This window comes from Heteronotia binoei, chromosome 21 (assembly GCF_032191835.1).
Source record: "Heteronotia binoei isolate CCM8104 ecotype False Entrance Well chromosome 21, APGP_CSIRO_Hbin_v1, whole genome shotgun sequence".
NCBI lineage: Eukaryota > Metazoa > Chordata > Lepidosauria > Squamata > Gekkonidae > Heteronotia > Heteronotia binoei.
Window position 1 is genome coordinate 172,183,694 of NC_083243.1, and position 144,179 is coordinate 172,327,872.

Genomic DNA, 144,179 nt, shown 5'->3' on the forward strand with positions numbered 1-144,179 from the left:
TATCGGTTACTGACCTGCCGCCTCGCCGACGCGGGGATTCAGGGGTTAGCTTTACAGTGGCTTTCCTCTTTCCTCGAAGGTTGGGGACAAAGGATTGCGATTGGGGGTGAGCTATCCCGGAGGCGCACGCTTGATTGCGGAGTGCCTCAGGGGGCAGTTCTCTCCCCGATGTTATTTAACATCTATATGCGTCCCCTTGCTCAGATTGCCCGAAGGTATTGGCTGGGCTGTCACCAGTATGCTGATGACACCCAGCTCTATCTACTTATGGACGGCTGACCAGTCTCCGCCCCAGAAAATCTAGACCAGGCACTACAGGAAGTGGTTGGGTGGCTCAGACTGAGCGGGCTGAAGCTAAATCTGGTGAAGACAGAGGTCCTTTGCTTGGGTCGTCGGGATCCAGGGAGGGAAATCCCCCTACCAGCTTTTGAAGGTGCACTGCTGGTAGCAGCGGACAGGGTCAAAAGCCAGGGGGTTCTATTGGAGTCCTCCTTAACTATGGAGGCTCAGATAGCAGCCACTGCCAAGTCCGCATTTTTTCATCTTAGGCGGGCAAGGCAGTTGGCCCCCTTCCTGGAGCGCGACGATCTAGCAATAGTGATCCATGCCACGGTCACCTCAAGGTTGGACTATTGCAATGCTCTCTACATGGGGCTGCCTTTGTGCCGAACCCGAAAGCTGCAGCTAGTGCAGAATGCCGCGGCCCGGCTGCTGTTAGGACTCCCAAGAAGGGAGCACATCCGGCCAGGGCTCCGGGATCTGCACTGGCTGCCAATAGCTTACCGAGTCCGGTACAAGGTGCTGGTTATTACCTTTAAAGCCCTATATGGCCTAAGACCTGCCTACCTAAAGGACTGTCTCTCCCCACATGTTCCCCAGAGAGTACTGAGATCAGGAACTCGAAATCTCCTAGTTATCCCCGGGCCAAAAGAAGCCCGCTTAAAATCTACCAGGGACCGGGCCTTTTCTGTTACGGCCCCTTCCTGGTGGAACCAGCTGCCGGAAGAGGTGAGGGCCCTGCGGGACCTTGCCCAGTTCCGCAGGGCCTGTAAGACAACCCTCTTCCGGCTGGCCTATGACTAGCTGGTACAAGAAACCAAGTGTAGTTATACTAGATGTCTGCTGTCCCTAATGTTTTAGATGGTTTAAATGTCTTAAAATTTTAAATGTATTAATTATTTTAACTGTTTTTATGCTTAAATTCTATTTATGTGAAATTTTGTGTTGTGAGCCGCCCTGAGCCACTTGTTGGGAAGGGCGGGATATAAATCATAAAATAAAATAAATTTCTCTGGGTCCCTGATGGATTAATGTTGATGAGAAATCTCACTTGGCAGTGTGTATCATAGCCAGGAGATCCAGCAATCCCCACTCCCAGCCCACAGCAGCACAGTTCCATGAATGCAGGGACACCCAGAACTCCCAAAGATCTGGCGCGAACTAAGACAACGTGTGCAGCTCCATCACTTATATACATCCCACCAAGTGAAGACGGACATCTCTGATTGGCAAGCAGCATTTCCTGTCAAACTTGGGAAGGCCTGTACTGGCATATCCAGGGCTGCAGAAGAACACTCTCGCAAGCTTTTTCACGCAAAAGTTTCTGCGTGAGTTTTCTTCTCCGAGCACTTCCGAGGCTCGGCGAGAAGCTCAGATAGTTCCATACCGAGCACATGATTCCAGATTCATGGCTTGCGAACCTCAAACCAGTCAAAGTTTGGCTTGGACTTCTGAGTCTGAACCAGTTTGTGCCCATCCCTACTTATCTGATGTATTTGTGACTACTAGGCATTATTTTTGGAGAGTTATTAGCAGGGCTCTTTTTCTAGCAGGAGCTCCTCTGCATATTAGGCCATGCCACCCTGATGTAGCCAATCCTCCTGGAGCTTACAGTAGGCCCTGTATTAAGAGCCCTCTAAGCTCTTGGAGGATTGGCTATATCAGGAGGCGTGGCCTAATATGCAGATGAGCTCCTGCTAGAAAAAGAGCCCAGGTTGTTAGATTTTACAAAGAACAAACTGGCTCAGTGATATAGTATCTGCTGGATATGCAGAAGCTCTCAGGCTCAATATGCATGTGTTTCATAGATGCCTTGTATATGAATGCTGGCAATGAACAAAAGAGATGAGACATATGCCCACATGTGCATTCTCATCAATACAGACCATTCGATACCATACTAATTTCAAATGCAAAGCTGTTAGCCTCACTTGCAAAAGGAAGAACATTCTAGGGTTGCATCCACATGCACACCTACCTGGAAATAAGTTTCATTTAATTCAAAGGGTTTGTTTCTGAGTTAAGTCCACTTTGGATCAGGTTACAACAAGCTTTCCCCTGAAGGCAGAAAACACATCTCCAAAGTCCATTTTGGGCACGCCCAAGAGCTTGCACATACCCAAAGGACTTCTGACATCTTTCTAGGAACAATTAAATTCTCATGCTGTCCCACAAGTATATTTTAAAAGTTCTCTGACTTTCAAAAGCCATTTGCTACGCAGCATCAGGGGCTGTTGTCTGAGAAACAGCCAAATCCTCACTGACAGCACCATAGCCAGGAATTTTTTGGGTGGGGGGGGGCTGACAGGGGACAGTTTAGCACAGTGGGGTTTACTTCTGAGGAAACCTGCTAAGCTTTGTGCAATGGAATGGAGAAGCTGCTCTTGTTTTGTTTTGACTGAGCAAAAGACTGAGCTGACTAACCCTTTCGAAATGCTAATGACCTTCCTGGCTAGACACAATGACATGGTCAGTTCCCACCTTCAGCTAGTCTATTACTACCCGGCCCAACAAGACTTAAATAATGACCTCCCTGACACTTGTCAGTTTTCACACCTCCAGCTATAAGCAATGAAAATAGCTTTTACCTACAAAAGGGCTGTAGGCAAAAGCTGTTTTATCTACAACCCTCTCATTCTCTCTCTCCTACCATAGTAGACATAGGGCTTTTTCACACAGTCTATGTATTCCGGTATGGAAGCTGGTCAGTTACTGAACAGTAACGGGTTTCTGCTGGCATTTCAGACAGACCCGATTCAGTAACTGGCTGCTACCGGAATACTCTCACCTTTTCACACACTCCCGCGGCTGTCCCGGTAGTGAGGTGTGCCTGAGTCGTTACAAACAAAGAGCAGGTTCTTCCACTTTTCAACCCCTCCTTCCGGGTTGAAATCGCTATGGGGTGCTGTGTGAAATGTCCAGTATCTAACCCGGGAGCAGTTTTCGCGCCCTTTTTCGCCTGCCGGCGCGCGCGATCTCCGGCTTTTTTTTTTTTTTTGGAACGTCGGGCTAAGATTGCTATAGCGCTATAGCGATGTATCACAATAGCATCACCATAGGGATGCCTGGGCTCCATTAAGATGCCAGATATCGCCACCGCTGAAACCTGGTAACTTATGTCAATAGAGCCTAGCCATCTCTATGGTGTTGCTGTTGTGATATGTCGCTATAGCGCTATAGCGATCTTAGCCCGACGTTCCAAAAAAAAAAAAAAAGCTGGAGATCGCGAGCCGGCAGGCAAAAACGGCTGGCGCTGGTGGAAGCGAGATAAGAGCGGAACAGTATGAAATGGCTCGCTTCAATCACGGAACCCTACCGGAAAAAAAACCATGTGTCTGAAAACTCCCATCCCTGTCTCGGATTACTGCAAGCGGCACAATACCGACTCCCTTCCGGTTTCCACTGGTAAGTGTGAAAAGGGCCATCATCAGTGTTCTGGCTGGGCTGGTCAAACTGGGGAGGGGCGTTCCCTGGGGAGAGCCCTCTCGTAGCTACAGGCCTGCTCACTAAGTAAATGGAGCTATTCACATGGTCCTTTGGACTTTGGCCAACCAGATTAGCAAACTGATCCATAATACATTTAAGAAAAAACACTTGAATTTCTTAAACCAGTTTAATCCCATTTTGTAACTGGGACTCACTCGAGTTACTTTCAAGTAATTTGATTTGCCTGGGCTGGGGAGAACACTACCTACTATTAGCAGTAGATGAAAATTAAGTTCCAAGTGACTGAGAGTGAGCCCTGGCTTCCATGACTGCTTTGGAGACGTTCCTGCATAGGTGGAACTGAGTTGAGGATATAGCAACAAGTTTTATTTGAAGACTTTTTGTGCTAATGTATATCCTTCAGTTGATTAGATTGTGCATGGATACAATGAGATCATACATTTACCTTTCAGTGCTGTTTTGAAGCAATCCAAGCACCAAGTTTAACCCCAGGTGCTCTCTTAAAGCAGGCAAATATTATTACCCTCTTATACTAGTTTTTTTTTTTTAAAGGTCAGTTTGTACTGGCAAGAGGTTTCCTTTCCAGTGGGGAAACTTATTTGATTTTCATGGATTGTTACATACTGGTCCCAGGGGAGCCATTTTATATGTGGGGGTGGGCTGAGGAAACAGAGAAAAGGTGCCATTTTCTGCAGTGGCCTAAGGTCCTGTTCTTGAATTTGTTTAAAGTTAATACCTCAAATATGTCTGTTTTGCAACATATTATTGTCCCCCACTCCTGTTGCATAGCTCATGTTAATTATAGCAAAGCTAACAAAGAACAGGCAACCTCTGAAGCAAATCAAATTTACATCTTTAGCATGTAGGCTCAGCACCAGATGCATTCAAACCTGCAAAGCAATTCAAAACACAGGGAAGTCAAATTACAGCATTCTGCAACAACTGTGTCATGTAAACAGCAAAACCATGTTAAATGATGCTGTTAATGCTAATTCTTTGAGCTGAGGAAAATGACTTCCCCACCCCATTCACAGGGTCAACATGAGTCAGAAGCTACTTGATGGTACTTAACACACCCACCCACCATTGCTCACACCTCACCATCAGTCCACCTAAGCAACAATCTCAATTCTCTATTATTGCAAGTGAATATGGATTTCAGGTACTCACATGGCTTTCCATTTTCAATGGTCTCAGAAGTGTTAATCTTATTACACCTTAGCAGTCATGTCAACTTAAAAAAAAACAAACAGAAAATGTATGCTTTATACATGAATAGACATGATGCAAGTTACAAAATCCTACAGTGGGCAATAGTGACTTGTGCAAATGGAACTAGTAGATCTCTTAACTGGCCCGGAATTTTTCATCAGTGATATGATATGATTCACCTATCTGCAAATATCACAGAAATCCCTGATGTCAATTCCAAAGCACATTCTGCAGTTGCAAAACAGTGCAGTGATATTTTTTTTGCAACCTTGCACAACTTTTTCCTAAATTCATCTTTCCCAATGATATTTCTTGTTACTAACAAGTTGTTAGAGTGGCTCTATGCATTTAGCTGAGGGCAGCCGAGGGTCATTACTATACTCAAAGCTCTTGAATGATAAGTTCCTTGTAATTCATGTATATCTACAGGACCTTCTCTCCCTGATCCTCTGAGCTGCACTGCCTTGTAGTCCCCAGACTGAAGAATGTCCTTCTCACCTTGACCAGGGCCAGTGCTGTTTCAGCCCTGGCATCTGCCTGGTAGATCATGCTCCCAGTTGAGATCAGGGCCCTGTAGAATTTATTACAATTCTGCGGGGCCTGCAAAACGGAGCTGCTCTACAGGGCTTTTGGCTGAGGCAAACGATGTCCAAATAACACTGGCCTTCCCTGCTCAATCTGTTTAGTCTATTAATTTGCCTCAGCTGCCTTAGGGCACTGCATATACCAACTGGGTGCCAGTATCAGTTGATCCTGATTACTCTGAGAGAAATGTGGGCGCCTCACTTGACACTGTTGCAGCATTTCACTGTAGTTAGGGAGTGACAAATTGGGCCCTTCCCCCTCCCGGCACCATAGGCAAATAACTGCACCGCCTTCCTCTGTGGCGCCTGCACCACACTGCCACCTTCACCTTTCCACTCCCCCCCCCCGCCAGAACCCGGAAGAGGAGCGATGCTGGGTGTGCATGCGACCTCTCTGCAGCAGAGTGCCACAGAGGCTTGACACCACCTGGGTGCCCTCCCTCAGCTTTGCCCGTGGCCTGCAGAGGGCAAAAGGGTGCAAGCAGTGGGAGGGCACTGTGGAGGAGGGCAGCAGGGCAGAGCTTTGCCTAGGGCACCATGCACCCTAAGGCCACCTCTGCAGACTGGATGCAAATAGAACAAATAATGGAAGGGACCTTTTCCACGCCCCTTAAAGAGGCAGTGGTTCGTCCTCTCCTTAAAAAAAAAAAACGGCTTTCGACCTGGCTGAATTGGCCAACTATCGGCCGGTGTCAAACTTGCCCTTCTTGGGCAAAGTTATCAAGAGAGCAGTGGCAGCACAATTACAGGGGTTCTTGGATGACGCTTCCGTGTTAGACCCATTTCAATCTGGCTTCTGTCCGGGTCACGGGATGGAGACAGTGTTGGTCGCCATCATGGATGATCTCTTGAGCAGGGCCACCTCGCCCACTAGGCGAACTAGGTGGTTGCCTAGGGCACCAGGAGGAGGGGGTGCCAAATTGGGCTCCCCCCGGTGCCCACGACAACTGCTAAGTTTGCCTGCCTGCCTTCCCCCTGCCACTGCTGCCCTCCTGCCACCACCCGCCTTCCCTCCCTCCCTGGCACTGCAATGCAGTGCCACACTCTGTCGCCCCCCCCCAATCAGAGTGTGTGGATTCACGCCAAAGTTGGGCCTTACTGGCTTTGATGTGGCCGGCGTGCCATCTAATGCTTTGAAGCTCGCATGAGAGAAGGCTTCACTCCCCCTCACTCCCAGTTCCAGGAAGGAGAGGGAGCGAAGCCTTCTCCCAAGCAGGCTTCAAAGCATTAGATGGCACACCAACTGCATCAAAGCTGCTAGGGCCCAGCCTTGGTGCAGCGCGCTGTGATGCGGGGGTGGGGGATGGAGCGCGGCTGCATTGCAGCACTGGGGAGGGACGGAAGGCGGGTGGTGGCGGGGGGAGCCAAGCCTCGTTCCGCGAGGGGGGCAGTGGAGCAGCAATGGAGTGGCGCTGTGAGGGCTGGTGGGGGGGCGACAGCGGGGGGGGGCAGAAGCCTACTAGGGCGCTATACGCCCTCAGGCCGGCACTGCTCTTGAGACATCTGGATCGGGGCAGTTCAGCAGTGCTGTTGCTATTAGATCTGTCGGCTGCATTTGATACAGTTGACCACCAGCTACTTTCTCACCGCCTCGCCAACACAGGGATTCAGGGGCCTGCCCTCCAATGATTTACCTCTTTTCTCCAAGGCCAGGGACAAAGGGTGGCCATAGGAGAGCAGTCGTCTCAGAGGCATCCACTTATATGCGGTGTGCCTCAGGGGCCGGTTCTTCCCTTATGTTATTTAACATCTATATGCACCCCCTTGCCCAGATTTTCCGGAGATACAGGCTGCAGTGTCATCAATCTGCAGATCACCCAGCTCTATCTATTGATGGGAGGCCAGTCCAGCTGCACCCCAGAAAATCTGGACCTGGCACTGCAAGCTGTGATGAAATGGCTCAGGCAGAGTCGACTGAAACTGAATCCATCAAAGATGGAGGTCCTGTGCCTAGGTCACGGTGGTTTGGGAAGAGAGATTTCTTCGTTGACCTTTGATGGGGTGCCTTTACCACCAGCTTCTAGGGTTAAGAGCTTAGGGGTGCTCCTGGAGCCTCAACTGATAATGGAGGCCCAGGTAGCAGCCACTGCCAAATCTGCATTTTTATCATCTTAGGTGGATAAGGCAGTTGGTTCCATACCTGGAGCACAGCGACTTGGCAACAGTGATCCATGCGACGGTCACCACAAGATTAGACTACTGTAACATCCTCTACATAGGGCTGTCCTTGACGTAAACTCGGAAGCTGCAACTGGTGCAAATTGCAGCAGCCAGGTTTATTATATACACAACAAGGTTGTTATTGGAACTACCTCTACGGGAGCACATTCAACCTGAGCTGGTGACTCTACACTGGTTGCCTGTAGCATTCCGGGTTCACTTCAAGGTGCTGGTTGTGACCTTTAAAGCCCTATATGCCCAGGGACTTGCTTACCTCCGAGACCACCTTTCCCCACATGAGCCCCAGAGAGCACTAAGATCAAGCTCCCAAAATCCTCTTGTGATCCCCGGGCCAAAAGATACTCAGCTGGTTACCACCAGAAGAAGAAGATATTGGATTTATATCCTGGCCTCCACTCTGAATCTCAGAGCAGCTCACAATCTCCTTTACCTTCCTCCCCCACAACAGACACCCTATGAAGTGGGTGGGGCTGAGAGGGCTCTCCCAGAAGCCGCCCTTTCAAGGGCAACTCTGTGAGAGCTATGACTGACCCAAGGCCATTCCAGCAGGTACAAGTGGAGGAGTGGGGAATCAAACCTGGTTCTCTCAAATAAGAGTCCGCACACTTAACCACTACACCAAACCAGAACAAGAGCTTTTTCGGAAGCAGCTCCTGCCCTCTGAAACGCTCTCCCTGAAAATATCAGGGCCCTGTGGGACTTGTCACAATTCCATGGGGCCTGCAAAACTGTTTAAATTAGCTTTTAACAGCTAACGGGGAATACAACCACTATACCACAGCATTGAATAGCATTATCATATGCAGCGTCAAATATGAATTAATAATACTGATGCCATCTTGGATTTCAGGACTGAAACTGCAAATGGATTGTATATATACAATGAATTTTAACATTTTTACTGCAATTTATTGTAACATTATGTATTTTAACTGTTGTGAGCCGCCCTGAGCACGATAGGGGAGGGTGGGATATAAATATAATAGAATAAATAAATAATACAAAAGAAATATGTTGAATGCTGAAAAGACCAAACAGTCAGATTCACAAAAGAAGTTAGGCATTTCTGACAGCTCACATGCTAAGTGTACTTATCTACCGTGTGAGTGTCTTGATGACATTTCTTCCTGGATATATCCAGAGTAATATGAAAAGGTATGTTAAAAGTAATGCATAGCATAAAGGTTAAAGTGTTAGGCCTGAGAGACCTAGGTTCAAATTGCCACTATAATCTGGAAGGTCATTGGGTGACCTTGAGCCAGTCACACACTCTTAGCCTAATCTACCACACAGGGGTGCTGTTGCGAAGATCAAATAGAGGAGGGGAGAATGATGTTATAAACCACTTTTGGCCCCCAATATGTGTGTGTGTGTTTTTGTGTGCTGCATGCAGTCAAGTCACCCAATGAATGAATTACCTCCAAAACATCTTATCATTAAGAGCCTTGCTCAGGTCTTGCAAAATGAAATGCCATGGCTTTCTTTATTGAATCATATAAACTGGGTATAAAATACCTAAATAAATAAATCAGATGGAACAATGAGATCCAATTGAATAATCTCACTTCATATTTCTGGACTTTTCTATGGGAACTGGTACCTGAAACATACCAAAAACACAGAGCAACTGCAGAAAGAAATATGATTCAAGATCACCAAGAGCATATTAAGAAAGATCCAGATATTCAAAAATATTTAATACAACTGTCAGCAATTTGAGCCTTGCCACTTGAATGCTGTCCATGCTCGTGTCCTCTTTGTGGGCCTCCAGAGGCAGCTGACTGACCACATTTGGACATAAAGTGCTGGGCCAGATATATTATCTGATCTAGGGCAGTGATTCTCATGGTAATTTTGCCTGCATTGTGTGACTACCCTGTTATGTTAGCTGTGTACTGAACAGTTCAGATATTCTTGGAAAACCTTTGTATTCCAGAGACTGTAGTAACTTGTTAAAGCTCATGTGTAATAAATCATATTCACCACATGATACTAAATAAATGTACTGATTGCTGATCTAAATAGTAAGGCTATTTGAGTCTGCTTGATTTGTCCTATTAATAGGGTCACAAAGAGGGCACCACCATAAATACAAACAAAGCAGGAAAAGTATTTTACAGCTGGGGGTTGGGGAGAAACAAACAAAATCTTCCCTAAGACATTCACATTCTGAGAATTCCCTCGCATTTAGCAGTAAGCGGTCCTCTTAATAAAGAGTAATGGTGGCTCAAACACATTGAGGTTTCTTGCAACTTTTCAATGACCATGATCCAGAATATGTCAGCTTTAGAACCAGCAATTGTCTCTATAATTAGAGTTGGCATCTTCAACTTGGGAAATTGTTGGAGATTTGGGGGTAGTAGTGTCTTGGAGAGGGCAGAGTTTGGGCATTTAAAAAGGTGTGCTGTCCCTTTAACTGTGATGGCCAGAACTCCCTTGGAGTTCAATAATGCTTGTCACACCCTTGCTCCTGGCTCTGCCCCCAATGTCTCCTGGCTCCACCCCCAAAGTCCCCAGATATTTCTTGAATTGGACTTGGCAACCCTCTTTAGAATTAGACTTACTTTCTCCATTTTGAAACATTTCCACAATACCTTTTACAAGATCTTTTCTTCAAACTTTAAAAAAAAAATTATTTGTACTGGCTGGACCATCCCTCCCCATATGAAGCCATGCTCCAGTTATAGTCCTTCACCTAAGGTTGAATGCTGTTCCTCCTCCTCAGACCATACTTTCTGTTGTCACATCGACCTTATGGAATGAGCTACTGAAGACTTTTTTTGCAGATGTTTCCGGGGGGTGGGGAGAGATATCAGGCTGTTTCATGACTGAAATTACCAGATGGGTGGGGGTTACATTTAAAAAAAAAATGATGTTGCTAAGTAAATTATTCCGGGGGTGGGGAGGGTAGTGTTTTGTGATTTTATCACTGTATTTATGACTGCAAGCTCTCCATTTTGGGGGGCGGGGAGAAATATATAAACATGGAACCATGGAAAACAGATCCAAGGATTATTGGAGAAGGCTAAGCGGACTTAAATGGATTCCTTTTTCTTGGCTTATAAACTGTAAAAAGGCTAAGGAAACCTTGCCTTAAATAAATGAAAATCACAACCAATTAAAAGCACTGTCAGTGGAATATTCACCAGTAATAAATGCCTACTCAGTAGATGTAAAATTTATCACAACTAGCTCCTACATATTTGGAAGAAGGGGAAAAGGTTTCCTTACTCTTCCCGTCTCTCTTTATGTTAAAACTTTTACACTGCATGTTACAAAAGTATGTCATCTGTATCCTGTGCAATCAAACAGTAATAAGGGCATATTTGGAAAATTATAAAAGTAGGACCTTTCTTTGACCAGTCTCCTCACACCAAGCCAAGTGCTGGAGGGAGTTAAGAGCGTAGATCCTGGATTTGGTCGGTCCAGATTCGAATGCCCGTTCTTTCATGGAATGACCCTGGACCAGTCACATACATTTCGCCTAACCTGCCTCACAGAGTTGGGAGGATGTAATTGCTGAGAGAAGAATGAAATAATCCGCATTAGCCCCCGCTCACTTATCGATCATTCTATGATCAGCTTTTCGTTGGCTGACATCACACATACTAAATAATGCACTTTAGTGCACAGCCTCCCTGGATTTTGCCAGTTCACAGTCAAATACAGCTGGGAAGTGTACTGAAAATGGACTGAAACGGCATTATTTAGTGCGTGTGATCGCAGCCTCTCGCTTTTAGAAGATAGAAGAAGAAGAAGATATTGGATTTATATCCCGCCCTCCACTCTGAAGAGTCTCAGAGCGGCTCACAATCTCCTTTACCTTCCTCCCCCACAACAGACACCCTGTGAGGTGGGTGGGGCTGGAGAGGGCTCTCACAGCAGCTGCCCTTTCAAGGACAACCTCTGCCAGAGCTATGGCTGACCCAAGGCCGTGCTAGCAGGTGCAAGTGGAGGAGTGGGGAATCAAACCCGGTTCTCCCACATAAGAGTCCGCACACTTAACCACTAGACCAAACTGGCTCTCCAGTTTGGCTCGCACTAGAGCTTTAATCCTGGTTTAACTCTATCCCCAAACTGACTTTCTACACTAGAATCAGAGAAACCAACTTTATGACTCTATGGTTTTAGTGTAGAAAGTCAGTTTGGGGACAGCGTTAAACCAGGATTAAAGCTCTAGTGCGAGCGGCCAAGGATGCTGCCAGTAGGGGGAAAAATCTGCACATTTTGTACTCTGCTTCAATGAGGAGGAGACTTAGACGCGAGCAAGGAACCACCCTTGTACGATCACATGAACGGAAGTCCTCAGTGAGCGCGTATTAACTCATTCTTCGCCGCCCTACTCCTGCAGCGTTGCAAGAGCATGATTAGCGCGTTGTCCAATACGAACGCCGCTTGAAAAGAACAAGGCGGGCCGTCAAAGGCTTGATGTACCTGTTTGACTTGGAGGGAGGTAGGATGGCAAAGCACCCCGTAAAAAAGTCTGCCGCGAAAACGTTGTGAAAGCAACGTCGCCCCAGAGTCGGAAGCGACTGGTGCTTGCACCTTTACCTTTACTTTTTTGGGTGGGGGGAGTTCGAGCTTGGGGCGCGGCAAAACTGAAAGTCATCAGCAGGCAGGGTCTGATTCCTAGAGCGGGCTGCAATGGATGAATCGCTTGTGTAAAGACTGGTGGGCATGGGCACACAAAAAAACCCGGGGAGGGGGGACTTTCCCTCTGAGTGACATCAGCCTTGAGCGGCGTCTGGGAGTACTTGAATGGCGTCCCAAAAGCTCCTCTTCGAAGAGCTTAAGGCTGCTTAAAAAGCACAAGAGCATTTCAAGGTGTTTTTGTCCCTTTTAAGGGCTTGCTTCCTCCCCCATCTCATGCCCATCACATTCATAAAGGATCGACAATTCCCCTCCCCCCGAGCCGGTCCTGGCACCGAAAGCGTGCTAGCTGGATGCGTCCTCCAGTTGCCAACCAAAAAGCAAAAGCAGTTGAAACAACGTTAAACTGATTGTTGATTCGGGAAACGTGGGATCGGGAGGTGGGGTGTGATATACGGTAGTGGATCTTTGGCCTTCTAGGAGTGGCCCTTTGTGTTATTAATATGTGCTTTATTAATATGTTGGTAAAGAAAGAAAATGTTATAAAAATGCCTTAAGTCTACGTGGTGTTCTTCTCTAAAGTGCACCAACCCAAAGAAACTGGTACTTTGCCACTGAAGAAAGAGTGAAGCATGTACTGATATTAACCAAGCAGTCAGCTTCACTAGGGCATATCAGCCCCATCTTGTACATATTTGCTAAGCAAGTCAGTCTCACTGATTATAATGGGGCTTACTCCTTACCTTGTTTATGGCATGTTTATACACTGTTTATTTCTTTATTCTATTAAGGAAATTGTAGGTTTGGGGCAGTGATCAATAGTACAAAGAAGAACATGCTGTGGTGTTGGAACCGATTCACAGTGACCCCATCAATGAGATGTTCCAGGCAAGAGACATGTGGAGGTGGCTGGCATTGTCTCCCATCCAAATACTAACCAATACAAATACTAACCTGACAAACTGGGCTAAGCTGAGCTATTTGGGTGCTCAGCAGTACAAATGCCATTACTAAAATATAAAGTTACATAGTGCAGCAGCAAGCTCTCTTTAGCAAACTGCTTAAGGGACAAAGCATTCATAAAATGCTAAAAATGAGCTACTGACTTCTGTTAGTAGTTCTAATATCTTTTAAAAGGTGTTCACTTTCCTAACTCTAAATGCCCTGAAGAGTAAAAAGGTCTTTCCTTGCCTTTTAAAGTCAAGACCAGATGTAGCTAGGTTGGCCTTCTACAGTAACTGTGTAAGCAGGGTTATAGCCTGTGGGAAGTACAGCAAATTCCCACAAAATGCAGAATTAATGGACACATAATTAGCAGTAAAGCTGGAGGTGCTTGAGGCTAAATGTATCTTTAGTCTAAATAAATACTCCAAGATGTGTTAGTTGGAATAATGATGAATTTATTCTTATTTTTGTAACCTGAAGGAGAGCTGACAGTAGGAAACAAAAGTGAAGAATAATTTCACAGGCATTTCGTTCCACGTGACAAGTCCGCCCCCCCCCCCCCATGTGGATGACTGGTGGCTTCTCTCCGTGAGCATGAAGTGCATAATTACTGGTGGTAATGTGAAAGGTGAGGCAGGAGTACGTTTGGATATGGGACATTCATTGCTGGGCAGAGCTAACAATGGGGTGGTCTTCCTCGAGGAGGGAGGCCATTTGCTTCAAGCAAGCAAAAGAATGGGAGGCTTCCCTTTCTAGAGGTTCTCAGTATTTTGGGCATTGCAAAATAGCTTTTTGTTTATTATCTAAAGCCTCAATTTAAGTGGCAGATGCAGAGCTAGAAGCTTGGTTATCATGGTGCTTCTAAACACTCTTGCATCAGATGGTACCAGGTGGCTTGCACTGTTTTACATATGTTTCAGAAATAGCTACTTTGGTTAGAGGGGTTGTGAGCTCAGTATGGGAACGTATGGATAGTGCAGGGAAACAATTAAATCCATAGGAGCCTGTATCTAGTTTTCAGCATAAAGGTTGACCAGCTGCTTGGGATTTTTACAAGTCTGTATGTTAGCATAGTACAAGGAAAGCATCCGGACAGGAGCTTTGTACCCTAAAAAGGGAATTTCCCATCAGGCAGGGAGAAAGAAAGGAAATTGTGGTGGTGGGAATCTTTGTTTTACTGTATTGGAGCAATGCAGGAAAATAATGTTTTGACCTGTGTAGGCAGGGACTTCTGTAGAAAAAAAGGGGGCTCCCTGAATTTAAGCAAAACTATAAAAGAAGAAACATCAGGGTGGAACTATACTATCAAAACATTTATTACAGTAAAAATATGTGAGATAGGAAAAACCTTGTGGCCTCTACTTCTGAGTAGACTCTACTTCTAAATAATCTAAGATGAAAAATATAAATGTGCACAGAGGCACTTCAATATTCCAAAGCTTCTACCTTTAAACAGACTGCAATATGAAACACAAGATTGCACTCAGGCACTTTGACATAACCTCTTTTCCCAAACAGTCTGCACTAAAATGAATTAAAACACTTTGCAGAAAAATAAATCAGAGTGCACACAGGCACTTTTTAAAGGTTTAAGAGTCTGCTTTTGACTCATAATCCAAAATTATGAGAAAACAGTCTGTACTGAATTCTTTCATCCAGATTGCAGACAGGCACTTAAACAAATTATCCCACTTCAGTCCTGCACGTTCAGTCCACTATTGTTTCAGTGAGGTGTTAGGATAAAGAATAAGTTCATCCACATAAAGCTATTCCACATTAGCCGGTATCAAACATTTCGCTGCCTTTTTCAAGACTGAACCCCAAAATCCTGTCTTTTCCTCACGAGGCTCTAGCTCATTTTGTGTAAAGACAGAGTGGGTTCTCAAAGGATCATTGTATCACTCTCTCTCTATGAAGGTTGCCTTCCTTCATAGGCAGGGACTTCAGCGGTGCTTGTCTTCACTGCAGGATAACAATAAAATAAAAGCAATGGTCCAAGATGATTGTTTAATAGAAGTGTGAGGCTGTAGGAGATGATCTCAGTCTGTACAAAAAGGGGCTAGGATGGAATGTATTGAAAGTCACTTAGGCTTATTCGTAATGATTTCAATGCTCATTTGTCCCTTGTGCAGCTCTCGGGAAAGCAGTGCACTCTCTCTCTCGCATTGGAGATGAAGTCTATATTGAGCCGCTAAAGGAAGGGGTAAGCAAGAGACTGGGAGAGGACGGGGAGCTGTTTTGAAAGAGGAATGTAACAAGCGTCCACGGGAACAATTTGCAGCAAAATGAACACACAGGGTTTTATTTTAGAGTAAGTTCAAAGGGTTGCAAGCAGGTATGAATCAAGGTGGTCTGTTCACTTGGAAATTGGGGGTGGGGCTTTGAGTAAAGCATTCTGTCCATACGTTATAAGAAGGCATAGTATTAATGTACTGAAGCTGAGAGTCTATATTTATTGGGTATAACTCTCTGAAGTTTTGTAACAAACAAATGTTTTAAAAGGGGAGGATGATTGTTCTTGAGTGACACGTGACCTGTGTGACAAAATTAGTATTGTCCAGCAGTGCAGTGCAGATATATTTTTTCTGAATATATTTGTATGCAATATAAAGTCTCCTATGCCACTGCTTCTCTCTTCGTTGTCAACATGCAATCAGAAGTGGTCTGGTGATGTGCATGTCTGCAGGCCAGTGATGCTGTGTCTGTGCAGGGCAACCTTAAGCTACTAGGAGGATAAAAGGAAGCTGGGAGTCTTCTGATCTGCTATAAAGATGACATTCCTGATGCTTTCATTCTCTCTTTTCAGCTCTCTTTACGTGCAGTAAGTGCATCTCGTTCGGCATATGCCTGTTTCCTGTTTGCCCCACTCTTCTTTCAGCACTATGCACCTGGAGAATCAGGCCCTGTCAGATGCAAAGTGTTCATGAAGGTTAGTTATATGTAGGTTGCAAAGGGGGACAATTGCAGGCTCTTCCTAGAAGACTCCAGCGTAGCACCTCTCAGTTGTGACAATAGACTGGCTTATAGAAACATGTGGTGATAGAATCCTGAATTTTGTTCTCATGTGTGAAGGGAGAGTTGGTGTATCTTTGTGTTTTGCTTTTTTTTTTTTTTTTGCCTCTTCCCAGACTTGGGACCTGGCTGCATGCTTTTTATGCATAAATAGGAGTAAACTCCATTCAATTCAGCAGGATTTCTTGTTCATGCATACATGAGAGGATCAAGCTGCAAAGCCACTTCAACATGGGGTTTTTTGTCTTGTGTGACCAGTTGGATGGGGCAGAAATTCCATGTGACCCTTGGTGGTGCTGTATTTCCCCCCTTTTCAACCTTAAAGACTTTGACCGATTTCACACTAGGCTTGTTTCTGGTGGAGAGCCCTTTTGTTCCCGGTGCTTCTCTCAGTTTTTGCACAAGCTGCCCCAGAGCTGCAAGTTGGCATGCTGTTTTTCCTCAGCAAGCGAGATCCTCTTACAAGGGGTTTCTGCTTGCTGCAGAAAAGTGGCGGGCCAACTCGCAGCTCCGGGGCAGTTTCTGTGAAAACCAAGAGAAGCGCCGGGGGCAAAAGGGCTCTCCACTCAGAACAAGCCCTAGTGTGAAATCGGTCTTTATTTCTGTTCACAGCTAAGTGGCAGCATCTCTTTAGCCACAGCTCAGCAGTGCAGGGAGGGGGAGCCTTGCCTGAGTGGGGTTTGTGATTAGCCTTGCCTTGGTTAGCACAAGGGAGGGGAATGCAGCAAGGAGTGCAGGAACACCCTATTGCATCCACTGTGCCTTTTTCTGCCCCTACGTAGAAGTGGCCTGAGTGGGGTAAATTATTCCCTGTTCTGCCACTTTAGTAATTCTGTATTTTAAAAAAATAATGTGTGGGCTTAAAGGTAACTATATTCTTTTCTACAGAACTGAAGAGGGCAGGAAAAGAAAGCTGAGATCCCATGTGTTGTAATGACTAATGTATCAGACATTGACTGGGGAGACCTGAGTTCAAATTCTGTTCTGCCAGGGTCTTACAAGGTGACTTTGGTCAGTCACACACTCACAACCTAACCTGTTTGTTGTGAAGAAAAAGAGGGGCATGTACACTGCCCCGAGCTCCAGTGTGATAAAAACGTAATAGGCAAAATTTATGTGAGATGTCCATTGATGGTTGTGAGCCATGATAGTTAAATGAAACAGTTCCAAGGCAACATCTTGAAGCATCAGACACTGATTAAAAATTGAGAGAAGGTCTGTGCTATATAGTTTGAGTGCCGTAGTATACAGATGTTTAGCCTGATCAAGCAAGGCTACTATTACGAACAAGAGAAGCTGCAGTTGGATGCAGGGGTATTGAGCTGTCAAAATTGTCAGTTCTTTTTTTTTTTAAGTTATTGTGATTCTCATGGTCTGTGTTGATTACCAAATATTTTCAAGGCACCAGGAAGCAAGCACACACCAAGTTCCACAATAAGATCATTCCATTCACCATTATTACTCAATCAAACTACCAAAAATAGCCTTTATTAAGACTTTCAAAACTGAACTGTTTTGACTGCAAGTGGAAATAAGTCTGCTAGCAAAAAACTAAAGCTGTCTGAAATGAAATCGGGGCACTCCTTCTTGGTCTTCTGAGAGGGAAGTAAGTTCTAATGGGCACAGTGTTGTACATGGTAGCTGTTTCTTGTTTTGGGGAAGAGTGTTAGGGAGAAAATGTGCATATCATTGTTGGTTTCTCTTTTGCCTTCTAGTCTTTCCTGGCTGTGTTTCGCTCGCTCTCTTTGCTGGAGAAGACTGTGGAGAAATGTATCATCTTGCTGCGTTTCTGTGACAGCAGGCTCTGTGTGCAACTGCACTGCAAGTATGGTGAGCACGGGCAGGAGGAACCTGCCTAAACATAAAGTGTTATACACTGGGACATGAAGAGGGATGCATGGCTGAAAGCACAATTTTGATGGAGAAATAATCAGCAGAAGTTCTGCAACTGGTGCTGAACTAGAAGAATGGGGCCCATGTGGTTCAAGGTGTGTTTGGAGAAAACAGTGTCATTAACAAGAATCCATGGAAAGTCACTTGCAGGAATTGAGAGTTCCAGGGGTCATTTTGTAGAAAAATAGGTGGTGGAGCACATTAGTGCAACTCATTAGCATATGCCACCACCCCCACCTGCCAAAAGCAACCAGACACAAGAAAGGAGAGCCCCAAGTGAGTGAGGCCTGCTTGGGCTGGCTAGAGATCCAGCCAGCCCAAGCAGGCCTCGCTCACCTGGGGCTCTCCTTGGCCGCCCCCCTCCATATTTAAAAGGCCAGCAAGCCACTTGCTGTCCAGAATCACATAAAAAGTGGAGAAAGAGTGGTGCGGGCTTCTCCAGGGGTTAATGAGGGCTGTTGGGAGTGTGGAAAAGCTCCTGGTGGCTGGCTGGCTGCCTGCTCTCCTAATCCAGAGATTGTAATGTAGCTGCATCTACTACTCAATGGACAAGGTAGGTGAGGAGGAGGGGGAACCCTCAGAAAAGTCCAGGTTGGAGCTGCGCTCCTGTGAGCTCCTGCTGAATTCAAGGCCTGGAGAGTTCTATTCCTTATTTATCTCTTGAGGAGAAAAGAACAGCAGGAAACCTGTGGCACTTCTGAGGCAAAGTGCTGGTGGGAGTCACAGTCTTGCCTATTCACTAAAGACTGGTATCTCCAAAACAGGAGTGATACACGTCTGCCCATCTTGCCAGGCTACTTCTACCAGCAGGGCCTAGTTGGGTCATCAAGTAGAGCTTATGGGTAAAGGGGCACAGCCCACAGAAAACATTAACCTGTTCTCTCTCTCACTGCAGAAGATGCAGTCTCTTGTTCTGCAAAGGCCTTGATGCCAAGTTGCAGAAGCAGCATGCTCTGCAGACTCCTGGATAGGATGAAATCCTGAAGAGCTTCCTGTATTGGGAAGATTTGAAAGTGCTAAATTCTGAAAGGCGGCACTTTACTAAAAAAGCAACAGCTAGTGCTATCATGCTAGTATTCCTACATTTGAATATGGGAGCTAAGATTTACAGCAGCATGAATTGGCTGTAACGATATTATCAAAGATTTCAGGTTTTCACGGCTGGTAACGTCATTAGGGTTTGTAGAATCTTTCGGGCTCAAGTGCCGTGTTCTACTGGAGAAAGTTTTCCTTCCAGACGTTTCATTCTCAGCTGCGGAGAACATCCTCAGTGGCGTTGCAGCCGGAGCAGGCGCTCAGATCTTCTTGGCTGCTCAATGCACAGCAGCCAAGAAGGTCAGAGCACCTGCTCTGGCTGCAACGCCACTGAGGATGTTCTCCGCAGCTGAGAACAAAATGTCTGGAAGGAAAACTTTCTCCAGTAGAACACGGCACTTGAGCCCGAAAGATTCTACAAACCCTAATGTAACGATATTGTTTTAAAATCCTTCTTTTTAAAGTATTTTGATTGTAATTTGGAGCGGGGGAGGATGTATTTCAGAAGAATTTTCCCCCCAGTTTCCCCAAACATTTTCAATTTTTCAGACCGGGGGACTAAGAAAGAAATAGCTTGTGTATGTTGTGGTGGGAAGATCTTCATATGTAAGAAAAATCCTTAATGGCGATGGGGTCCTCTGGAAGACAAGGTCCTCACGGCCACTTTCAACTAAGGCTTTCTCCACAGGTGTTGTCAAGACCCATGACTTATCATTCCAGGAGTGTGAATCACTGCAGGCAGTTTTTGAGACAGAACAGTGCACCCATACTCTGCGTGCTCCTTCCAGGTTGGCGCCATTATGTTTGCAATAAGGGTGAAAGGGATTGGGGGTATACAAAGGATTTTATGGTTAAAGTGTAGAGATTTGTCCAGTAATCCTTAACAGCTTGGAAAGGGCGGGAGAAGGGGGAAATATCCATCTGCTTATGTTCAGCCCCCACAATCCTGCTGCCCAGAGGCTTCCTTGCATAGTAGGCGATGCCGTTGTGCAGTTGGCAAGTTTTAACTTACGGGCTTTGTATGGCTGAATGAGGTGTCCTGGGAAAATATATCTCTTCTTTTCGGGAACTACTAGTTTAGCTTTAAAACACTGGGCCAAAAGAGGGTGGTGCATGGATGCACATGAAGTTGTAATAGGGAGAAAATGATCGGTGCTTCATGGCCACTCCTGCTATGTGCACGGCCTGTTCCTTAATAGCTTAATTGGAACAATCTGTTGGACTCAGGAGGCCAGAGAGTTGGGCATGTTCAGCCAAGGAGTCTGCTCGCTGCCTCCATTTTTACCCGGTTCTGTTCCCCTCCTGTCCAATTCAGATTATTAGTGGATGCTGCGGTACACTTCCCATTGACTCTGGCTGAGGTGACAATGGGTGCCAGCCCTGGTGGAAAAGTGACCTTCCGCAATTACCTGGAAGAAGAGACAGGTGAGCTTCCTGCCCTGACCCTGTTTCCACCTTGTCCTCAGAACCATCAAGGAAGGTGAAGCTTCCTTGTCGCTCCTTAACAGTCCAAAGCCTCTCTGTTCAGGCTTTGTGTATGTGTGTGTGTGTGTGAATGCCTTAGCATCCCTGTTTAATTGTGGTGGTCTGTGTTCTCAACCACTCATTGACTGTATGTGAGAAGTTTCTGCTTGGCGGGACACAGTCTATCTGATACGAATTGTCGTTGCCATCCCTGTCAGTGCCTCCTATTGTGCATCTGTGCTTGGAGTGGGGCAATAGTTTGGCATGTGACCAGGATGGCTCTATGAGGAAACGGGTTCTTCTGGCCCTTGTCACTGTTTTAGAGGCTGGCCAGACAATGGTGACAGAGCTGTGTTTGAGTGAGGATGAGTTCCAGGTCTTCCGTGTCAAGCAGGAGACACAAATTACTTTCTGCCTTAAGGAATTTCGGGTGAGTGAATTTCTTGTTCCTTACCTTAATTTGGTGGTGTTATCTTTGCCTTTCCTACCCGATTTCATCTCTCTCTTTTAGGGTCTTCTAAGTTTTGCAGAGTCTTCAAATCTTCCCATTAATATCTACTTTGACATCCCTGGCAGGTAGGTCTTCTCTGGGGGAATATCCTGAGGGCAAGAGCAGTCTTTGTTTCTGTCCTGTAAACAAGCCAGTGCCCTGAGCACCAATAATGCTTCACTGCAAGGGGAAGGGGTGTTTGTGCTTTGGCTAGATTAACTGATGGTCTCTCGTGCCTCACTTGATCATCTTCAGTTCCCTCTGGTAGAAAAAACCCCCCAGTCTCTGAGAGCTGGGTCCTCATCAGTTTTTTTCCTCACAGGCCAGCTATCTTTGTTTTAGAGGACCCCCTGCTAGAAGTGCACCTGGTCCTGGCAACATTATCAGAGCCAGATTGTCACAGTTCCCAGATGACCAACTGGTAAGCAAGGTTCTGCCCCACAAATTGTAGCACAGTGAGGTAACCCAAATAGAGGAGGAGAATCTAGAGGTAAATAACATTGAAGTAAGGGTTGCTTCTTGGTCTCTGCTTAGCAGAGAAGGGCTTAACTTGGGGCTGCTGAATGACTTGTCATTTTTTAATAAACATTTTAATGCATGTTGAGCAGATCTTACCTATCAGCTACCATTCCTAATCAGGGCTACCATTTAATCAGCAATCATGCACTGCTGCCTTGGTTACTGTGGGAACTGCTCACCTTAGCTTTATGCTAAGCATTTAAGCCATAGTAGGGTTTTCTGCTAAAAAGATAAAGATAATCCACTGTGCAAGCACCAGTTGTTTCCGACTCTGGGGTGACGTTGCTTTCACAACGTTTTCATGGCAGACTTTTTACAAAGTGGTTTGCGCCATTGCCTTCCCCAGTCATTTACACTTTACCCTCAGCAAACTGAATACTAATTTTACCAACCTCGAAAGGGTGGAAGGCTGAGTTAACCATGAGCCAGCTACTTGAACCCAGCTTCCGCTGGGATCAAACTCAGGTTGTGAGCAGAGCTTGGACTGCAATACAGCCTCTTACCACTCTGCGCCACAGGGCTCCTATACATTTTGCTAACTGAGCTTAAACGATGGGAGTATGAATCAAGACTTGATGGGATCACAACTTGTTTGTCTCCCTCCTAGCCAAGGCAAATCTCTGAACTTAACAAGCCACCTCTTCCTCGGAAGTGGAGCCTTTGACTTTCTGACTGTGCACTACCATTTCTTTCACTTCAGTACACCCAAGGCTGTTACTCCTGCTTACGACTTCACCAATGATGACATTGATGCCTACATGATTGCCATGGAAACCACGTGTGCTGGTGTGGATGGGGTGCGTCCATCTCCCAGCTCTATCTTGCCTATACAACATACCAATTCTGACACAAGGGACTTGGAAAGTGATGAGGGGACTGTACCAGGCACACCACCACCACAGAAAAAGGTATGCCTGTGCGATGAAGGACTTGCTGCAGTAAGATTCTGTTTCTAGTGCACAAATGCACAATGGATACTGTGAGATGTGATTTTGGTGAGAATCTCCAGGCTGCATCAGTGTTTTTGTGGGGAGCTTACATAATTTTAGCGTGTACCTCTAGTACCCCATGATGTAAGAAAAGGATTTAAAAAAAAAAAAAAAGGTGTTCTGCAGAAACTTAGTTGTAGGGGTGTGTGATCATGAGACCATTTTTGTTTGATGAAATTAATGTGTATATTGCTTCACACATAACTCTCAAGGGAGTGTACACTGAACTTTTACGTGTACTTTCTAGCACTGCAGTGTACCAAGTCGCTCTCATTTGGATGTTCGCTAATTAAAATATGAACAAAGATGCCCTGTTAATATACTTTAGTTAATTCAGTTAATTTAGTCCTCTAAAGCAGACTTCCATTTCTACTGTTTCTTATCACACTGGTGGGTAAGCGACTGTCAATACACATACATTTGGAAACTGAAAAATAGTAGTATTTAGAAATCTTGGGTTGTGGTTTAGGTTCTGGCACCTGGCTGTCCAGCTTAAGGATCAGAGGAAGGAGTAGAAGGACTAACATGTTTACCAGTCAATAAAGGTACACACAGACCTCGCTATCAGAAAAGACTGCTCTGATCCTTCTGCCTTTCCAAAGTAGCATCTACACCAGCTGCTCTGGTGGAGTGAGGTGGGATTCGATTATCAGCACAGTGGCTCTTCTGTTCTCTGATGCTGCACCTGCTAAGCACTTATTTTGCTTGCACACATTAGTGTATAGGCAAGCAGCACTGCTGATGAGGTGGGGAAGGAAAGAATGGAGGCGATTACAATGAATGCCTGGCAAAATCAGCTTGATTGCACACACTACAATTGGACAGCAACACAAGAAAGGCAAACTGACCTAATGCCGAATCAGAAAAGATGCAAGTGATCAGTAATAACATTCTGATATCTGTTGAGGTTTTTTGTTGTTGTTGTTCAGTCGCACAGTCGAGTCCGACTCTTTGTGACCCCATGGACAAAGTCACACCAGGCCCTCCTGTCTTCCACCATCCTCCGGTCTGCTAAAATTCGTGTTTGTTACATCAGTAATACTGTCCAGCCATCTCATCTTTTGCTGTCCCCTTCTTCTTTTGCCTTCTGTCTTTCCTAGCATTCTCCAGTGAGTGCTCCCTTCTCATTTGGTGGCCAAAGTATTTCAGCTTCAGCTTCAGCATCTGACCTTCCAGGGAACAGTCTGGGTTGATTTCCCTTAGGACTTACTGATTTGATCTTCTTGCAGTCCAAGGGACTCTCAAGATTCTTCTCCAGCACCACATCTCAAAAGCATCTATTCTTCTGCGCTCCGCCTTCCTTATGGTCCAGCTCTCACAGCCATGCATTACTACTGGGAATACCATCACTTTAACTATACGGACTTTTGTTTGCAGGGTGATGTCTCTACTTTTTATTATACTGCCCAGGTTTGCCATAGCTGTCCTCCCAAGGAGCAAATGTCTTTTAATTTCATGGCTACAGTCACCATCTGCAGTGATCTTGGATCCCAGAAATGTGAAGTCTGTCACTACTTCCATGTCTTCCCCTTCTATTTGCCAAGGTGTGATGGGGCTGGATGCCATGATCTTAGTTTTTTTTATGTTGAGTTTCAAGCCTACTTTTGTGCTCTCCTTTTTCACCCTCAACAAGAGGTTCTTTAGGTCCTCCTCACTTCCTGCCCTTAGAGTGGTGTCATCTGCATATCTGAGGTTGTTGATGTTTTTCCCGGCAATCTTAATTCCGATTTGTGCTTCATCTAGGCCAGCATTCCGCATGATGTACTCTGCATATAAATTAAATAAGCAGGGTGACAATATACATCCTTGTCAAACTCCTTTTCCTATTCTAAACCAATCAGTTGTTCCATATCCCGTTCTGACAGTTGCTTCTTGACCCTTGTACAGGTTTCTCAGGAGACTTGTGAGGTGGTCTGGTACTCCCATCTCTTTAAGGCCTTGCCACAGTTTGTTGTGATCCACACAATCAAAGGCTTTAGCATAGTCAATGAAGCAGAAATAGACATTTTTCTGATACTCCCGTGCTTTCGCCATAATCCATCGAATGTTGGCAATTTGATCTCTAGTTCCTCTACCTCTCCAGAACCCAGCTTGAAGTTCTGGTAGTTCCTGATCTACATGCTGCTGAAGCCTAGCTTGTAGGATCTTTAACATGACCTTGCTGGCATGTGAAATGAGTGCAATGGTGCGATAGTTTGAACATTCCTTGGCATTACCCTTCTTTGGGATTGGAATATAAACTGATCTTTTCCAATCGTGTGGCCGCTGTTGTGTTTTCCAAATTTGTTGACATAATGTGCGCATCACTTTAACAGCATCATCTTTTAGGACTTTGAATAGCTCAACTGGGATACCATCATCTCCGCTCGCTTTGTTGTTAGTAATGCTTTCTAAAGCCCATTTGACTTCACACTCCAGGATGTCTGGCTCAAGGTCATCGATTTCACTGTCATGGTTGTCATGTTGAGGTTTTTAATTGTCCTTAAAAACAATAGTGGATGTAAGCACACCAGGAAACACTTATTTTCCTTTTTTTCAGTTAAACTAAGAACCAAGTCCGATAGGGAGTGAGAGTTTTTCCTCAGATTTGCCTTGCCATACTCAATACTTCAAGCAGTTTTCCTCCCAACACAGCTTTAATGTCCCTGGAGGAGCTCCCTTTTCAAATTCAGTTTTTATTTAATAGACTCACCATACACCACACACACATTTTTTTTAAACATGTAAACGGATAGAAACGTGGAAATAACAGAGGATCCCCTTATTTTGTGCCCAACTGTCTCCTTTCGTGAATTGCCAAACATCTCCCTGGCTCTGCTCTGCAACTGAAAACTTAATTGCCCATGAAACTGGGATGCTGTTGCCCATGTGACTTTTTTTTTGGCAGATAAAAACTCCCTTGGGAGACTATTATAGTCCCTGAGAATTCCATCTCAATTGTATGGAGAGTGTGTGTGTGTGTGGGGGGGCCTGCTGGAAAGGTTTCGTAATAAAGCAAAGACAAAATATAATAAAAATGTATGTAATAAGAAAAAAAATTGAAAACCAGCTTACAAATGGGGGGAAATTAGCAGTTTCTTAATTGAAAATAACATAATGTCAGTCAGCTTGTTGATTTGGTCTTAATTATGACTAACTTTAACTGGAACCAAACCATAAATCTGCACTCTAAAATTCCAATGACAATCAGATTTTGCACCATTTACCCATTTGTTTTTCCTATGGGTGTGGCAGAAACTATGCATTTGCGATGCTGCTATAGTTTTGAGTAGTTGGGAAGAACAGGGAGACTTGCAGAGTCCTCCACTTTCCCCCCTTTTCTTTGCTGAATAAACCAAACATTTCTGTACAAAACCTTTCTGCTGCCTTAACACAAAGCTGAGTTTCATTGCTCTCTGTTCTGGCATAGAAATTGCTATTTGTATGGCAATTGTGACCCTACAGTTTTTTATATCTTCTGTTCCAAACCTTTTCTTCCTTTGGCTTTTACAGTTCCGTTCCTTGTTCTTTGGCTCAGTCCTAAACCAGTCGCAGACTCTACTTTACGCAGGCTCTGGCCAAGAGGTGCTAGCAGAAGACAGCGAGGGAGAATCTTGAGAAGACTCCTGCCTATTGAGACGTAACAGATGCTTAAACATCTGGTGAGCTAGGAAACCCAGTCCTCTCCAGATAAGGACCAGGAGGAGCCCTGGGCATCTGAACCAGAAAGACCTTTTCCATATCATGAGCACACCTTTTTTAATTATTATTATTATTTTACATGACAGTGTTTCTGTGGGGGAAGAAGCCTTTTGCCTGCTGCAGGCCTAACACATCCAGTGAGCATCTCAATTTTTTTTTTTGCAATGCTGTTCAAAAATGGGAGTGTACAAATCAAGACGCCATCTTGCAATGAGTATTTGACTAATACAGAGAGGCATGGTAGGTCTGTTTCCCAATAAATATGTTTCTAGATGTTTTGACTACTGTGAACTGTTGACAGGGGGGGTAAAGGACTAGTTACACTCTTACTCTGATGCCTTCTACAACTTACAGCCAGTTTGGTGTAGTGGTTAAGTGTGCAGACTCTTATCTGGGAGAACCGGGTTTGATTCCCCACTCCTCCATTTGCACCTGCTAGCATGGCCTTGGGTCAGCCATAGCTCTGGCAGAGGTTGTCCTTGAAAGGGCAGCTGCTGTGAGAGCCCTCTCCAGTCCCGCCCACCTCACAGGGTGTCTGTTGTGGGGGAGGAAGGGAAAGGAGATTGTGAGCCGCTCTGAGACTCTTCGGAGTAGAGGGCGGGATATAAATCCAATATCATCTTCTTCTTCTAAAAAAGCAGGTCTTTTCTCCTCTCCAATTAATCCTTGGAGTAGCTGAACCTATCATTAGTCATAAAGCATGTGGAAGTTGAAAGAGGATTGCTTCAAGAAGAAAAATACTAAAGGGGGTTTACAGCCACAATATTTGCTCTAAAAGTTACTGCGGGAGGTGGTAAAGGACTGAACTAGAACACAGCCAGGACTTTTTAGTATGCTGGTCTGTCCCCCCGAGCTATTTATCTTTATTTGATGTAGGTCCTGCACTAGGTTAAGGAATTATGAAAACGTTCTTTTGCAGTCTTACTTTTACAATATAAAGCCCCTTGAACATATCCACAACTGCAACAAACAATTTGATGAGCAAGAAGTACAGACTACTCATCTTGTAGGTGAAATCTCAATATACAAGCAGTTGTTTACAAAAAATACACTGCATTTCTACCCTACAGTGCCACCGACTTTCACACACACAGTGCCACCCTCTGTCCTCAAACAACCTCGATCTCCTTGCATCGGTTCTAGATGCCGCTGCCAGCACTTTGCCCCTTTTTCTGATTAAGCCTGCCAGGACTGACTGTGTCCAACAGGAGAGCTCACAATACAGTGTTGTGGATTGGGCTTTAAAGAGCCTAAGCAAGCAACAAAAGACTGATTCATATTTAGAAAGCAAGAGCAAGGCCCCCTTAAAGAGCTTACAAGAGAGTTCTGCCAGGACTTTAAAAATGTAGTTTTTACCTCAGCTGCCCCCCCCCAAAAGGTAAAGGTAGTCCCCTTTTGAAAGCCAGTTTGGTGTAGTGGTTAAGTACGTGGACTCTTATCTGGGAGAACCGGGTTTGATTCCCCACTCCTCCACCTGCACCTGCTGGAATGGCCTTGGGTCTGCCATAGCTCTGGCAGAGGTTGTCCCTGAAAGGGCAGCTGCTGTGAGAGCCCTCTTAGCTCCACCCACCTCACAGGGTGTCTGTTGTGGGGGGAGAAGATATAGGAGATTGTAAGCCGCTCTGAGTCTCTGATTCAGAGAGAAGGGCGGGGTATAAGTCTGCAGTCTTCTTCTTCTTCCCCTGTGCAAGCACCAGTCGTTTCTGATTCAGGTGACGTCACATCATGACGTTTTCATGGCAGACTTTTTTTTAACGGGGTGGTTTGCCATTGCCTTCCAGAGTCATCTACACTTTCCCCCCAGCAAGCTGGGTACTCATTTTACCGACCTCGGAAGGATGGAAGGCTGAGTCAACCTTGAGCCAGCTTCTGCCAGGATTGAACTCAGGTTGTGAGCAGAGAGCTTGGACTGCAGTACTGCAGCTTTACCACTGCCCTAGGAAGCCCCTGATGGGAAGAAGACTGTATGCAAAAAATGGGTTCAGAGTTGGACTCGCTAGACTTTTGCTCTGTCCATGAGTTACAGTAGACTAATGAAAACCATTTTTAGGGGGCACACTTTTTAGAAGGTCCTTTAGCTAAGTCTAGGGAGTCTGCACTGTTGTTTGACCTCAGACCAGATCACAGTATAAGGGTTTTAACTGGCAAGATTGAAATTAGCTAGGCCATGACCCTGCTATATGCATCTAGTATTGTGGGGAGAGGCAGAGGTGGTCCAAAACTATGTATTAGTGTCCCTCCCCTTCTGAGAGCCAGATATCTTAACAGCAAACAAATTCAGTCTTGGTGACTATCAAGGATGACTTTCAAGTCCAAACTACCAACTTTACTTCTAATTCTTTCTTAAGACATATACTTCTAATTCTTTCTTAAGACATATATCACATATCCATGAATGGTTGATTGGATACTGTAACTGTTCACCTACAACAGTTTTCTTTCTGCACAGGAAAATCCAGATGATGAATTACAAAAGCATTCTGTTGTTTCCTCTATCTTCTGAAACACAGCAATTTCTATTTAATTTTAAAAAAAAAAAAAAAAAAAAACCCAATCTTCCTCCCAGATTGATTCTGTACCACCCTGAACTTAAAAAGTAAAATTTTCCATATCAAGGTGAAAAGCATTCTTCCATCTCCCCACCTGAATCTCTCTCATTTTATTTCCCTAAACAGTAAACACAGAAGCAGCCATATAAGAATCTTACATGTTTATTCAAAAAAGATGTAGTACCCTCATGGGGGAAGGGAGGGTACACCTCAGGACAAAGTTGGCAAAAAAGGTCAATCAAAAATACCCCCAAAAATAAAGACATCCCCGTCCTAGGGGAGCAGAATTTTTGGTATTGAATTCTTATTCAGAAGTTTTTTAAAAATTACATGGCTGGGCCCTGGGGAGGTAGGCAGCCGCTGTACAGTGTAAGCGCTACGCAAGACAGCCTGGGCCCCACACCTACAGCTGAGGGGAGGGGACAGGCAGGACTAGTTACTTCTTGGCTTTGGCCGAGTTGCGTGGCGGAGTGACTGGGCGCCCACCAGGGTTCAGACCACTGAACTGGCCGTATTTACCCTTGTTCTTATCAGCTGGTTTCAAGATCTGCAGGGCAGAGAAGAGGAAAAAGAATTAGATGCTAGAAACCAGATGAAAAAGTGCCGCTCCCAACCCTGGCAGATTTACTGTAAAGAAAGGCAGACAGGAATTTTGTGTTATTAGTGTTTTTTATAATGCAATTCCATTCCAGTATCACACACTAAGGCTTATGATTTCCGCAATGTCTTTACCTTAACTCCTGAATTTCATTACCAGTTGTAACCACAAGTAAATGTCTCTCCTTCCCTCTATATTACAGGTGATCCAACTGCAGCTTGGGAGCCACATTTGGCTCTTCCACACATACTGTGTGGCTCTTGAAGTCCCCACTGTCCCGTCAGCCAGCTTGGAGGATGCATTTAAAGTTGCTTTCTTTCCATCTCTACCTCCCCTCTATTTGCCTGCCTGTCTTCCTTCTTGTCTTGCAGCTCTCAAACATGTGACATTCATGACTTACAGCTCTCAAACACCTGATGTTTATTCTATGTGGCTCTTACAGTAAGAAAGTTTGGCCACCCCTGTTCTATATCCCTTCTCAGTTTTTTAGATTATCAACTCCTTAGGGGAAAGGATCTGTCTACATTTTGTTTTACTTTCTTCAGTTTAGTTTTACTTTCTGCTGGCAGGAAATAAAGATGATAACTTAAGTACGCTGGAAAAATTATACTAAACTTGAGATCTGATCCCCCTCCTCCTGCCAAATATGCTTTGTGTAGATTTAAGTTACAAATCACTTTTATTCCTGGGTTTTGTCCAAGCTTTTGTTTGGATAGAAAACAGCTCAAACTGGACACGCATAGCTTTTTTTCCACAGCAAATCAGTTTCATGATCAAGAGTAGTTACACAGAACCTCAAAAGCCTAGTTACTCAGGTCTCCAAGTCTGATACTGTTACCAATATCAGAGCTGTTTTAATATACATAGTTACAGTGATTCAGCATATCTAATATTGTAATCTGCAGCAGAATTACACTGTCCTAAATACATCAAAGCCAGTGGGCTCAAAAGAATGTCTTGCTCCTTAGGTTTGCACCATAAAGTATTTGAATAGCTGATTTTAAAAAAAACCTGTCAAGTTTTAATTCTTAACATTTCAAGGAGACAGTTAAAAAACCAATAAGCATTTCTAAAAAGGTGTGATCATATTCTAGGATTCCACATATATAATACAGTTTATTGGATCAGAGATTTCAACTTCCACTTGGAACAAAAAGCAGCCCTGGCTTCTATTTTTACTACTATACAACCTCCCACACAAGATGCTGTAACCCTAACTGAGAAGAAAGGGCAATGAACACAGTTCTTACCTGGAAGGAGCACATTAGAGTCTCGTCAACACTCATCATTGCGCCTGCATTATCAAACTCACCACAGTAGTTTGGAGCGGAAAAGAGTGTCACCAACTGCCGTTTGGCAAAAAACTCATAGCCATCTTCTACCACCTGGGGCAGGAGGGGATTTAGAAAGCAATTAACCTACCAGCACCCATGTGTTCCCAAACCAGACAGATATACCACACGCTGTTTAGGCCCCTTACCATCTCTGCCAGAAGTTCTAATTACTCCTCCACCTTAAATTGCCCCCATTTCCATAGAAAGAAGTGGATAACAAGATATTTTTTTAATAAAAGGAACAGCCACTTAAGTCTGTCCCCAAACACTCGGATTTTGGGACTCCCCAGCTGGAAATGCCCCCTGCCCCCAACAAGAGCTGCAGCCTATGCCTCCCAACCCACAGTGCTCCAACCTGGTGCGCTCGACAGATCAAATCCAAATCATGTTTGTGCAGGAATTTGGCGACAACTTCTGAACCAAAGGTGAATGAGACTCCACGGTCATTCTCGCCCCAGCCTTGCACATCTTTGTCAGGATCAGACCACAGCAAGTCGCACAACAGACCCTGGTCTGGGACATCTGTAGGCCTCATGATTCGCCGAATCTGCTCCATGGACTGGAGGTCAGGAGAGAGTCCTAGAATAATAATAATAATAAATTTTTATTTATACCCCGCCATCCCTGCCAAGCCAGGCTCAGGGCGGCTTACAAGGCATGGTATAAACAATGTTATAACAGTAAAACAAACACAATTGATAAAACAGGATAATACAATTGGATACAATACATAAACAATCTAAAAACAGTATAGCTTAATAGTGCTACAGTCTGTTTATACAAGATGGCTTGATGTCACCACTAGGTTTCATCTTAAAAGGCTAGTTGGAAGAGGGCGGTTTTACAAGCCCTACGGAACTGATTGAGATCCCGTAGGGCCCGCACCTCCTCGGTGGCACCCCAATGGTGGAATCAGATGGCGGCGGCAAGGTAGAGCTCAGGTGCTAGAGCTCCCTGAACAACCTGGAAAACTGGTTTTTCGTCTCCCCTGCTAGCCTCTAAAAACACCAAGTACAACTGACAAGGTAACCCCTCACCTTGGAGGAGGGGTGTGTAGTGTCGGGGGGGTCCCACGGAGCCCGGCGGAGTCGCTGCCGACCCACAAAGCGAGGCGGGGCCTGCCGGTGGACGTGGAGGTAGCTAGTGCTGTTAGACTGCCATGGGGGCGCACAAATGTAGCTGCTTCCAAATTAACTCAATGAACACACCTGTCCCAAGTGGCCAATCCATACACACTGTCCTTTATGCTGCAAGTTTTCCAGCGACTCCCTTAGTTTACACTGTAGTTTTGCTCCCCTAACCCCTGAACCCTACCCCCACACAACCCCTCCTCCAGAATTCCCAACTTCTTGCATTCACCTGCCTCTTCTGTCAAAACTGAAAAGAAGCAAGGGACTTCTCTGCAGCAGAAAGTCACACAAGGCAAAACTACAGGCACCTCTTGCATGCTTCAAGCTGGTGTTCTTAAGAAAACAACAGCTGGAGAAAGCTTTTGTCTAAAGTTCTGTACAACTTTGTTACAGAACTTCAGACCCAAACTTTCTCCAGATGTGCCACCCACTGAGGAAGAGCACCAGCCTGAGAGCGCTCAGCTGTTGTACAAACACTGGACAGCTCCTGCGTTTTATTCCTGTACCACCTCTACATTCTGTACTGTGCCTAGCGGCACATCAGCTGGAGCAGCTCTGCAAATCTTTCTTCTGATTCAGCCCTTGTCTGTCGTAGGCTAGCTCACCTCCATGGCAGCAGAAAATCTTCTCATCAACGATGGCAGCGATGGGAAGGCAATTGAAGCAGTCGGTGAAAGTTTTCCACAACTTGATGTTATAGCGCCGCTTACCTGTAAACGGCAAAACCAGAGAGAATCAGGAAGGAAGGAAATGCATTGAATAGCCAACGAATTCCTGAAAGTGGTAAGGGCAGAAGACAGAAGCGTAAACAGAAAATACGGATACAGTGAATTACAAGGCCTTTCCCACCCCAATGCTGCCATATTTCCTTAGAGAAAAGCTGTGTGCCTCATGCCCACCCCATGCATACTTGCGTGCCCCTCAGACTAGGAGTATTGTGCTCACACTCATCATAAAAGCCATAGATGCGATTGATGCTTGCACACTCGTGGTTCCCACGTAACAAGAAAAAGTTCTCAGGATATTTAATCTTGTAGGCCAACAAGAGGCAGATTGTCTCCAGCGACTGCTTCCCCCGATCCACATAGTCACCCAAGAAGAGGTAGTTGCTTTCTGGGGGGAAGCCCCCGTATTCAAAGAGTCGTAGCAGGTCATAGTATTGTCCATGTATGTCACCTAATAAAGAGAAACACAGCTGACATTATCAAGACCTCATAGCGTACCCCTCCCTCTTTTCTTAAATACGGGGACTGATTGGAACCCTCTTTCATCATGGAGGAAGAACCAGCTTACCACATATCTTGAGTGGAGCTTCCAGCTCTAATAATATGGGCTGGCTCAGGAAGATCTCCCGGGACTTCAGGCACAAGCCCCTGATCTCATTTTCTGTCAGCTGCACATTTTTGCCGGGGCGTGAGCCTTGCACTGTAAAACAAACACAACCGAAAAACAAGACTGTCTCAAATCCACAACTCCACAGTCCCAAATGCTAGCATCCATTTTCCCAAGCCACATTCCTCCATCTCAGTAGCAGGACCCCACACTGTCCACGTACGTCTTCCTTCTCTCCAGCCAGCAACTAGGTCACACCCTCAGGCACAGCTGCATTCTTGACTTGGGAAGGGCAACAGCAGTTGGTCAGGACTCCTCTGCCTCAGGAGCACACAAATGCAGCTCCTTAGGGAGTCACATTGCAACAACTCAAGAGGCCCACACTGGGCCGACTCATACAGGTAGCAGAACCACACCTGAGAGTCACTCACTGCAGTGCAATGTTTACTCCAGTATCTGCTGCCAGATGTGAGGCTACTGATATCCCTGCTCTCCCCTAAGAGTTTGTTCCTGGTTGCGTCCTTCTATGCCTGGACATCTGTGTGGTGTCTGCAAGCCAAGAAAAGCCTAGCCCACACTCTGACACACACACACACCCCACAGGCTACTTATAAAACCTCAACTAGCTCCAGTACAGCAGGATTAAGAGACATCAGAACAGACAGATGACCAAGAAGTCCAAAATCAGATTACCTTAGTCACACTACCTTTAGCCATACTTCCAGGAACAAAAGTGAAAAGTGCAATGCCAGAGCAAACACTGTAAGAGATGGCACATTGAGGTGGAAAGCTTTGGAACCACAATGCCACCTGCAAGTCTCCCTCCACCAACTTGAATGTCAGCAGAGATGTCTTAACTACATAACTGTTTCAAACAGCCAGCATTCCTCTAATCCTGAAGAAGGAAGTCCATCAGTGATCTTCTTAGAATAACCAGTTCTGAACCATACCAATACCCCCGGCAGAAGCCTTGGGCAATATACAGGCATACACAGAGCTGATATTAATAGATGCAGCTTCCTTCAACTTTCCATAGACTCAGGCTGTTAATTTCTTTCAGCCTCAGTTTCTCATCTGTGCAATGGGAATAAAAAAGACCTACTTCAGAAGCCAGCGTTCAGAACAAACAGCTACAACCCTCAACTACTGTGGTGGGAACGGCGATCAACTGCTCTCCAGTAAGACATCTATGCCTGGCTGATCGACCAGGAACAGTGTAGTTCCCACTGGATCCAGCACACTACATAGACTGGTCTCTTTAGTGCCCAGTCTCACAGAAACCTGCTTCTGAGTACACATGCTTAGGCTTGTGCTGCACAGATTGCAAAGAACATTTTGCAAATGGGGGGGTGGGGTGTCATTAGCAAATGGTAACATTTGTTCCCTGCCTGCGTGTGGATGTCAAGAAGGAGAAAAGCCACCGCTACACATGAGAATAAAACAAGATGTATATGTGAAGCTGAAATATCAAACCTAGTACTAGGCTGAAGTGTAAAAATGCAGAATTTGTGATAACTGACAATACTCAGTGGAAAGATGGTAAAGAAAGGAAAAAATATTTTTGCACTTTTGAACCCATTTAAATACGGCTAATTGTACTATTATTATTAATCTCTGCCTTGAACATAACTTGCAACTGTAAAATAAGGACAACAATTTGCCAATCCAGCTGTGAAGAAGCAAAAGAGGCAGGGCAAGCTTCAGACGGTGGACTCGGATACTTTAAGCCAAGCTTATGCCCTCTGCAGAAACCATGGACCCAGAGAGTTTTAGAAGGCCACTTCGGGAGTCACCCGCCCTCTCCGGCTGCTCCTTCTAGTAGTCTATCCTGACCCCAACTCTACCCCGTGGGATTTACCCCAGCACCGCAATAGGCTTTCCCGGTCGGGGGGGGGGGGCGGGGAGGAGGACACCCACAAGGGTTCACTTGGTCCCGAAATGCCATTAGAACAGCTGCCCCAAAGGGAAAGGAGAAACAGGGTCTAGCCGGTTGCCGGCGCCTTCAGTGAGCCCTCAGTCCCTCCGCGTGGGAAAGTGCTCGAAGCAGATTACGGAGGGAGTGCCTCTCCCCAGACATTTGTCACGATCTGTCGTCACAGCCCCAGAATGAGTGACGTCGAAAGGAATCTGCCCCTGAGCCAGCGCAGCCAAGGGGTTGGGAGGGGGGGAAATCCCAGCGACGCCCCCTCCCCACTTCCTGCCCCGCTCTCCCCTGGGCGCACAGCCTACCCCTCTCGACCCAGCTCGCTCTGCCTCCTAGCAAGCCACTGCTTCGGAGCCCCCGGGAAGCCATCAGGTTGGAACGGCGTCAGGCCCGTTAACAAAAAGCAGATTTTTCCGGAAGAGAGAAAGCCAAGAGCGCGCTGCTAGCTTCAGTCGCAATTGCTGGAGCGGACCCATCGGACCGCATTTCCCCACCACCGGCTTCGAGCTGCCCCTCTGCCCGCATGAAACAACCGCCCTTGTTCACCTCTTGCAGTTTTGGGTGCCGGCGATCGAAAAGGCGCGCTTCGGCGACCCCCGGGAACGCGCCCGAAAGCAAACAAAAGGCGCCCCCAAGCGAGGCGCGGCTCAGCCCTGCGCGCAAAACTGCGGCCGGGGGCTCCGTGAGAACTCCTAACACGCCCTGGGAATTTGGCTCTTCTGTCCGCGCGGACAGCGAGAGTTGGCAGAGGCGCCGCGGCGGATTCCAGCGCCGGAGGCAGAGCGGGCGGGAAGCAGCCAGCCAGCCCCCTTCTCCCCCCCGCTCCGGCACGCTCTTGCCTTTGGGGCAGCCAAAGGAGTCCCCGGCGCCCAGCTTGCCGCCGCCCAAATCGCGGCCGGCAACGGGAAGGGGCTTTGCAGGCTCCGCGGCTCTCACCTTCTAGGAGGCGCCCGATGATGGAATCCAAATTGAGTTTCTCGCCGTCCGACATGGCGGCAGTGGTGGAGAGAGGAAGCTTCGGCCGCCCCGAGTTCCTCCTGCTTGGCGCGCCCCCTCCCGCCCTCTTCGGAGGCACCAGCGAGCAAGCCGCGGGGTTCGGGCCGCTTCTCTTCTCCCCCTTCTCGCCGAGCTCGGCCGAAGCGAGGAAGCAGGAAGCCAAGCCGTGCGCCACAGGCCCCGTCGCCGCCGCTGCTGCCGCCACCACCACCTACAGGCTGGAGGGATCAACACGGCCCCAGGAGCGAGAAGCTGCTTTGCGATTGCGCCATTCTTGGCCTCTCCCAAAGGAAAGACGCCTGCTAGGTTCTCTCCACCAGCAGGTTCCCCCGGGGGCGTTTCCCGCTGCTAGTCTGGAGATATGACAGACAAACAAACCAGAAGCGATTACAACTTATTTATTTAAATAGGTGTATGTCGGACAGCGATTGCCCATAGACTATACTCAGGGGTGTCAAACATCGGCAGGGAGCCGAATTAGGCCCTGAGCAACTGGCTGTCATCTGCTTCCTTCTCCCTCTTTCTTGCTTCCTTCTCCATCACAACTTGCTTTGGAAGGCTTGCTCTATTGCACAGGAACTACAGAGCAAAACCTCTATTTTCTCCATTGGCTGAGGCTCCTCCCACGGCGAGGCACATCTTCCTTTGCCAGGCTCTCTCAATTGCACAGCAGAGCTACTGAGTCAAGCCTCTCTTCCTTCAATTGGCTGTGGCTCCTCCCCCCTCCTGGTACCTTGGGAAAGGAAGGAAAGAGCCAGAGCTTCCTTTGCCCAGTTCCCTAGATCCCATGGGAGAAATAAAAGAAAGCACCTTTAAGACCAATAGGTGCTAGTGTTTTAAGCATGTTTTAAGTTTTTTTTAAAAAAAAAATATTTAACTGTGTTTATGTCCTTTATAGCATTTATATCTCTGCTACCTAATCTTAAATAGGTACACACGTGGCCCGGCCTGACATGGCCTGTCCCAACAATGTCTCATTTATGTCAGATCCGGCCCGCATAACAAATGAGTTTGACACCCCTGTCATAGACTATACACATGATTGCCAATAGAGAATCAACACATGCCCATGTGGTATACTGGATATCGCACTTGCACATAGGGAATAATTGAAATTAGGCTTTACCTAAAGATCTTTACCGAAAGATCGCTCCCTCCCCCCTCCGATCCCAGCGCTTGCTTTAAACATCACAGCTGAAGGCAGGCACACAGGCAAGTAGGAAGCACCCGCCCCCTCCGCAAACCCAGCGCTTTGCGAGTGCCGGCTGTGGAGAGGGCAGCGTGCTTTCTCCTTGCCTGTGTGCCTGCCCTCAGCTGTGATGTTTAAAGCAAGCGCTGAGATCATTCCCTCCCCCCTCCGATCCCAGCGCTTGCTTTAAACATCACAGCTGAAGGCAGGAACACAGGGAAGTAGGAAGCACGCTGCCCCCTCCACAGCAGGCGCTTGCGAAGCGCTGGGGCCACGTGGAGCGATCCCAGCGCTTGCCTGAAGAAGATGGAGCCAGGCAGGCAGGCGCGGGGGAAGCGCTGGATCGGAGGAAGAGGCAGCGGATCGCCCCCCAGGAGGAAGGTGCTTCCTATCCTCCGGAACGCCTTATGGTGCGAAAAATACAGTAATTAATACCCCTATGATAATGAATGAAAGCATGCTTCTGCCTTCAGAACTAGGATGTCTGATGCAATGTTCGTTAGAAGCACAGACAGCCTTCAGTGGGTGTGTGAAACACAGATGTGTATTAGGATAACACAAAGGGGCCTCCTTGAGAAGCTACTTGCTGGAGCTGATAAAGCATGGAGACAGGAGGAATGGAAAAGTACTAGAAAGAGTTACAAGGGGATGGGGAATATTGAATCAGATAAGCCTGGGGCCTGCCTGCTTGTTTTGGGTGTGAATAACACTGACTATATGTAGAATGATTTTAACTCAGTCATTTCGGGGGCCCATGCCCGATTGCGTTTTGCTTATGGTACCATAAAGTAAAAACCTCGCTTCAACCCAGTAAGTCTGCGTGGACCTCGTTATTTCTCTGCTTCATTTTGGTGCATTGACCAATGGGAAACGAATGGCGTTAGGATATTTCCTTTCCTTTGGCTGGTTGTATAGCTGTCCGCCTTCCACCCTCATGGCGGGAAGACAGGACTAGGTGCCACGGTCACATTTTTGATTGAGTCCGGCTCTCTCTGCCCCGGTGGGAGAAGGTGTCCGGTCTGCCAACCAAGATCCCGTGCCTGGTTGAACTGACGTGTTCAGGGAATTGAAAGATCTTCAGGATTGTGAGTATGAACTGTCTGGGAATTCTGATTACCTCTCCTTTGGAGAGAAGAAGGGGCTGATCATCCCTTAAGCTCTGTCTATTAGGCTGTGCTTTGGAGCTGAAGCACAGAAGCTAGGATCTGGGAGGATTTTTGTGGTATGTGTGAATGAGAGGAGACGAAGCCTCTAAGTGAGAGGGATTTTCTCTTGTGCAGTTCCCGGTAGGGTGACCTCATTGGGTCACGAGAGAGAGGGAGTTAAAATCCCCAGGGCTCCCTGGCTGCCAGACCCCCTTACTGGCAGCTCCTGTTTTCTGTTTTCCCTAGATGTGTCTTGTCTAAACGTCTGGTGCCATGGGGATCTTAAAAGCTAGAATTCTGGGGAATGTCAGAGAATGGTAGTTCCACATGGGCAGGCAAGGCTTCTTTGTCCCTAAACCTCCTCCCCAAGAAAAATCTAACTTTTAAATTTGAATGTCTCTTAGAACAGAGAAACCTGGCTTTGTGAGGTAACAAACAAAAACAAGAAAAATCTAACTTTTAAATTTGAATGTCTCTTAGAATAGAGAAACCTGGATTTGTAAGGTAACAAAGACCTCTCTCCCCTTAACAAAATAAAGAAACAGAAAAGCAATGATTTGGACTAAAATTAAACGAGGCCAGTTCTCAAGGATGAGGCCTGGTGATCTCCTGGAATCACAGCGCAAAGTTCCAAATTGCAGACTCAGTTTTCTCTGCAGGGTAATGGAAGTTTGGTGTGAGTGAGAGTTCAGAGCCTGGTTCCCTTGGGATCTCATCTTTCTCTAGACTCCCATTCTAGATCTCTAGCAATCTGTCCTGTCTGGATGTGGCAACCCCATTCAGGAAATAAAACTAACTGCAGAGAATGTGGCCTCGCCCAAAAGATCAGGTCTCTGTTAGTGTGATGAAGTCAGCCACCTGTCTGGCCAAGGTGGGTCAGCAGACTTGCCAACTGATAGTCCAACACAGGTCCAGAGTCTGGTATTTTCCCCAGAAACACCAGGAAGGTAAGTTGCCACCAGACTGGATAAATCCTTTAGCACAGAGGCCCCAGTCAAGCCTCTGCCTATTAGGAATACTCCAGAGAAAACCAAGCTACACCACTGCAGCAAGGGGTTCCCCAAATCAGTTTTCACAAATTAGTAGTAGGCACCGCCAAAGGCTAGTGGGTAAGTTTGGCTTGGATTGTGGTGGCCCTGAAAGCAAATAACCACAAAAAATAAACTTAAAGTTTATTTTGCAAAACAGTATTGGTTTTAGTGAGCCATACAAAATAACATTGTTCAATATAACTAACTAACTTGGTATAAATTCAGAGAGCTAGATATTATCATACAGAGTCCAAATGTCCAGATGGAATCCAAGGGTTTCCCCGAATGGAATCACGTCAGGAGGCTGTTCAGCATAATAGGCTCTAGTCTCGGTTAGGCTAGGCAAAGAAATGTACTCATTATGTTATTTTTATGCCTCCCAGACTCTCGTGGTGTAGCCAATTAAGGCTATTCAGTTATCTCAGCACTAAAATTCAGTTGGTGCATGGCTACTGTACTACAATTCTGCAAGAATGTCTCCAGAAACAAAATGAGTAGTTCTAGAAGACCACTCCCAGCCAGGAAGATGCCTGGAAGGAAAGATGTGCATATGTTGAAAGAAGCAAGCCAGATTGAAAGCTCCTTGGCTTGCTCAAAACACTACTGTGTTTTGCAAGGGTGCCAGTCTCCAGGTGAAACCTGCAGATCACTCCCAAAAATATAATGTAATGCCCAGAACATTAAGGTCAATGCCTCTGGGAGAGAAAGTGTCCTTGTAATCTTCAAATTTAATTCAAATATTCAGAAATCTCCAGCCTGGAGCTGGCATCCCAAAGTTCCACTTACAGCTAATTTTTCTCTGCTAGAGAAAAGACCCTGCCTGTAAACTGCCCTGAGGCTAAGAGTTCTCCTAGATTAGAAGCTTTTCCTCTGATAATTTTTTTTTTTTTGCTTTACCTTTTGAGTCTGAAAATATTTTTCTAGTGGCCGTTATCAGTTTCCCTTGTACTTAGATTTTGTAGCTTTAATTTTAAGGGGAACACTTTTAAGATATTCAGCTTGTGATCTCCTTTGTTTTAAAGAAATGGTGCACCTAACAGATCTTTTGTTAAGTTTTTTTTTAATCTGAGACAATGGGTTAAAAATTTATATTTGCAATTTTGGGTTTATATGGGACATCTTTTTCTGCTAAAGCAATACAGTATCAAACCTTTTGGAAATTTTATTTCTCTTGTGATTTTTGTTAAGTACATCTCATACCAGAAGCATATGGTCTTCAAGTATTACATCTAACACAGTTTTCTATCTTACTTTGAACTTCTTCCCAATTTTTAATTCAGTTAAATCTGCAGATTCCTTTTATTGTTGGTACGGAATTTTTATTTTCTGAAAAGAACAGTGTTTTAAAATTCTACCTCACAAAATTCTACCAGCCAGTTTGGTGTAGTGGTTAAGTGTGCGGACTCTTATCTGGGAGAACCGGGTTTGATTCCCCACTCCTCCACTTGCACCTGCTGAGATGGCCTTGGGTCAGCCATAGCTCTGGCAGAGGTTGTCCTTGAAAGGGCAGCTGCTGTGAGAGCCCTCTCCAGCCCCACCCACCTCACAGGGTGTCTGTTGTGGGGGAGGAAGGTAAAGGAGATTGTGAGCCGCTCTGAGACTCTTCGGAGTGGAGGGCGGGATAGAAATCCAATATCTTCTTCTTCTTCTACCTCACAGACTTTCAGCCTAACCTACCTTACACTGTTGTTGTGCAGATTAAAATGGAATAGGGAACAATGCTCTCCATTATTCCTTATGGGCAACTGTGGTCTCCATTATTCCCTATGGGCAATCATTGATTCTCTATTGGCAATCATACATCGTTTGTGGACAATCGCTGTCCTTAGTTTTAGTATGTCCTAAATGAAACTCAAAGCTGTGGATGAAAATTCCGTAAAATACTGTATTTACTCAGATGCAAGTCTAGAGATTTTTAGGTATGCCAAAGAGAGAGCTGCCTTAACAACTTACAGTTATGTTAAATAATAAAAAAACCTTTTTGGGATATAACATGGGGGTGTCAGCTTACATTCAGGGTCATCTTCTGAGTAAATGTGAGTACAAAGCAAAATAATTGACAATAACAGATACAACAAATCAATAATTTTCAAAATACAAGGCTGTCGGTTTGGTGTAGTGGTTAAGTACGTGGACTCTTACCTGGGAGAACCGGGTTTGATTTCCCACTCCTCCACTTGCACCTGCTGGAATGGCATTGGGTCAGCCATAGCTCTGGCACAGGTTGTCCTTGAAAGGGCAGCTGCTGTGAGGGCCCTTTCAGCCCCACCCGCCTCACAGGGTGTCTGTTGTGGGGGAAGAAGATAAAGGAGATTGTGAGCTGCTCTGAGACTCTGAAATTTGGAGTGAGGGTGGGATATAAATCCAATACCATAATAATCATCAAATTAATAGAATTCCAACTGAAATAAGTATTTTATCTCCCTTACAAAAAATCAAGAATGATATAGATTTCCACACCTTTTACAGGAAGATAATGCCAGCTGGGGAAGGGAGAGCTGCTGCCTGGAAAACATTGGATCTAAATTCCACTGTTCCACATATCAAAGCAATTACACCACTACCAAAGATTGTTAGCCTGATTTTAATTGGCATAAGAATGTGTCGAACAGGCTGTATAGAAGCACCAGCTGAAGTTTCTGAAAGCTCTTCAAGGGCAGTACCAAGTGCAGTGTAACAAGGACAGTATTGTTGCACATACTATCAGTGCCAAGAGTTGAGTCCCCAGCCCAGTTTAAGAGACTCAACAGCCGGAGGTCCAAGTGAGTTGATCCAGAGATTCTTTTATTGCCACCAGTAGCAGGAGGAAAAGCAACTCTCTCTCTCTCTGTACCAACATCCTTCCTGTGTTTTCCCTCAGAGCCATTTTCACAAAGCCATAACATTTATACATTTCTGATAACAAAGCAGGTCTAGTTGCTCGGTCACAAAGTTCTTGCTTCTGGCCCTTTGTGGTATCTCATTGGTCAAATGAATCCCATCTCCCATTTTAGATGGGAGTGATACCTCATGGGGTCTTTTAATCAGGACCCCCTCCCCCAAATCCTTTACTTCCTGGTATCTTGCATTTGTGGTTTTCTGGGAATGCGCAGATGGCCAAGGGGGTGTTTGTTCAGGTCCTTTGTCTTCTTTGTGTGGGCACTTGGCCTAATTCCGGAAAATGTGTAAGAGGCAAAACTTCTACCTTTGTTATATGTCTCCAGAGATAGGAAGAATGTTTACTTTCTCCTAGAAGATGTCTACAGAACATGATGATAATATATTCTTGCTAAAGAAAAGGGCCTTGTGATATGCAATGTGCTTTCTTTCTTTGTTCTCAAAGACCACTATGGGCCTGTGTCCCATAGGGAAGTGCAACTTCATGTATATTAAGGCCGGTTCTATGACTAGGGGAAGTGTATCTATCTGGCACTCTGTGCATGTTCTAGTGCAAATCTTAATCTACATTCTACAGTATCACAGGCTAATCAGTCCCTCCCAGAACATCAGCATTCTCCCCCAGCATCATCTCTGCCTTGCCTTTATGCCATTCCAGGTTGCTTAGTAGTAGTATAGTAGTATAATGATAGGGCTTTTTCAAGTGCATAATCCATAAATAAGGACACAGTTCATGTAATTCCATTTCTGACCAACCAAAATGACACAAAACAATTCCTTAGATCTCTTCAGGCCGAAGGTTACTTTTGTAGCAGGCAGCCTGATGAAGAGTTCTGGAGAACCCCAACACTTGCGTAGTGCAGCAAGAGATTTCAGTGTAATTTTTATGTTCATATTAGTTTCATATTCAGTCTTCAAGCCAACACTGTTGATTTTCCTAATGAGACTCTGACACAGGTGAAAATAACACCCTTTGACTCCAGCGTGTGGAAAGGCAATCTCACTGCATTCATACAACCTTTCTCAAAATCCACTAAAATCTTTTGAGGTGACAGATCTGGAATCAATAGCTTCATTATATCAAACATTCTATTATGGTATCCATGTTCTTTTTGAAGTAAAATGTAAATATATGGTGGATATGAATTCCCCAGTTGGTAAAACGTATTTGGCACTTTATCAAAGGTACCATCTCCATAGATGGTATCTTTGTTTAATTCAAGCATAAGATCTCTATCACCTAAAACCAGAATTCTGTCTGGATTTTTCCACACCAGAATCATGAAGTATCAGTTGCCTATATTTTTCAGGAATGTCAAAATGTATGGGTTTTTTGGGTTACGCAAATTACTGCCTGTTCTGTGATAGCTTCTCTTTCTTAAATAGCAGAAGTAGTTAAGGCCTCATAGATCTAAGAAGCTGAGCAGGGCTGACACTGGCAAGTATCTGGAAGGAAGAAATCAATAAACATAGTTGGAGTTAATTAAAAAAAAAATGGCATAATGGAGAATTGATCCACAGGTATCTGGGGGGCTGTTTTTGAGGTAGCTGCACCAAATCTGCAGCATAGCATCCAGTGCCTTTCCCCAAAATACCCTCCAAGTTTCAAAAGGATCAGTCTAGGAGGTCCAATTCTATGAGCCCCAAAAGAAGGTGCCCCTATCCTTCATTATTTCCTATGGAGGGAAGACATTTAAAAGGAGCATGGTCGCTTTAGATGTGATGGCCAGAACTCCCTTTGGAGTTCAATTGTGCTTGTCACAACCTTGCTTCTGGCTCCACCCCCAAAGTCTCCTGGCTCCACCCCCAAAGTTCCCAGATATTTCTTGAACTGGGCTTGGTAACCCTATTTAATGTGGGCTTCTTTCTGTGTGGGCTTTTTTCTGTGTTTTAGTATGCGCTTTTTCCTGTGTGGGCTTCTTTCCATGTTGGTTTATTTCCATGTGGGCATGTTTCCATGTGAGCTTTTTTCCTGTGAGCATTTATGTTTGTGGGGTTTTTTCTTTGGGGTTTTTTTTCCTAGAACCCTCACAGCTGGAGTAGGATATAAGCCCACCAAAGTACAAACAGGCCTTTTTTTTTTTGGCCTCTCCCAGCTGTCTGTTCACTGGGTCATATTAGTTATCACTGCAGCTAACATTTCCATTCCACTTCCATGTTCATTTCCCCTGTTCTAGGGAACAGCAAGTAACATAAACCATATGGCACCATGCCTGGGGGAAGGAGTGAGAACTGAGTCAATTATAGCTGCTCCCAGATTGGCTTGAGTGCAGTCAGGGTTGCTTCACATGTACTAAAATTTCTGTATGGAAGCAATTTTCTTGCAACCTATGTGTAGATCATCACATATCAAAATCACTTGTGCAGGGTTTTTTCCCCATTCTTTGTACATACAATGCCACATAATTCAGATGCCTCGAGGTATATGGAATGAAAAACTCCTCTCTGTGATCATTGCACACGATCATCTGCGTGTGGGTGCATAGAAATGCCTTTTTCTAAATGTGCACACCAGGCCTGACTTATCCATTAGGGATAGGCACAGTATCTAGGGCCCACGGAAATGTTTTGATTTCTTTTAGAAGCAGAAGGGGAGAAAATAAACTTTTGGGGTTGAAGAAAATGTTTTATTTTTTTTTTCTCACATCAGAAAAAAATGAAATTTTAGGACCCATGAAAATCTATTAAATTTTGCCTAAAATGAAAGAAAATGTTGAAGTATTTAAAAATTCAATATTGGTATTATTATGGTGGTAGAGGCCCACAATAGCAAAAGTGCCTAGGGCGTATGAAAGGCATAATGTGACCCTGGTGCGTGCACAGAATTGTGTGAAGCTTTCCAAGTTTGATTAAGACAGTTTGGGACTCCTTTTTCTAGCCCAATTGGAATATTCAGATAACTCCTCCCCCTTCCAACCGCTGATCCTGAAAGCACCTAAGAATCACAGCTCTCTTAACAGTTGCCTGCATCTTCTCTGGGAGAGGCAAACAAAACAAAAATGTATAAAGTCTTGTATAATAAACCTAAATATTCAACTCAACTTTTTGGGTATTAGTTATTTATGAATCATATATTGTTAGAAAAGTCACAAACATTGCAAGAAAACAATGCTATAAACAAAGGGAAACCTTTAAATCACACAGAAATTAATCAAGAAGCATTGCAAATACAATCAACGTTAGTCCATATATCCAATCAGAATAATGAAGAAGTGGAGCAGTCCAAAAGAGGGATGGGCATGGAATGTGAAAATGGTGATTTGTCTCATTTCATAGTTCATTGGGTTGCCCAAATCAGTGGTTTGGTTCATTTTGTGTGTTTTTTACAATTTCCTGAACATTTCATGGTTTATTGGTTTGTTCAGTTTGGGAAGGCATAGAATGCCCCCTGAGTGGGTTAGAGATGCCAAACCTGCAGCAAACTCTTCAACAGACTCTCCTCACCTCCTCTCCAAGTTTGGTACAAATTGGATTGGGGGGGGCCAAGCTACAGCCCCCCAAAGCAGATGCCCCCAGTAAACTGCTCTCCTAGGAGTATGTCAAGCTGGGGAAAGAAAGGGAAGCCACCCTGATGCTTCTGGTTGGTTTCACCCCCAGGAAGCTTGGGAACTGACTAGAAGTGGCAGCTGTGCTCTCTCTAGCCCCCTATGCTTCTGTTCAGTTTCCAGTGAACCTGACTAGAAGCTGCAGAGAGCCTGGGGATAGCAAAGCTGCCATTTCTAGTCAGCTCCACTTTCCCCAGAAAAAAGAAAAAAGGCCAGTTCGAGTTCAAGTTCAACGGGATCAGATGAACCAGTTCAGAACGAACCATAAGTTGGCCATTTTTAGCATGAATTACAATTCGTGGTTTGGCTCCTGCCCATCCTTAGTCCAAAACTCTAATTTCATGCGGAATGTGATTGGAAAGGTGATCTGGTGGTATAAGTGATATTGGTCCCAGCTTCTTATGGGTGAACTAGCTAATGATGGCTGCATTTTGCAGAAGCTTTATCAAAGTATGGGCCAATTTTCCAACAACTATCAAATCATTCTGTGTAACAGATGAGGCAATATTTCAAGGTGTTGTTGCTGTAAACAATAAATGTCACATCCAGCAAATAGTCAATGCTATCCATGCAGAATGGTTTGGTGGAAAATTGGTTCCGGCTTTAATAAAGCTTCTGCAAAACACAGCAATCATTAGCTAGCTCGCCCATAAAAGCTGGGATAGCACTGGATCACCTTTCCAATTAGTTTTTGACTGCTCTTCTTCATGATTCCAACTGGATAGATGGACTAACATTCTGATGTTGATTGTGTTTGTAATGCTTCTGGATTAATTTCTGTGTGATTGAGTTACGATTTGCAAAAATGGTTTCCCTTTGGTTGCAATATTGTTTTCTTGTAATGTTTGTGACTTTTCTAACCGTATATATGCAGGGCTTTTTGTAGAAAAAGACCAGCAGGAACTCATTTGCATATTAGGCCACACCCTTGATGCCAAGCCAGCTGGACCTGCGTCCCTGTGCATCCCTGCTAAAAAAAAGCCCCGAGTATACGATTCATAAATAACTATTTAATACACAAAAAAAGCTAAGTTGAATATTTAGCTTTATTATTATAAGACTTTACACAGTTTTTGTTTTGTTTGCTTCTACCACTGTGTATCCCACTATTTGTTGCTCATATCTTTTCAGGGAGATACAGCTCACAATTATGAGAACTATGTGGCGTTGGATGTGAGGAAGAACTGCTCAGCTACGCAATGTTCCTCTTTTCTTAATGTGCCATGGAGAAACAGGCTTGGGTAGGGAGATCACAGCTATTTCGTTTTGAGCATCTCCAGCCAGGGTGCTTTAAGAGTCCTTATGTATGCAGTGACCCAGGTTTTCCAAATCATGAACCTATGCAGACCCAGGGCTTTTTTTTTGAGCAGGAACGCAGTTCTGGCTTGCTTGGCATCAGAGGGCGTGGTCTAATATGCAAATGAGTTTTGCTGGGGGTTTTCTGCAAAAAAAAGCCATGTGTGAAACAATGGTGACATCAGGGGTGTGTGGCCTAATATGCAAATGAGTTCCTGCTGGGCTTTCTCTACAAAAAAAAGGCCCAGATTATAGCCCTCCCCCAAAGGAATTGCACTTAGTCCTTAAAAGAGACTTTGAATGACCTGAGTCGTTTCCACTTCAGTCCGGAGCAACACAAACTATATCTGAGTCACCTGTAAACAATGCAGGGCATTGAACTCCTTCAAGGCCTCCCACCAAGGATTTATAGAACCAGGCTGTGATACATGCTCTCCAGCAGGGGGCATCGCTGGATGCAAGGAAGACAGGGTAACAGGCTCCTGCATTCCTAATGAAAGGGAGAATAGTAGAGAATAAGGCAGGAACATAAAGTTTAGATTCAATGGCATGTTTAAGACCAACAAAGTTTTAATTCTGGGTATAAGCTTTTGTGTGCAAGCACACTTCATATACAGTGAAACAGAATTTCCTCAACCAATACTCATAGGAAGAGAGAGCTGCATTGCAGTTCTCTGTATGAAGCATCATGGGGATGTGTCCTTCATTTTTCTTCCCATACATTTTTGTTCTCTTCCACTTGTTCTTGCCCACTGTTCCCCCTCCCACCGCAACACCTTTAGCTGTGTTCACTTCTCAGGGTGCTGGCACTGTCAGCTGTATCAGGAAATGATTGTGGCAGGAAACAGTTTGCAGAGCCTGAGGAGAACTTGAGTCAGAGCAGTACCATCAAGGACCTTGCATGTGTAGTCTGGAAACCAGCCTGAGATAAGTAAGAGTACTCTGGCCCTGGGCTACATGTGGGGCTGACCCCCAGTGTCTTGTGGGGAGAAATGTCAGGCCTTTCCCTTTCAGCTGAGCTCCCCAGTGTAAGCCAAGACCTGACCGAGCTACCAGATGTCTCTGATTTCTCCCTGGGTGGGGATGGTGATGCCAGCTCCTTGGGCTCAGACTCTGAGTTAAATGGGATGGCTCCATATCGCCGGATTGATCGCTACGGTTTTATTGGAGGCAGTGACCTTAACAACAGGTAAGAGGGGGTTGTATTCAAGAACCACTGGAAGGGTGAAGAGGCTTTTGGAGGTAGAAATACCATGAGATGAAGCGAGCAGCCTTGGTTTGTTTTTGTGCTGCGCTTGTCTTCTTAATGATAGAGAACATTCCTTTCTGAGATATTCTTGCCCAGATATCATTATACCTACTTCTTGCCAGTCCAGTTTTCAGAAGTAGACAATTTCATGAGCTTCTGGAATGCGATTCTTTGAATGGTATCTTTGTTGTTATCTGACTTGTTACATTCATAGATTCCCTACAATATCTTTAATGTGATTTCACTTTGCAACAGAGATAGGACACTTCACAGATGTAGATGTGGGATTGAGGAACAGTGATTTCCTCAGTCAGTCCATGGCTGTCATGACTGGAATCCTGGACTGACATTATCTCACCTAGATCATGCTGGGTGGCTTCCACATGGAGATTATTCTCTGTGTAGCGCTTGTTGCTACTGTGAAGAAAGAGGCATTAGCAGCGGTAATAGAGCATCCATACAGCCTTTTAACCCACACTTTCCTTGCCTCAACCCCTCCCCCCCCCCACAGCCACCATCTCCTGATCCCTCTTTCCTTTAATTAGGAATGCAAGAACCTTGGAAAGAGGGATCAAGGGGGCAAGATCTCTGTGCTGAGTTCAAAACCTTCCCAATCTTTCTCCCTATCAGTATTTCTCTCTCTTTTCAACCTGTTTTAGAGCATACAATAGCAAATGTAAATTAGTTCCAGTTTTATCATGTAGGAAGATAAAGATCATGGTTTATTGCTTGGGGCCTAGCAGCAGCTGTGGATGGAGATGAGCAAAAGATGCATGAAGAGCAGCATTGTGGTGCGGACAGGCATTATCCAATGCTTATCCACATCGTCCGTAGGCATGAAAGCCTTTTTCCACATGGCTAGAAATGATGGTGGATAACTTACCTTCCTTAGTAACTCCCTCTAAGCTGTGAAGTCTTGTGAGCAAAAATTCTACTTAATTAACTAATGGCATTAAAGTTGTGAGCTACTGCATAAATTAGTTTGTTCTGGGGCCATTTTTTCCTGAGCTGAGACAAAAATGTGTGAGCTGAAGGCTAAAAAACCGTGAGCTAGCTCACACTAACTCAGCTTAGAGGGAACACTAGAGACCTCAGATGCAAAGTCTGATGTCCTTGACTTGCTTTTCTAAAGTGCAATATAGATAGATGAGCCATTGTACAATCATGCCTGTTTACCTTATTACGCATAATTTATTTGATAACTTCTTTTAATATAATCCAGTGCCTAATAACAGCTATATCTGATACAAATGCTGGTAATAAAGGTAAAGGTATAGCCTTATTTAATTATGACTCAATCCTGCATCACTCCAAACCATTTGTTTTCAGGGGACTGGACAAGTAGTGTATTTATCTCTCAGTGAAACTAACAAGCTGTAACGGGCTAGAGATCTATCACTTTCAGATGTACTTGCATTACAGTTAAGAATCTGGTTATTTGTATAAATGTCCTTCTTGTCTTTATACTAATGTGGCTTTCTTGAATGGCTGGCTCTTCAGTCCGAATCCTTGATAGGCCCTGAGAACCCTCGATGTGGAGCAAAATCCCATCATTCCTGGATCACAGCTTTTCCACAATGAGAAAATGGCTTTAAATAGTTGGACTGGATTACAAAGTACAGCCTTTTGTGAAATGGTAACATTTGAGAAAGGAATTGTTAAAGAGAATGAGGATTCGTTTGTCAAGCTTAGGTACTCCAGAAATAGTTTAAAGAGAGTGTTTCTTTTCAATGCAACATTAAAACTGCTAAGGGGTGTGTTTGTGTATATAGGATAAGGAAGAGGAAAGGAATATTCAGATAGTTCAGACTGGTTTCTTGCATAATGGAACTCAGAACATTTTACTCAACCATTGCTTCATGCAGGCTAGACTGAGTCTCAGTGAAAAGACTGCACAGCTTCTTCACTTCTCCACAGTTCTTGTTTTTGTATATTTTACATAATGCAATCTCAGAGCTCTACATATTACTTATACTCTTTATACAATGTTGCTTCCACAGTTGGCTTGTAATCCAATTCTTAACAAAAGTATAAAAGTTCAAAGCTGGCCTGTGAGCACTGATCTAAGATTTCCTGCAAGGTAAAAGAAGAAAAAGAGCTGAAGTATCTTTCTCTACCTATTAACTTGCATTTCCTGTTTTAGTAATCTTACTCACCACATCCTCTCCCCATCTCCATAGCAACTTGGGCACCATAGCAACAAGGGTGGTTACAGCAGTTAGTGACAGGGTTTCTGACTTTTCTGCCTCCAAGGCATCATACTCAGCCCAACTATACAGCAAACTACATAAGTGTTTACACCATTTTCATTGCCATGCTTCCCCCAGAGCATTCTGGAAATTATAGCTTGGTGAGATATTGAGAATTCTTGGTTAGAGTGAGATCCCTAGTGAGACCCCTTCCCAGAAATATGAGCCCCCAGGAAGCAGAAATACCGTAAATGTTGAATTGAAGAAGAAGAAGATTTAGATCTCGCCCTATACATTGAATCTCGGGCTGTGATCACACACAAAAAATAATGCACTTTCAATCCACTTTCCAACTGAATTTTGCCAGTTCACACAGGAAAATCTAGTTGGAAAGTGTACTGGAAGTGGATTGAAAGTGCATTATTTAATGTGTCTGATTGCAGTCTCAGAGCAGTCACAATCTCCTTTATCTCCCCCCCCCCTCCACAACAGACACCCTGTGAGGTAGGTGGGGCTGAAAGAGCTTTCACAGCAGCTGCCCTTTCAAGGACAACTCCTGTGAGAGCTATGACTGACCCAAGGCCATTCCAGCAGGTGCAAGTGGAGGAGTAGGGAATCAAACCCGGTTCTCCCAGATAAGAGTCCCCGCACTTAACCATTACACCAAACTGGCTCTCTACAAAACTGGCTCTCCACTGTCTGTGGTGTGAGTATGCTCTAGGCTAGAGTGAAAAGGCCCATCACAACCGACTATGGAGATTGAAGCCCATCACAACCGACTATGCTGCAGGGCTGTAGCCAGGATTTCAAGTTTGATGTGGCCCATGGCAGGATTTTTTTGGTTTTGGGGGGGACCAAACACATGGGGAGGGATACAGACCGGATGCTGGGGGTTCTGCGGCCCCAGGCAGAGTCCTGCTCCCCGCCCCCAGCCTGGGTAAGGTTGGAGTGGAGCCAGGCTCTGAGCATGCTCACTGCCACACACCCCCACGACCTTGCCGAGACTTCCTTAGTCTTGGGAAGCCTTGGCGAGATAGGGATGGCAGCAGGCATGTTCAGAGCTGAGTGCACTTGCTGCCACACACCCCCATGACCTCACCCAGGCTTCCCGAGTCTCAGAAAGACTGAGCGGCGGGCAGCACCTGCATAGTGCAGTCCGAGGAACTAGGCTCCGAGAAGCGCACTGCACAGGCACCGCCAGCTTTCGTGTTCCCCAGGTCCATAACAGACCTGGGGAATGCAAAAGCCGCCGGACAGTGGGAAGGGAGGGTGCCTAGGCCAGGTGGCACCCTAAGCAGTCGCATACTTGGCCGACTCCCACACGCCGGCCCTGGGGGAACGCTCAGCAGGGACAGCTCCTGGGCATGCTGAAAGATCAAAAGTGGAAGTGGCTGGCATTTTTCTCCTCCCTTACTTACATAACGCTCAGGCAGCTTTAAATTTGAGAATCTCCCCACCCCCACCCCCCGCTCTGAATGCCCAACACAGGTAGAAGGTGACCCCGGGTCCTTCCCAACTAGGGGTGCTTTCACAACCCACTCTTACTGGCTTCTAGACCCAAGGGGGGGCCCGGGCCAAAGAGTGCCTGGCCTGACCCTCCCTCTGACAGCCCCCCACCCATCCGTTGCCTGGCAACAGCTGGTGGGGATTGAAGTGATTGACTGAGGCTGCTGCGGCCAGCTGGGCTTTGCCTCTGGATCCCCGGCTGTGGCACTGCTAGCCCAATGCAGGGGGAGGTTTTGGGGGTGCTGTAGTGGGCACCCCAATGCCTGGTCTGGGAGCACAGCGGGTCTTTCTTTGCCAGCGTGGTTGGGGCTGGGGAGGGAGGCACAAGACACCTGCAGGAGACCCCAGAGCCCCTCCCTTTTGACAGAGATGCTGGCTATGGCCAGGTAGCCACGAGCGAGCGGAGCAGCTCCTCAGCCATGATGACCAGTGCCAGCTGCTGAGCAAGCCTTCTGAGGACCGTGGGAGACTGGTTGGTGGGGCCAGACTACTTAAACAGTGGGTTGATTGGTGGGGCCTGGACCCCCCAGTAGTTATGGGCCTGCTATTCTCTCCTGCCAAGGCCAGCAAGTGTGAACTCATCTGTGAAGTGCTTAGTCCATTTCCGAGGGTACTCTTCATATTAAAGTCAGTGAAGCTAATAAAGTTCGCCACCAATGCAAACTTTGAGAACACTGTCAAGAGTAATGCCAGCCTGGGATATGCGACCCATGGTGAGGGTCATGGTTTGCTAGACTTTGTCTGGGCCAAAGCAAAACCACTGTGTACACAAAAACAAACAAACGATAACTAAGTACAGTGTCCAAATTATTTATAAAGATACCACAAATATACAGGAAGTTTCTATGAGGGGATGGATCCCACAATGAATTTCAAGAGAGGCTCCAAGGAGAATGCTAAGAGTCCATTCAAAAAATCTTCTCCTGGAAATTCAAACAGAGTCAATTTCAAAAGCTGTGGTTGAGCCAATCTCCCAAAACAAAGGCTCCAGAGGTTCTGTGTTCCCTTTACGTGTTCGTCGACTTCGTATCCCACGTTTCGCAAATGAGCTTCATCCAAGAGCCATCCTGTAACCAAACATCAGTGACATTAAACTAAGACTATTCCATTTCCAAAAGGCACAAGCCTGGCAGGAACTGCCTCAAACATGAAGTCCACATGCTAGATATAGAGCCCACATACACAACACTGGTGAAGGATAATACACTGGCATCTTCGGGGAAGAGCTGGTGGTGCAGGGGGTGCATAAGCCTTCTGTTCTCCAACCCAACCAAGAATGTTGCCAACAGGCCTGAAGAACTATATCCTATCCCTTCAATAGAGGCTTAATGTGTCGAAAGGGACAGTGGAAGATTTTTATAGCATGAGGGTAAATAATATCACCTGATAAATAGCATCCAAGTAAGCCTGTATTAAAAAGGCAGGGTCCCCCCCCCCCCCCCCTCTGGGGCCAGTACTCCTTTTCAGAATTTCAGTGCCTCCCTTCTGGCTCTGCCCAGCTGGACTCTAGTTTCAGAGTAGGGAGATGGGAGCGGGGGACAGCTGAGTGAGGGCTATGCAAAAGAATTCATAGGATGGGGCAGAATTACGCATCCATCCCAAGCAGCTGATTCGCAGTTTTGCACTCCTACATTTCAATTAGGATCAAGGAATTAGGAAACTAGTTTTTTTTTGGTGGAGGGCGGAGTTGTATAGTGTAGCTCCACATTCATACAAGGAACAGATCCCAAAATCAATCTGTTGAAGGGTTTCAAACATTGTTGGGTACTGTGATGGTCTCGTGGATACCAGCTAGGGTTGCCAGCCTCCAGGTGGGGACTGGAGATCTGTTTTTACAACTGATTTCCAGCAGGCAGAGATCAGCTCCCCTGGAGAAAATGGCTGCTTTGAAGGGTGGACTCATGGCATTGTGCCATGCTGGGGCCCCTCCCCTCCCCTCCCCTCCCCTCCCCAAACCCTGCCCTCTTCTGGGTCCATCCCAAAAGACTCCAGGTATTTTCCAACACAGACCTGGCAACCCTAATACAGGCATATGAACATGGACACATATGCAGAGTGCAGAAATACACCTTACCTTGGCAAACACTCTCAAATCCACATTTGTCAAGGTAATGCACACAAAAGAGAAATATTCCCACTGATTCTCCTGTGCAAATATCCCCAAACCTTCTTTTCTTACAGCTGAATTTACTTTCAGTTCCAGAGTCCAACTGGAAGGGGAACTAAAAACACCTGTAGGAGAGGATTGGCAGATGAAGGAAGAGTTGAGTGCTTTCCTCTTGCCAACTGAGACAAACATGGGGTTGCATTCAGGGGTGTAGACTTTTCAATTTTCTGGAGGGGTGTGGGGCCCAGCCAGAGGCATTTGATCCAGTGACATCAAAGGGAGGAGCCACTGACATCACAGGGAGGGGCCTCCATGAGCCTGCCTAGGCGGGGAGGGCGGGATATAAATAAAATTAATAATAATAATAATTATTATTATTATCACTACCATTGAATTTATGGAGAAGCTCCCTCCCCATAAATGTAGGGTGCACCCCCCCCCCAACAATGCCCATGGACCAGGCCAAACCCAGGAAAAGGTGGGAGTTGGCCAGTGGTAATAGTGGTATCTCAGAGGACTCTTGCTGTGTCCTGTTTTTGAAATTCAGTTTTACAATAGTCACTTTAAGATCTGCAAATATACATATCATGTGCATAGGACAAACTAATGGTCACAAATCTGACAGTAAAAGGCAATACAGAAAAGCTTTAGGGGAACATTTTATAAGTTTCCCTGGATGTTCACTTACAGGTTTCTTGTTTCTGCCTCACTAATAAAGTACTGAAATTGACAAAACTATGGCATCACAGATACCTTTGTTTGATAAATGCATGGGTCTCTGACCCAGGGCAGAATACAAAAGTTTCTGGGCACTCAATTTCTGAGCAATGTACAAAGTCCAGAGTTAGCGGCAATGTCTTCCTTCCCGCCATCCTCCCCTTCTCTGATTTCACCTCAGAGGCGGAGCAGAGCGGGCGACCATAAGTACTCCCATTATTCCATCTGTATTTCTTTATTTATATTTATTGCCCATTTTATCATTTGAGATTTAACTACTTCATCTTCTGTAGACCATTTCAACAGTAATTTATAAATTCTTGAAATCAATTTTTCACTATCTCCAAACAGCATTCTTTCCAGTTCTGTTTGTTCTTGTCTTACACCATCATTTTTAATATCCTATTCAAGCAAACTCTTGATTTGTTGCAATTGAAACCAATTATATTTATATTCCAATTCTTCCACCGATTTTAATTCCACCTTACTGCCATGTATTTTTAACAATTGTTTATACGATAACCATTTCTCCTCTTTAATGTCTGAATATAACTTTATTACTTCTGTTGGCACAATCCAAAGCAGTTTCCTCTCATCCCCGAATCTTTTATATTTCAACCAAGTTTTTAACAAATTACTTCTTATATAATGATGTAAGAAGAAGTTATCCATCTTGCTTTTCCCATAACACAGATATGCATGCCAACCAAAAACGTTTCCATGGCCTTCTAATGTCAATAATTTTCTATTTAGTAACGTCATCCATTCCCTAATCCATACCAAACAACTGCATCATGGTATAACTTTACATCTGGTAGTTGGAAGCCTCCCCTCTCTTTTGCGTCAGTCAAAATTTTCATTTTAATCCTTGGCTTCTTACCAGCCCATACAAATTCTGAGTTTCCTTTGCCATTTATTAAATTGTTTATTGTCCTTCACTATTGGAATAGTTTGAAACAAGAACATAATTCTTGGTAACACATTCATTTTGATTGCCGAGATTCTGCCCAGCATAGACAAATTCAACTTATTCCATTTTAATAAATCTTCATCAATTTTCCGCCAGAGCTTCTCATAATTATTTTTATACAAATCAATGTTTTTGTTGTTATTTCTATACCTAAATACTTTACTTTAGAGGTCACTTCACACTTTGTTAGACTTTATAGTTCTTCCTGTTTAATCTTTGACATATTTTTACACAAAATTTTTTACTTCTCTTTATTTATATGGAAGCCTGCCAGCTCTCCAAATTCTTGTATCTTTTGAAGCAGTAACAGTGTAACTTGAGTTGGATTTTCATTTATAAACATTACATCATCTGCAAACAATCTGTATTTATAAGAAAAACCTTTCCATTTCAGTCCCTCTATCTCTTTATCTTCTTGGATTCGCATAAGCAATATCTCTAGAGTCATTATAAATATCAATGGAGATAGAGGATAACCTTGTCTTGTTCCTTTACTGATTATCATTTTCTCTGTCAAATCTGCATTTATACAGAGTCTTGCTTGCTGTTCAGTATATATCGCCTTCACCATTCTTACAAAATCTTTTCCCAATCTCAGTTTCTCCATCACTGCAAACATAAAGGCCCAATGCACATTATCAAATGCTTTCTCTGCATCTGCAAAGAATAATGCTACTTCTTTTTTTCTTCCTAGTCAAGAATTTCTTTGTCACCCAAAATAATTTTATTAATAATTTTATTTTCCCTTTTTCTTTTCATTTGCCAGGCCAGGTATTTTCCAGGTTTATTCGCACCTTCAAAGGATTTTTGTTGAAGCCTTTTTAGATTCCATTCTACTTCTTTGTTTAACAAATGTCTCATTTGACTTTGTAATATTGTAATCTCCCTTATAATTTTCTTTTTCCCAGGTCTCTTTTTAAGCTCCTTCTCCTTCTTTCCGATCTCTTTTTGCAAGTCTAACATTTTATCTTTGGCTTTTTTATCTTTATTATTAAATGTAATTAGGATGCCTCATTTTCATTTATTTGAAAGAAAGATTTAGTTTCCTTTTCCAGAGACTCTACTACCACCTTTTCCTGCAGCAAATCTTCATTTATTCGCCATCTTAAAGTCTTTTTTATGGGTTTTGCAGACCACATTAATGGATTTAGATAAAAATATGGAGCACAGGTCCATCATTGGCTATTAGCCACAGTGTATGTGTGTATATAACATTTTTTGCCACTGTGTGACACAGAGGGTTGGACTTGATGGGCCGTTGGCCTGATCCAACATGGCTTCTCTTATGTTCTTATGATTGTGGTCTGCCCCTATTTTAGGAAGAATCTCTATTTTTTTTTTGTTGTAAATCCCAGATTTTTGTAATCCATAACATATTGATCCTTGAGAAAGAATTATGTCTTGATGAAAAGAAAGTATAGTCCCGTACTTTAGGGTTAAATTCCCTCCATATATCAACCAGACTTTCTTGTTTTACTAGTTCAAAAAATGACTTTGATAATTTTCCTTCATTATTTTTTTTCCCCAGATCTGTCCAAAATATTTTTAACCATTCCATTAAAGTCTCCCATTAGCATAATTTGCTCATATGTCACTTGATTTAGTTGTTCCTTAAAGAAAGAGTCTTTTGCTCCATTTGGGGCATACAATCCCAATAACAAAGTTCTTTTTATGGTTCAACATCACTTCCACCGCAATAAATCTACCATCATCATCTTTAAAAATCAACTTTGGGTCTAATTCTTGCTTCACATAAAAAACCACACCTCTTTTTTTCTCCTTAGCCTTGAACAAAATTGCACACCTAGTTGCTTATTCCATAAAAAATTGTAATCCAGTTGTTTGATATGTACTTCTTGTAGACAAATTATGTTACATTTTTGCTTTCCAATCCAATGAAAAGTTGCCCTTCTTTTTTGTGGTGAATTAAGTCCATTTACATTCCAAGATATTAATTTGCAATCCATCATGATTCTATTTTTAATCTGTACCCCCAAATTCTTTATACTCCTGCAGAAACTTCGCCATGTCTTGAGTGGTTGTGATGGTAAGTCTCTTCCCCTTGTATTCAAAACCCAAACCCTCTGGAAGTATCCATCTGTATCTTATTTCACTTTCCCTCAGCTTGCCAGTCAGTTTTTTATACAATCTTCTATCATTTATAACTTTCCTTGGCAATACTTTCATAATTCTTACACTACTGCTACCCACCTCCAATTTGTTGTCAAATTGTTTACTTACAATCTTACCCACCAAGTCTCTTGTCACAAATTTCACTACCACATCCCTTGGTAGTTTATTTCTCCTTGCATAGTCTGAGTTGACCCTGAAAATATAGTCATGAAAGTAACTGGTTTCATCAGGGTCATCTCCCAAAAATTTAGCGATGATTTTTATTATATATGTCCTTAAATCAGTCTCATCAGTTTCAGGCACTCCTCTCAGACGTATCTGGTTTTCCATTAACTTGCAATCTTGTAGTACTGCTTTCTCCTGCATTTTTTAAATTGTGGAATCCACTGTATTTATTTTTATATCATGGTCTTTCACTTTCTCTTCAACCTCCTGTATTTTTTTTACACTGCTTGAAAGTCTTTACTGATAACTTCTATATCTTTTTTAAATTCCTTCTTACATTCAGTTATAGAGTCTTTTATCACTTTAATCAATCTTGCCTCCATGACATCCATTTGATCTTGCGTTTTGGACCTTTTCACTTCTTCCAATTCTTAGCTCTCGTCTGGATCTGCTTTGCTCCTGGTTTTTGGACTGACATCACTGCCTTCCCATTGTAAATATAGGCTTTAAAATTGACCTCACCAAATCACTTTTTAACAGTACAATCTTATAGAATGGAGCATGCCCTTTCAGATGAGCCCAAAATCACCGTTCCCCGAAGCTCCAAAGCCGAGATATTAATTTTAATTTTTTTCCCGTGGCTTTTCTGCCCCATTTTTAAAAAAAATTTCTTTTTCCTCTAGAGTGCTCCAAAATTAGTTCCAATCACATAGTTCAATAAATCTAATCTTCTAATGATGATATTTGCCAGCTCTGCTAATTTTTAAAGTCCCGTTGTCTTTTAAAATTTTTTTAAACTTTTGACCTTCTTTCAATGGCCGCCGATGTTTCTCTACGATTATAGTCCTAGAGAAGGCTAGGGGGCTTACAGTTTTCCCTTCTCTTAATGGCCGCTTCCTTCCTTTCTTGCCACAAAGTCTCGTATTCTATGGTTGAGAAGTCTCGCGGTACTCCTATGACGCCACCTCCTGTGATGTCCTGTTGATCTGCAGTTCTGTTCTGTTTCGGAGGGGGTTGCCCGACCACAGGTATGCCGAACAATTTTTTGTTTTCCCTTTTTTAACCTTATTCTCTAGTTCTCTTAGTCCCAAATTTACCCCCTCCTCCTTCTTCTTTACTTTAATATACTAAAAATGTATCCAGATCTTTGTTTTTTCTCCAAATAAGTCTTATTTTAGTCTCGGAGTGATAGATAAAGATCTTCACCTTTAAAGATCACGATCCTTTCAAGCACCGTCCTCTTCCAAAGTAGATATTAATTAGTCCCAAAGAAGCTTTGGCTCATGATGCATTTAAGTCAATTTAACGACTCCAGATGTCCTCTGTAGACGTTGTAATGCAATTCTTCCCCAGGGACTCTTCAAAGCCAAAAAGGAACCCCACTGGGATACCTTGTCAGCCAAAGTAAATCCCCTCAGAATTTTATGAGGATGTCTTAGCCATCTCCTTGCCTAGAAGATGTAGGCAGCAGGCGTTGAAATCACCTTCTCTGGCCAGAACAGAGCTTCTGGTTTGCTCCTCTATGGAGAAGCACGTCAATCCTCCATGACACCAAGCCGGAAGTCCTCAAAGTTCTTCCCCACCCCCCACCCCTTGATGCAGGTCTGCTCAGGTCAAAACAGCTTTTCCTGTCTCCAGAGATAGTCCTCCTGTTCACATATATGTTTCCTGGGAGGGGAGAGAAGAGGGATTTTTATTTATCTATCCATTGTCTGCTCTGTAGCTCAATTAGCATTTGTAAGAAGGTGAAAAAGATAATTACACCTCTGACTTCCTTCTTCGCAGTCCAGAGGAAAAAACACACAGAGGGGGGGGGGGAGCTTTACTGCTTCACATGCCTTTGAAGATCATTATCTCTCCTTCTTGAAAATCTAAACTCAAAGGAGTTTGTCACTATGCCTAGCATTGGTTGCTGAGCTCACAAGTTCTGTACTGGTTGCCTGGGGCGGGGGCGGGGCTCAGCTTGCACTGAAAAAATTCGGAGGGGGATGAAGCCTCGAAGCCCCCCCACATAGTTTACACCTATGGTTGCATTGACTAGAAGCTAGCACAAAAGAAAGGGTTAATGGGAGTCCTCATAATCTCGAAAGAGAGTTCAATGAAGAGCTCAAGGGTTGCAAGGTCCTACTCAGGAAATATCTGGGGACTTTGGGGGTGGAGCCTGGAGCAAGGTTGTGACAAGCATGATTGAGCTCCAAAAGGAATTCAGGCCATCACATTTAGAGGGACCAAGCTCCTTTTAAATGCCTTCCCTTCATTGGAAATAACAGAAGATGGGGGCACCTTCTTTTGGGGCTTGTAAAATTGGAACTCCTTGTTCAATCTTTTTGAAACTTGAGGGTGTTTTGGGAAGAGGGACCAGATGCTATGCTGAAAATTTGGTGCTTCTGTCTTGTAAAAGCAGCTTCCTCAGAGCTCCAGATAACCATAGATCAATTCTCCATTATGCCCTAGGGAGGCCAGTTCCCATAAGGTATAATGGAGTGCCCAGCAGACATTCAACACCCCTCCATACCCGCTTTCTGCTAAGTGGTGGGAAGGTATCCCAACCAGTGAATCTCCTGCCCAAATTTGGGATTGACAACCCTAATTAGAGCACCTAAAGAAAAAAAAAGTTAAAAACAGAAGCCAAGAAGTGAGGAAAGGGATGATGTAAAGATTCATAGCTCTCCAATGCAGTCCAAGAAGATGACCTTGGTTTTGCTCGTGTCTGGTCCACATCCAGTTTAGGTCAACTTCCAGTTGAGATCATCCGGCACCGGGAGACCAAGTGGCTGGAAATGATGGCTCATTGGGAGAAAACTATGGCCCGACGCTACAGAAAGGTGAGAAGGAATGGGAAATCATTTGTTGAATTAGGTATAATACTGTACCCTCTAATCCCAAATAGCTTTCACAAGGAACCTCAGGCACACACACACCACTGGGCCCAACGGGTCACGTAACATTGATCAGGATCAGCTCCTCACAGTTTTTCTAGGCCTCTGTCTGGCCCACAAATCTACCTCATCCATACCAAGAGTTCAGTGCTCGCCCACTTCTAAAATTCCTAATCTGCACTCCCTACTATTTCCAAAATGCCAGGAGCACTCTGAAGACAGTGAATTAGGGATATTGGTAGGATTGTGGTTAGCTCAGTAAACTCTTCAAACATCTATGAGCTCCATCCAGTTGCCCAGCCTTGACAGGTGCTATTGAGAGACATCACATTCATTAAAAGAGAACAATCATTTGCAGAGAGCTCTCTCCATCATAGGAAGCTGCTTGTCTACAATTTTGTGATTAGAATGAGCACCTCCCCCAGGCAGCCATTTTGGTTCCCACTATCTCTTCTCAGAATTCCAAAAATGCCCATAGATTTAAAAAGGTTTGGAACCTTGATTAGGACTGAGAAGGGGACCATTGTATAATAAGGCTGTGTAGAAGATCACAGTTTTGCTAATGAGTTTTCTTGTCTCAGGTAAAACTGCTTTGTCGGAAGGGGATCCCTTCATCTGTGCGTGCCTGCTGTTGGCCGCTGCTATGTGGAGGGCAGGCAAAAGCAAAGAAAAACCCCCAAAAGTATCAGGTGAGGTCTCATCTCCTGTGGCTTCACACTCACATACTCCTACTCTTGCTTGCCACAGCCTGTCATTGCTTTTCTCCTTGCCTTTCGTGCTCCCTTTCCTACAAACTCTTATTTCCTTCTATGGTTTATTTTGCAAGCTAAATATCCACTATCCACCCTGGCTGAGAAGAGCCCTGTAGGCTCAAACCAATGGTCCATATAGTTCTACACCCTGCTTCCCACAGTGGCTAACCAAATGCCCTGAAATGTCCACATCAGGAGATCAGAGGCCAAAATCTCCCCTAGTCATTGGTCCCTCAGCACCTAGCATTTAGAGATATATTGCCTTTTATTGTTGTTGTTTTGCATATTTTACACTATTATCTGATGACTTCTCCTTACAGAGAGGAATGGCCAGAGGTCTAGGCTGACAAAAGTGGTTCTTTTAAGAGAAGTATTTAAATACTTGTTGCTGTTGTTCTAGTCAGCCAAAAAACAAACACTGTATTTGCTTATTCCTTTGTGCTTCTGTTGAGCATCTAGTAGCCCTCTCAGCCAGGCCTCCTGAATATATTTTATTATTGTTGCAGGAATTGGAGGAAGCACCTGGGGATCCTCAATGGATAGAGACCATTTCTAAAGACATTCATCGCCAATTCCCTTTCCACGTGATGTTCTTGTCACCTGAAGGGCCTGGGTGAGTGAAGGGCCTGGGAGTGTGAAGGGCCTGGAAGTGTCCAAGTAGATACCCATTAGACATAGGAGGCATTGGGTTGAATAGGTTTTTCAACAGATAACAATTCTGGAGAGGGGGTGCAAGTGAAAGGAGAAAGGTTCAGATGACAAACCATGCACCACAGTTTATTCTATTGCATGATATTGATGGGATTCTCCTACTTTATTCCACCTGAAGAATTAGAATGTGCAGACTCCAAAGAAAGGAGCTCTTAAAATGGCAAGAAGTGGTTAAACTTGTTATTTTTAAAATGTTAAACTGACTCTCCAACATGTGACTGGTACAAATGGCACATGTTTGGGGGCAAGGAGTTGTGAGTGAGAGACCCCTAATTTCAGTTGTATACGGACATCGTAATCACCCATTTGGTTGCCAGTGCCTGGAGATTCAACTTACACACATCTTGCCGTGAAACGTGGGTTTTATCTACCAGTTTATAAGAGACTTATGTGAGTACTAACAGCCTCAGCATTACAACAGCACTCTATATCTCCAGAAGAGTGCTAGCCAGAAGTACAGATGGGTTTCCAGCCGCTATGGGTTTCAAGCTTATCTTAAGCGTGGATCCTGCCAGACTGCCTAAGTTTTTGTCCAACGGAACCAAAGACAAAAGATGGTGCCAGTATAGAAGTAAAGAAGAGGAAGAACATCTTCACCTAGAGCCAGAGTTCTTTGTATAGATCGGGTGTCGCCTTAGGTAACAATTTGGCCCTCTATTGTCACCTTTAGATAAGTTTGGATAGCTTGTTAATCACTTCCACCCCAATATCCTCACCCATGCCTTGCCCTAATTGTCACCCTGGAGCTCCCCCTTTGCCCATTGTTACCTGGAAACCCATTCAGGTAACCAGGGCCAGGACCGCTCATTGGCCAGATATGGGCGTCCAATCAGGTGCCCCAAATAGATTGGCCACTGCCCACCACACAAGTCAAGCCCCTATGGTCACTTCGTAGCCTCCCCTTTTTCTGAGGTCATGTACCATCTGACCACTTGTCATCCGCCCCTGCACCTCCTACCCCCTAAGGGTTCAAGGTAGTCCTTATAACCTCTGACCCAACTCCCCACACGTGTGCATCTGACAGTACTACATACCCCATGGTTAGATACACCCTCGATACCTGATCAGTTGAGGGCCCATCCCCCAATTCCTTTTTCGTCGCCATTGGAGCCTTCCTTGAAGACTACGATAGGTAATTATTACCCTGTTTGTTAATCCTTGTGTTTACCCCTGTCTATTTCTATCTTATCTTATTTTTATTAGGACTGTATGTGCGTTGTGTGACTTTATATTCTTGTATGTTTGTCTTTATTTCATAATAAACCTTTTTAAGAACATAAGAGAAGCCATGTTGGATCAGGTCAACGGCCCATCAAGTCCAACACTCTGTGTCACACAGTGGCAAAAAATTTTATATACACACATACACTGTGGCTAATAGCCACTGATGGACCTGTGCTCCATATTTTTATCTAAACCCTTTTTATATTATATTATGTTGTCTCATTGGGTAACTTCCAAAGCAGACACCTTCGGTATACATAGGTTTTTGATTTCACTAAAAGGCAGATTGCCCTCCACTCTAAATCCCCCAAAATCCTATTTTTAGGGCAATTTGCTTAACAGAGTCAAATTGCATATATCCCTTCATGTTAGAGGTGATACCCAATATGCACCCATGAACCTCATAAAACACCATTTCATGAGGCAAAAAAACTTTAGAAATGGATGTCCTATTAACTATCTGGAAAAAGAATGGCACAATGTTGTGACTGGAGTGCTCAGAAAACACGATATCCCATCAGTAGGAGGACTACATTGAAATTTGGCATCTGCATCTAGTTCTATTGCATTTGACGCTATCAGAAGAAAGTATCCTGCTTGGAACATCAAGCTAGACAACTTTGTAAAGGACTTCTAGCATATGTTTGGTGTTGTGTTTCCAAATCCCATTTAATATGCAGCCTGAACAATGTGATTTTCTGTATTTGTGCTTTGGAAAGGGTTTTCCTAATTTTCTCATTGTTGAATTGTCCAGGGATTTTGACAGATTTGATTTTCAAATATGGATGCTTTCCTACTAATGTTTTACTTTCCAGGCAAATTTCCAGAATTGATACTTAAGTTATACATGAATAATACCCTATCCACATTTTTCCCATTTTGCATATCTGGAGTTTATCTTCTGTCCTTACACAAAGATACTATATTGACTGTGATCCAAAATTGCTCTCATATGAAAAAGGATGCATCCATCCCCCCTCTGTCTCCTCTGAACAGTGAGTGGTATATCAGAGCTGACAACATCAATGTGTCCAGTGAACACACATTCATTTTAGGCATACTCGGTGTGGACTTCGTAGACAGATAGAGGGGATTTTCAAATCTGCCTGTTCTAACCTTTAAAGTGCGGTGAATATACTTATTCGGTTTGAGTTGCAACCTTTGTTATACCCTTCCAATGTCCATTGAAGTTAGTGGCTTGGAGACGCGAGGGGGTAACTCTAGGAAACAAAATTTGTGTCCAGCAAACTTTTCTTTGTTGGTCTTAAAGGTGCCACTGGATTCAAACTTTGTTCTGCTGCTTTGGACCAACATGGCTACCCACCTGAATCTATTTAGGAATGCACTATAAATGTACAGTTATTTCCCATCTCCTTTTTTTTTTAAGGGAAAGAAGCAAACACAGATTTTTCTTTAATGATGAAAAATTGCTTCAGGGAAGTGAAGTTTGCTAATGCCCTCCAGTTCCCAGTGTCACAGCACTAGGGTTGCCAGCCTCTGGGAAGGTGGGGGACCTGATGATCTCCTGGAATGACAACTAGTCTCCAGACTACAGCCATCAATTCCACTGGAGGAAATGGCTGCTCTGGAGGGTGCCTTCTATGGCATTACACCATGCTGAGACGCCTCCCCTCCCTAGACCTCAAGCACCACCCCAAAATCAGGTATTTTCCAACCAGAAGTTAGCAACCTTCTGGGCACAGCTGCTTCTACTACAGTCATGGTTTCCCCCTGAGTTTGATCTGGCCAAAAAGCCGTGAGTGCGGTACCACAGCAAACTCACCACTCATAAACATTAGGGATGTACTACCTATTTTCCGTGCAGGGCTGAATACAGAAGTAATCGGATCTCCTAATTCTCAGCAGAAGCTAACTATGAACAGTGGATTGGGACAGACTTTGTGACATCCCAAAGCACCTTTTGTAACAGTGTTTCATTTTTTTTAAATCCTGATTTAAAAAAAAATGCTGCTGCTGCTGCTACTACTATTATTGACGTTGATTAATGTGTAATTGGATAAATTTGCATGGAAAATATGTGCAGCCATTACTTATTTGTTTTTAAGGAATCAAGGAATCCTCCAGGTACCTCTCCATTTGTTACACAAAATGCTGGTGTCTTTCATTTAAAGTTATTATTGTTTGAGGGGAAATTGTATTTTCTAGCCACAATCCATTGCTGCTAAGAAAATGCAGTCTCCCCCCCCTGCAATGTTTTTGTATATAGGGTGGTTGCCCACCTATCACAGGCATCCACAGTAGCACAAACATCATTTAGGGTTGCCAGCTCCGGGGTGGGGAAAACACCTCGAGATTTTGGGGGTGCAGCCTGAGGAGGGTGGGGTTTAGGAATGGGAGGGGCTTTAATGGGGTACAAAGCCATAGATTCCACCTCCTAAAGTGGCCATTTTCACCAGGTGAACTTATCTCTGTCACCTGAAGATCAATTCTAATTCTAATACCAGGAAATTTCCAACCACCTTTAGGAAGTGAGCAACCCTAACCTCACTCATAAAAAGTGACGCAACGCAAGTCATTTTGTTCTGAAATGTTATTTTACTTTCTACTGTTGGAAATATTTTCCTGTTCCTTAGATGCTGAGTGAATCCTGCTATGTGACTCAGTCATCTGGCCCTTTGAATAAGGATTTCCACCCTAACCTGTGCAAAAAAATATCCCTGTTGTTTCTTTGGCTTTTGTTGTTCAAAAATTATTTTATAGCTTGTGTGCTCCTAGTCTCCAGCTGTGCAGATCACATCTTTTCTGAACACAGCTATAAATATAATCCCAATGTAAACATTTTCAGTTTTCTAATCCTAATAGCAGATAAAATTGACAAATCCCTAAGAGTGAGTGACATTCCACTGGTCTCATATTGGGAAAGAGTCACCAGAGGATGGCAGAAACAAAATGGTTGTACACTTTATGTTGAGACTGCTGATTACTATATCAGTGCAAGCCTTGCATGCAGGATTCAAAATAATATTCTGAAAATTATATGCTATATAACCACAAAAAGATGCTTTCCATTAGCGACTGCCATCACTTTCTTGCCTTGCTGGTGAGCTTCCAGAGGAATTTGGCTGACCATTGTTGGAGACAGAAAGCTGGACTAGAGAAACCCAGTGCAGCAGTTATCTTTCCATTATGTTCTAAGGGAACATTTTACCAGATGGGGCGTGTGGATTGCATGTGAAGAACACTGTGACTGCACACACATGTAGCATAATATGTGTCTTCTCTCCCAGGGCCCTTGGAAAACTGAAATAGGATTTTAAAAATCTCATAGTTATTAGCTTTGAGAAGCTGAATAAATGGTGTTGTAAACTTTGTTAAGGACCCTAAAACAAACAAGAGCAGATTAAATTGTTCTTTAAAATCTCCTTTCCTTTCCTTTCCTTTCCTTTCCTTTCCTTTCCTTTCCTTTCCTTTCCTTTCCTTTCCTTTCCTTTCCTTTCCTTTCCTTTCCTTTCCTTTCCTTCTCACCTGGTTCTGTGTTTCCCAGTTAAATCTTGCACACAGCATCTGTAGCTAATACTTGTCAGATTCAGAGTAACTGTGATAGCATAGGTCATCACTTCAGAGGAGCTACAACCTTGCCTCTTGTTGGATGGCTATACTGCCATTTGGGGAAAGAGAGAGGTACACACAGGGCTTTTTTTGTAGCAGGAACTCCTTTGCATATGAGGCCACACACCCCTGATATAGCCTATGGAGTAGGCTTCCCAACCCTCCCGCCCTGGCGGGGGACCCCAGGATTTCCAGCCTCTTCCCCCGCTCCCCAAAAAAATGGAAGCGGGGGGAAGGGGGGAAACGGCACCAAGGAGCATGGCGAGCCGCCCCATCTTGGAGCGGGTGACGCCGCTGCGCGGCTGCCGCCTCTTCTCCGCTTCACTGTAGCTGCTCTTCCACCGTAGCCCATCTCGGAGGAGCAACTACAGTGAAGTGGAGAAGAGGCGGCAGCCGCGTAGCGGCGTCGCCTGCTCCGCTCCGCCTCTGAGGTGAAATCAGAGAAGGGGAGGGTGGAGGGAAGGAAGGCATTTAAAAAGTTGTGAGGTCCCTTTAATTGTGATGGACAGAACTCCCTTTGGAGTTCAATTGTGCTTGTCACAGCCTTGCTCCTAGCTCCACCCCCAAAGTCTCCTGGCTCCACCCCCAAAGTCCCCAGATATTTCTGGAATTGGACTTGGCAACCCTACTGTAGAGAAACACCATTTTGGCTGGTGTTTGTCTGGGAGTTGGCTAGAAGGAGGTTGTCAAACTGAAGACAGGCTTTGGGCCTAGTCTCTTCCTCCTCCCCCCCTCCCCTCCTGTCTGGAAGCAGCACTTCTGAGGAGGCCTCCTAGAGAGACAGGAAGTCTGTCAGGCTGGTCTCCCAGAATGCTGCAAGCAGGAAAGCCAGTTCCTGGGCAGGAACTGGGTTTTATATAATAGATTTTGGGAGGGAAAAGCAGTTTTGATTTGAATCTTGGTGACTGGTGAGTGGGTTCTGGATGGTACGGTCAGGGCCAGTTGTATAGTAGGGAAAGAAGGAGCATTTTTCCCTAGTTTGATTTGGGACAGGGTAAAAGCCGGAACGGAACGGAACAGGCATAAAACAACATAGACTGTCACAAAAAACACTGGGATGCATCACAGACACTCCAGAACTATATTCTAGAACAGAAAAAGCGGAACTCACACATCCTTATTACCCTGTTCCAGGCCAGAATGCCTCCAGAACACCCCAGAACGGGCATCAAACAACCTGGGCTGCCACAAAAAACACTGGCATGCAGCACAGACACTCGAGAACTATATTCTTGAACAGAAAAAGCGGAACTCACATGTTCTTATGATCCCGTTCTGGGCCAAAATGCCTCTAGAACACCCCAGAACAGCCCAGAACGGGCATCAAGCAACCTGGGCTGCTACAAAAAATAACTGGATGCATCACAGACACTTGAGAACAATATTCTAGAACAGAAAAAGCGGAACTCACGTGTCCTTATTACCCTGTTCCGTGCCAAAATGCCTCCGGAACACCTAGGAACAGGCCAGAACGGGCATCAAACAATCTAGGTTGCTACAAAAAACACTTGGATGCATCACATACACTTGAGAACTATATTCTAGAACAGAAAAAGCGAAACTCACATGTCCTTATGACCCTGTTCCAGGCCAAAATCCCTCCAGAACACCTCGGAACAGGCTGGAACGGGCATCAAACAACCTGGACTGCTACAAAAAACACTGGCATGCATTACAGACACTCGAGAACTATATTTTAGAATGGAAAAAGCGGAATTCACGCGTCCTTATTACCCTGTCCCAGGCCAAATGGCCTCCGGAATACCCCAGAATGGGCCGGAACAGGCATCAAGCAAACTGCACTGCCACAAAAAACACTGGCATTCATCACAGACACTGGAGAACAATATTCTAGAACAAAAAAAGCGGAATTCACATGTCCTTATTACCCCATTCCAGGCCAAAATGCCTCCAGAACACCCCAGAACTGGCCGGTATGGGCATCAAAGAACCTGGGCTGACACAAAGAACACTGGCATGCATCACAGACACTCGAGAGCTATATTCTAGAAAGGAAAATGTGGAACTCACACATCCTTATTACCCCGTTCCGGGCCAAAATGCCTCTGGAATACTCCGGAACAGGCCAGAACAGGCATCAAACAACCTGGGCTGCCACAAAAAGCATTGGCATGCATCACAGACACTCGAGAACTATATTCTAGAATGGAAAAAGTGGAACTCACGCATCCTTATGACCCCATTCCAGACCAGAATGCTTCCGGAACACCTCAGAACAGGCCGGAACGGGCATAAAACAACCTGGGCTGCCACAAAAAACACTGGCATGCATCACAGACACTCGAGAACTACATTCTAGAATGGAAAAGCAGAACTCACATGTCCTTATTACCCTGTTGCAGGTCAAAAGGCCTCCGGAATACTCCAGAACAGGTCGGAACGGGCATCGAGCAACTTCGGCTGCCACAAAAAATACTGGCATACATCACGGACAAGAACAATATTCTAGAACACAAAAAGTGGAACTCACATGTCCTTATCACCCCGTTCCGGACCAAAATGCCTCCAGAACACCCCAAAACTGGTCGGAACGGGCATCAAACAACCTGGGCTGCCACAAAAAATACACTACCAAAATAAACACAAATTCTACCATCATAAATTACAAAATAACCATAACTTTTAGTCCTTAATAGAAAAGGAAGCGTCAAGAGTCTTTCTTTTCATCCTATGGTAAAACTTTCCATCTCATTCCATGAAATCCTGGTGTAGTACTCCAGATGTTTAATGTCTGCCAAAGATGCAGCCAATAATCCAAGGACAAGCCTGGTCACACCTGCCAAGCTTGAATCCTCCTCCTTTGAGCAGATCATCAAGGTGCTGATCGGCCATTTTGCTCCACAGCCAACCCGCCTGACCCAACAGTTCCAGTTCCTCAGTAGGCATCAGCAGTCAAATAAGTCCACTGCCAGCTACCTTGCCTTCTTGCGCGAAATGGGGGTGAGAGCAGGATACGCTGCCTGTCTGGAAGACACCCTACTGGAGAAGGTCACACACGGCCTCTGTGTTGGAAAAATCCACCGAAAAAACCCAGCTGAGGACAACCCGACACTGGAAAAGGCCCTCAAGTTAGCCACAGCAGCCGAAGAGGCAGGTAAGGACAAGGGCCGCCCCCCCAAAGCCAGCACACACCAGCTTCCTCCCACTGCAGTGTCAGACAACTCAGATGGCGATGAAGCTCTCAAGCTGCACAGAACGGCCCCGCAACACCAGCCCCCCACTAGCATCAGAGCCATCAACATCTACCTTTACAGTCATTTCGGCCAAGACTCTTAAGCAGCTATGCCCTAAGGATGGACCCCAGTTGCAACCCTCACTGATAGTTGTTCAGGACTTTCAAAAACAGGAGGTGGCTGTACACAGGGTCACATTTGTCTAGGTCAAATATGGGTTTTACAAGGGAACCCTGCCTTTGCTAGTCATCGCAGGAAACCTTGCAAGCTTGCTTGGCCAGTCATGGTTCGATCCTCTGGGGATCCGCATAATGCAGCCATCAGGCCCTAGCGGGCATGAATTTCCAACGGGTCTGTGCAGAGTTCCCGTCTGTTTTCAATGGGTCTCTAGGAACCTACATCAGAGCCCCTGTATCCCTCCAGCTCAATCCAGCAGTGCAGCCTGAAGGACTCAAGACCAGACGCGTCCCCTTCGTCTTAAAACCAAAAATCGAGGAGGAGCTAGACTGCCTCATGGTGAAAGGGGTTCTAGAGCCGGTAGCCAACACATGATGGGAGACCCCCCTCCCATCATGACCCCCATGAAGCCCAATGGCAGACTGTAAATGCACCATCAATAAGGTGCTCCAGGACCTATCCAGTTCCAGTAGTCAGCCATGTCTTGGCCTCCCTGGCGGGGGCCAAAAATTTCAGAAACTGGACTTAGCCCAGGCCTACCAACAGCTTCCTGTGGATGATGCCACAGTGGAAGCACAGACTATTCTCACGCACAGGGGCTGGCCCTTCACCATCCTAACAGACCATAAGCCTTTGCTTGTCCTATTTTCCCCCGACTATCAAATGCCCCAGATGCTATCTCCACGGGTCTTGCAGTGGTCCATCTTCCTTGCGGGGTACCAATGCAGCCTCCGGTACCACCTGGGGAAGGTGATGGGCCACGTGGACACCCTGAGCCACCTGTTGCTGCCATTGGGGGACTCAGATCCTGCTCCAGGGCACCAGATTCTGTTTATTGAGTCCCTCCCATACTGCCCGGTGCATGCGAAGGACATTGCCTGTTTATCTGCCAAGGACAAGATCCTCTCCCGAGTTTTGGACTGGGTATGGAGGGGATTGCCAACTAGTTGAGTGGGCCCGGATTTTACAGCATACGTGTCCCGCCAGGACAAACTTTCTTTACACAAGGGATGCCTTCTGTGAGGGAGTAGGGTGGTGATGCCCCCAGCCCTGCGCAAGTGAGTCCTAACTGCACTGCATGAGACCCATCCGGGGATAGTGCGGATGAAGGCACTTGACCGCAGCTACGTATGGTGGCCTGGAATTGATGATGCAATGGGTCACCATTGCAAACCCTGCCAGGAGACCCGGCCAGCACCACCTTGCGCTCCCACACAACAATGGGAGTCTACCCGCAACCCCTGGTCCCATCTGCATCTGGATTTTGTGGGGTCCTTCCAGGGGCAGACCTTCCTAATCATGGACTCGCTCTCCAAGTGGCTGGAAGTGGCCTCTGTGTCGTCAACGTCCTCCCGAGCTGCCATTGAAGCCCTCCACTGGGTTTTTGCCACTCATGGCCTGCCAGACACCCTCATTTTGGACAATGGAACGGATTTCACGTCGGGTGAGTTCCAAGACCTTTGTGACTGGAACCTGATAAGACACATCAGGTCAGCCTCTTTCCACCCGGCCATGAATGGCCAAGCAGAAAGGATGGTGTGGACAACGAAGGAATCGCTCCGCCGCATCATCCATGGGGACTGAGAGGCCCGCCTTACCGAGTTCCTCTTGTCCCAGTATGCTATTCCCTGTACCGCCACTGGCCATAGCCCAGTGGAACTCTTAATGAGCCGGTGGTTATCCACCCTTTTGGGGCAGTTGCATCCAGACTGGGCCCTGGATTTACAGGAGAGGTCGGAGGCACTCTGGGTGCCCCACAGGTTTGATACAGGGGACTTGGTTTTTGCTAAGAACTTTGGGGGTGGCTCAACCTGGATCCCAGCCAGGGTCACCAGGGTCTTAGGGTCGGTCATGTATGAGGTGACCACGAAAGGCGGGTCTGCCCTTAGGCGGCACATTGACCAGCTACAGTCCTGACGACCAGCTAGCCATTCCAACTCCTCCACCGACCAAGCCGGCCGAATCAGATGCCCCAGCTCCCGCCCTCTGGGCTGAGTTGGGGGCTGCCAAGGACTCTGAACCACCAGCCGAAGCTCCAGCATCGCCGGCCCCTCCGCTTGCCACACCGGAAGCAGCGACCGCTCCTCCGCCCACCCTGGTGCTCAGGCAGTCTATGCGGGAGCACCACAAGCCTGCCTACCTAACGGACTACGTCTGCTGAGGCTTGTGAACTAGGTGGGGAGGGATGTTATGTATGCAGACCAATGTGAAGACTATTATGTGTGTTTCTGCCTGGCTCATTGGAGCCATAAAGACTGAGCTTGGGGACTCAGGAACAATGGGCAGCAGGATACGTGTTGCCCTGCTCCAATCATGGAGCCCTTGCTGGTTTGAATGATCCAATGGTGTGCTAGTGCAGGAACCTTGAAGGGTATATAAGTTGGCCCGTTGACCCAGTTCTCCAGTCTTGGCGTTCAGCACTTACCATGCTGTACTTAATAAAAGAGTTATGATCACTACCACCTTGCTTCTTCCTTGAATTGAACCCATATATTATAGGGCTCTTAGAACAGGGCCTACTGTAAGCTCCAGAAGGATTGGCTACATCAGGGGTGTGCGGCCTATTATGCAAAGAAGTTCCTGCTACAAAAAAAGCACTGGGCACACGTGGAAAGACTCAGCATTTCAGCCTATTCTAAGGCCACCGAACTACACGAAAAGTAATATTTCTGGTAATATGCAAATTCTGAGAAATCCTGATCAGCCAGAGATCATGTGACACAAGAAACTAACCAAACAAAGGCACCTTTGCTTCTCATTTTTTGTTTCCTTTCCTCTAGAGGGAGCCAAGAGCCTTTATTCTTAACACCTAAATTAAAATACATTTTAAAAGAAATCTTACTGAGTATGGCACATACAATTAAACTAGTTCACCTAGACAGTAGAACAGGTAGTGCTGGGGAGCTGCTTTCTTGTCCTTAAACTTTCTATTAGCTGCCCAGTAGATTAAAATGGGGGCTCTGAGGTTACCTTCGTCTTGTCTGCTGCCTCTCTTGCTTCCTTTTGCATCTCAGTGTGCTTTGCAAGGCTTGCTCAATCGCACAGGAGATGCAGAGTAAAACCTCGATTTTCTCTATTAGTTGAGACTCCTCCCCCTCCTGGTCCCCTGGGGAGGAAGGGAAAGAGCCAGAGCTTCCTTTGCCCAGTTCCCTAGATCCCATGGAAGAAAACAAAGAAAGCACCTTTAAGACCAACAAGTGCTAATGTTTTAAGCATGTTTTATTTTAAGTTTTTTTTTAAAAAAATCTTTAATAGTGTTTGCCTGTGTTCTTTAAAAACTATATCTCTGGTACCTAATCTGAACTAGGTACACACATGACCTGGCCTGACACGGCCCAGCCCAACAAGGTCTCATTTATGTCAGATCCGGCCCTCGTAAGAAATGAGTTTGACACCCCTGCTCTAACCTGAACTGCGCCTCATGTTAGGGAGACAGACGGCACCAAGGGAGGTTGAGTGCTCAGGCCCAACAGTGAGGCAAACCTACATGCACAAAGGCGTTCTGGTACAAAAAGGTTACCATTATATATCTGATATTACTAGTTATATCTTATATTATTGCATGGGTGCATTTGGTGGACTGGTGCAGAGGGCGTGTCATAGTCATGCAGCTCTTTTGGTTGATGGTTAATTGGGAATGTGGCTCTCCACGACAGCCATGGAGTGAGTAGCACTGTTGTATGGTTTATTCTGCTCCCATGCACTACCTTGGCAATGAAACTGGACTGGCCTAGCAAAGATTGGGTTTGGGGAGGGGGGAAGGGAAGGGAAGGGAACCATGTTTAATGATGTAGGGCTGGAGGAACAGAGAACAGCAACTGTGGCAGTAAACTCAGGCCAGACTACAGGGCATTCGTGCCCTATTCCCAGACTATTTGAATAGCTGCTGACAGCTCTGTTTAGTTTCAGTTCTCTCCCCCCCTCCCCCAAACTACAACCATGAGAACTAGTGACTTTGGGTTGTAATTTTTTAAGTGAAGTTTTCAGGATTTTATGTTTGCATGGTGAGCCCACAAATATGTGGAACACATACATTCCAAGTAGACTTTCTGGTTGAAAGGTCAAGAGGTAGAGCCACAAAGGACTCTGGGTCTGAATGAAGATCATCATGAGTTCCACTGCTGCAGCAGTCTTTGGGGCTAGGATAGTATAAGAGCCAAAGGTGGAGTAGAGGTGTCCTCACTGGCTGGCTCTAGTGCGATGGACCTGAGTTAGGGGTGTATAAGATAGACTTGCCTGACTCCCTCTGTTTCTATATAGGCAGCAGGGGCTACTGCAGTTGCTGAAGGCCTACACTGTGTATCGTCCCCAGGAGGGCTACTGTCAGGCCCAGGGACCACTGGGTGCCCTGCTTCTCATGCACATGCCTCCAGAGGTGAGTCTTGTGAAACTCTATCCCCCCCTAGGCTTCCCAACCCCCCCGCCCTGCCGGGGGACCCCTGAATTAGCAGCCTAATCCCCCGCTCCCTAAAAATCTGATAGCGGGGGTGGAACGGTGTCGTGTCTCTTTCCCTGCCTGGCTTCAGGCTTCTCCCTTCATCCGAGTCACAAAGACCCGCCCACCGCCGGCCTGCTATTCGCTCCAGTCCGGCCTCCCTTCACGAGGTGCATGCTGGGACTTGTAGTCCTTGCATCCTCTCACGTCTGCTGAGCATTATTCTCTATGTGGAGATTGATTCTCATAGGGTATAATGGAGAATTGATCTGGAGGTTTCGGGGGCTCTGGGGGAGCTGTTTTTTGAGACAGAGGCACCAAATTTTCAGTATAGTATCTAGTGACTCTCCCCAAAGTATCTCCCAAGTTTCAAAACGATTGGACCAGGGGGTCCCATTCTATGAGCCCCAAAAGAAGGTGCCCCTATCCTTCATTATTTCCTATGGAAGGAAGACATTTAAAAAGGTGTGCGGTTCCTTTAAATGTGATGGCCAGAACTCCCTTGGAGTTCAATTATGCTTATCACACCCTTGTTCCTGGCTCCGCCCCGATGTCTCCTGGCTCCACCCCCAAAGTCTCCTGGCTCCACCCCCAAAGTCCCCAGATATTTCTTGAATTGGACTTGGCAACCCTAGTCCCCCCAGGTATCCCTATTCTTTCTGTTCACATAACAACATCTCTTCCTTCCTTACTTCTTTTGCTCCATCTGTCCCCTAACATCAGGAGTAGGGATGCCAGCCTCCAGACGGGGCCTGGTGATCTCCTGGAATTACAGCTCATTTCCAGACTACAGAGGATCAGTTCCCCTGGAGCAAATGGATACTTTGGGGGTGGAATCTACAACATTGTACACCCCTGAAGTCCCTGCCCTCCCCAGATTCCATTCCCAAATCTTCAGGAGTTTCCCAACCTGGATTTGGCAACCAGTGGCTAGGGGGGACCTGGCAATCCTAACATGAAGCTTCCCTTTCTTCTTTACTGTCCCCCACTGACCGCCAAGTTTCAGTAATGTTTATCTGTCCTTTCCAGCCAGCTTTCTGGTGCCTGGTACAGATCTGTGAGCACTACCTTCCTGGTTACTACAGTCCCAAGATGGTGAGAAATCTGGGGATCAGGGGATAACTGAGGGGGAATCTTTCCACAGGAACAGGAACTGAGCGTCTGCGAGGGGACACCATTCACTGGCGCTTAAGGACAGGATTCAGAATCATGAATCGGGGACTTTTGGCATCCCAGGCCAAATAGTGCATTAGACTTTGAGTAAAATAAAGGAAGGAACCTGGGAAATTGGAGGAATAGTATGTGGAGCATAAGACTCAAATATTAGTAGGGCTGCCAATTTTTTTTTCTGTTTGAAATTTAACAAGCATAGCTTCCCCCAGAATGGATAATGGGCAAGAGTGTCACTATTATATTTCATCTTGTCATACAGCTGCACAAAGAATGGAAGCTCTGCTAGGGGAAAAAAAGCAATTGTAGAAACTGGACATGGATTTTTTTTGTGCTAAATTATAAGTTGTCCATCCTTCACGATATAGGAGGTGATTTCTGTGGTTCATGGGAGTAGGAAGGTTGCCTAAGGACATGCGATAAACATTTGTCCAAAGAGTTTGGATTTCTTGCTCATTATTATCTTAGTAAAACCTGGGATTCCTCACTCATGATAGGCTTTAACTCATCTAGTATAACTAGTGATTTTTTTTTTGGGGGGGGGGTGCTTTATTAGGTTTGATTTTTATATAACTACATTTCATTCCCCCTTGGCCCTACTGGGTTTTTTTTAATACATCTACATAAAATGACTGCATAGTGAGGCATCTAAAAAAGTGGGCTCTCATACATGAAAACTTATGCTGGGGGTGGGTGGGGGAATTCCATAAGTCTTCATATGGTGCCACAAGCCTTCTGTTTGTGGTGCTGTGTGACATCTTCTGTCCTTGTTTTGCAGGAAGCACTGCTGCTAGATGGTGAAGTGTTTGTTGCCCTCCTGCGCCGTGTGTGCCCTAGAGCACTTAAGCACTTGCAAAAGCATGGTGTGGGGCCTTTGCTCTACCTGCCTGAGTGGTTTTTATGCCTCTTCACTCGCACTCTTCCCTTCCCCACGGTATTGAGGGTCTGGGATGCTTTTCTGAGCGAAGGTGAGTGACAGATGTGAACCTGAGTGAATTCTTGGCAAAGAGACTGTGATGACAAAACATTCTGAAGCAGCAACCCCAGGCTAGTAGAATGAAATTGTTATCTTTGGTGTGCAGATAGATAAGAAATACATGGCATGGGTAGGTGGTGTGAATTGAATAAGGATGTCTTCTGTTAAGAGGGGTCTTCCTTGGATGAATTAGTCGGAATCTTGTGATCTTTAAGTCAGAAAGGAAGAAATGGACTGAGGAATGGAGGTGGGATTGGTGTGGAAGGGGGATTTCCATGGAGTAGGAAATTCTTCTAGAACATAGTCCACTCAGAACCTATGCGGCTGGTGTATAAAGTGAAATGTGTACATCACCCCTATAAGCTCTTTATATAGAAGCAATTTATATACAATATAGTGTCAAATCATTGCTTGTCAGTTAGTAAAAATTAAATATTCTCAGATGTACGAAAAATTTAGGGGGCTTCCTTCTAAAATCTAATCCTTCACAAACTGTTACCTCCCCCTCTCACACACATGCAAGCTAGGCACAATGTAAGAAAATAGTAACTTGGCTTCCCCAGGGCTTTCCTGTTTCTGGGAAGCCATGGGACGTTTGCCTTCTGTCATCTCTGCCCCCTGACGTTCAATCTACTTCTGCAGGAGTCAAGGTACTCTTCCGTGTAGGGCTGTTGCTGGTCCGCTTGGCCCTGGGAACCTCTGAAAAACGACGTGGTTGTTCTGGACTAGTAGAGACCCTGGAGAAGCTGCGCAGTATCCCACCTCATCTCCTGCAAGAAGACACATTCATGGCAGAGGTAGAAACTCCTGGGGTTTTCCACTCTGGGACTTGTCCCCACCACATCCTTTTGGGCTGCCAACAGGAGCCTATGTTGAAAGCAGAAGCAGCCCAGTTTGCTGGGGGGGGGCGGGGGGGGGGTCCCTCTGCTGCTTCTGCTTTTCTGTAACTCAGAGGGAAGTCTTTCTGGTAGGTTTAGTGGGGGTGCTAGGGTTGCCAGCTGACCATACAAAGCTTCGTATGGCTTCCTCCTATGCCTTTAAAGAGCATCTTGATGCATAAACACAAACTGGTGAAAATACCTAGAGGTAAGAATTTCCATGAACTAATGTTCACAAATGCAGCTACTATGAAAAACCTGGGAATAAGAGTTGGTTAAAAGTGGGCCACCTTTGTGATAGTGGCAGATGATTTCCAAGGTCCAGGCTATGCTTTGGATAGGGCACGCCCAGCTAAAGCATAGCTGATTTATCTGTAGCTCACGTGTTCAGTGTATATTTGCTTCCCCCCCAGTGTTTTGAGTGATGTGGCATAGGATGGCTTCTTCCTCTGTGCTGCCATAGAGAGGAAGAATACAGCCTACAGCTTCCTGTATTGTCAGTTTCATGGTTTAGCAGGGAGCATTCATTTATTTAGATGTTACTTATACCCCACTTTTCTCCAAATGGAGACTCAAGTAGGCTTACCAGCCACCTACCCATGACAGTCAGCCTCTTGTCCCCATGCTCGTTCTGCCCACTCACCTGATGGAGCAATGGAGAAATAAATGGAAGGGTATTAGAATGTCATGGCACTTGTGATGCTCTAGGAACTTCTCCAAATCTCTATAGTCTTAATAATAAGAGATTACAGGAATTCCTACAGTTTCACTGCTATAGTGACATCACCTCTGGTTGCTCATCTGGAAGAGATGCCGCAGTGTCAATGATGCTCTCCCTTCCCAGGCTCAGGCTCAAATGCTCCTGTAAAGAGATCTATGGAAAGAAGACAATAGCAACAAAGCAAAACCGTGAAAGTAAATTACTAACAAATGTTTTAAACTGTATTTCCAATAAATGTTTGTGAATGATTCCTTATGCGTATTCAGTGTCCTTTAACATGAAAGTCCACAAAAATTATTTCCAACGCCTTGAAAATAGATACAGTTCCAAATCTTAGTTCCAATCTCAAAATCTCAAATCCATACAAATTATTTCACAATGGGGACAGTTTAAAGTGCCAGATATATTCCTCAATGAGTTGAAGTGCAGCCTCTAAATGGAAAAAAAAATGCTTGTGCAGATGTAGGTTGGATTTCTTCGTACCACCTCTGACGGAGTCCTGCCAGTTTGGAAAGTGTCAGTTTCCATGCCGGTTTACAAAAACGAGTCTGGGTAGTCCTAGTCCTCTAGCTTCATCATACCTTCATTAAAATACACCCAAAGCATTTCTATACATAGATGGAAACTCACATTACAATCTAGAATAACTAAGTGCCAAATTAGATAGATCCCAGTAGGCAGCCGTGTTGGTCTGAAGCAATAGAACAAAGCAGCAGACAAGTGCACCTTTAAGACCCACTAAGTTTTATTTAGAATGTAAGCTTTCGTATGCTCTTAAGCAGACTTCATCGGACAAAATGGGAATGGCAAGCAGCAATACTTAATATAAGTGGGCAGAGTGGAATCATGGGAATGTATTTAGCAGATTAAAAGAATCACCAATAGGGATCTGTGTTTGTGGACAAAACAGGGTTAAAAAAACATTGGAGTGATAAAAAGCAGACTGCTGGTGCCATAAATCTAGGTAACATTCTGGCTTTGTTAGTTTAAATAGAGGTCATGGTTTCTCAAGAGATTATAACATCCATATAGTTTGCCATAAGATGGGTTGGTATATGCAATAAGACATACAGCCAATATCCCCCATTTGAGTATGTCAATGCAAAAAGTCAAAAAACAAAAAAACCCAAATATTCTGATACACTGTTCTAAAAGAGAAATAATATAGCCCCTAGAAAAAGTCTGCTTTTTATCACTCCAATGTTTTTTAACCCTGTTTTGTCCTACATTAACAAACACAGATCCCTATTGGTGATTCTTTTACTCTGCTAAATACATTCCCATGATTCCACACTGCCCACTTATATTAAGTATTGCTGCTTGCCATTCCCATTTTGTCTGATGAAGTCTGCTTAAGAGCATATGAAAGCTTACATTCTAAATAAAACTTAGTTGGTCTTAAAGGCGCACTTGTCTACTGCTTTGTTCTAAGTGCCAAATTACTCATCAACATTTGTTACATGGCTGACATTACAAGCACAATTCTTGGAGCATATCATCTCATTCAAGCAGAACAAAATGTTACAATTTGAACCATTGTAAACAAAGCCCAATTAGTTACACCTGAGTGAAAATTTAAAGTAGTATACAAAAGACTAGGATAACATAGGAAAGCCACATATGAGTCAATGAGAAGAAATCAGGAGTAATCAATACAGTTATTCAGTCCCAATGGTGCTAAAGATTTTAAATGAAAAATCCAATATGTTTCCTCCCTTAGCAAGATCTTAACAAGATCTCTGTTGTCCTATGTATTTGTGAATGACTACAAAGTTCATGTCTATAGAATGATTCAACTCAATATGATAAGAAGCAAGAGGCATGTCCAGAATGTAGTTCTTCCTACATATATTTGTTGTGGCAATGCTATGTACCTGCAAGTGACAGCATGGTGTTGCAGTGACACTCTAAGAATTTTCCAAATCTGGAAAAGCCCTACTGTGTTGCAGTGATGTCACTTTCAGGTACATCCCCATCCCCCATCCCAATAAGCTCCCAGAGGTTGCCGGCAGACTGCTGGCAACCCTATCTTTAACCTGTAATTGTAGTTTCTACTCTGTTTACCCATCAGATACCACTCCCTCCCAGCAACCTAACCAATGAGTTCAGACTGCACAACCCCTGTAACACAAGCTCTCACCCTCCTGGTCAGTATCCTTTGATCCTCATGGTCCTTCCCACCTGCTACTGATAAATATACTGCTCTTACCCCATGGCCCACACTCCTAACTGTCTAAAGCCTTAGGCTTCAAATTCTAAAAGTGATCCTGCTTTTCTCCTCCTTCTGGCAGGTCCATGATGTGCCCGTTTCAGACCGTGACCTGGAGCGTGAATGTCAAGTCCAGCTGGTTAAGCTTCGTACCACTAGGCCTGAATTCCAGTTCAAGCCAGAAAATCGGCTAGCTGGTGCAAAGGCCATCTTTGATGCTCAGCAGTTGGAGGATGCAAAGTCAGGCAAGGAGGCTCGTGGAAGCCACACTCACACCTTCCTCATCCCCCAGATCCAGGTAGAGCCACCCCCTTCACCTCTGAGGGAGCAGAGGGAGCCAGAAAAGGTGTCTGAGGTGCAAGGGCAGAAGAAACTGCAGGTCAGAAAGAAACCAGACACTCGGGGAAAGACCTTCCATTTTACACAGAAGCCTACTGGCCAAACAAGAGAGGAAAGGCCAGAGGCAGGCACTGGGAAGAGAAAGTCTTCCTCCTACTTGGAGACGTGGTTCTGAAAAGAAGTGCCCTGCCTGGGGTCCATAAGAGACATTCCAAAGACTCTGCTGCTGCCTTGCCAAGTGGAGCTGATTGAGTCCAGCACTGCCTTGCAGTCAGTACTTAAGTTCTAGGAAAAAAATGTGTTGGGGCTCAGCTCTGACATTCCACTCACCTTAGCCATATGGGACATGGTGTCACTGTAGTCTATTGGGATTCTATTCCCTTGGCACAGTGCCTGCCAGGACTCTGTTGGATTTGACAGCGCATATCTTCTTTTGGGAGCAGAAGACAGGATTGGGACTCTGCTAGTGTAACGCCCATCCTGCTCCTCAATTTTCTTCCTGACTGAGCTTGTACAGGTGTAGTGCCAAGGAATCTTCAACTGATGTTTGGGGGACATCAACATCCATGCCAAGGCTGCCTTCTCAGGAGAGGCTCAGGATTTAATGATGTCCATGACAGCCATGGGCCTGTCTCAGGTAATACCAAGGACACCATGAAGGTCCCACTTTTGATCTGAACTTTTCCTCTGGGCAGGAAGAAGGTGACCTGAAGGTGGGAGGAATTGGAGATTGCTACTTGGTGTGGTTCAGACTTACAGGGATGCCAAGACTCCACAGGGGTGGAGGGCTAAGATGAACCACCCCTACAGCCTGAAGGATCCAACAGATCTTCAGATGTCATTAGGGGATTTTCCTGTTGATATGGTAGGTGTTCCTGTCAATGCCCTGGTTGAACTCTGGAATGGGAAAATGACCCAGGCAATTGACACAACCTCACCTAGGTACTCTCTCTCAAGTCTAAGAGCCTGGGCAGACTCTTGGTTACTGAGGGACTATGGATGATGAAAAGACAGAGAAGATGGCTAGAACAACAGTGGAGAAAGACTCAGGACAAATCCAACAAGGCATGGGCTAGAGCTCATTTTAAAGCATCTTCTGTGGCAATGATAGTGGCAAAGAAACAATATTTCTTCACCTCCATTGCATCTGGCCACTGTGGACCTGCAGAACTTTTCCGGGTAGTCAACGGCATGTTGGGTTCCGGCTGGTAGGAGGAGATGGGCTGCTCTGCAGACTGCTGTGATCATTTTGCTAAGAACTTTGTGGATAAAATCTCTCACATCCATTCTGACTTGGACTCTACCTTAGCGGCAACATGATCTGATAGTCCCAAGCTACCAATTTGTTCAATTGCGTGGGATACCTTTCAGCTTGTGCAGTCTGAGAATGTGAACAGAATTCTTGGAAGCTGGAAGCCAGCCACCTGCTTGTATGACCCTTGTATCTCCTGGCAGTTTGAATCTGACTGGGGGAGGGCTGGTGGACTAGGTCCAAGAGACAGGAAATACCTCCCAGAGAGAGGGTTTGGTAACTCTTACCTTGAAGGGGGCAGTGGTGCATTCACTCCTAAAGAAACCCGGGCTGGACCCAGGAGAACTGAATAATCACCGTCCAGTCTCAAATATACCATTCTTGAGTGAGGTGATTGAACAAGTGGTGGCTAGCCGATTTCAGAGATTCCTGAATGAAGCAGATTGTTTGGATCCATTCTGTCCTGGTTATGGGACTGAAACAGCCTAAGTCGTCCTAGTGGATAACATGCACCAGGAGACTGACAGGGGGAGTTAATTCTCTTGGACCTCTCAGCAGCTTTCAGTACCATCGATCATGGAACCCTTCTGGATTGCCTTTCAGGACTGGGAGGCATTTTTCTGTGGTGGTTCTGGTCCTATTTCAAGGGTAGGTTTCAAAGTGTGATGCTGGGGTACTGCTGTTCTGTCCCTTGGGTTCTGGTCTATGGGGTTCATCAAAGTTCCATCGTCCCCCATGCTTTTTATCATCTCCGTAAAGCTGCTGAGAGAGTTCGTCCAGACTGAGATCTGGTCTGAGTTGTCACCAATATGCTGATGACAGTTCTGTCTTGTGCTACCAGAAGATCCCTGGGAGGCTGTGGAAACTGTGAACAGGCACTTTTGAATTGGATGCGGATTAACAAACTGAAACTTAATCCTAATAAAACAAAGTTGCTACTGGTGGGGGGAAGGTCTGACCCAGGAAATGGGTTATCCCCTGTTCTGAATGGGGCTGCACTCCCCCAAAGGAGCAGGTTCACAGCTTGGGGTGTTGCTGAACACAGGCCTCCTGTTGAATAAATTGGTGCCAGCAATGGCCAGGATCCCATTCACTACTTTCACCCGGTGAGCCAGCTGCAGCCTTTCCTGGGTAGAGAAGATCTTGCCAGTGTGGTGCATGGCCTGGTAACATCTAGAGCAGAGGTGGCCAAACTGCGGCTCAGGAGCCACATGTGGATCTTTCACACATGTTGTGTGGCTCTTGAAGCCCCCACCATCTCATCAGCTGGCTTGGAAAAGGCATTTCTCTCTTTAAATAAATTCTCCAAGCCAAGTCAGCTGGCAGCTTGGAGAATTGATTTAAAGTTGAAGTTGCTTTCTTTCCACCTCTCCCTCCCATCTTCCTTCCTTCCTTCCTTCCTTCCTTCCTTCCTTCCTTCCTTCCTTCCTTCCTTCCTTCCTTCCTTCCTTCCTTCCTTCCTTCCTTCCTTCCTTCCTTGTGGCTCTCAAACATCTGATGTTTATTCTATGTGGCTCTTACGTTAAGCAAGTTTGGCCACCCCTGATCTAGAGTACGTTACTGCAATGCACTGTATGTGGGGCTGTCCTTGAAGACAGTCCAGAAGCTGCAGTTGGTATAGAATGCTGTGTCCTGGGTGTTGCCTGGAGTCAGTCATAGGGACCATGTTACTCCAGTCTGAGTAGACAATACTGACTTTGATGGACCAAGAGTCTGATTCAGTATAAGGCAGCTTCATATGTTCATATGCTCAGTCATGTTCCATCTACAATGGCTACCAATCTGCTTCTGGGCTCAATTTGAGGTGCTGGTATTGACCTTTAAAGCTCTGTACAGAGTGGGAGCAACCTGTTTTAAGGACTGCTTTCTGTTATATGAACCCACCCATTCCATTCTGATCATCTTTGGAAGCCCTGCTTCAGTTGCCCCTGCCATCTGAGGTTAGATGAGTGGAGACCCGACAAAGGGCTTTCTCGCTTGTGGCAGAAAAACTTTGGAGCGTCCTCCCCATGGAGATTTGTCTGTCTCCCTCTACTGGTGTAATCTGCCAGAGGATAAAGACTTTTTTGTTTCATTTGGCATACTTTCAATAACAGTTATTGGCTCTCCTCCCTGATTCTGGTGTTGTTTGTGTGGTTTAACTGAATTATTTTGTAATATTAAGTGTTGCTTTTAATTTTCCAGTGTGTTAATGTTTTATGTGTGCTGCCCTGGAGACCCCCATTAGGTGGAAAGGCAGCACAAATATGTTTTATATAGATAAAATAGATAAATAAACTGTCTGTAGTAACTTGGTGTGAGGGAAATGTACTCTGTATCTACACAGGGGCACGTTCACCTATTTGTATGTTGCAGGATTCAGTCCTGACACTGCAAAAAAGAAGTCAGGGCTGAATTCTGACTAGCTCCAATGGCTGAATGACAGGGCCACCAGTTGATGTTCCCCCACTCCCTTTCAGCTACTGGCTTAGAAGGTGAGTCGTCATGATTTTCCCCCTACCTGCCTTTAAGCCGCCATCTTTGGAACCTGTACCTTGATCTCACAGCTCTGTGGCTATGTGATTGGCTGAGGAAGGCAATCTGATCTCCACCTCCACACTGCTCTGTTCACTCTCTTCTGATCTTCCTATTCTATGACCACAGGCTGGATCTCTCCTTAGCTTGCTGTTTGCCAGCTCCTCTCCCTTCACATACTTGGTTTAGTTAGATACTTCCTCCCTCCATCAGTTTCTCTAACATACCCTGGTTGAGAAAGTTTTTCAATTCACTGGAAGGGTCATCACCAACTGCTTTAAAACTCCCTTTCTCTCTGAGGCAATGCCAGGGTCCAAAAGAACCCTAGCTCCAGTGGCAGCAGTGCACATTCTTTAAGTCTGGCAAGGGCCATGGGCAGGAGAGGTTTGTAGGCAACCAGGAGCCATGCAGAGTCGTGACTAGTTGAGCTGGAGGCTCTTCTGGAGGAGAGGGAGTAAGAACTGTCTGCCATAGAAGAAATGCTTAAGCCTAGCTGGCCGCGTGCTTCACTAACATCTACATTTGGGAATGCTTCATCATGGTCTAGAATAGAATAGTGAACAAATTCTGAAAATTCCCTTTTGGAATGAAGGGGATGGCTAAAAGGCTGGTTTGAACTCAGAGCAAATAAGGTTTTTTTTGTGAATGTTGTAGACAGAGATGGACTGGGAAAGAGATTTCAGTGGCCGAGGCTGAATTTGATTAGTGAATGTATGATATCCACCCTGTATTTCAGTTAATACCATTTACCTGGCAGAGTGTGATGGGAGAGCCCAGCATTGCGTGTAAGTATTGAGGGCAGGTATTTTCTCTTTTTGAATGCCACCTCTCATATACATAATGAGAACAAAGGGATCCTCCCTATTTTTTCGTAATAGAATGGATTCTATACAAATTAATTGCTGTGTCTGGTAGAAATGGAGTGTAGCTTATGAGGACCAGTAGGGGGGGCTAAAATTGGGATGAGGCTATTGAATTTCTGTTATGTATTGAACATAAGTGGTCAGGCTGCAAGGCGACCGCTACTGAAGGGGACCCCTGGGTCCCTGGATGAAGCTCGCCAGACGCCCCGCCCACCAAGATCTGTGGCGGGAAGTTTGACCGACCAGGATTGGCCTGGTCGGATGAGGGGGCTGTTCCGGGTAGTGTATATAAGCGGGGCCCGGCCCGCGTGTTCTCCCTCTTGTAATGTGGTACTGAATAAACTATGTTGCCTTCAAACCGTCTCGGTTCTCAGTACATTACAATTTCATTAAGGGCCACCCCTGTCTTTCCCACCATAATATGAATATTGCCTGGCACAAGGTGAGCCTTGTGTGAAATGCATGAGAGCTCTAGTTCAGAGCTGCAATGGAAATGACAACCTGATTCCAAGGGTGTGAATTAGATGGCTTAAATCTAATTCCCTTTTACACACTGAAAGTGCAAATAGATGTTAAGATCTTTATGAGGAGCATCAGACAGATCTCACCATGCCTGTGGTGGCCCCTCGGACTCTCCTATCCAAGCCCCCCTTCAGCCTTTCTTCAAGGGCCAAAATGTCTGAACTCATCTATGAAGTTCTTAGTCTGTTTCCCAGGAAAGTCTCCATACTGAAGTGCACGGAGCTAACATGTTCTTCTTTGTCACCAATGTAAACTTTTACAACAGGTGCTCTACTGTCATGAATACTTGGATATGATGTCATTATTTTATCTTCAAATGAACACTGCTATATAGATTAGACTGGGAGAGAGTGACTGGTCCAAAGTCACCCTATAAATTTCACAGCTTGAGTAGCGATTTAAACCTTCATCTTCCAGATTAAAGTTGCACTTTCCCCACAAGGAACAGTCCAGGGGTCCCCAAACTTTTGTGTGCCTGTCGGCACATTTGGAAATCTGACACAGAATAGTGGGCACAGGAACAAAATGGCTGCCACAGGAGACAGAGCCGGCCACAAAATGATTGCCACAGCTTAACTTCAGTAGCCCAGTGCAGAACCTGGCACTTCCCACTTCCTGAAAGCACTTGGTGGGCACAGAAAAGGTGTTGGCAGGCACCCAGTCACCCGTAGTATTGGGGACCCCTGCCACTTGCAAAATCAAATGTGGTAATTAACAATTGCTGTCAGCTGGCCAGAGAGCAAAGCATCTCCAAAATGGTTGTCTTCTCCCTAAGACTGTCAGTGTACTGCTGATGACCTGGGGCCAAATCAGACAAGATGGTGGGCAGTCCCATGATGATCAGATTACTAGGGTGTTTTTCTTTTTTTAAATAGCTGCCTGAGGAGAATTTAATTTATACTGGTGAAACTACAGCATCCCCCTAATTCCATTTTCATGACCTCAGATGCCTCCCACATTTGATATTTGCCCTGTTGTGGAAACACAGGACAAATATCAGCTTGGGGGGGGCGGGCAGAAGGGGAATTTGAGGTTGGAAAAATGGTATGGAGGGAAAGAGTTTATTCGTCTCCCTGATCCACACTGAGGCCTCCTGGGGCTGCTATTTAATAAGGAAAAATACACTGAAGACACACAATCAAAGCTTTCCCATCCTCTCACCAGAGCAAACATGTTCTGGTAATATCCATGGATTTATTTGGAAGTTGCACTGCACCCCATTAGTTTTCTTCATAAAGTGTCTTTGATTTGCATTACCAGAATTTTTTCCCCTGACCAACAAGACACATAAACTGAAAATGGATTGCAAGGGGAAATTAAACTGCCCGAAGCATAAATGCTTTCTGTAAATGCAAAGAACACAAAGATCTTGCAGAAAGATGCAGAAACAAACCCCCTAAATTAACTATTCTAACTTCATCATGCTTTGGTAATTTCCTTTTTGCTAGAGGACAATTTCCCTTCCTTAGATCAGCTAAGACAAGCCATCATGTACTCAGACCAAACATTAACTTCCCTCATAACTTTAGGGTATGTTTTTTTTTAGAAGAGAAGGGGAAATAGCTGAACCCTTAGTATATGTAAGAGCTGATTGGCTTAGATGGGATTGTGACACAAGTGACTGGCAGATCAGCCTCAAGAAGCTTTGCCAGTTGCGTGCATAGGCCATCCCAGTCTTGCCAAGACTCACATCTTTGAGCATTTCCCCCCAGCTTTCCTACATGAAAGAAAAGGAAAAATTAACATCAGAACTGGCCCTCTGCCTGAGTGACAAGAATCCAGAGTGGATGAGTCCATCTTCCCTTAGAAATCCCCAAACTGGGATTATTTAATTTGTTTTCAAGTAATTTAAACATTTCTTTTTGAGGCTCTCTTTTAAGGCTCTCAGGGCAGTTCCATGGTCCAGTTCATATGGCTACTCTTACACTAGAGTTCACGTCAGCAGGACGAGTTTGGATCCTATGCAGCTCCAAGCAACAACATCAAAAGTGCACTAAAAGCAGGAAGGGAAAAAAAGAGGCAATGTAGCCACAGTGCCTCCTTCAGCTTGTTATTTCCCATGCTCACATGATCCTTGTGAGTTCCCCACTGGGAACTCCATTCCCAGATGCACAATCTGTATCAGGACCATAGTGTGTGTGGGGGTGGGGGGGAGTTCATTTCTCTGCTACCATAGTGTCTGCACAAAGTTGTCCAATAGAGCTTTTCTGGGTCATGAAGGGGCTTTTATCCTAGGCACCTGAAAATGTAGACCTGGGAAACATACTGGCCTGCTATGAGGCTTTTGTGATGCATTTTGAGAGGGAAATCACTTGTATTTGCCATGACTTCAGATCCCCCATTTAGTGCAGTTCAGTCTCTAGACTTGTCTCTTGCCCTTTGTGGCTGTGGGTATCAAGCCAGGCTGCGATGGTTGGATTGGTCCAGGAGGCACTAAAAGCCTCTCTGTGGGAGGGTGTGGTTCCAACTGCCTTGTAAAAGGCAGCTGTGTGAACCATCCTGAAAAAATTCCTGGATCCCTACACTCTCTATTTCTGAGCAAGGTGTTTGAGCAGGTGGTTGCTGTGCAGTTTCAGGCAGTCTTGGAGGAAACCGATTAACTAGATCCATTTTAATCCAGATTCAGGCCTGGGTTTGTAGTGGAAATGGCCCTGGTCACCCTGATGGATGGTCTTCTCTGAGAGACTGACGGCGGAGTGTGTCCCTGTTGCTTTTCCTGGACCTTCTTGTGGTGTTCCATAACGTTGACCATGATATCCTTCTATAGATGCTGGTTGAGTTGGGAGGGGGAGGTACTATGCTTTGGTGGTTCTGTTCTTTGACTACTAGATGCCAGATGGTGGTGCCAGGGGACTGCTGCTTGGCCCCACGGCATTTATGCTATGGGGCCTGCAGGGTTCTCTCTTGTCCCAAATGCTGCTTAACATCTACATGCAAATGCTGGGAGAGATCAGCAGAGGATCTGGAGTAAGGTTCCACCAATAGACAATTGACACCCATAGCAGTTGAGTCAGGTGGACCTGTGGAAGTCCTGAACAGGTGCTTGGAGATAGTAATAGGGTGGATGAGGGTCAATAAACTGAATTGCAATCCAGACAGTACAAACTTTCAGGCACCAGGACAAAACATTTTTGTTCATTCAGGTTTTAGAAGGGTTTTTTTTAAAAAAATCACTATTTTAGCTTGGAAATAGTTATTTTAAGTTCTCAGTGGTCTGTTGTTGTTTTTTTAAAAAATACTGAGTTGGATTTTTAATGCCTGATTTCAATTAATATATGTTTATTATTTTAATTTGGAAGCCATTTGGGACAGGTTCCTGAAGAGATGGCATAACAGTATGGGAAAAAAATCGCTAAAACCAAGTAATTGAAAAAGTGGGAGGGTGGCTGGAAGTAAATCACACAACAAGGTCAGCCATGGAAACAGTTTGGAAGAAACAGCCTTTGGCTTTCAGGAAGAACTTAACAAGTGGTGTCATCACCAGAAAAAAAGAGCTAGTATAAAAGCATACATTCCTGTCTTTCAAGGGCTTCCCAATTCAGTCAGGTGGACCAGGGGGTCCAATTCTATGAGCCCCAAAAGAAGGTGCCCCTATCCTTCATTATTTCCTATTGAAAGACATGTTAAAAGGTGTGCTGTCCCTTTAACTGTGATGGCCAGAACTCCCTTGGAGTTCAATTATGCTTGTCACACCCTTGTTCCTGGCTCCGCCCCCAGGGTCTCCTGGCTCCACCCCTAAAGTCTCCTGACTCCATCCCCAAAGTCCCCAGATATTTCTTGAATTGGACTTGGCAACCTAACCCTTAAGCAGCAGGTGCCTGCTGCCATCTGGCTCCACCCTCCATCTCTTCATGGGCTGTCTGGGTAGGCCAACCCTCCCACCGTGCCTGGGGCCCAGGAACCACCCACACAGTTGCTAGTGGCTGTGTCTCCCCAGGCTCACCCTCCACCTCTGAGGAACACGATTGCCAGGCAGGGCTGACCCTCCTGCCCTGCTTGGACCTTGGAGCCACTTGCACAGTTGCAGAGGGCTTTGTCTCCTCAAGACCATCCGCCACCTGATAACTGAGAAGGCCCACCCTTCCGCCCTGCCTGGGGACCAGGAGCCACTCCTATAGTTGCAGAAGTCTTTGTCTCCCCAGGACACTGGGCAGGGCCAACCCTCCCACCCTACTCAGGGCCTTGGAGCCACCCGCACAGTTGCAGGTGACTGTGTCTCCCTCCATCTCTGGGCAGTGTGATTGTTGGGCACGGCCCCTCTGTTCCCCCCTAGTACTTCCATGCAGCGAAGTGGAGCCATGTCCCCACAGTCATTATCTGCACACCTTGCGAGCGGAACTGCCTGCCAGAGTCTGGTCTTGGAGTGATTGAGGGGTGTGTGTCAATGGAAGAGGAATCGGTAGGGAATTGTAAGTGGGAATCTTTGAGTGTGGAGCAGGGTGGATGCATCCTAGCTGGCACCACCACCCTCAGAATCTCTGGCATCAGTGTCTTTCTCCCCCTGTGGGCTTTGGTACCGCAACTTGGATGGTCACTGGAGAGATCTCTTGAGTGGCAGTCGAGACCAGCCTCATGGATGATGACAGCGCAGGGGAAGTGGATGCAGAGACCGTTATGTGTTTGGGAAAGAGGCCGCCAATATGGGAGACTGTGATCATGGCCTGCTATTAGCATTCATGCTAAGAACCATTGTGATACATCCATGGCCATGAGCGTGACCCCTTCCACCTTTTGTCATGCCTCCTCACAGAAAAACCCCAGTTAGTAATAACAGAACAGTGAGTGTTAGAGATGAAAAGGTAGGAGGCAACCCCAATGCAATGACAGTGGAAGTATTCAGGAGAAAGTGGGATGTATAGGAGCAGAGCAGAAAGGAAAACCCAGGCAGCAGAACCCCCAAAAATGGTAGGCTGGGTGTGAGAGATTCACAGGAAGAGGGGAACCAACAACTGCGGAATAACACAGGCAGCAACCCTTGGAGAAAGAGGGGTGGGTTTGAGAACAGTAGCAAGGAAGTCCCAGGCAGTGGGACTCCAGAATGTGGTTGGGTGGATGTTAGAGATTCACAGGAAGAGGGAACCCCCACAAAGCCAATAACTGTGCAATAGCTCAGACAGCAACCCCAGGAAAAAGAGGGTTGTATTGGAGGAGGGCAGAAGGGGATCCCAAAGGCAGTGACTTTGGAAGAGTGCAGGCAAGGCAGAAGGAGCCAAAAAATGGTGGGGTGGTTATTGGAAACGAAGGAAGCAAAGCCAAGGCAGTGACTGTGCAACTATTTTGGCAGAAAACCCAGGAAAACAGAGGCGGGGGGAATGGAGGGGGGGTGGATTGGAGATGCAGAAGAGTGAGGGAACCCAAAGCAGTCATTCTGAAGTGATCCAGGCGCAGACAATTGAAGGAGAAGTGGGGCGTGCAACACAGAAACTCAGGGGAGGCAATTTCCCCAGGCCCTGCCCTGACAGGCTAATGTCGATGAAAAATCTCACTTGGCAGTGTGTATCATAGCTAGGAGATCCAGCAATCTTCTCCCTGGCCTACTACCAATGCTGTTTTGCAAATGCAAGGACACGCAGAACTCACAAAGACCCAACGCAAACAAAGAGAACATAACACAACTCCATCACCGTTGAGAAGAGTGGAAACGGACATCTCTGATAGGCGAGCAGCACTGTCTGTCAAGCATTTCCAGGGCTGCAGAAGAGCCCCCAAGAGCTTTTTCATGCAAAACTTTCTGGACGGGTTTTCTTCTCTGATGGCTTCAGGTCCGTCTGGAGCATGTCATTCCTGATCCGCAGCTCATGAACCTCGAACCAGGCTAAATTCAGCTCGGACTTCTGAGTCTGAACTGGTTTGTGCCCATCCCTAATAACTGGTTTAACCCCTTGTCAGATTATGCATAATAACGCAACAGGAGGCCTGCGGGGGTGTCTCTCTGCTAATCCTGTGCTCTTCCATCTGGCCTGACACCCACACCTGCTCAGTTCTCACACGGCATTAGCGCTCAAACTGGGTGCCTGCAAATGACATGGGGCCTATGGTAAGGCAGGCTGAACTGAACTACTGCAGGGTGAAATACAGGTGTGGTCCAATCCCACGCCACACTAATCTGTGTGTAAACAAGAGTCACATGGCAGACTGGAGCCAAATGGTTTCAGTGAACAGAGACCGCTCCCAGTAGTGCACTATGACTGTTTCCACATGGAGACAAGAAACAGCACGCGGACGCCCTCAGCAGCAGAGAGTAGGGTGGAGGTGGACAGGGGGATTATGTTGTCTGCTTTCCCCATTCCCATCCTGGTCTCTGTTTCCCCTGTGTGTTAGCACTGACAGTCATGCCTGGCTCCCTCTTTCTTTCCTAACAGACCCTCTTTCTTCCTTCACTACATACCAGGGGCTGCAGCTCAACTCTGAATGGGGTGGGGTGGGGTAGCCCTGGAGAGGGAGATTTGGAGCTGAGGGAAGAGTTCAGCTCCTCCATCCTTCCCAGACTAGCTGCGGGGCAGAAGACCTGTTCCCAAGTTACAGTGAATGCACCTACAAGCCCCATATACTGTACATTTGCTTTTTTTTCTTTATAAGTGCATTGATTAACTCTCATGTGATATTCGACATATGTACAACTGAACATGTGATATAACCTAAATGGGTACTGGTCCCATTTTCTTTGTAAAGTGAACATATGTTGACTCCTTACAAACAAATGTACACATGTATATACAGGATGTATATGCATTCACAGTAACATGTGAACAGGGCTATTGTCCACTAAAAGGGAAATGTCCAGGGACCCCCACCAGGGTGAAATACAGGTGTGCAGTCGAGACCAGAAACAAGAAACAGTGTCAGGGGATGGGGGGGTATATCCAGGCTGGGAAACTCCTGGGGATTTGGGGATGGAGCCTGGGGAGGACCTCAGTAGGGTACAATGCCTACTCTTCAAAGCATCCATTTTCTCTGGGTGAGCTGATCTTTGTCATCTGGGGATCTCTCCGGGGGCCATCTGAAGGCTGGCAATCCAACCCCAGTTCTACATTAGATCCCACATCCATGGGTCTCCAGGATTCTGCCCTGAGCTCTCTGAATGCAAGCGATCTCCTTTCATCTTTGCCTCTGCTCTCTAGGAAACCACGACAGCGCTTGCACCAGACTCAGGAATTGGGGCCTTTTGCATTACAAAGAACAAGCAAAAGTGTCACGGCCTCTATGGAGGCGAACTGGTGAGAGATGAGGTTTTTTTGACACTGCAATCCAGTCTGAAAAAGATGTCGCCACTCCTACTGTCTGCGCTCATCTCTCTGTTGCCTCGGGTAAACCTACTTCACAGGGGTGTTGCAGTGTTTTGAAAACCCTGTTTGTCTGGAGCTGGCAAACAAAAGAAATGTGTGTACACAGTGTGAAACCTCTCTTTAGAGTTACTTTCAGCTCTTAAAAATCGATTGGCTTAGACTTCCACAGCTGGCAAGCATGCCTTAGAAGCCAGTAGGGTTGCCAAAACTGGGTTGGGAAATGTCTGGAGATTTGGGGCGGAGTCTGGGGAGGGTGAAGTTTGGAGAGGGGAGGAGCTCGGTATGGATGTAATCAGTGGCGTCACTGGGGTGGGTTGCACCCTGGGGCCAAGTGCGTGGGTTGCACCCTGGGGCCAAGTCGGTTGCACCCTGGGGCCAAGTGTGCCGGACTCGGAGGGAAGAGCAGCAGTCCTCGTGCGCTGCCCAGAGGTGCTAAATCCCTCGCGTTCGAACAAAGGAAGCCTCCGCCTGGAGAAGCCGAAAGATTTGGGGACGGTAACCGTCCCGAAACTTGAGGAGAGGCGCTGCTCGTCCTGCAAAGTGCAAACTACTTCTTCCATCAGTCCGTCCCTCCCAAGGCGCTGGCGGCGGCGCGGGCTTGTGCAAGACCAGTTGCTAGCCGAGAGCGGCGGCTGGGGGAGCTCAGCGCACCTGGCGAGAACCAGCGAGAAAGAAGCCCGCTTCGGGTCCTCGTCGCCTGCCCCCTCCTCCCCCGCCGCCAGCGGAGTCTTCAGCACTGGCGCTCATGCGCACTGCCGGCAATGCTCCTGCGCTACCCCTCACCCGCTCCTCCTCTTGCTGCTGCGAGCGCGGCCGATGCCGCCTGTTTTCCTCCTGCGTGAGGGACTCCCTCGCTCTCTGCCTGCCTGCCCCCTTCCCTTCCCTCCTGCGCCCCGCGCGTCTAAAGCCTCCTTTCCCTCGCTGGTTGGCTCGCAACGTCCTCCCTTCCCTGGTTTGCCTGCTCGCCCTCTGATGCCTGCCTGCGGAGAGCTGCGCTTTCCTCTTCCCTCCCGGCCTTCTCTCGCTTCGCCACTGCCTTGAAAGAGCCTCCCCGCGTCTCCCGCCAATAAAGACTGTGATTGCTTGCCGCCTGCTGCCTTCAAAGAGCCCTAGGGGGCCAATGAGAATGCTCTAGGGGGGGGCCAATGGCCCCCTTGGCCCTGCCCTAGTGACGCCTCTGGATGTAATGCCATAAAGTTCACTCTCTGAAAGCTGCTGTTTCCTCCAGTGGAACTGATCTCCATAGTCTGTGTTACATAGTGAGTTCAGAAGTTCTCATTCAACGCAACTCTTTTACTAGCAAGAACAGTCATGAAGAAATACAAGCAATATGGTTTAACCACACCCCTCTGTCGGGCACCAGCCAGTCCCATTCTACTCTCCAAGATCTTTCATTTGCATTTCCTGGAGAAATGCCTCACGTCCCGATTGGCCAGTTCCGAGAGAACATCCAACTGGAATGCAGGCATCGGGATCCTGGAGAGTAATGGGCGCCTGCCTCAAACTCAGACATAACATTCAATACAGAACTCAATACACAATAGTCTGAATATCTGATGTAATTCCAGGAGAACTCTGGGCTCCACTTGGAAGCTGACAACTGTAGTAGTAGTAGAAGAAGAAGAAGCTGGATTTATACCCCACCCTTCACTCGGATTCTCCGAGCAGCTTACAATCTCCTTTCCGCTGCCTTTCTACCTTGCATCAGGATCCAAGGTGGCTTCCAGTAAAACACAGCCTATCAGCAACACAGTATAATCAAAACCCATGAGCAAGTAACAGAACCAAACTGGAGCTGATTTCTTTGCTACACATAGAGAAAGAAGTGGCAAGATGTACCACAGCAAGGGGAAATGAAAGTGGGATTTACAACCTGCCATCCCTCCCAACAAAGAGGAGATTCTTCAAAGCTGTAAGGAAAGTCATGCCTTCAGCTTGGTGGGCTGTTATATAAATTCTGAGGCTTTCCACACTATCAGTTTTGTTGTGTCTGGCGTTCATCCCGGAAAGTACAGCACCGCGGGCCTGTGGGCGGTGCCTGGAAGGGCCGAACACAGCCCGCCTATGACGATCAGCGGCGGGAAGTTTAACTGGCCAGGATTGGACCTGACCAGGAAGAAGGTTGTTCCGGGAAATGTATATAACAGGGGACCCGGACCCGCCATGTTGTCTTTGTGATGTACTCGCTAATGAAGCATGTTGCCATCTGAACATCTCCAACCTCAGTACATTACACTGGCGACAAAGGTGGGATACCGGTGAGCAGAGAGCAGCCTCCAGCCGCCCGCAAGCCCTGCACTCCGAGCCATAGTGCTTCCGTGGCCAAAGTCATGGCTACTGCTCCCGGACAAATCCTACCGGCATTCGACATCACCCGGACCAACTTATGGGAATCATGGGTGGACCAGATCAACTACTACATAGAGCTGCACAAAATGGAGGCAGCGGCAAAGAAGAAGGCGCTTCTCCTGAGTTCGTGCGAGGTGGAGACCATCCAGCTGATGAAGCGACTCATCACGCCGACCACCCTTGCAAGGGCCACCTACGACCAGCTGGTCAAGGCGATGACGAACCATATGGCGCCCCAGCCATCCCACCTCACACGCAGGCATGTGTTCTACATGAGATAGCAGAGACAAGCTGAGTCCGCTGCTGAGTATCTTGCGGAGCTCCGTGGGTTAGCCCTGAGATGCAATTTCACGGGGGACCTGGAAGAGATCCTGCTGGACCGTTTCGCAGTTGGCATCTGGGAGGAGAAAAGAACTCAGTGCATATCATGGGGTGGACCAGAGTCAGGGTGGAGTTCAAAAATTTTAAAGGGGCCCTGGACATACTTATGGTGAAGCGCCGGCTCACCACTCTATTGGGATTGGCTTGGTTTAAGCCCCTGGGCATCAAAATTGTAGGGGCAGACCACATGCAGGCCCACAATTTCGACCAAGTGTGCCAAGAGTTCCCAGAAGTATTTGATGGGGCTCTGGGAACCTACAAGGGACCACCTATTGCGCTACAGCTGGACCCCACGGTTAGGCCCTTAAGGCTGAAGGCTTGGCGGGTTCCGTTTGCACTTAAGCCAAAAATTGAAGCCGAACTGGACCGCCTTGTGGTGAGGGGGTGCTAGAGCCCATCTCTCACGCCACTTGGGAAACCCCCATAGTCACCCCAGTCAAGCCAAACGGGGACGTGTGCATCTGTGCAGACTACAAATGCACAATTAATAAAGCACTACAGGACCACCCATACCGCGTCCTTGTGGTCAGCCATGTCCTCATCTTCCAGGCCAGCTCTAAGATTTTCAGGAAGTTGGATTTGGCCCAAGCATACCAAAAACTTCCGGTGGATGAGCAAACAGCTGAGGCTCAGACCATCGTTACACACCGGGGTGCTTTCAAGGTGCGGAGGCTACAATTTGGGGTCAGCGTGGCTCTGGGAATTTTCCAAAGCTTGATGGACTCTCTCCTTAAAGGGATTCCTGCAGTACAACCCTTTTTCGATGACGTTTTGATAGCGGGACCCGATGCCGACGAGTTCTGCCGCCACCTTCGAGAGGTGCTCCACCGTTTCCAGAATACGGGTCTCAAGGTGAAATGGGAGAAGTGCTCGCTTGGGGTGCCAAGGGTGGAGTTCCTGGGGTTTGCGGTGGATGCCGCGGGAATTCACCCAACGGCCGACAAGACCAGGGTGATAGTCCAGGCCCTGCTCCCCACTTGCAAGGCAGAGCTTCAAAGTATTTGGGGACTCCTGAACTTTTACCACTCATTCTTGCCCCACAAAGCAGCCCTGGCCGAATCCCTACACAGATTCCTAGATAAGGGCGCCCAATGGGTCTGCGGGGAAAAGCAGGCTGTGGCTTTCCAGGCGGTCAAGGACATCTTGGTTTCAAATGAGGTACTCCACAGGGGAGCTGCGGAGGAGCTACACCCCAACCAGGCCCTGGACCTCTGCAGCTCCCCCGAGACCAGGGAGGCCACTAGGGGGCTCTTTCCGGGGGATCCGGTCTATGCCAAGAACTTTGCAAGCGGGCCGGAGTGGATATCCGCTCGGGTGCTGCGGCTTACCGGGTCCCGCTCATATGAGGTCTCGTTGGAAGGGGGGCAGCTCCTCCGCAGACACATAAACCAACTTCACCACCACACCCTGCTGAAGGAACTGGCAGGGCCAGGGGGAGTGGGGAACAGGGAGAGCATGGGACTGCAGCCCTGCCAGGTTCACTGGCGGAGGAGCCTTACAGGGACAGGGCACGGGAGGTACCTCCGCAGGCTCAAGACAGTGCTCTGCCGACCATGCCCCAAAGCAAGGAACCAGAGGTTACAGAACCCCAGGCAGCAGCCCCAGCTCCCCAGATCGAACCTCGGCGGTCGCATAGAGAGCAGCAGCCGCCCGCTCATTTGAAAGACTATGTATCTTGAACTACGGGGGGAGGAGTGTTGTGTCTGGTGTTGGTCCCAGAAAGTACAGCACAGTGCACCTGTGGGCAGTGCCTGGAAGGGACGAACACAGCCCGCCTATGACGATCAGTGGCGGGAAGTTTAATTGGCCAGGATTGGACCTGACCAGGAAGAAGGTTGTTCCGGGAAATGTATATAACGGGGACCCAGCCCTGCCATGTTGTCTTTGTGATGTACTCGCTAATAAAGCATGTTGTCATCTGAACGTCTCCGACCTCAGTACATTACAAGTTTATTGCACAATAAATGTGTGTTTGTTTTTCATGTGCTGCACATCACCCTCACACTTTTCCCATGTGTTCAAATCACAATGTTTTCTGCTCACTCAGGTGTGTCTGGGAATGTGCAGGTTTTCCCTCCACGAGTAACATTAGTTTCTATTGCATTCGTTGTATGGAATGTGTTTGTGCCAGAAGGCATGTTCAGCTCTCTTAGCAGTGGGCATCCAGGGTAGCTGTCCCCTGGGAGCTCCCACCATCCTGTGGCCAGCTACCCCAGCCACTGCCCTGAAGCCCCTGCCTCCACAGAGTTGCAGTTGATCCCCTGCACTGCCTTGGACAGTGAGAGGGGAGGGCAATGACCAGGTGGGCCCCCACTGTCCTATAGCGGATCTGTCAAGGTCAATGTTGTTTACTCTGACTGGCAGTAGCTTTCTAAGCTCCCCTGCTACTTGCTCCTTTTAACTAGATTGAACCTGGCACCTTTTACATGCAAATCAGGTACTTTACCACTGAGCCCCAGTCCCTCCCCCAGCTACTCGGAGTGCCTACACGGCTCTCCAGAGTCTCAGGGAAGGGTCTTTCACATCTTTTACTTTCTGGACCTTTTTCAGCCGGAGAGGCTGCAAATCGAACCCAGGAACTTCTGTGTGCAAAGCAGATGCTCTGCCACAGAACCCCTCCCATTTGAGGCTCAAGCTACACATGGGCCCAAGTCTGCCATCAGTATCCATTAAGAGGGAAAGGGGTTCTGTGCCAGTGTTGGGGTGAATATACATATGTGTGAGGGGTCTAGAACAGTGTACTCACATGAAAATGGAGCCAGTACACTACACCAAACTGGAGAGCCAGTTTGGTGTAGTGGTTAAGTGTGCGGACTCTTATCTGGGAGAACCAGGTTTGATTCCCCACTCCTCCACTTGCACCTGCTAAAATGGCCTTGGGTCAGCCATAGCTCTGGCAGAGGTTGTCCTTGAAAGGGCAGCTGCTGTGAGAGCCCTCTCAGCCCCACTCACCTCACAGGGTGTCTGTTGTGGGGGAGGAAGGTAAAGGAGATTGTAGGCCACTCTGAGCCTCTGTCCTTGAAAGAGCAACTGCTGTGAGAGCCCTCTCCAGCCCCACCCACCTCAAAGGGTGTCTGTTGTGGGGGAGGGAGATAAAGGAGATTGTAGGCCGCTCTGAGCCCTCTCCAGCCCCACCCATCTCACAGGGTGTCTGTTGTGGGGGAGGAAAGGAAAGGAGATTGTAGGCCACTCTGAGCCTCTGTCCTTGAAAGAGCAGCTGCTGTGAGAGGCCTCTCCAGCCCTACCCACTTCACAGGGTGTCTGTTGTGGGGGAGGAAGGGAAAGGAGATTGTGAGCCGCTCTGAGACTCTTCGGAGTGGAGGGCGGGATATAAATCCAATATCTTCTTCTTCATCTTCTTCATTCCCATTTCCCTTCCGTGTGCTGCCCCATACCCGGCACCAATGTTATGTGTACCGGGCTAAAGTATAGAGCCTACGCTCATATGTATGTACAGTTCTCCCCGTGTGCTTGGAAACCTGGTTCTCAGAAATTAGTATGGACTTGGCTATGTATGTAGGCCATACACATTCATCCCAAATACATGTTTGTTTATACCTGGGGTTGCTAATCTCCAGGTTTGGGCTGGAGAGCTCCTAAAACTATAACTGTAAACTACGAAGAGCAGTTCCCCCTTGAGAAAAAGGCTGCTTTGGAGGGCGGGCACTGTGGAATTAGACTCCGCTGAGGTCCCTGCCCTCCTCAATCCTCGCCCTCTCTAGGATCCACACCCAAATCTCCAGGAATTTCCTAACCCAGTGATGGCAGCCCTACACTTGACTCCTCAATGAGGACTTGGAGTGGATGACGGCATAATTCTTCTCTCCTCCAATATACCCTCACAACAATAATTCTGTGAAGTAGGTTAGATTGAGAGCCAGTGAGTGGCTGGGCTAAGGTCACCCAGGAAGCTTCCGTGACTGAGTAGAGATATACATCTGGGTCTTCCTCCCAAATCCTACTCCTGCACTCTAACCACTACATCACACTGGCTAGATTAGGGTTGGAACACGCTGCCTTCATCCCACTTCCCCTGCAATGCATATTTGTACCTCTGGAATGTATCTGAACAGGGCAGTATGTGGCATAGATTGCCAACTAAGGACTGAATCCATATTAATTATATTGCAATACAAGAAATAACCACAAGGTGTCTCTGTGCTGTGTAAAAAGAAACGGAACTAGTTTAAAATGAGAAGGGTCCTGTTTGTTTTTGGCCTGTAGAACTTGCCCTTCTGCCCTGAGCTGGATAGTCTAGGCTAGCCTGATCTCACCAGATCTCAGAAGCTAAGCAGGGTTGGCCCTGGCTTAGGGTTGCCAAGTCCAATTTAAGAAATATCTGGGGACTTTGGGGTGGAGCCAGGAGACTTTGGGGGTGGAGCCAGGAGACATTAGGGGTGCAGCCAAGATCAAGGCTGTGACAAGCATAATTGAACTCCAAAGGGAGTTCTGGCCATCACATTTAAAGGGACAGCACACCTTTTCAATGCCTTCCTTCCATAGGAAATAATGAAGGATAGGAGCACCTTCTTTTGGGGCTCATAGAATTGGACCCCCTGGTCCAATCGTTTTGAAACTTGGGGGGGGGGGTATTTTGGGGAGAGGCACTAGATGCTGTACTGAAAATTTGGGGCCTCTACCTCAAAAAACAACCCCCCCAGAGCCCCAGATACCCGCGGATCAATTCTCCATTATGTTCTATGGGAATAAATCTCCATAGGAATAACAGCGTTCCCAGCAGACATTTCCCTCCCCTCCCCCCGCTTTCTGACGACCCTGAAGCGGGGGGGAGGGCCTCCAAACCAGGGGATCCCCTGCCCCCACCTGGGGATTGGCAACCCTACCCTGGCTAGTATTTGGATGGAAGACCTGAATGGAATACCAGGGTCAGTACGCCGAGGCAAATCGCCTCTGATAGTCTCTTGCCATGACATCTCTAAGGGGTCACCACTTTCCAGTACAACACTTGCCCTTCCAAGGCCATCTGAGCTTTGTCCTCTCAGCAGCAACAGAAAATTATGTACTAATTACAATTCTAGCTAGCTGCTCACACTTCATCAGGTTGGAACGTACTTCATTAGAAAAGCCAAATGCAGGAGGAATTAGCCTTTTCAAATATCTTACCTGAGAAAACCTTCTTTACATCCACTTGTGTACCAAAGAACTCTGCTTGACTGTCACGGAATCACTACATTTCCCAAAGGATTATGGGATGTGAACTTTTAGGATGTGCTTTTCACTTGTGAACAACGTCAGCCAGGTTTTATTGTACATCAGGTTGTCCTAAAATGCACCCCAATCTGTCTGTTGTGCTTACATATTATAAAAGAAGACCAGTAATATACTGGACAGTTTGTCTTTCAGAAAAGCTTGCCTGCTGACGCTTATCTTCTATGGCAGTCATGCAGGGTTCCTTGGCAATGCAGACTGGAATTAGAAAGTTTCCCTTGGATAAGACGTTTGGCACTCAAAAATTCTGCAGAACATAGTCTGAAAATCATTGTCCCAGTATTAGCTGACTAGCTGGGAGAAAGAGCACCTTCAACCCCCTGCAGTTCTGGGTGTGGTACGATTTCTTTTTCCCAAGAAAAAGAATACACAAACAGCCTGGAGCACTATTTCTCCCAGCACTCTAACATGCAGATGCACAACCAACATAGATACTTCTGGGATATGTTAGCCATCCCCATAGGATTGCCAGCCTCCAAGTGGGCAAAAAAAATCAAAGGTACATAACCCACCGTGAAAACCAGCTTCTGTTATTAAATTATACAAGGTCAACAAAAATAAGCACAAATTCCACCGTCATAAATTACAAAACAACCATAACTTTGAGTCCTTAATAGAAAAGGAAGCAATAGCACCAAGAGTCTTTCTTTTCATCCTATGGTAAAACTTCCCATCTCATTCCAATTATCAGTTATCTCTTGCATAGTCAATGGTTTGCCCATCAATGCCTTGTGTTCGTCTTTTATTTGTATTATGGGGTATTTTTGAGGAAATTTTTATTAATTTATAAGGCTTGACATTTTTGGTGGAATATCAAGTTTTGTAATATTCCATAAATGGAATGAGATGGGAAGTTTTACCATAGGATGAAAAGAAAGACTCTTGGTGCTATTGCTTCCTTTTCTATTAAGGACTAAAAGTTATGGTTGTTTTGTAATTTATGATGGTGGAATTTGTGTTTATTTTTGCTGACCTTGTATAATTTAATAATAGAAGCTGGTTTTCACGGTGGGTTATGTACCTTTGATTTTTTCTTGTCCTTTTGCCGTGTTACTCTCTGTGTGTTGTATAGCCTCCAAGTGGGGCCTGGAGATCTCCCACTTTTACAGCTCCCTAGGAGACAATGGCTGCTTTGAAGGGTGGACTCTATGGCATTGCCCCAAGCTGAGGCCCCACCCCTCCCCAAACCTAGGGTTGCCAATCCCCAGGTGGGGGCAGGGGTTCCCCCGGTTTGGAAGCCCTCCCCCTGCTTCAGGGTCGTCAGAAAGCGGGGGGAGGGGAGGGAAATGTCTGCTGGGAACTCTATTATTCCCTATGGAGATTTATTCCCATAGAAAATCATGGAGAATTGACCTGTGGGTATCTGGGGCTCTGGGGGGAGGACTGTTTTTTGGGGTAGAGGCACCAAATTTTCAATTTAGCATCTAGTGCCTCCCCCCAAAATACCCCACAACTTTCAAAAAGTTTGGACCAGGGGGTCCAATTCTATGAGCCCCAAAAGAAGGTGCCCCTATCCTTCATTATTTCCCGTGGAAGGAAGGAATTGAAAAGGTGTGCCATCCCTTTAAATGTGATGGCCAGAACTCCCTTTGGAGTTCAATTATGCTTGTCACAGCCTTGATCTTGGCTCCACCCCTAATGTCTCCTGGCTCCACCCCCAAAGTCTCCAGATATTTCTTGAATTGGACTTGGCAACCCTACCCAAGCCCCACCCTCTCCTGGATCCACCCACAAAGTCTCCAGATATTTTCCGATACAGACCTGGCAACCCTATCTCTTGGTATGCCCCCAGCTGTCCTAGCTAAATATTTAATACCAAAGGAACATGTGATTATATAATCTCTGCACTAGCCACTTACTCTGTGTTGTAGGAGTCAGAGAGACTTTTAAGAATGGATTCAGCCCCCAGTGACTCAGCTGCTGTTTCAGTCTGTTGCAAGCTCTCAGGAGGCCTTGCAGGGGTCACATACCTGTCAATTGACATCAAGTTAGATCTGCATCTATAGAGTGAGGATAATCTCCTGTTCAAACGCCAGCTTGAAATGTATGAAAAGCTGAGTGCTGCTCAGACAGGAAAAGCTATACCTCAGAGCAGGATCTTGTTGCAAGAGCAGGCGTCCAGTTTGTGAATTAGAGGGTTTGCAAAGTTACTGGAGGTAGGGCTGTCTTGTATTCACCTTACTGGAGCCAGATTGTGGTGAAATCAACTGAGGCTACTCCCCTGCTGTAGATAGATAGATAGATAGATGAATTTATTGTCATTGTTCTCAACAAAAAGAGAGCAACGAAATGAGGTAGTAGTAACACTCCATGTAGCTCTCGCTGCTACATTTGCAGAGTCATTAATATGGGCAATGGAGTAGCCAGATGGCAGTTGCGCCTCACAGGAGGATGCAAGAAAGCTGTAACCCTGAGTTAGGCCTTTCTTTCATTCCTTACAAATGGGGTATAGCTGCTACTGAGGGGGGGGGGGAGTTTGGGAAGGTGGATCAGATTAGAAAACTGAGGGGCAAATGGGACATTTACTTAATCATTGAATGTTTAGGGCTAGGCAGTGTAAATAGGTTTGCTATCCCAGTAGGGTTGCCAAGTCCACTTTAAGAAATATCTGGGGACTTTGGGGGTGGAGCCAGGAGACATTAGGGGTGGAGCCAAGATCAAGACTGTGACAAGCATAATTGAACTCCAAAGGAACAGCACACCTTTTCAATGCCTTCCTTCCATAGGAAATAATGAAGGATAGGGGCACCTTCCTTTGGGGTTCATAGAATTGGACCCCCTGGTCCAATCGTTTTGAAACTTGGGGGATATTTTAGGGAGAGGCATTAGATGCTGTACTGAAAATTTGGTGCCTCTACCTCAAAAATCAGTCCCCCCCAGAGCCCCAGATACCCGTGGATCAATTTGCCATTATTTTCTATGGGAATAAATCTCCATAGGGGATAATAGAGTTCCCAGCAGACATTTCCCTCCCCTCTCCCCGCTTTCTGATGACCCTGAAGTGGGGGGAGGGCCTCCAAACCGGGGGATCCCCTGCCCCCACCTGGGGATTGGCAACCCTATATCCCAGAACAGACATAAGAAATATCTTCCACAGGTAAAACAAAGTTAAAAACATATATCTGAATCCTGCTTCTGATCTTACTGTGGGCACTCATGTGGAATGTATTATTTAACAAGAGATGGTTCTGAGATCTTTACTCCTAGCAGGCTGATCTATCTGCCAGGACTCTCTTTGCACAGAGGACACACAGCACTCTCGATTCACCTTCTTCCGCCTACAAGTTATGGCAAGACAGTACAGATTTTGAAGAGAGACCCAGAAGATACCAGGAAGTTTTCTCCTTAGGTAAATGTAATGGGTTGTATCAGGGGCCGCTTTGTAGAAAAATAGGTGGTGGAGCTCATTAGCATAACTCATTAGCATATTCAGGCCCCCATCCAAAAGCAACCCGATGCAAGAAAGGAGAGCCCCAGTTGAGTGAGGCCTGATTGGGCTGGCTAGAGATCCAGCCAGCCCAAGCAGGCTTTGCTCACCTGGAGCTCTCCTTGGCCGCCCCCCCCCCCAAGTCAAAAGGCCAGCAAGCCACCCACCGCCCAAAATCACATAAAAAATAGAGAAAGGGTGGCATGGGCTTCTCCAGGGGTTAATGAGGGATGCTGGGGGCATGGCAAAGCTCCTGGTGGCTGGCTGGCTGGCTGCTCCCCTAATCCAGGGATTGTTATGCAGCTGCCCCTACTAGGGTTGTCAAGTCCAATTCAAGAAATACCTGGGGACTTTGGGGGTGGAGGCAGGAGACTTTGGGGATGGAGCCAGGAGCAAGGTTGTGACAAGCATAATTGAACTCCAAAGGGTGTTCTGGCCATCACATTTAAAGGGACCACACACCTTTTTAAAGCTTTCCTCCACTGGAAATAATGAAGGATAGGGGCACCTTCTTTTGGGGCTCCTAGAATTGGACCCCCTGGTTCAATCCTTTTGAAACTTGGAGGGTATTTTAGGGAGATGCAGCTGAATGCTATGTTGAAAATTTGGTGCCTCTATCTCAAAAAACAGCCCCCCCCCCCCAGAGCCCCAGATACCTGCGGATCAATTCCCCATTATACCCTATGCGATTCGATCTCCATAGGGAATAATGCAGTGCCCAGCAGACATTTCCCTCCCCCCCACTTTCTGATGACCCTGAAGTGGGTGGAGGGTCTCCAAACTGTGCGATCCCCTGCCCCCACCTGGGGATTGGCAATCCTAGCACCTACTATTCAATGGACAAGGTAGGTGGGAAGGAAGAGGGAAACTCTCAGAAAGGTTCAGGAGCTGTGCTCCTGTGAGCTCCTGCTGAATCTGAGGCCTGGGTTGTACTCAGTGATACACGAGTTGAAAGGAAAATCTACATCACGCACATCTGCTTGTGCAAGCAGCGGTGCCGCAGCTGCAACAACATTTTGTGGTTTGATATAATTTTTAAATTAAATAACAATGTGTATATGAAGCAATGGAATATACAACAGATGGTTCACATGATTTCATTTACACTGATGTTGAAACTATATCCAAAGGAAAAACCCAGCAATGCCTTGCACAAGCACAAAAGATAGTGGGGATACAATTGCTTTTCCTCAGTGCGAATAGACAGCAAGGATTCGTTTTAGTGCTGTTGCTTCTGCAAAGATTGTTGAGCATAAGAAAAACTTCCATGAGATCCAGCTCAATGAAAGGTGTGAAAAGAAGGTCTATCGACCAATAGCAGCATGTCATACTAATGACAAACAGAGCTAATTGGATCAAACATGGCTCCTCACTTTAAACAACAGTTTCCAGCTTCCTTTGACATGTGGGCTCAGATTGAAGCCATGCAAGACCAACAAGTTTTCTAGGGTATAAGCTTCTGAGATGCAAAACTCCTCTGACAAACTCTTGTTGGTCTTTAAGTGTTACTGGACTGAGGAGTAGCGATCCTCATTTCCAGAAAAATACACTTTACCATACAAGATACTCTTAAAGACCCGAGAGGTAGGTTCATATTCATTAAAGGCTTATTAGATGATACCCTCACAACACTAGGAACAATATATGCTCCTAATACAATCAAATCACTTTTCTACAAGAACTCCTATCAAAATTCAATATTTTCAAAGAAGGACCAGCCATAATGGGTGACTTTAACTACATAGCAGACTACAATTGGGACAAGAAATCTCTAACTAAAAAAAACAAAAAAAAAACCCATCTAAACTAGCAAACATACTAAACAATTATAACTTCATAGATGTCTGGAGACATCAAAATCAACTTGAGAGGGACTTTACATATATTGACACTTAGTCTACACATATATTGACACATATATTGACACTCAGTCTACACATATATTGACACATATATTGACACTCAGTCTACACATATATTGACACTCAGTCTATTGACTTTATATTGGCACTCAGTCTACACGCGCATATTTTGATCTCAAAAGACATGGTGTAAAGAGCAATATCTTACAAAACAGGATATAAACTTTGGTCAGATCAAGTGGGTTTGGTTAACTACATCTTGGCAAAAGCTGACCAAGGCACACACACTTACAGTTGGGTGTTCAATAGAGACTTAATAACTAATGAGATAACAAAACAAGAAATTGAACAGAATATTCTAACCTATTTCAAAGAAAACACTTCAGCAGAAATAGATACCAAAATAAAATGAGGTGTCATGAAACACACTTGGAGGGGATTTCTAATATCAAAATCCTCCTATTTAAAAAAGCAAAAAGCATATCAGAGACAAATGTTGCTACAATCAATACAACACCTGAAAAATAGACATAAGTTAACATGCAGTTAAAAATTTTTTATAAAAAACTATTGTTAGAAAGACGTAAACTAGAACCGTGCGGGGAACTGGAGGGAGCCCCATGTCAAAATGTGCCCACAAAACAACTGGCGGGAAATTGATCGCTTGCACCAGGGGAAACAGAACCCTGGGGATGGAGCAATGCTAGTGAGAAAATCGATAATTGTGTTTCTAGACACTCTCAGTGTGTGCTATGGAGCAGATGGTCACAGAACCTACCAGGGGAGAGGTGATCCTGGACTTGGTCCTAAGTAACGCCCAAGACAAGGTGGGAGATGTAAAAGTGATTGCAATGAAATTGCTGAGCAGTCAGGTTAAAATGGATAAAAGGAAGTACTTCTTCATCCAAAGAGTGATTAACACATGGAATTCATTGGCACGGGAGGTGATGGCAGCTGCAAGCACAGACAGCTTCAAGAGGGGATTGGATCAACATATGGAGCAGAGGTCCATCAGTGGCTGCCACAGGATATAGATGGAACTCTGTCTGAGGCATGTGATGCTCTGTATTATTGGCGCTTGGGTGGGGGGTAACAGTGGGAGGGCTTCTAGTGTCCTGATCCCACTGGTGGACCTCCTGATGCCACCTGGGTTTTTTTGGCCACTGTGTGACAGAGTGTTGAACTGGATGGGCCATTGGTCTGATCCGACATGACTTCTCTTATGTTCTTGAAATTACACCCTTTTAATCCCACTGACTTCAATAGGATTAGACGAGAGTAGCTCTGTTTAGGATTGCAGTGTTAAACCCTGAGTAGCTCTGTTTAGGATTGCAGGAAAATACGCTTCTCCCCACCCCATTGGTGAAGATTTTTGCAGCTAAATTTCCCTATGCTGGTACATATAATTAATAGTACACAAGGCTGATGCATAGGAGTAGAATAGGGAGGAGGCCGCCTAGGGTGCCACCTGACCTACTGGGGTGCTCCCTCCCCCCAAGTGTGTGCTCGATCCAAGCGTATGTGCCACCCTGCCGCTCTCACCTTCCCAGGTCTGCACAGACCCGGGAAGGCAAAAGCAGGGGTGGGGCACATGTGTTTTCACTTTCCCAAAGGCAAAAGCAGTGAGGCGGGGCACCCCTGCACCCTCGCCCTCCTGGGTCTGGTAGGGCCAGGGCAGGGCCTGGGGCACCAGAACCCCTGGCACTGGCCCTGATTGTACAACGTCCTCATTGTACAGTGATTCATTGTTATTTCCATTGTATCAATTAACAAAGATTCTGAGTCCAACATCTGCATCCTGTGTATTACTTGCACGTCTTTTACATATCATCTCACTTAATGATCTGAGTTTTTGTGATGCAGATAACATATTTAAAATGCTAGTGTTACCATGGACAAAGGCACCGTATCTTCATTCTGCTCCCAAATTTTAACCAATGGTTGCTCCATCCCCATTTTATCAGATCCAGTGTAGTGATTATAATTAACTATTACCAGGACACTATAGTATCATGATGGAGTAATCTGGACTCCTCTTTTAGAAAGTTTGAATTTTAGAAGTTGCTGGTGTACAGTTTTAGCTGTTTTTATAAATTGTTTCTATTATAACCCATGTTGTAACCCACCCTGAGCCTGCTTGTGGGAAGGGCGGGATAAAAGTTAAACTAACTAATATTTAAACATGCTGCTCACCAGCTACGTAGCAATTTTCAATCAGAGCGCTAATTGCTGTGTGCAAGCTGCCCGTCAGGCACTGCAGGGGTGAGCAGGTATGTACTGCAGCTCTGTTTCATTAGCCAGAAGGGCCATAGGTTGAAGCATTTCCGGAGTGACAAAGAGTTCTCATTTTAAATTTTATTTATTCAGATTTTAAGCAAGGGTGGGGAGGGAAAGGGGAAGGGGAAAGGAAATAAAAAATTTCGCTATTACATTTCTGCAATGTTGATATACAGATAATATGTCTGCTAAGCCCAATATATATATATATATATATACACACACATATATGTACTTTATATAAGATACCAGTAACTGTAAGTCATAAAACAATTTCACTTATGATCTATAAGCGACATCTTATAACAAGAGTAAATCAATCAAAACGATTTGTTTATTTCTACTAGCATTATATATAACAAACAGGATTATATCTGTGCAGTGACAAAGAGTTCTTGTTCCTGCAATATCCTGTGTCTGATTCCTGGCTCTTATTTATTTTAAATTATTTTACTTCATTTATACCTCACTTTTCTCCCCAATAGGGACCCAAAGTAGCTTACAATGTTTTCCCCATCTCCATTTTATCCTCATAATAACTGTCAGATAGGTTAGACTGAAAGTGTGTAACTGGCCCAGGGTCACCTAGCAACCTTCCACAGCAGAGTGGGGATTTCAAAGCTGGGTCTTCCAGATCCTAGCTGACAGGGCCGGTTCTGCCATTAGACAAACTAGGCGACTGCCTAGGGCACTGGCCCCTTGGGGGCACTGAATTGAGTGCCGCCCATGTGACTTGGTGATGTTATCAGTGCGGGGGGCGGGGTGTGTGCCAGAAGTTAACCTTGCCTAGGGTGCCAGACAGTCTAGGGGTGGCCCTGCTCTAACCACTATACTACGCTGGCTCTAATTTCCAGCTTGTAATTCCTAGCTTGTGACCCTGGTCTAGTTGCTTGGTGGCTGTCACTTTTCTGTTCTGCTTCATATGTGTTTCCAGGGCACCCAGAGTGGTTGTACAATTTCTACCAGACCTCTCCCTGAGTTTTAATGATATTCATCGGCTGGGTTATTCTGAAGAACTCTGAAATTGACCTGTTACAGGTTAAACTATGATGGACCAAAACAATATTGTTTAAATAGATGCAGCCTCATTATGTAATCTCAGTTGTTCAGAGATACAGTGAGTCCCATGGGAGGCTATAATCCAGCTGTTTGGCTGATGAGGCAGCATGTCTTTGCTTTATAATTGATTACATAAGTATAATAAAATTGAAGAGCTGTGAAAAAGCTCAAAGGTGATTTTGTAATAAACCAATCAGGCTTGCACACACCAGCCGTTGGCAGTGAGAAAATTAAAATGGATAGTTAAGAGAGTTCTTTTGATGAGGTTGAGATGGCAATTTTCTTGGAAAAACACTGGTCAAGATGACCCACAAAAAGAGAATAAGTGATAATAAGTTTTATTAATTGGATATGCAGAGAATATTGTCACTTCTATGGTCCATTCTGCATACACAGCTTACTTCTGATTTTCACTAAAGTTGAGTCAGTTGGGGTTTACTTCGAATGCTGTGCCTGCATTCTGCATCTTTCTCCTTTTCTCTGATTTCTATTGAGAATTGTGGTGTATATATTCTACATACCAATGAGAAAACCTGGGTAGTGTTTTGGGGTTAGTTTTTCCTAATTGGTTAGTTTCACACTAGGCATGTCTTTGGAAATAGGGGATTCTTCCAGCTGGATTTACTGTGGGGTTACTATTAGTGTTCCCTCCCCTCCTTTATCAGTAATCACAGAGTTTGCTGGAGAAAAAAAATACTGGCAGCCACTGCTTTAAAAATTTAGTGAGAGTCAATGCTAACCACTTGGCTGGAGAGGAGGTGGTTTATGGGGGGGAGGTGGAGACATCAGTGCTTTGCAGCCTGAGTCCCCCCCCCCCAACACACACATACACACTGTTACTTAGAAATGAGATGACAAAAGGGGAAGACGAGATGTTGAAGAAGAAGAAGATATTGGATTTATATCCCGCCCTCCACTCCGAAGAGTCTCAGAGCGGCTCACAATCTCCTTTATCTCCCTCCCCCACAACAGACACCCTGTGAGGTGGGTGGGGCTGGAGAGGGCTCTCACAGCAGCTGCCCTTTCAAGGACAGCCTCTGCCAGAGCTATGGCTGACCCAAGGCCATTCCAGCAGGTGCAAGTGGAGGAGTGGGGAATCAAACCCGGTTCTCCCAGATAAGAGTCCGCACACTTAACCACTACACCAAACTGGCTCTTGAGATGGACCAGACTTTTTAAAAAAGACTGCTGCTGCCACAAAGTAGGTTCCACAGCATTATTCTCATGTTTGAAATGTTTGTGGTCAGAGTCAATTTAAAAGGAACCCCCCCCCACAATACAAAATAGCCTAACATCTTTACCAAGCAAACTAACTTGATGTTCCTGCAAATGAGTCAGACAAAGGCAATTACTTTCCTAATCTCCTATTTTAAAGTAAAACTGACCAATAAGAACAGACCAATTAGCCTGCCAGGGAAGGGAAAGTCCGAGGAAATGTTTCTGCTTTTAAAGGCTTGGAAGTGAATTAAGAGGAGGAGGGGAAAATACTCCTCTGAAAAACCACTCTTGGAAACTAAAGAGAGACAGTGGAGTGACAGCAGAATGCTGGGGAAAAGATGTGGAAGGAATTAAAAAATCTGATGGGAGACTGTGAGCGTGCAAGGGAATATGGAAACAGGTTTTTGAAGTGATGGAGTTGGGAGGTGAGTGCCATAGTAAACACAGAAGCAGAAAGCGCCTCCTAAGAGTGGGAAGGACTTCTATTAAATGAAAGACCATGGAAAGATAAAGTGGTCATAGTTTCCTTGCTCGATTATTCCATCATCAACGAAGTCCCTCCGCCTTCTGCTTATTGATTTCTCTGTTTCCCTCTTACTTAATTTTCTTCCAAGGCATTGCTATATCTTTATAATGCTCTCCTCCCCCCCTTTTAAGATACTTTGATGACTTATCTTCTGGAAAGAACCATCAAGGAGTTCCAGGGGTGGGGGGGGGGGAGAATGTGAAAACTATTTTAGAATGCCGAGCATTGCAGACTAATTTACAAGTCAATCCCTAAACTCTAAGTGCCAGTGCATAGTTAAAAGCAGTGCAGTGCAAAATGTAGCTAGTCAGAATCCTATGCTCTTCTCAATGGAGAAAATAAATGGCAAAAGAACCCATCTTCAAGGAAGTGACAGTTGAGTCCATAATGACACTGCCCACATCGACCTATTATGGAGCGGCAGGCTGCCAATGCCCTTATCATGAACACATAGGGAAGCAATGCATGGTGATGTCAGTAAGCCTGCCTAAGATCTTCCTCCTCCCCTCCTCCACCCACAGCCCCCTCCACTACAGGAAATATAGTGGCAGGCTCAGTAGGAGATCTATAACCACCTGGATCTGGGGAACTGTGCAGATGGGGGGTGAAATCCCCAAATACAAATATGACCACAGAGAGAAGGAAACATGGCCACTCTGACCATATCACACAAATAAGTCCGCAGCTTAAGTAGGGTTGTCAGATCCTGAACGGGAAATTCCTAGAAATTTGTGGGTAGAGCCTGAGGAGAGCAAGATTTGGGTAGGGGAAGGATCCTGCAGAGTCCACACACACCCAGAGCAGCCATTTTCTCCAGGAGCTATAAAATACAAGAAAATCCCCAGAGTAACAGAAGACTAGAATACTTAACAACACTTTAAAGTTTTAGACATCAGTAATTGAGAACAACATGTAAAATAACAAAGCCCACTCTAACAAGGAAAATTCTACTAACAAGTAATACAACAAGCAGTATAACACAGTGCAGCAAACAGTACAAAAGCAGGTTGCTCTTAACAAATAAATATCAGGCCAGTCCAAAAATGTGGCTCAGCCAACAATATTCTTCTTTGGCCACTTTAGACCCGACCACCGTAAAGAAGCAAAGCTGTACCGGTGATCGATAATATCCAGTTTCGGTTAGTCTTCAGCTTGCATAAATCCCAGAGCAATGTCCCCATTCCTGAAATACATTCCAAAAGGGGAGAAAAATATATTCTAGCTGTTGGGATGTCTATCGCCTTCCTTTGGATTGAAATATGATCCTTCTACTCCTAGGCTCAGCGTCCTAGGATTGCCGTTTGAGTGGGCTTTGTTATTTTACACATTGTTCTCAATTACTGATGTCTAAAACTTTAAAGCGTTATTAAGTATTCTAGTCTTTCGTTACCCTGGGGCTTTTCTTGTGTTCTATTGCCACATAACCACACCAGGACTCTCTCCAGGAGAGCTGATCTCCATCATCTGGAAATCAGTTGTAATTTTGGGGAGTCTCCAGTACCCACCTGGAGGTTGGCAGCCCTTGGCAGAGGAAACACACGTAAAACTTGTGGTCTTTCTGAAGGAGTGAGCAGTGGCTCATGAAAGCCCGTACCCTACTGTGAATAAATTCAAGAGTCAGTTTGGTGTAGCGGTTAAGAACCGTGAACTCTAATCTGGAAAGCCAGATTTTATTCCCCACTCCTTCACATGCAGCTAGCTGGGTCAGTCTCAGTTGTTCTCTCAAGAACAATTCTCTCAGAGCTCTCTCAGCCCCATCTACCTCACAGGATGTCTGTTGTGGGAAGGGAAAAAAGATTGTAACCCACTCTGAGTGAAGGGTGGGGTACAAATCCAATCTCCTCCTCCACCACCACCACCTCCTCCTCCTCCTCCTCCTCCTCCTCCTCCTCCTCTTCTTCTTCTTCTTCTTCTTCTTCTTCTTCTTCTTCTTCTTCTTCTTCTTCTTCTTCTTCGAAACACCAGTTTAGGCTTCATATTAAAATCTAGGCCTGCAAATGGGTTCAAGAGTCCAAATGGAAAATAACTGACTATTGGTATTGAAGGCTTGGCAAATCGAACTTTGGATAACAATTCAGGTACAGAGACAAACCATTTGTTTACCAGGACAGGACTGTGGCACCATTGCATCCCTTTTTCACCACACTCCTTCAATTGGTGCTGTGATTCACCCTACAGGAAGGAATAGGGTTGCCAAGAAATATCTGGGGACTGGGGGTGGAGCCAGGAGACACTGGGGGTGGAACCAGGAGAAAGGTTGTGACAAGCATAATTGAACTCCAAAGGGAGTTTTGGCCATCACATTTAAAGGGACCGCACACCTTTTAAATGCCTTCCCTCTATTGGAAATAATGAAACAGAGGGGCACCTTCTTTTGGCGCTCATAGAAATGGACCCCCTGGTCCAATATTTTTTAAACTTGGAGGGTGTTTTGAGAAGAGGCACTGGCAGCTATGCTGCAAATTTTGGTGCCTCTACCTCAAAGAACAGCCCCCCCCCAAGAGCCTTAGATACCCGCAGATCAATTCTCCATTATACCCTATGGGAATTGGTCTCTCATAAGGAATAATGAGTGCCCAGCAGACACTTCCCTCCCCCTCCCCCACTTTCTGATGACCCTGAAGCTCTAAGAATATTGAAGCGTTGCTCTCCTAGGAAAGAATTTTATTTACGTACTCTTGAAGGTTTCTCGTTGAAGCACCATGTGAAACAGAGAGAAAAGTGCAACTCTGTCGCATTCTGATGCCTTGCTGCATCATATCATTCTACTCGTCTGTTCATCAAAAAAGATTGGAGCGTTGTACTCCATTTTGAATATCGACCTTTTTCACCACAGCCCGGACCTTCAGTTTGAGAAACTTTTATGTTCAGAGACTTAAGTACTATGGGCACGAGTGTGGTCCGTGTACAGTCACTTTAAAATGTGATTAATTTCACTTTTGATACATTTATTTTGGTTATAAGTGTTTTTGTAAATTACACTTCAATTTCTTTATTGTTGAGGCTGGTTCTCGCAGAGGTTTTTGTACCTTTACCCTGCCCCACCTGGAGATTGGCAACCCTAGGAATGGGTTGCATTGCAGATAACCCTCCATCCTCTCATAAAGTAGCCCCCTCCTGGGCCATCTGCTAGTAACAGGCTCATGTCAATATAACATCCATGGTCTGGTTTTTGATTGGGCTATTGAGCTCCAGCCCACTTACCCTTTAAAAAGTTAGTCTTTCTGCTCTTTCTTCATAGTTAGCCTGGGAGGCATTTGGAGCAGCTCCAAACACCTCTGAGCTAAGCAAACACGCCGTGCGCGCCGCCTGCGAGGTGGGGTGCTAGGTGGGGTGCCCGATGTGTTTGCTCACCTTGAAGGCATTCGGAGTTGCTCCAAATGCCTCCAAGGCAAGCAAACTCGCTGCATGCCACCCCAATCCAGGTCTGGGCAGGGACAGTGCAAGCAGGGACAGCATGAACAAGGATGGCACGAGTGGGGATGGTGCAAGTGGGAAAGGGGAGGGGCACCTGCCCCTGTGGCCAGGTGGCACGCTAGGCAGCTGGCTCTGGTTATACTGTGTGGCTAGTCTCTTAAACGTAGTTCCTTTCTTTTAGTTCTCACTGCTATGTTCTTTTGAAATATTCCTGTACACTTTAATACATATCCTTTGAGCATGTTTGGTATCTTCTGTGCTTCAGGTGCTTCAGTCCTATTCTAGGACCTTAGACCTTAAGAGTCCACCTACCAGGTTAATTGTTGTGGGAATTCAGTCTGCAAATGGACTACCTTGTAGGGTTGACCTTGATTAGTTCCAGTAAGGTTAGAAGCTTGCCCCTTAGCTTCTGACTGTGTGGGTAGTCCAAGGGGCTGGTGGCGAATACCAGAACTGGTGAGTGTGTGGACATGCGCCCCAGGTTTGTTTTTTTGTAAATCTGTGCTCTGCCAGCCTGCACCAAGAATCCCTTTGACTGGGGATTCTTGACACCTACCACAACTTTTGTTACTTTAAGGTGCTTCTAGACTCTTACTCTTTTCTACTTTCTCAGGCAATATATTCTAATTGTGTTTATTCTTAACACTGGCTGTGCAAAGTGCCTTTTCTCTAGAACTTCCATAATTCATGTCCCCTCCCCCACGTCCAAAGTATGCACAATATGAGGCCAAAAAGAGGCAACACCGTAGCATGCACCTTATTATATGATATATGGTGTCCGGCAGGACTTTTTTTTTTTTTCTGGAAAAAGAGGTACTGGAATTCTCAAGAAGAAATGTAAGAGAAACACATGGGTGCCCCTCATGAACTTCTAAACATTTTTTTTTTGAGAATTTTGTTTTCACAAAGACGTTCTAGAAATCCATTCCACCGTGTTCCCCCAGAAAAAAAGCCTTGGTGTATGGGCTGTGGTTTATATTGTCATTGGAGAGCTGTTACTGGCTCTTAATCTGCACCATCGCCATGCAGCCTTGGGGCCAGAGTTACAGTAGGTAAGGGGGTCGGGGTTGCTTTTCAGTGTCAAGGAGGTAAATGGCAGTTTACACACTCGTTTAGCAAGTGTATCTTAGAGGATTTATACTGCCATTTTAAGCAAGTCTACTCGGTTCTATTCACAATAGTCTTTATTTTTGTATTATGTTTTGTTTAGAAATTTGTTTAGTGGTTTTATCTATAATTCCTAATTGATTTGTCCAAAAATGTACTCAAGATTTGTACATTTTTCTACTTACTTTTACATGATTTGCTTATCACAGATTGTTTTTATTCATTTGAAACGTCTGTTGCCTTCTCTTTATGCCTGATTGGGTGAATTCCTTTACTGCTCTGAGCATTGCACCTAATAAACTATTTTAATTATTTTTGTATAACTGTCATCTCTATGTGTTCCTTGCCAGTCAGCTTTTGCTCACTGGGGTTAATTAAGACCCAGTTTTTCATTCACCAATGTCTGCTCTATAATAAAAATCCCATATAATATAACGTAGCCCAACAGATGCAGTGAAACTACTGTGAACTGATCATAAATAAACCCAGGGAAGGTTTTGCAAATGGCAGTGGTCTGTGCATTTGATTCTGTAGTTAATGTTGTTGAAGCACATATAATGCCCTTGCCATGGAAAGTCCATTTACCATCTTGCTCTGTCACATTGTGATACATGTTGTCAGCAACCTATTGTGCGACACTTCTGGGTAGTATGTATTGTATTTAGCAAAGTTTTTATCTGATATGGTAGAGGAAAGCTAGTATTTCCTTACTTCATCATATGCCACAGGTAATCTCAAAAGAGGGGGTTCACTTAGAAGCCACATGGTCCATTCCTACACCAATTCCTTATAAGGCAGAATTGATTCTAAGTGTGGGACTTGAAGGGTGCAGCATAGCTTACACAGTGACTGCTTGCTTTAGATCTGTTGTTATCGGTGTTTTAAGGAGTAGTTACCAGGTGTTAATCATTCTTTTCTGGGTTTAGGGTTGCCAAGTCCAGTTCAAGAAATATCTGGAAACTCTGGGGGTGGAGCCAGAAGCAAGGTTGTGACAAGCATAATTGAACTCCAAAGGGAGTTCTAGCCATCACATTTAAAGGGACCACACACCTTTTAAATGCCTTCCCTCCACTGGAAATAATGAAGGATAGGGGCACCTTCTTTTGGGGTTCATAGAATTGGATCCCATGGTCCAATCTTTTGGAAACTTGGAGGGTCTTTTGAGGAGAGGCATTAGATGGTATGCTGGTATGCAGGGCCGGCTCCCCCACTAGGCAAACTAGGCAGTTGCCTAGGGCACCGGCAGGATGGAGGTGGCAAATTCAGCCTTCCCACTCTCCCTAGGCAAACGCGGAGTTTGCCCCACCTGCACCTCTTCCTCCCTCCCTCACCCTGTGTTGATTTCAAAGCCAGAACCAGCTCTAGCGCCGCGTTCTGGCAATCTAAAGCCCCTCCTCTGCAGATCGCTCGAATGGCAGGTAAAACTGCGCCATGGTGCCGCGCTCACAGTCTGTCAGGACCGGCGTCCTGAAAGGGCAGCCCCGCTGCCTCTGACTCCTCTCCCATCCAGGAAGTGGGGAGGGGAGGAGTCAGTGATATGAGTTGCAGATCTTCCTAAATTCCTGCATGTTCAGTATCCAATTTGGTTCAGAGCTGCAGTACAGATGGAAAAGGGGCTTAACTCCCCTCCCCAGGCATTTTCTCAATCTGAAACAGGCTGTGGGCATATTTGGGCAGGGAAACCCGCTGGGATACACAAGGATTTCTCCAGGCAGGCCAACTACCTAGGCTTGCCAATCCCCAGGTCCCAGCGGGGGTTCTTCCGCTTTCCAGGCTCCTTCCCACTCCCAGTCAGCCAGCCAGCAGGGGGGAAGCCCCGCCCCCAGAGCCCCCATGTACTTTTCCACCTCCGGAGGCTTCAGACTACACTGGAAAGTGGAGTTGGAATGGTGTCTCTGCGTCTTTAAGGCTGAAGGGGGGCGGGGAGCAGGCAGAATAACATGAGCCCAGCCCAGACCCAGACCCTCAGTTGGTTGCAAATCTTTGCAGAGGTCATTTGCAGCCCAGACCCTTTGTTGGTCACATAATCTTTACAGAGGTCGGTTGTTCTGTGTTACTTTGAAGAAGTTGGAGGTTCAGAAACTCGTTAGTAGAGATGCCAATTCCCAGGTGGGTGAATTGTAAGCCTAGAGTTCCACAGAGAATAACTCAACCAACAACAAAAAACTGTGGAAAAATAATGAAAAATTAGTGAAAAATACTTCAAAAGTGTAATAGATAATTAAACACTCCAACTTCACACATTTTCACATATCATTACATACAACAGCATATTATCACAAATGCAAGATGTAAAGTACAAAGAATAAATATTCAAAAGTGCATGCAGTTAGTCCATATCCAGTTTGAAGTCCTTGAAAACCATTAATTAAAGTGCCTGTGTCCAATGTGTTGCAACTGCAGATAATTCTTGTTCTTCAGCAAAGAATTTATGATGTTAAGGCGTTGCTTTAAACTTCCTTTCTCTAAAGACGTTTATTATATAGTGGATGGTCATAAGCCTCTAACAGTAAAGCTTGTAATACTGTTTCAAATGTCTTCATCTGAGAGACGTATTCCACTTATCAACTTCCAGCATACAGCATTCCGATGACACCAGCTCTGGAGAAAACCTCGAGGAGAAAAGTACCTCTTTCTCTACTTTCTCCATCCCATGCATAATCTTGTAAACCTCTATCAAGTCACTCCGCAGTCGATGTTTCTCCAAGCTAAAAAGCCTCAAGCGTTTTAACCTTTCCTCATAGGGAAAGTGTTCCAAACCCTTAATCATTCTAGTTGCCCTTTTCTGGACTTTTTCCAGTGCTATAATATCCTTTTTGAGGTGCAGTGACCAGAACTGTACACAGTATTCCAAATGAGATTGCACCATCGGTTTATACAGGGGCATTATGATACTGGCTGACTTGTTTCCAATTCCCTTCCTAATAATTCCCAGCATGGCGTTGGCCTTTGTTATTGCAATCGCACACTGTCTTGACATTTTCAGTTAGTTATCTACAATGACCCCAAGATCTCTCTCTTGGTCATTTTCTGCCAGTTCACACCCATCAACTTGCATTTGTAGCTGAGATTTTTGGCCCCAGTGTGCATTACTTTGCACTTGTCCACATTGAACCTCATCTGCCATTTTGACGCCCACTCACCCAGCCTCAACAGATCCCTTTGGAGTGCCTCACAATCCTCTCTGGTTCATACCACCCTGAACAATTTAGTGATGAGATTCCAATTCTTATGCTTCTTCTATGGAACTCACAGAATCAATGATATGTATTATAATTATATATCTTCCATACCAGGCCACCTTGTTTGTCAGGGCTTTTGAGGGGGTTTGAAAGGCAGACATTTTTAATTGGTGAACATGGGAGAGTTTGGAATTTATTATTTTATTTTTGGTTTTAACCAAAAATGTACTTAAGTATTATTGTAATCCACCTTGAACGACAAGGAAAGGTGGGCTATAAATGTTTTAACAAATAAAAAAAATACAAAATACAGTTTTGGTAAATCTGAACATATATATGATAGAATAACAACCCCAGCATTTTTTGCTCCATATTTCATCCCAACCTACTTTTGTTACTGACTTCACATATAAAATTAGTGGACTTTGGACATGGTGATGGTTTAGATCCAGGACTTTAAAAAAAAGCCCAGAAGAAACTCATTTGCATATTAGGCCACACCCACTGGCATAACCATTGTTTCACAGAGGCCTTTTTGTAGAAAAAGCCCAGCAGGAACTCTCTTGCATATTAGGCCACACCCCCTGGTGCCAAGCCAGCCGGAAATGCGTTCCTGTGCATTCCTGCTCAAAAAAAGCCCTGTTTAGATCTATTTGAATTTGAGTCATTTTTCTCTTCTGTATAACTTTTCTCCTGGGTATGAGAATACCTTTAACTGATGCCTGTTATATAACTTCAGGGGGGGGGAGGAATGCAAACAGATTAAGTAGTTTAGGCAAGCGTCTTGCAATACGCTTCGCAGGATGAGGACAAAGTAGAGAACTCTTAAATCTACCTGGATGGCTTTTCTTTCATTTAGCTAATCAAATTATGAATGACATTACAACTATAAGCACAGATTCATGACAGCCTGCTTGGCAGATTGTACAGAAATACGTGCTCAACTCTGTTGTGGAAAGACTGTCTCTCTGAAAAAACAGGCAGATCATTCCTTTGTTGCCTTTGCTCATACAAGAACTGTTGCTGTCAGAGCAAGTGGCATCCGAGCAACAGAAACGTCATCAAACACGGTCTCTAATCTGGATAGGAAATGAATTCTAAATGATGGGATTGAACAAGAGTTTAGAAAGGCAAGAAACCAGCGCTCCAGAGCTTTGTTCTCATTTCTAGCCGCGGCTATGTGGTGGTTTGGTAGCAGTGTTGTCTCCAGAATTGGTGTGTGCTCCTTGATCAAGACTCCCTGGTTCAGTGCTAAAACATTTGTTTGGGCATGTAGAAGGCCCCAGGTTCAATCCTTGGTATTTTCACCTGAAGCAACCAAATAGTAAGTAATATGAAAGACCTCTTCCTGAGATGCTGGAGAAATGCTGCCTGCCTGAGTAAATAATACTGGACTTAATGGACCCAGGGTCTGATTCAGTATTACGCAGCTTTCTTTGTTCTGTGTATCCTCATGAAGAGGTAGGAGAATTCTAACCGAGCGTTCTTGTATGTTGCCTTGGACTTTCTGGATGTTCCATACAAAGTGATAACAGCAGTACTGTTGGAATGGGAAGCCATTCTCTGGTGCTGAGGCACTCACAAATGTCCTAACCCTAATCATTCCAGTACTTGGGTAGCTTTTAAAATTAAAAAGCAAAACAAAACACAAGCAAACAGGTGAATATGGCTGAAGTTCCTTTTGCTCTGTAATTCAGTGAAACTTTTCGTGTGTGTCTTCTGGGTTGCCTCCACCCCTGCCATCTTTAGGAATTGCATTGGCCCTCTTGGACACTGGACTTCTCTCCCTCTCCGTGTGTGTGTGTAAGAAAAAAAATTGTGAAAAGACTATTCTCCAGTAATCCAACATGCTTTGGGTAACCCTGTTCAGTAGTTACCATGAACAGATACATACCTTGTGCATACATTTATTTGCAAGAAAAAGCCAATTTGTGTTCACTTTACAAGTAAAAACATAAGAACGTAAAAGAAGCCATGTTGGATCAGGCCAATAGCCCATCCAGTCCAACACTCTGTCACACAGTGGCCAAAGCCATCAGGAGGTCCACCAGTGAGGCCAGGACACTAGAAGCCCTTCCACTGTTGCCTACCCCAAGCACCAAGAATACAGAGCATCACTGCCCCAGACAGAAAGTTCCATCTATACCCTGTGGCTAATATCCATTGATGGACCTCTGCTCCATATGTTTATCCAATCCCCTCCTGAAGCCGTCTATGCTTGTAGCTGCCACCACCTGAATTACATGAAACCAGGGCCGCCCTGCCCACTAGGCAAATTAGGCATATTCCTAGGGCACTGGCAGGGTGGGAGTGCCGAATTCAGCCCTTGCCCCTCCCCACTAGACAAATGGCTAGTTTGCCTCTTCCTCCACTCGCCTGCCCCTTCCCCTCCTCTGTGGCTTGTCTGCCCCATCAACTTTTCTTTGTCCTCCCGCCCACCCTGCCTCCTCCCCATCTCGTCTCATCCTCTGCTCGCCTGTCCCATCTCTTCCCCACCAATTTTCTTCATTCTCCCACCTGCCCTGCTTCCTCCCTGTCCCTTCTCGTCCTCTGCTTGCCTGCCTGTTGCTTCCCCTCTTTGTCTGCTATGCGGGCAGTGAGGTGGTGCTGTGGAGGGAGGCAGCCTCAGGGTGGTGCTGTGGAGGGAGGCAGCGGGTGGTGAGTCTGCCTGGAGTGCCATGCACCCCAGGGCCAGCCCTGCATGAAACCAGGGTCTAGTACCTGGATAAATTGTGGAGTTTACATCACAAGTAGAGCTTGCTGGAATATAGCAACTGCTTTTGTACAAAGTGGATCCTGAAGGGGGCAGTAAACTCTAGCTTGATAAGTCTGTAGGGAGAGTAGTTTCTTGAGGGACTTTTCCTTGTCTGTCTGCAGAATGCAGTTCTTAGGCTTTTCTTCTAGAATAGTATATCTCTCTCTCTTTCTCTCAGCTAGAAGGCTGCTTGGTTTATTTCTGCTCTTTTCTATCCAGTTTATTAGTTCCTAAATAAAGCTTTCTTTACTTTTAATCAGCTCAGTGTCCTGACTGCTGCATAGGCACTCTGCCAACAGGTTGACAACATTTGTTAAACATGAGAATTACACATATAAAGACATAGCAAGTGTACAGCGTAATTTATGAACTAGAGTGCTAGGTTGGACCTAGGATCTGGGAGACCAGGGCTTGACTCCATACTCTGCCTTGAGTGATCTGGGGCCAATCATTCTTTCTCACCTTAACCTATCCCACTTTTTTTTTTTTATTGTGAGAATAAAATGGAATCAGAATGATGCTGTAAGCTGCTTTAAGTCCCTGTCATATATATATATATATATATATATATATATATATATATATATATATATATATATATAGTGCTCCCCTTTAGTTGTGAATAGGATTGCAAAGTCCAATTCAAGAAATATCTGGGGACTTTGGAGGTGGAGGAGACATTGGGGGCGGAGCCAGGAACAAGGGTGTGACAAGCATAATTGAACTCCAAGGGAATTCTGGCCATCACATTTAAAGGGACAGCACACTTTTTACAATGTCTTCCTTCCATAGGAAATAATGAAGGATAGGGGCACCTTCTTTTGGGGTTCATAGAATTGGACCCCCTGGTCCAATCGTTTTGAAACTTGGGGGGTACTTTGGGGAGAGGCACTAGATACTATACTGAAAGTTTAGTGCCTCTATCTCAAAACACAGCTCCCCCAGGGCCCCAAAAACCTCCAGAACAATTCCCCATTATACCCTATGAGAATCGATCTCCACATAGGGAATAATGAAGTGCTCAGCAGACGTTTCCCTCTCCCCCCGCCCCCCCCTCGGTTTCTGGCAACTCTGAAGTGAGGGATTGGACTCTCTACTCACGAGTTGCAGCCAACTTCTTCCAAGTAACACAGACACCCCATCCCAAGAGGAAGCCTTTCCAATCGGAGACTAGGGAAAGTCACATGGTGGCTTTGGGGGCAGGGCTTCCCCCCACCGGCCAGCTGACTGGGGGCGGGAAGGAGCCTGGGAAAGCGGAAGAACCGCAGCTGGGACCTGGGGATTGGCAAGCCTAGTTGTGCAGTATCAGTACTTAAATAAATCTGTTTTTATTGGAGGAGGAGGGGTTGATCCTTGGGCATCTCAGATAATATAACACAGTACTTAGAAATAAAAGAGAGCAAAGAATAGAGCACTTATTTGAAAGTGCTGGTTTGTTTTGCATTATAACTGCAAGGAGCTCTCCTTCCTTCAACCCCTACATTGGCAGCCTCTGTGGAAAATCTTCATTTCCAAAATGAAAGTGGATATTCAGAACTGACATTTCCCAGACCTAGGACTGCATATGCATCAGCTGAGATAGGTAAGGACAACCAGAAGTCATGGTGATGGATAGCAGAATAGGGCGGAAAGCTGTTCCTACTCCAGGAAAGTCAGCAGGGCCAAGATCTAAAATGGGAAGAAGTCAGAATAAGAGAACTGCTGAAGGCAAAGAGTTATTAAAGTGTCGGTTCTTTTGCCTGACTGATGAGATACAACCTGGGAACAGTGATAGCAAAGCACCGCAGAGCAGAACTTTAAGCAGAACTCCTGCCTGTGCGATATTTTGTGTGTGTGTGTGTGTGTATGTGTTTGGTTCTAGCGGAGGTATGTATTTTATCCCGTGCATGCAATATGTTCTCACATCTGAACTGTTTCCCCAGAATAAATCACTGTTTGGGAAGAAAGGGGATTAGAAAAGGTAAGGTGTTGAGAAGTCTGCAGTTACTATTTTTAAACCACCTGACTGGAATTGGAGGGTGACCCCCTCATCAGTGGTCCATTTTCCAAGTCAGTAAGTGTAGAGTTCCAATAATTATAGATGTAAAGAGTTAAAGACGGAGCTGAGGTGTGAAAAAAATGCTTGTTTTTATTTAAATAAAAAAAAATTGTTAAACCATTTAAACCATTGTTAACAATTGTTAAACCATTTAAAATGCACTCCTGTCCTCATTACACACATAGGGCCTGATATGATTGCTCCTAAATCTTCTACCTGTGAAACACTGTGGTATGCTGGTGAGGAAAATGATACTGCTGTAGTGATACTCTTGGCTGACAGAGAGCCATCCCCAGGCCAGTAGCCACGCTATACCAGCGCAAGCTGGAAATCAAGTAGTGTTGGGGGATGGACAAAATCTTACAGTCTCTCAAGGCTGAGCCTCACACCTGACAGTTATAATGTGATTCCTGCCAAAGGGGTGGTGTGAGTTGAAATACTTCTGTTAAAATCAGTAAAGATAAAGTAATGCACTCCCTATTTCTGCCCTCTCTGCCCCTAAAGCCATCCCCAAGGCAGAATCTACTTTTCACCAAGTCATGGCACACCATCCTTATTCCTTGACAATCTCTCCTATTAATAGAAGCCCTAGAATACTGGCCACAAATCACCTTTCTGCTCTTTGGCTGAGCCGCCTGTCACTCAGTCTCAATGGAGATTGTGCAATTTTGTCTTGCACATTTTGTTAAATGACAGAAGCATGAGGGCCTTCCATAATGTAGGGTCTACCACCACTCCTTCAGGCCGGACATTCCATAATGTGGGGTCCACCACAGGAAATGTGTGTGGACAGCTGCCAAGTTTTACCTGTTTGCAGACTGGCACCTTCAGAAGGATTAGCTTACATAAGTACAGTTTCATGGCAGAGCTTAGAAGGAGAGGCAGTCCTGCAGATATGTGGTTCCAGTGCCATTAAGAGCTTTGTAGGTGATAGAACCTTGAATGGGGCCTGGTAACTGGTAGGTAACCAATGGAGGGTCTGCAGAGTATGCAAATTCTGCTTAGTGCTTAGGGGAGGGGCCATGGGCTCAGTGGTAGAACATCTGCATCTGGCATGCAGAAGGTCCCAGGTTCAGTTCATGGTGTCTCCAGTTAAAGGACCAGGAAGTAGGTGAACTGCTGCCAGTCTGAGCAGACAATACTGACTTTGACAGACTAATGGTCTGATTCAGCATACGGCAGCAGCACCAACCAACTGACGATGCAACACTGAGCCATGTGTGCAAGTCACACATTCCCTCATGTGTGTATCCTCACCCATCACACCACAGGCAGGCAAGCCAATCCAAAGGTCCTCTGTTTGAGAATAGTCCCTGTAATTGACTAATCTATGACATACTCATATAAGGCAGCTTCATCAGTACCCAATAGTATCTGGGTGTTAGGGATATTAGCCAGGGGGGAGTGGTGGGAAGTGCCTGTAGGGGGATCTCATATCAGCACAACTGGAGGCTTACGTGGCAGCAGCCTTCTCTGTGGCCCAACAGGACTGATCTTTGACACTTTTGTTACTGCTTTCAGGGGGGTGAGCTTCGGAGGGTGTTTGGGATATCGGTCAGGGAGGGAGGCCTAAGTTGTCAGTCACCATGGCATTCACCCAAAGCCTCTGTCTAGTGCCCACTGTATTTATCTTCCCAACGGGCCTTATTCCTAGTTCTCAATAATTAATTAGCAACAAAAAATGAGATTTTAATAGAGAATGGGCTTCATGTTAAACAGAGGGGGAAATAACTACTTGTGAAAGCATGGAAAGTTTCCAATTTGCCACAGAGCTTAGCCACAAGAGCTTGGGCGAGTGGTCTATAAATAGATTCTTACAATGTTGAAGAGTCATTATGTGCCACCTACTAATAATTTCCTGGTAGAATGATATAAATTCCATGTACAAGACCATATGAGAACAGTAAGTGTATCAGAATTTCTTGCAGACTTGAGGAAACGGGCAGCTTTGGTTTGGGTTCTCTGAAGGAAACTGACTTCGTGTTCCTGCCATAGCAGCATCAGCAAGAAGGGCAGTGGCAGGTGGGAACGGCTTCCACCCCCTGCTCACTGCTGCTGCTCCCAATCCCCACTCCTCATTCCACCTCTGCACCTGTGCAGTGTAATTGTGGGTCAATTAAAACTTATTTTGTAAGCTTTAATTGTCCCACCCTGTCACAGATATTAGTTAGGCTTCTGATCCAGTACAGGAACTAGAGGGAATGCAGGAGATGTCTTGTTTAAAAATAAGAACATAAGAGAAGCCATGTTGGATCAGGCCAATGGCTCATCCAGTCCAACACTCTGTGTCACACAGTGGCAAAAATTTTATATATATATATATATATATATATATATATATATATATATATATATATACACACACACACACACATATATACACACTGTGGCTAATAGCCACTGATGGACCTCTGCTCCATATTTTTATCTAACCCCCTCTTGAAGCTGGCTATGCTTGTAGCTGCCACCACCTCCTGTGGCAGTGAATTCCACATGTTAATCACCCTTTGGGTGAAGAAGTACTTCCTTTTATCCGTTTTAACCTGACCGCTCAGCAATTTCATTGAATGTCCACGAGTTCTTGTATTGTGAGAAAGGGAGAAAAGTACTTCTTTCTCTGCTTTCTCCATCCCATGCATTATCTTGTAAACCTCTATCATGTCACCCTGCAGTCAATGTTTCTCCAAGCTAAAGAGCCCCAGGCGTTTTAACCTTTCTTCCTAGGGAAAGTGTTCCAACCCTTTAATCATTCTAGTTGCCCTTTTCTGGACTTTTTCCAATGCTATAATATCTTTTTTGAGGTGCAATGACCAGAATTGCACACAGTACTCCAAATGAGACCGCACCATCGATTTATACAGGGTCATTATGATACTGGCTGATTTGTTTCCAATTCCCTTCCTAATAATTCCCAGCATGTCGTTGGCCTTTGTTATTACAATTGCACACTGTCTTGACATTTTCAGTGAGTTATCTACCATGACCCCAAGATCTCTCTCTTGGTCAGTCTCTGCCAGTTCACAACCCATCAACTTGTATTTGTAGCTGGGATTTTTGGCCACATTAAACCTCATCTGCCACGTTGATGCCCATTCACCCAGCCTCAACAGATCCCTTTGGAGTGCCTCACAATCCTCTCTTGTTCTCACCACCCTGAACAATTTAGCGTCATCTGCAAACTTGGCCACTTCACTGCTCACTCCCAACTCCAAATCATTTATGAACAAGTTAAAGAGCGTGGGACCCAGTGCTGAGCCCTGCGGCACCCCACTGCTTACCGTCCTCCACTGCAAAGACTGCCCATTTAAACTCACTCTCTGCTTCCTATTAATTAGCCAGTTTTTGATCCACAAGAGGACCTGTCCTTTTACTCCATGACTCTCGAGCTTTCTAAGGAGCCTTTGATGAGGAACTTTATCAAAAGCTTTCTGGAAGTTAAGGTAAACAATATCTATTGGGTCTCCTTTGTCCACATGTTTGTTCACCCCCTCAAAGAAATGCAACAGGTTAGTGAGGCAAGATCTTCCCTTACAGAACCCATGCTGAGTCTTCCTCAATAACCCGTGTTCATCAATGTGCCTACTCATTCTGTCCTTGATAATGGTTTCTACCAACTTTCCCGGTATTGAAGTCAGACTGACTGGCCTGTAATTTCCCGGATCTCCTCTGGAACCCTTTTTAAAGATGGGGTGACATTTGCTACCTTCCAGTCCTCAGGAACGGAGGCAGATTTCAATGAAAGATTACATATTTTTGTCAGAAGATCCGCAAGCTCAACTTTGAGTTCTTTCAGAACTCTTGGATGTATGCCATCCGGACCTGGTGACTTATTAGTTTTTAATTCGTCTATCAGTTGTAGGACCTCCTCTCTTGTTTCCTCAATCTGAATCAGGTCTTTCAACACCCCTTCCAAAATTAGTGCTTCTGGGGCGGGAAAACACTTCTCGTCTTCCACAGTGAAGACGGAGGCAAAAAATGCATTCAGCTTCTCAGCCATTTCCCTATCCTCCTTCACGTATGAAATGGCATGTGAGGCAAAATTAATTTTCAAAACAATAACATTTTAATAGGCAGGGATTATATAAATATGAGAATTCAAGGTGTAGAGATTACTGAGGTAAAACTTTCTAATATATACAGAACTGAGGTTTTTGAACATACAAGAGAGTGATGTTGTAGCTTATTTTCTGAGTTTCAAGTTCTTTTCAGTGAGAGGTTTTTGCTTATTATATATTATATTGTTACACAGAATCTTAAATAGTTTCTTAGATAATAGCTTTGTCTTAGTGCTTCTAGGTTTCTCCCTTCAGCGATCTAGGTTTTCCACACAGATAATATAGCTTTCCAGTAACTCCTGAGGTGTCTAAGCTCTTCTCTTTTATTACAGACCAGGATTCTCTTCCCAACCTCTTCCTATGGGCTAGATTGAAGTTATTCTTCTTGTTCCTAAGAAGCAATACCTCCTTTTCCTATTTGGCTTGTCTGGGAGTCCTCTCTAACTCCTGAAACCTCCTGCCAAAGTCCTCTTCTAATACTATATGTCTGTATAAAGCAGTGTTGTGGCTTTATTGACTGAGAATCTGAATTCTCCCTTTGAGTAGTTTTAGTATGTCTTAGACAGTGGAGTCTCTCTTCTTCTCTCTATAGAAGTACTTTTCTGACAATTCCCTGATAGAAATTACTGACTCCCAAAGTCTCTACCTTCAGAAGCCAGACCCTCTGGGTACTGATCCAGACATCAGATTTCAGACAAAGACCAAAAGTGACTCAAAAGGCAAAAGAATAGTTTCCTTCCAGATCAGCTGTTTTATTTCTTCTCTAAGCTGATGCTGGCCAATCAGAGAGGGAGTAGAGTAGCCAATCACAGAAGCTCTTCTTTCCAGGGACGATTAACTTCCCTGACTCTCTGTCCCAAGCAGCATTTTAAAACCTGCTTTATCTTGCAATTCTGTCATGGGGACTCTGGTTGCCTTTCCCCCTGCCCACCTCTGCCTTGCTTCACCTTTTCTCCCTCCTGGAGCTGCCCCAATCAAAAGTGAAGCAAGGCAGGAGTGGGGGGGGGAGAGGCAACCAGAGCCCCCCCTGTGACAGAATTGCAAGAAAAAGCAGGTTTTAAAATTGGGGCCCAATGCCACCTTGGAGGAATGGGGCACAGGGCACGGGGTAGTGGTGCTGGTGCCTTGGAAGCCTCCCAAGTTGGCGGAGGGAGCAGGGGTGGTGGACACAGAGGAGCCAGCAATGGATCTGGGATGGACAAACAAAATATAGGGGACTGATTATCAGCATGATACAAACTTGACATTGGGATGGGAAAGCATTGAAAATGTTTCTCCATGTAATGCTTCAATGGACAAAAAAAAATTGGGGGGGGGGGGAGGGGGACATTTTTGCAGCCTCTGGAAGCCTAGCATTACAATGGTGTATCATTCTTTAATGTTTTTCTAAAGTCCTTGGGACGCCACCCCTCCTGACAGACCACCCAGCCAGCTGCCAAGCTTGCATCTCTCTATGGTTCACCCATGCCTGGAGTAGCCTAGCAGCTGCAAGCTGAGTGGGGTGGGAGAGCAGGGAGTAGAGAAGAGAAAGGGGGTATGGTGTGCCCCATCCCTCATGCAAGCACTCAGCCAAGTCGGAGGCAATTGGACGCCACCCACCACAGGTCACTGGTGAAGTTACAACCACAATTAAGCATAAAATTGTAGTTCCAGATCTCAAACTCAGCAAACGATCTGTATTCTGAATTAGAATGCTAGTCACTTGCAAACATTTTCACAAGGCAAACATTTTCACATTTTCTCTGTTTTGATTGCTGCTATTTATTTATTTTTAAAATTTCTAAACTGTTTCCCACATACTTGGGGCTCAAAGCACTGTGCAATATTAAAGAATACAATAAAAAATGCTATGCCACATGGACTAGCAGAAACAAGAAGAAAAGTAGGCAGGGTGTATGATTGCCACCGTGCCACAGTGCCAACGACTCAGAACTACAGAGCTGAGAAAATACACAACCTTCACTTCCTGTTCTCAAAGAAAGCCACCATTTGGGAGGCAGGACCACAAGACAGACAAGGGCAAATACATTTATATGGGAGAAGCTCAGTTTGGTTGGCAATTTGGCATTGATCACCACCATCCAAATGGTTGCATTCACTTGGAAACAGGCCCATAGCTATGGTGGGGCCCCAGGGTCCTGGCCCCACCACTTTAGCTCCAATGCAAGGTACCAGGTCCTACCACTTACAACCCTGACTTCCAGCTTCCCAAGTCCCAGCAGGCTGAGCGAGTCCCAGCCTGGCACTCATGTTTCTCCTTGAATCCAGTGTGTGCTCTTGGCTCTCAGGGGCTCTGGGTGAGGGAGGGCAAGCAGGGCTAAGCTGCCCCCTGGGGAGCGATCGGCTGGGGCACAGGCAGGGCATCCCTCTAAAGGACCAGGCCTGCAGGCAAGTGCTGGCCATGCTGTTCAACTGGCTGAAGCACTTCACTGTGCTGCTGGACAGCCCAGAGCTGGCCTCACCACCAGTGTTCAGCTCAGATGAGAGTGTGGCCAGCCAGGTGGCGCTGGAGCTGACCAGGGAGGCATGGCTGGGCGCCCTGTGCCTGCATGCCCATGGCTGCACCCAGATCCATTGGATGGTGACCATGTGGACTTCCTCAGCCACCACCAGCAGCTCTTTGGTCTCCTACCACCTGAAGGGAGGCAGCTCAGGCTTGGGGGGTTGCAATCCTCATCGCCACCACTGCTGAGGAGGGTTGGGGTGGGAACCGTTCCAGAGCCCGGGTAGGGGTAGGGTGCTGCAGGCATTGCATCCCTTCACTGTGCATGAACTACTCTTCTCCTGCCCAGTCTGACTGCCATGAGTACTGTTTCACCAGATACTGTCTGGTGGCCAGTCTTATAATGGAAAGAAACGGCCAAATAAGGGGGGCACACTCTACCTCTGCATCCTGGGTGCATGAATTCCCAATGGTCCTAGAACTGACTGGGGCTTGGTTCTGGAAAAGGTGTTATTTTTGTGATTATTTTGGGACCCCTGGCCCTCACCACTTTCCCCAGTGTCCCCCCCTTAGAATTTCCTAGCTGTGGACCTGTTTGGAAACAAAGCAAATGAAACTGCTTGGAGGAGGAGGAGGAGGAGACGAGCGTAGATTTATACCTCGCCCTTCTCTCTGAGTTAGAGTCTCAAAGCGGCTTACAATCTCCTTTATCTTCTTCCCCCACAACAGACGTCCTGTGCGGTAGGTGGGGCTGAGAGAGCTCTGAGAAAAGCTCCCCTTTCGTGGACAACTCGTGAGAAAAGCTCCCCTTTCGTGGACAACTCGTGAGAGCTACGGCTAACCCAAGGCCATTCCAGCAGGTGCAAGTGGAGGAGTGGGGAATCAAACCTGGTTCTCCCAGATAAGAGTCCACACACTTAACCACTACACCAAACTGGCTCTCTTCCTCCCCAACAGACACCCAGTGAGGTGGGTGGGGCTGAGAGGGCTCTCACAGCAGCTGCCCTTTCAAGGACAACCTCTGCCAGAGCTACCCAAGGCCATTCCAGCAGCTGCAAGTGGAGGAGTGGGGAATCAAACCTGGTTCTCCCAGATAAGAGTCCACACACTTAACCACTACACCAAGCTGGCTCTCCTGTTCCAGGAAGTCATTAGGTAATTAGCTATTTGATGTTGGGAGGGGAGCTATGCACCTCTACAGTTGCTCCTAGGATTATGCAAGTGACCTAATAATGAAAGCCAAATTGGCTTCCAAACTTGGTAACAAGTCACTTGTCCACATCTGCACATTATAAAAAGTTTAAAAATACTTGCACCCCAGGGGAAAATATTTGCTTGCTTCACTGACTTCAGAAGAAGTGTTCAGCTCTATCTGGCGGTTTACATTTGCCCTTAAAAAGATACAGGATAGCTGTTACCAGAATAGGTACAGAAGCGTATATCATATGCAAAATAAAGTCTATGAAACAAAAGACATAAAATTAGAATTTCACCCTTTCCGACGTATGTTTCAATACGGTCAAATCTCCTATTAAGGCTGCATACATGGATATACTTAATTAGGAGTAAACCTAACTGAACTCAATGAAATTTACTTTCAAATAAACATGCATAGGGCTAGATTACACAAGGTTTTGCAGAATGAAAAAGACTTGGCAAGAAAGGCTGGGAAATGGCAAGATGTGTGACTGTGTAGAAGGAACTTGCTCCGGGGAATACCTGCAAGTTATTGGAGCCCAGGGAAGCAGATATTTTGAGTTCAATAAAATTATAGTGCTCTGACCTGAATAACCCAGGTCTCATCAGATCTCAGAAGCAAGGTTGGCCCTGGTTAGTATTTGGATGGGAGACAACCAAGGAATACCAGAGTTGCTAAGCAGAGGCAGGTAATGGCAGACCACCTCTGAATGTCTCTTGCCTTGAAAACCCCAAGGGGTTGCTGTAAATCAGCTGTGACTTGATGGCACTTTTCACAACCACCAACATTTTAGTAGGAGTTGGATGTCATTAAGTAACAGTGCCAGATCTACCCATTTTTTGAGTGGGGGCAAAACTAAAAAAATGGTGCCCCCACTCAAAAAATGGTATGGGGGGCATGCCCGCCACCCCAGGCAAGGAACCCCCAGCCCCACTCCAGCAAAACACCCCCAGTTTACACACACACAGGAGCCTGCCTCTTTTCTCCTTCCTGGGTCTGTGCACAGACCCAGGAAGGAGAAAGGGGTGAGGGGGACGGCGTTTGCTCCATCCTCGACTCAGAGGATGGAGCACATGCTGCTGCGACGCCCTTGCTTTCTCTTTCCCAGGTCTGTGCGCACAGATCCGAGAAGGAGAAAGGCCAGGGATGGGGGTGGGGTGCTGTTTATGTCTCTCCCCCCGCCCCACTCTCTGAGGGTGCCCAATTTGGTGCCACCAGGCCTCAGATTCAGTGGGAACTCACAGGAGCACAGCTCCTGCACCTTTCTGAGAGTTCCACCTTCTTGTCCATTGAATAGTATGTGCTGCTGCATAACAATTCCTGGATGAGCTCCACCACCTATTTTTCTACTAAATGACCACTGGGTGCCACCCTCTATCTCTCCCAGATGTGGTCCTGTTAAGTAAATTTTGTTTCTTCCACACACCATGTTTTGGTAGGTGCTCAATATTGCTGAGCTCTGAGGTCAACTCAGCCTACACCTTTGTCTCCATTTGTATCATTTAACAATGTTTGCAACGATAACAATATTAAATGGACATTTCTTCTTCCTAAGCTTCATATAATTAGTACAGCATCCAAAGCAGTAGGGATTTCCAGTAAAGCTATGGCCTTGTTCAGAAGATAACTGTGAATACAGTCAACAGTCTAGGAGGGAAACGGGCACATCAGCTGATTCTGTCCTCCAACTTCCATGCATTGACAATCTCTTATGTACAACCTATGTATGATGGAAGAAGTCAAAGAGATAAAAGCAATATTGTGGTCATTGTGGATTAAGTTTTCCTGTAACAAACTATAGATGTTTTAAGGAAGAAAGAATTAGTGATAATGGAGACTTCAGCTACCCTAATATCTGTTCAGAGACTAATATCTGTTCAGAGACTATAATACTAAAAAGAGTTATACCCATCTAAATCCATTGAACTCAATGGGTTTAAGAGGGTGAAATTCCACTTAGAGTTGCATTGAAACTCTGTAAAGCATAGAATATAGAATACATTTCTGATGTGTCTTGTGTTGCCTCCTCTTTCAAAAGGTGGAGAAGTGAACAACAGGATTGGTTATCCTTGACTTGGATCTTAACCAATAGAGAGGACTTGGCCAGTGAAATATAGATAGCAGGAGCTTTTGGATTTTTGCTCCAAATTGTGTCTTGATAACAACTCTTCCCTACGGAAAAATAAAGGTGAACATTGTCAAGCAAGTTTTTGCACTTCAGGAAAGCTGATTTTCATAAATTTTGAAAAATGCTAGGCAAGATTCTATGGTTAGATAACCTGCAAGAGAAAGGGGCTGGACTTCCTGAAAAAGTTCTGTTCCATGTATAAAGATTGGACATGGCCAGTAGTTCTTTTTTGGGGGGGGGGAGATTGGGAGAGAACGTTTGTATCAGCAAACATCTCAACCAAGCTATTGTTTTCCCTTCTTGTTCCAGGTATAAAGCTTAAGCATAGGGTTGCAGCTAGGCTTTAAGATATATTTGACATTGGATTTTGAATAGATATTCAATTAATTCTTTATGTGGTGATTCATAATTTCTCCATGGTTATTTGATTTTTTTTGCTGTACTCTAGTTCCATGGAACTCTCTGGGTTGTATAGCAGCTGGCAACTGGCAGGAGTCAGGGAAGGTGGGAACATTGGGGGAGGGGGGGTTGACTCATCATGATGGCATTATATCTCTTATAGGGAAAACCCAGAAGTGGTGTCAGTCTGCTTTAAGGAATCGCCAGAAACTAGGAACAAGAAAGGTAAACTTAAGGGAAGAAGGTAGAGGATGTAAACAGTAAGCCGGCTGTTCAGTGAAGATGGCAAAATGTTGAGGTTAGATCTGCTCAATTCCTATCTGTCATCTCTCAGTGGGGATCTGAGTGCAATTTAGCGCAAATTGTATGAATAGTTGGGAAAGAAGTGCCATTTAAGATTGATGAAATGTTGGCCAGGGAATCCTTAGCTATGGAGAAGGACAGAATTAATAATATCCTAAAGTAGTAATGTAACATGTTGATGTGCTCAGGGATTTCATCCATCATCTTTGAGAAATCTTGGAGGACAAGTGAGGTTCCATAAGACTCGAGACAGGCAAAAGTTGTCTCTATCTTCAAAAGAGGAAAGGATCCAGGAAACTACAGAACAGTCAATCTGGCCTCAATACCACAGAAGATGCTAGAATAGATTATCAAATGGTTAATCCACAATCATCTTGAAAGCAGTGCAGTGATCAGTCGAAGCCAACATGTATTTTTCAATAATAATTCCTGCTAGACTAATCTTATCTCATTTTTATTGGAGTCCTGGCTTAGTGAATTGTAAAAAATACTGTGGATATGATATATCTTGATTTCAACAAAGCATTTGACAAATTTCCCAATGATATTTTGGTTAACAAACTGGTTGTACCATGTAGGGACCTCTTTTGAGAGAAGAACATATAATAATTTCCCTTTCCCTAAAGGGGAAAACTTCAATGTGGATGCTGCTGCAATCCAAACCACACTACTCTCCTCTAGCTAGCCAGAGCCATCCAGCAATCCATTAATCATGCACCCAATCTCCAACTCGGAACAGCTCTGTCCTCCCCTGTTTGTCCCAGATGCAGGCAAATGCTCCTCACCTGGCAGCAGGGTTCTTTTGGTGGCAGTATTCCCCTGTATTGAGTACTGGTACCTTTTGGGGAAGCTCTCCTAAGTCCTGAAGGGGAAATTGGCAGACATTGGTGCAACCTTATATAAGAGTACCAACCCCTTTTTTGCAGAAAAAGCACCTGGCAAGGGTGAAAGATACCAGGAACTGCACATCTGCTTCCATTGGCCATCCAGTCATTGGGCTTACTGCTGGATGACTTGATGGCTCTCCTCAGGCCTGCCATGGCATCCAGGAACTAGCCTCCTCTACAGCACCATCCCCAAGGTTGGTGCCTGGGGCTTCTAATAAGTGCAGGCCATAAACCAGTTTGGTGTGGTAGTTAAGAGTGGCAAACACTAATCTGGAGAACTAGGCTTGATTCCCCACTCCTCCACATGCAGCCAGCTGGGTGACCTTGGGTCAGTCACAGATCTCTCAGAACTGTTCTCTCAAGAGCAATTCTCGAAGAGCTCTCTCGGCCCCACCAACCTCACAGGGTATCTGTCATGGGGAGAGGAAGGGAAGGAGATCGTAAGCCACTCTGAGTGAAGGGCAGGGTATAAATCCAACTCTTCTTTTTCTTCTTCCTAAATAAGACAATCATATCCACTGATTGGAGAACCATACTCAGAAAGAGTTAATCAGTGGCATTTCATCAACCAGGCAAGTAGTTTTGACAGGGTTGTATACTACTCCTGGTACTCTTGAATATTGTTATCAGTGACTTGGATGATGGAATCCTAATCAAAGTTGCATACGACTCCAAACAGGGATGAACAGCAAACACCTAAGAAAACAGAAATAAAATTCAAGTTAACCATGATAACATGGGAAGCTGGTCTGAAGCTGACAATATTACATTCAACTGAGTCAAATGCAAAGTTTTATATTTAGATAAAAAGAATCAAAGGCATAGGTACAGGATGAAGGATATCTGGCTTGACAAAGTACACATGAAAAGGATCTCAGGCAGTCAAGTACAAGTTAGACATGAGTCCACAGTGTGACCTAAATGCTTAAAAAAATTGTAACATGCCTTCAATTCTTACGGAACACTGACAATAAGACAATACCCACCTACACCCAGGTTGAATAAAGGTGGTTGTCCACAATTTGATCTTTTTAATCTGCTGAAGAGTCCCTTTTCTGCATTTGTCTGGAAATGGAATTGGAATAGCAGTTTCACCCAGTACTTAATATAGCACTATATTCCACATAAAAAGCCAGCAATTCCTGTCACTACGTATTACATTTAATTGGAAGTAATAGCCATTCAGCAAAAGTCTCAATTCTCCCTGTAATCCCTTACTTCCACAGATGCTTTATGCTTAATTAATTTCTTCCTATTCATTGGTCCATTTCAAAAATTTCTGAATGGATCTTTAATCTGTCCTTTTCCCTGGGAGTGGAAAGGCTTTAATTACAGGTTTTCTGTTTTCAGTAAAACTCAGTACTTTTTGCCTTTTCAAGATCATAATTTTGTAATTGTTACAAAATTGTAGTTGTAATTGTAGTTAATGATCACAAAAAAGAAAAGCAGTAATTAAAATATTTCCCCACCCCACAACTAATAAAAACCAGGGAAGTCTTTTAAGCTTAAACAGTCTTGGGAAAAGGGCATCATTAGTATATGTTCAGTTGCCTTGACATTTCTTGTTATTTAAATTTTAATCATTTCAATCCATCCCTATCTCAAGCACTATTATATTAATTACCATTATATAATATCTCATTTGAGGGTACCTATGGGGAAAGGGGAATAAAATCCTCAAGGGTAACAGTGCTCAAGAGTTTGCCCACCATCAATGGGCACTTAGTAAGCCCAGACATACAGCAGGGGGGTTGTGGGGTGGAGAGGAGCTCCGAAATAGGTTCCAGGGTAGAGGACCATAGAGATTTTTTTCTAGCAAGTTTAGTGATCAGTCTATCCCGGATAAAGACTCATTCGAAAATACTATGAAACCCCAATAATTAAAGTCTTTTTTTTTTTTCTTCAGGAAGAGGGGTATTTAAAGAAGCAGGAACCTGGGAAAACTTCAGTACCACTTTTATCAATTCACAAGTGGATGGGTGGTGCATTTTAAACAAAAAAGCATCACCGCAATCCAGGGCTTGAATTAAAAAAACAAAAACAAAACACAGAAAACATTGGAATATAACCAACCAGCAACAATAGTGCCTGGGTTTTTTTTGTAAAAACTGGATAAACAAACAATGTATATTTTAGACTAGCGGAGCAACTCTAAGAAGGTCTACTTAGATCAATTCAAAAGAGTTCATTCCCAGGAAAGTGTTCTTGTGATAATGCTGTAGACAGCTTGAATGGAACCATTCTAAGTTGTGACAAACAACAAATCTTTCAAGAAAACAGCACCAGCTTGCAAGTGCTTGAGATCTGATGAATCAAAAAATGAGAGCGGAATACATGTCTGATAGCAGCTACCAAACCACAAATGACACGTGCGGCTCCGCAGTACAGCAGTACAGTACAGTATGTACTTTGTCTGCAAAAAGATCTCTAGAATTCCCAGTTAAAGGTACTAAGCAGTGGGAAACTGTTTGCTCTGTCTCAACTGCAAGTCAGAGTGGATAATACTGAGCTAGATGGACCACTGGTCTGATGGAATATAGCCGCTTCACATGTTGAACTGTGCTCCTACATCACTCCCAGTGACTTAGTCTTATTGACTGAAGTATCTCTGTTTGACTGTAAGATCTTATGAGTCATAATTCATTAGTATCTCAAGGGTCACTCCTTGTTTAATTTCTTAAGGTTGACTGGAAAGAGAGGGAACACCCAGTCTGACCTTTCAATAAGTTCTCTCCTTGCCAAAATAATAAGCTGATGAAAAGAAGAACCCACCCAGGTGGGGTCTCAGCAGGATTAACTCCTAATTGATACCAAATTCCACTTGATTATTTGTTTGTTTATTCATTTGTCAACAAACTATAACACTGGAGTCAGGCTGTTATTTGGGAAGAAAACTCACCGAGAAAGCTGTTTTATACCAATAGTCTTTTAGAAAGCTGTTAGGATGTAATGACAAAGCAGTGTGTCTTCAAGCAAGCTAAGATTTTATGAATAAATGCAGGGCTTTTTTTTTTTTTAAGAAGGAATGCAGCTCCAGCTGACTTGGCATCAGGGGGTGTGGCCTAATATGCAAATAAGTTCCTGCTGGGCTTTTTCTACAAAGAAAGCCCTGAATAAATGCATTCAATATAGAAACATTGAAACAGTTATTGGGAGTTTGTGCATCACTTAGTAGCAACTGGATACTTGAGTAATTTTTCAAAACTTAACTAACTCTGTTCCCTTGAGACCCAAAACAATGTGGTATTTTCTAGCTTGAATCATCTATGTACAACTCTTACACACCCAGAGAAATCCTGAATGACACTTTGGGGTTAGTCAGCAATTTTCCCCCAGGTCAGTTTGGAAAGGGATCCTGGAGGTTTTTGCCATCTTCTGGGCATGGAGCAGGGGGCACTGGGGATGTATGTGGTGGGGAAGGTATTTAAGTTCCTGCCTTGTGCAGGGGGTTGGACTGGATAACCCTGGAAAACTGCCATTCAATCCCAAGTTTATTAGGGTTCCCAAACTCCAGGTGGCACCTGGAAATCTGCTGACCAAGATCAGCTCCCCTGGAGAAAATGGCTGCTTTGGAGGATGGATCATAATTATGCTGAGGTCCCTCTCCTCCCCAGGCTCCACCCTCAAATCCCCTGGTATTTCCCAGCCAAGAACTGGCAACCCTAAAAGTTTACCAAGCAACTGGACTGAGCCAGAATCAAAGTGCCTCCCAGCACTAAATAGGCTAAGTCCAATGTCCCTAACCTACCTCATACAAACCCACTGCAAGTTATGGCTTGTTCACTTTAAGCTGCACTGTGTATTGGTCCCCTCCTTTCCCCCCCTGTACCTATTGTGGGAACAATTGCTTTTTAGTTTAAGGCTTTTGCATTCATTTAATCAAGCCTTGTGTTGTTAAGCCTTTTGTACTGTGTTTGCTAAGGCAGAAACACAGTACAAAGGAGGGGGGGAAACTGTGAGTTACACAATCAGTTTGGTTTTTGTTAACCCTGTTGGAAAACTGAAATCGGATCAGAAGAATCAAATTGTGATTATAAATAAAGCTTTTTTTTTTTTGCTTTCATTTGCTTTCCTGACTTTATTACTCACCATTTTAAAAGCAAAAACAGTGAGATTAGGGGTGCAGACCTAAGAACACTTTCCTGGAAGTAAATTCCACTAAATAAAATGGGGCTTAGTGCTGAATAGACCTGCTTGGGGTTACTATCTATGTAATCGTACCTGTGGCTGCTCTAGATACAGAATCTAAAATCACTTCAGATGGGGGGAAATAAAGTATGGTAAACTGACATTTACATGGACAGAGATATCTAGCAGCGTAAAAAGATTTATACTAGCAAGATGTCTCTCCTCACAATGCCAAATGACCACTAATTCATTTTCATGCAGGTTATTTGCCCTAAATTCAGTGCTGCAGGGAAGTGGCTTTTTTTCTGCATCTCCACAGGATTATGGCATATTTGTGCACCTCCCAGGGTTTTCCTGACTTTTCTCCAGTCTTTCTCAAACAGTCTTTGCTGTGAAGTTTTAGGAAAGGCTGCAGTGAAAGACTAGATGAAGATGACTGCCTACACACATGGCAGCCATTTACCCTGATCCTGCGTATTTAGCAGCCATTTTTCCCCTCTGCCACTGAGAGGCTTTTTCTTAAAAATCAGCAGTTGGATATCATTATATTGATATATCAATATGTGCAACGGATTATCTGAATTCTCCACATTCATTTTTTAAAAGCAAGCAAGTTTGTAGCCAATAATAATGCCAAGGAATGTTCAAATTATCACACCATCGTACTCATTTCACATACTAGCAAGGTCATGGTAAAGATCCTACAAGCTAGGCTTCAGCCGTATGTAGATCGGGAACTACCAGAAGTTCACACTGGATTTCCGAGAGGTAGAGGAACTAGAGATCAAATTGCCAACATTTGATGGATTATGGGGAAAGCATGGGAGTATCAGAAAAACGTCTATTTCTGCTTCATTGACTATGCTAAAGCCTTTGATTGTGTGGATCACAACAAACTGTGGCAAGTCCTTAAAGAGAAGGGAGTACCAGACCACTTCACATCTCCTGAGAAACCTGTATAAGGGTCAAGAAGCAACTGTCAAAATGGGATATGGAAAAACTGATTAGTTTAGAATAGAAAAAGGAGTTCGACAAGGATGTATATTGTTGCCTTGCTTATTTAATTTATATGAAAAGTACATGATGCAGAATGCTGGTCTGGATGAAGCAGAAACCGGAATTAAGATTGTCAGGGAAAACATCAACAACCTCAGAACGTAAGAGAAGCCATGTTGGATCAGGCCAATGGCCCATCCAGTCCAATACTCTGTGTCACACAATGGCCAAAAAAACCCAAGTGTCATCAGGAGGTCCACCAGTGGGGCTAGAAGCCCTCCCAGATATGCAGATGACACCACTCTAATGGCAGAAAGTGAGGAGGACCTAAAGAGCCTCTTGTTGAGGGTGAAAGAGGAGAGCACAAAAGTAGACTTGAAACTCAACATTAAAAAAACTAAGATCATGGCACCCGGCTCCATCACTCCTTCACAGTTTCACTCTCCATCACAGTTTGTTGTGGAGATTTAAGCAGGAAAGCATACCTCTGCAACAAAAGGGGCAGATACATGTGGAAGGAAGGAAGGAAGGAAGGAAGGAAGGAAGGAAGGAAGGAAGGAAGGAAGGAAGGAAGGAAGGAAGGGAGGGAGGGAGGGAGGGAGGGAGGGAGGGAGGGGAAAACATGGAAGTAGTGACAGACTTCTCATTTCTGGGATCCAAGATCATTGCAGATGGTGACTGTAGCCATGAAATTAAAAGACATTTGCTCCTTGGGAGGACAGCTATGGTGAATATAGGCAGTATAATAAAAAGTAGAGACATCACCCAGCCAACAAAAGTCCATATAGTCAAAGTGATGGTATTCCCAGTAGTAATGTATGACTGTGAGAGCTGGATCATAAGGAAGGCCGAGCACAGAAGAATAGATGCTTTCGAGCTGTGGTGCTGGAGAAGAATATTGAGAGTCCCTTGGACTGCAAGAAGATCAAATCAGTCAGTCCTAAGGGAAACCAACCTGACTGTTCCCTGGAAGGTCAGATGCTGAAGATCAAATATTTTGCCACCAAATGGGAAGGGAGCACTCACTGAAGAAAACCCTGATGCTGGGAAAGACAGAAGGCAAAAGAACAAGGGGATGGCAAAAGATTAGATGGTTGGACAGCATTACTGATTTAAATAACATGAATTTGAGCAGACTTTGGAGGTTGATGGAAGACAGGACAGCCTGGCGTGACTTTGTCCATGGGGTCACAAAGAGTGTGCGACTGAACAACAACAACAAAGTCTGTAGCATAGTTTGTTGTGGAGATATAAGCAGGAAAGCATACCTCTGCAACAAAAGGGGCAGATACATAGAAAGAAAGAAAGAAAGAAAGAAAGAAAGAAAGAAAGAAAGAAAGAAAGAAAGAAAGAAAGAAAGAAAGAAAGAAAGAAAGAAAGAAAGAAAGAAAGAAAGAAAGAAAGAAAGAAAGAAAGAAAGAAAGAAAGAAAGAAATTAATTCAGTTAACTTGATATATAGATTGATTAAGTTGGGTAGCCATGTTAGTCTGCCTGCAGCAATAGACGTCTGAAGAAGTGAGCAGTGATTCACAAAAGTTCATACCCTGCCATAAATGTTGTTAGTTTTTAAGCTGCTACTGGACTTTTACTCTTTTCTACTGATACACAGATTGTTATAGCATTATGGTTTGTACCTGATAGGGGTCATGGGGATAGGACATGGGACAGGGCACCATTCATGTGATGTTGTGACATTACTTCAGGGGAAAACTCACATGTGGCATTATGCCACTCTAGGAATAGCTGGAAACTCTAACCATAGATTTTCTGTTCAGTCCTAGAGCAGTACGATGTCACCTCTAGATTTTCCCTGGAAATGAAAGTATGCTGTCATGCTGATAGTAGTTTTTAAAATTAACTTTTCTCTCACCCACTTATGGAGCAGTGGTGGAAAGCAGGGATTTCTGGCAGAAGATCTCCTGCCACAGTGAAGATCTAGCAACCCTCGTGAGGAGGATAACCGCTGCTGCTGACATAGGCTGTGATCAAATGCTAGGTGAAGCCTTGTCGTGCCTCTATCTTATCTGGTGTTATTTGTTCTGCAGAGGTTTGTCCAAACATACCACCCTTAGCACACCTCACTGTGTGCTCACACTGTGGTGGACTCTTCAGATTATAACTGCATGGTAACCACAGAGAGGGAGGGCAAGTGGCATCCTTTTGGTTTTGGTTTTTCAGATATGCATAAGTGCATAGGCTTTTTGACAGCTCCACTATCCCTCTGCCAAGCCATGTTCCCTCTAAGCTGAATTGGTGTGAGCTAGCTTACAGTTTTTTAGCCTCCAGCTCACATATTTTTGTTTTAGCTCAGGAAAAATGGCCCCAGAGAAAACTAATTGATCCAGTAGCTCACAACTTGGCGGCAATACTCTCTCTAAGTTGTGGAGTTTTGTGAGCAAATATTCTATTTCTTGAGCTATTGACATAAACGTTGTGAGCTACTGGAGCTCACAAAGTATAATTTTTGCTCACAAGACTCCACAGTTTAGAGGGAGTATTGCTGTCAAGTTCAGTGGCCCCTCTCAGCCTCCTTCACTGTGCCTCTCTTTCTTGGAATATGGTGTGGGTGAGTGGGGGTGTAAGCATCATGCAGGTCACATGAGAGTAGCCCCACTGGCATCAGTACAGAGAGCAATAATGGGTTGCTCTCAAACAACAACTGTGAAGTGGAGTGGGGGGGAGAGGGAGCCTAACTAGGGACTATTTCCATGGGTTTCCAACCCCAAGAAACAGAAGAGAGGATTTTTTTGGGGGGGAGGGGGGGATTTGTTGCTCAGAAGCCACTTTCTAGGGGGTTCCTGATCCTGACAAAGTGTTTGGGTGCAGAAATGTGCAAGCA

The 144,179-nt window shown here is 45.3% G+C and overlaps 3 protein-coding genes across 3 annotated transcripts; 2 read left to right on the top strand and 1 right to left on the bottom strand.

The window, feature by feature from the left end:
- Positions 1-11,988: 11,988 nt before the first annotated feature.
- On the top strand, positions 11,989-26,594 carry RAD9A (RAD9 checkpoint clamp component A). Its single transcript, XM_060262565.1, has 13 exons — positions 11,989-12,156; positions 13,085-13,198; positions 13,719-13,866; positions 15,371-15,441; positions 16,045-16,167; positions 17,966-18,080; positions 19,867-19,966; positions 20,494-20,603; positions 20,966-21,072; positions 21,154-21,218; positions 21,455-21,553; positions 22,352-22,559; positions 26,133-26,594. Exons 3-13 carry the CDS (start codon positions 13,833-13,835, stop codon positions 26,235-26,237), a joined length of 1,137 nt encoding a protein of 378 aa, XP_060118548.1. The 5' UTR covers positions 11,989-12,156; positions 13,085-13,198; positions 13,719-13,832; the 3' UTR covers positions 26,238-26,594.
- Positions 26,595-29,014: 2,420 nt separating this feature from the next.
- Positions 29,015-36,411, bottom strand: PPP1CA (protein phosphatase 1 catalytic subunit alpha). Its single transcript, XM_060261108.1, has 7 exons — positions 36,125-36,411; positions 33,226-33,357; positions 32,878-33,108; positions 32,538-32,642; positions 31,158-31,381; positions 30,719-30,853; positions 29,015-29,417 (listed from the first exon to the last, which is right to left on the bottom strand). Exons 1-7 carry the CDS (start codon positions 36,177-36,179, stop codon positions 29,307-29,309), a joined length of 993 nt encoding a protein of 330 aa, XP_060117091.1. The 5' UTR covers positions 36,180-36,411; the 3' UTR covers positions 29,015-29,306.
- An 11,829-nt stretch (positions 36,412-48,240) lies between these two features.
- TBC1D10C (TBC1 domain family member 10C) lies at positions 48,241-81,801 on the top strand. Its single transcript, XM_060261898.1, has 9 exons — positions 48,241-48,456; positions 61,029-61,128; positions 61,764-61,871; positions 62,441-62,547; positions 75,071-75,185; positions 76,275-76,340; positions 77,194-77,383; positions 78,034-78,188; positions 81,282-81,801. The coding sequence occupies exons 1-9, from the start codon at positions 48,260-48,262 to the stop codon at positions 81,711-81,713; spliced, it is 1,470 nt and encodes a 489-aa protein (XP_060117881.1). The 5' UTR covers positions 48,241-48,259; the 3' UTR covers positions 81,714-81,801.
- Positions 81,802-144,179: the final 62,378 nt, after the last annotated feature.

Coding starts and splice junctions, on each gene's coding strand:
- RAD9A (XM_060262565.1), top strand. CDS start 13,833: ATGAAGTGCATAATTACTGGTGGTAATGTGAAAG. Junction 18,081..19,866: donor GCAACTGCACTGCAAGTATG/GTGAGCACGGGC, acceptor CTTTCTCCACAG/GTGTTGTCAAGACCCATGAC. Junction 21,219..21,454: donor TACTTTGACATCCCTGGCAG/GTAGGTCTTCTC, acceptor TTTTCCTCACAG/GCCAGCTATCTTTGTTTTAG.
- TBC1D10C (XM_060261898.1), top strand. CDS start 48,260: ATGTCAGGCCTTTCCCTTTCAGCTGAGCTCCCCAGTGTAAGCCAAGAC. Junction 61,872..62,440: donor AAAACCCCCAAAAGTATCAG/GTGAGGTCTCAT, acceptor TTATTGTTGCAG/GAATTGGAGGAAGCACCTGG. Junction 78,189..81,281: donor AAGACACATTCATGGCAGAG/GTAGAAACTCCT, acceptor TCCTTCTGGCAG/GTCCATGATGTGCCCGTTTC.
- PPP1CA (XM_060261108.1), bottom strand. CDS start 36,179: ATGTCGGACGGCGAGAAACTCAATTTGGATTCCATCATCGGGCGCCTC. Junction 32,643..32,877: donor CTATGGCTTTTATGATGAGT/GTGAGCACAATA, acceptor TGCCGTTTACAG/GTAAGCGGCGCTATAACATC. Junction 30,854..31,157: donor TGATCTGTCGAGCGCACCAG/GTTGGAGCACTG, acceptor CTCCTGCCCCAG/GTGGTAGAAGATGGCTATGA.